At 46.7% G+C, this 119,533-nt stretch overlaps 3 protein-coding genes and 1 long non-coding RNA gene across 8 annotated transcripts; 2 read left to right on the top strand and 2 right to left on the bottom strand.

Moving 5' to 3' along the window:
- The first annotated feature begins 2,442 nt into the window (after positions 1–2,442).
- On the top strand, positions 2,443–35,903 carry LOC113902999. The gene is made up of 3 exons (XR_003513980.1): positions 2,443–2,692; positions 25,758–25,808; positions 31,296–35,903. It is a non-coding gene; the product is annotated as an uncharacterized LOC113902999 (long non-coding RNA).
- A 5,921-nt stretch (positions 35,904–41,824) lies between these two features.
- Positions 41,825–52,792, bottom strand: R3HDML (R3H domain containing like). The gene is made up of 5 exons (XM_027558484.1): positions 51,798–52,792; positions 48,617–48,735; positions 48,379–48,511; positions 46,190–46,305; positions 41,825–43,058 (listed from the first exon to the last, which is right to left on the bottom strand). Exons 1-5 carry the CDS (start codon positions 52,122–52,124, stop codon positions 42,926–42,928), a joined length of 828 nt encoding a protein of 275 aa, XP_027414285.1. The 5' UTR covers positions 52,125–52,792; the 3' UTR covers positions 41,825–42,925.
- Positions 52,793–70,816: 18,024 nt separating this feature from the next.
- On the top strand, positions 70,817–76,871 carry FITM2 (fat storage inducing transmembrane protein 2). Its single transcript, XM_027558485.1, has 2 exons — positions 70,817–71,067; positions 73,540–76,871. The coding sequence occupies exons 1-2, from the start codon at positions 70,832–70,834 to the stop codon at positions 74,153–74,155; spliced, it is 852 nt and encodes a 283-aa protein (XP_027414286.1). The 5' UTR covers positions 70,817–70,831; the 3' UTR covers positions 74,156–76,871.
- Positions 76,872–83,177: 6,306 nt separating this feature from the next.
- Positions 83,178–107,484, bottom strand: GDAP1L1 (ganglioside induced differentiation associated protein 1 like 1). Of its 5 annotated transcripts, none has more exons than XM_027558489.1 (8): positions 107,160–107,484; positions 99,806–99,998; positions 98,446–98,619; positions 93,594–93,691; positions 92,727–92,859; positions 84,451–84,629; positions 83,952–83,990; positions 83,178–83,855 (listed from the first exon to the last, which is right to left on the bottom strand). In XM_027558489.1, exons 1-7 carry the CDS (start codon positions 107,337–107,339, stop codon positions 83,964–83,966), a joined length of 984 nt encoding a protein of 327 aa, XP_027414290.1. In that variant the 5' UTR covers positions 107,340–107,484; the 3' UTR covers positions 83,178–83,855; positions 83,952–83,963. The 5 variants fall into 5 exon arrangements, with proteins under 5 accessions (XP_027414290.1, XP_027414288.1, XP_027414291.1 ...); XM_027558487.1 differs by having other exon boundaries at positions 84,218–84,629; XM_027558490.1 differs by having other exon boundaries at positions 92,745–92,859; positions 107,160–107,483.
- Between the last annotated feature and the right edge of the window lie 12,049 nt (positions 107,485–119,533).

The following is a 119,533-nucleotide window of genomic DNA, read 5'->3' on the forward strand; positions in this document are numbered from 1 at the left end:
AGGAAAAGACTTCAGCTTCTGCTGGACTCCTCCCATGTTCCTCCGAGGACATCTGAGCCTGGTTCCAAGAGCCTTGGGCAGGAGACCCAACTAAGGGATAAACGTGGAGGAGAAGGTGGGACAGTCCTGGGAGGGACTACCTATGGCTGATTCCGGGTCTTGTCACCCGTCTGACACCTCTGACACAGACCACACACAGCTACTCCTCTCAAAACACTTCACACAGGGCGTCTCATCCAGTCTAAGGCGAGCAGTTTACTATTTCCAAAAGTAGGCTGGGATCGCTGGAATGTCAAAGTTTAATCCGTAATAAAAATAACAAATCTTTGATCTCGATAGGCAGCATCTCAGATTAAATTAAATAAAGTCTATAATCAATAGAGTCGGCCATGCCACATGCAAGAACTCCCAGGTGGGCAGCCTGCACACTGTAAGTTACTTCACACACAGGGCACGGATGCTTTACCAAACACACAACAAAGGTGACCCACTGCCTCTGAGGTACATTCCAGAGAACGATGTCACACCCATCCATGTCCCACCAATCACGGCCTACCACATAAGTAAATCCACGCACCCATGAACTGGAATTTGCGTAATCTGTTACATACACGATTCACCCCATCCTTGAAAAGGTGAAAGTGAAAGTCACTCAGTCGTGTCCAAGTCTTTGTGACCCCGTGGACTATACAGCCCATGGAATTCTCCAGGCCAGAATACTGGAGTGGGTAGCCATTCCCTTCTCCAGGAGATCTTCCCAAGCCAGGGATTGAACCCAGGTCTCCCACATTGCAGGCAGATTCTTTACTAGCTGAGTCACCAGGGAAGCCCAAGAATACTGGAGTGGGTAGCCTATCCCTTCTCCAGTGGATCTCCTCGACCCAGAAATCAATCCAGAGTCTCCTGCATTGCAGGTAGATTCTTTACCAGCTGAGCTACCAGGGAACCCCATCCTTAGCTGATCCCAAACAATATCTTCTAGATACACATCCCTCGTATAAACAAGTGGCCACCTCTAAGATCTACCAAGCCTGTGGTCTTGGGCAAGTCATTATTTCCAAGCCTCAGTTTCTCCTCCTGTAAAATGGGCCAAACTTGAAATTTGTTGTGAAGATGAGACGGGATAACTATAAAGTTCTTAGTCCTTCCCTCACCCCCACCCCATCCCTAAAGGATAAACCGTGGACCTTGAAATCAGAAAGAGCTGGGTCAAAAGTCAGGCACTGCCGCAGCCGTGCCACGCCGAAGATCGAAGCTCTCACGTGCCGCCACTAAGACTGGGCACAGCCAAACAAAAACAAAACACTCGGGCACTGCCAACTTCCCAAACTCTGCGACCTCGGGTTCCAGCTTTCTCCACCTTATTTTTGGCACCAGACGGCTTGTACCTTTTCCCTGGGGGATGGTGTGGGCATGAAATGGCCAAGTGTAGGCATACAGGGCAATAGCAGTGACTGCTGGGACTGACTCCTTGACCTTGGCTACAAAGTCAGCTGGAATCAGGACCCCTGCACAAGAGAACTCCAGGGACAGCTGGCCCAGCCCTGAGCTCACCCTGGCCTCTTTGCCATCAACTCTGCAGCCCTTCTTTATCTCGGCACCGCCCCCTGGGGCTGTCAGACCCCAGCTCAACATGTTCCAGATCCCAGGGGAAAACAGGCCTTAGAGCTCACTTAGAGGTCCCGCTCCTTCTTGTCATAGTTGGAGAACCACGAGCCTCAGGAAGGGGAAAGAGGGGCATTTTGAGACCAGTGCCCTGGGCAGCCAGGGGTTGGGGAGGAGGGGCAGTGGGCAGAGTGCTCAAGCCTATGGTGTGGACAGAAGTTAAGGGAGCTGCCATTCTGGACCACAGCATTTTTTTTTCAATGACAATTATGTTTCCAGGAAGATGCCACGCTAGGCCCAGTGCTAAGACCCTTCCACTCTTCTGAGCTGATCTGTCCCACGTTGCAGTGGACACAACTGAGGTTCAAAGAGGTGAAGCCTCTTGCTTAAGGCCAACCTGATGTAAGAGGAGGGGCTGTAACTGGAACCCCAGTCTGACTCCAGAGCTTGAGGGCTTCCCCTACTCCTTGCTGCCTCCCAGAAAGAACCTCGGACTTCTGAGCGCTGGTGGTTCCGTCGTCACGTCACTGCTGGAGCACTCAGGGGTCTGAGAAGCCAAGGAGCCTGTCCTGGTGAACAGGCAAGTTCAGAGGCATCCTCCAGACACCGGCTATCCCAGGGCCACCAGGCATCTTCACGTCCCCTGGGTGCTCACGTCCCCACCGTCTCCAGCCTCTCCTCCCCCACCCATCACCCAGGGAGCGGTGCAGGGAACCAGGGACTTATCAAGACAGAGAACAAAAGTCGTGGGGGAAAGAAGCCAAGAGCCATCTCCACTCTGGGGTAGGGCCCTTCAGTTTCGCCCCTTTGAAATTTCAAATTCCAGTTTGTGGACAAAGTCCTAACTTTCTCACAATATAGGTCCCCAAACGCTGACCAAACTCCAGTCTGGGCAGCCAGCAGGGCCCCGTGTGGCCTTCCGGCTTCCTTTGGCAGCTCTCGAGGTCTTGGGGCACCAGCTTGGGTCTGTCAGGTCATCCCTGCAGCCCCAGCCCACCCCACAGGGACGCATGCCTCCCACCTGAGAGGACAGCCCTCTTCCTGGAGCTGGGATCTGTCACTGGCTGGTACTAACAGCAGATACCAGGTAGGCCCCCTCCCTGTTCCGGGCTTCTTTTCTCCCCCTAACACTCCTAAAACCACAGCTCATCCCACTCTCCTTGTCCTGAGTACAGGCCATGTTGGTTTAAGCCAGTCACGGAACTCCAAGACTGGACAGCGTGTCTCAGCCAATCCACCCATTTGGCAGATGGAGAAACTGAGGCCCCCAGGGGAGTGGCAGCCGTCGAACCTGGGACACAGACCCAAGACCCCTCAGTGAGCCCTAAGGATGGAGAACTCATGCTCAAGTTCATGCAGAGGCAGTGGGGTGGGGGGAGCGCAGTCTTAACAAGAAGACCACAAGCCCCATGAGGAGCCCTTTGCTTCACTACAGTCCTCAAGGGCCCTGGCAGTGCCTCCTACGGACTGCAGAGGGTGGGCTGTCTGATCACTCAAGGACTGATGTCCACTTGCTGGGATGCCATGGAAGTATCGGGTGGGCAGAAAAGTTTGTTTGGGTTTTTCTGTCAGATGTTATGGAAAAACCCAAATGAACTTTTTGGTCAACTCAATATTTCCGAGAGGAAGAGGAGGAAGCTGAGGGCTGAAGGCCAGTGGGCTTGGAAGGAAACATTTATGTGGTTAACTGATAACTAAGCCCCATCCTTGGGCCCCTGGAAGCCTCCTTCCTCCTTCTCCTCAGCATGATTAAGACCAACTTACCTGCTCGCTAATCATTGCTGAGCCTGTTGATTTTGCCTTAAAAAATTAACTGGGCATGAGTTTGCGGTTTGCCTCACCCCTAACCCTGCAAAGCAAAAGGCCTGGGTGGGCAGGAGGCCGCTGGGTTATGCAAGAGGCCATCAGCCTCCCCACGCACAGCCAGAGCCACCTCTTGCTCTCCAAAGGGTAGGTTTTGCTCAAGAGTCAACAGTCTGCTTGTTTCCCCTGCTCTGGGTCCTGAGCAAATTTGCTGTGTTACCAAACAGAGATAAAGCAGCTGAGGCCGAGGGGGTGGGTCGGGTGCGGGGCAGTGCAGGCTCGTGGGGAGAGCTTTCCAAACAGGGATGCGAAGTGGCGGCTTTGAGCTGCAATTCTAGAATCCTGCAGTGTCAGAGCCAGGGGAGCCCTTCGGAGGATGCAGCCTGGGGCCTTTCAGATGGGTTCTGATGTCCTAGGAGCCAAGGGGGTCTATGCCCAGGCCCTACTTCACCCCGTGTCTGCCTCTTACAGACACTGGTCCTTAATATTTCATTTCAAAATAGAGCCAGCTGCTAATAATGAGAATCAGAAAACCACCGGTTCAGCCTCATCTTACAGATGGGGAGATGGAGGCTGAGTGGGGAAGTGACTTGTGCAGGAATAGAAAGTCATCCAGGGTCTCCAGATAGGCTAGGGCAGGCAGGCGCTCTCTCTGGTACTCAGGGATGTATCCTGGATGTTAGCAAACAAAATGACACTGAAAGGCCCTTCTTTGCTGTTTACCCTCCCTCCCAGGGCTGGTTGTAAGTACAGTGGTGCCTGAGAGCCACTGGGAAGGTCTGAGTCAGGGAGGAAGGGTGGGGATGAGGTTGTCACCTGGCACGGAGTCCTGTGGGTCCTCTGAGAAGCAGTCATGAGCTGCAAACCAGAGGTTCAAAGTTATAACCCACCCCAGCCGCATCCTCTCTCTGAAGGCATCGGGCCATAGAAAAAGACGCAGAGCCCTGCCCTGACTCTCTTGACCTCTTTGAGTCTCAGTTTTCTCACCTGTAAATTGGGAATAATGGTACCTAACTCATAAGGTTGTCGTGAGGATGAAATGGAGTGGGATCTACACAATGATAACCATGGCCAATGTTTACAAAGTTGTTTTGCAGGCTTTTCACATATTAACAGGCTTCCCAGGTGGCTCTAGTGGTAAAGAATCTGCCTGCCAATGTAGGAGACGGAAGAGACACAGGTTCAGTCCCTAAGTTGGAAAGATCCCCTGAAGGAGGGCACGGCAACCCACTCCAGTATTCTTGTCTGGAGAATCCCATGGACTGAGGAGCATGGCTGGCTGCAGTCCATAGGGTCACACTGAGCTGGACATGACCAAAGCAACTTAGCACACATGCTATACTATGCTATGCTAAGTCGCTTCAGTCGTGTCCGACTCTGTGTGACCCCAGAGATGGCAGTACACCAGGCTCCCCCGTCCCTGGGATTCTCCAGGCAAGAACACTGGAGTGGGTTGCCATTTCCTTCTCCAATGCATGAAAGTGAAAAGAGAAAGTGAAGTCGCTCAGTCGTGTCCAACTCCTAGCGACCCCATGGACTGCAGCCCACCAGGCTCCTCCATCCATGGGATTTTCCAGGCAAGAGTACTGGAGTGGGGTGCCATTGCCTTCTCCGTAGCACACATACATGCACACAATAACTCATCAATCCTCATAACCACTCTGCGATGTAAAGCCAAGTCTTTAATCACCATCTTATAGACCCAGGGCACAGAGAGACTGAATCATGTGCCAGAGCTCACACAGCTTCTAAGAAGCTGGGATTCCAACCCAAGTAGTCTGGCTCCAGAGTCTGTGCTCCTAATCTCCAAGCCACCCTGCCCTTCCAGGGCTGGCAGATGATAAATGCTCAATTAAAAGTGGTCAGTGTGATGATAAAATAAGCTCCATTCCAAGGCACATGTGGGCTGTGTGTATGGATTGTGAGGGCTGGAAGGAGGCAGAAAGAAGACCTATCTCTGGGCTGGAGTGGTCAGAGAGGGCTTCCTGAAGGAGGTGGCTCCTAGGCAGAGGAAACTTCCAGAATTGGAGAACATGGTGGGTGAGGATGAAAGGGCATGGAAGCCACTCTGGCTGGAAAGCAGGGCATTATGGGAGATGCTGTCTGCAAGGCCCAAGAGGTAGTATAGAGAGTGTGGTCTAGAGAATGGTCAGGAAGGAAGGCAGGATGACTTGGGTCTGTGTGGGAGGGGCCTCCCTACAGGCTGCCTTCTGCCAGGTGGCTTGTGACTTCTGGGCTGCGGCTGTTTCTGTCCTCCTGTGTACATTCCTGACTTTATCTGCAGAAGTGACTTTGGGAGTTGGATGGGGCCTGCCCAGCTCTTGTTGGGTCTGAAGGGTGCAGGTCCTGGTATTCAGGTGAGGGATGAACTCACATCCCAGGAACCATCCTTGGTCTCCCACATCCTTGTTCTGAAGGGCTCCAGGGATCTGCCTGGAGGCCGCTGAGTTGAAATGTTTGGGACCCTGAGACTTAGGCCACAGTTGCTGTGTACAGTTGCACAGGTTGCCCACTGCACAAAGGTTCTCTGGGTAAGGGAGCAAGTGGAGGTGGAAATCCAACCTTGTTCCACTTACCAAGCCAACTGCCCGTGGAGATCTGTCTGCCCAGAGTGGGGCACCACTCACTTATTTTCACAAAATATCCATTGTAAGCCCTGTTGTAGTTCTGTCTGCAGCTACTATGTGACCTTGGGCAAGGTCATTCCCCTCCTGGGCCTTGGTTTCCCATTTGAAAAGCTGTCTAGCATAAAGCAGAGATTCAACGCTGATGGTGAATTAGAATCACCTGGAACCTTTAAAAAATACTGATGCCCAGGTCCTGTCATGTCCAGTGATGGAATCTAGGGGTGAGTGGGTGCTGGCTCTGAGTATTTTTTAAAGTCTCCAGGTGATCCTAGTATGCAGCCAAGATTGACACCCATCATAGGAGGGCTTAAAATTCTGGAGCTGGAAAAGCCTAGATGTGTATCCAAGTTCTACAACCTCCTGGTTGCAATTGCAATAAGGCTCCATTTCCCCATCTGTCGAATGGGAACATGATAGCTTCCTCATAAAGTCAGAATGCCAATTCAACGAGATGCTGTTCAGACAGTGCTTTGGCACTGTGGTGGGCCTGTAGGGAGCTCCTGATTCTTGGTATTGATGACTATTAATCTGCTATTGACAAAATGAAATCGGCTTAAAATTCAAGGGCCTTTCGGATTCAGAGACTCAGGGTCAGGTCCTAGATCATGGGTCTTCATGTTGTCAATAATATGACATTAGCTAAGATGTCACTGAAGTATGAGTGATTGTTCTTACGGTTTGATATTTGCCCCAATCTGCTAACAAAAAAAAAGTAAATTTCTTTTTTAATTGGTACTACATTCACATGACTCAAAAATCAAAACAAAAGGTGCAGGGACTTCTCTGGTGGTCCAGTGGCTAAGACACCTCGCTCCCAAAGTGGAGGACCCGGGTTCGATCCTTAGTGGGAGAACTAGACTCCCACATGCCGCAACTAAGATTTGGTGCAGCCAGATAAATAAATAAACTCATAATTTTGTTTAACGGTGCACTTGAGGAAACTTGTGTCCAGCCCTGCCTCTTGTCCACCAGTCCACCGCTCTCTTTCCCAGTAGCTAACATATAAGATCATAAGATATCACCTCCCACCTCTTAAACTGTTCTGCATCTCGCTTTGTTCATTTACTAGTATAACCTGGAGATTCTCCCATAGCAAGTGAGAATGAGCTTTGAGGACGGAAGGGTTGTTGCCCGCTTTCACAGGTGAGGAAACTGAGGCTCACAATGCTGAGTCAAGAGCGTTTGACCTATGGCTCCTTGGCTTCAGAGTCAGTGTTTGCTTTCCTGCCCTAGTGTGGCCTTCCAGGAAGCCTGGCCCAGACAGCTTTGGAGCCAGGCCTAAATCTCTCCAACCCAGGCCTGGCAAGAGGAGTTGGGATGGGGACGGGTTCTCACGGCCCCCCACCTTGTCCAGGTCCTGAAGTCACAGAGGGGCTGGAGCGTGGAACAAAAAATGTCCAAGTCATCCAGATAGTGACTCAGTGTGGGGATGTCCCCTGGATGGGACAGTTAGGGCCTGGTGGCCGTGCCCTCCAGTGGAGTGGAGCCTGCCAGGGACATTCTGGCAGCCTCAGACTGTGCAGGTGGTAGGGGAGGGCAGGAGTCGGGGGGAGGTGGGGAGGGAAGGGAAGCCTGGCTGATGGGACAGGCCCAGGGGAGAGGAGGCTGAGGGGACATCATGCCTGGAGGTCAGGAAGGAGGATCTGGGATTCATGGTAGAGGGGGCAATGACATTTGAACCAAATGTTTTCTGCTTAGGCAACCTCAGGGCTCCCTCTGGATTCCTGACCCGCTTCAGTTCACTGACTGCCTGACTTTGGACAAGTCACTTTCCTGTTCTGTGCCTCAGTTTCCCTAAAGCAAAATGAAGCAGATTAGGAAGCTGGTCTTCAGATAGCCTTAAAACATCCCTAAAAGACTCTGTGAGGTGGACTTCCTTTAGTGGTCCAGTGGCTAAGACTCTGGGCCCCCACTGCAGGGGCTGTGAGTTCAATCCCTGGTTGGAGAGGTTCCACATACCTCGAGGTGCAGCCAAAAAATAAAATTAAAAATAAATAAAATTAAAAATGACTGTAAACTGCAAGGTATGAAAAAAAAAAAGACTCTGTGAGGCTCCCCTTGCCTTGTTAAGGGAGTTTGGGTCTTGCCTTGATCAGAATAGGGTCTGCTTGTCAAGGCCCTGGGCCTTCCTGGGTTGGGGGCTGAGGTGATAGCATCTCGGCTGCTGCTGCTACGACGCTTCAGTCCTGTCCAACTCTGTGCGACCCCATAGACAGCAGCCCACCAGGCTCCCCCGTCCCTGGGATTCTCCAGACAAGAACACTGGAGTGGGTTGCCATTTCCTTCTCCAACACATGAAAGTAAAAAGTGAAAGTGAAGTCATTCAGTCGTGTCTGACTCTTAGTGACCCCATGGACTGCAGCCTACCAGACTCTTCCGTCCATGGATTTTCCAGGCAAGAGTACTGGAGTGGGGTGCCATTGCCTTCTCCGACAGCATCTCTACTGTGCTCCAAAATCTATACTCCTCCCCTTGGCCCTGTGTCTCTCTCCCACCATCTCAGCCTCCTCTCCAGGTAGATGTGAAGTCAGGATCATACCTGAGGGGTCCCGGGGGAAGCCCTGGCCCCAGTCTGACATCCTCCTCCTGGTGTTATGGGGTCGCACACAGCAGGCAACCTCTTCATCCTTAAGGGAGCTCCCACAGCCACTCTGGCACCCAAGACCCTGTGAGGGCTGCTGAGCAGAGTTAATCTCTTAATACTGGTCACAATGAGATTTCAGGGATGGATGGAGGCAGTCTCCATGGAAACTGCAGACCAGCCCAGGACCCATGCAAGGAATTAACCAAGGGCTCAGTAAAGGATTCCTAGAGACTCAGCCCAAACAGAAACAGGAGACACAGCCTGAATTCCCTTGTCCTGCTCCATACCCCTCACTGTACTGTCTCAGCGCTCTCCCATTAAACTGGATGGAGCCACCTTCACAGGGAGAGCCCTGTCACCTTTCTGGGCCTCAGTTTCTTCATTCTCCAATTGGAATTATAATCCTTAACCCTGAGCCTTTTCTAGAAGAATCAGGCTTCAGAATCTGCCAGACCCGAGCTTGAAGCTAGGCCTTTCCCACTCAGACTATAAACCCAGACCAGGCATTTCCCCTCTCCTAGCCTCAGTTTCCTCATCTATATAATGGGTACAATCACTGTCGTACCTGCCTGGTAGGTACTGATGCTCAGTGACTGAGTCTCCTTCTCATCTCTTTCTGACTGCTCCCTCCACACTGCACTTCTTCCCTCACTTCAGCCATTGCAGCTTTCAGAATCCCATAGCCCCTAACTTATCTCTGGCCTTTGCATGCACCACACCTTCCACCCACAGCAGCTGTCACACCACTCTCTTCACCTCCTCATCCTCCAAGTCCCACCTAGGTCATCTTCCTCCAGGCAGTCCTGCTGGCTCAGACAAGTTGGGGCTCTCCTTGGTGCTCCAACAGCCCCTATTACTTTATATCATCACAGTTCAATCACACGATGGTTACTGTTTATTTGTCTGCCTCCTCCATTGGACTCTGTCTCATTTTGCCCTTAGAGTCCCAGAACCCAGCTGGCAGTTAATATAATGGGTTGGATGAATAGATGAGTGAATGAAGAAATTTGCCCATCCAATCATTTGACATTTATTCAGCGCATTCTGTGTGCACTATAGTGGGTGCTAGAGGTAACACAGTGAACAGTTAAGATCCCTCCCCGACCGGGCTGCTGTATTAACAAATAAAAACACAGGAGGCCCAACTAAATTCGAATTTCAGATGAACAGTGAATAACTCGTTTAGTACAAGTATGTACCAACTAACACAGGGGACATACTTATATATATATATATATATTTTTTTTTTTTTTCATACTTTAAAACTTCAGTTGTTTTATCCTCCATTTCAAACGTAACTGCATTCTACACTGGATCTGGCCACCTTATTTTCTCCTTCACGGAACTTACATCCTGGTGGGGAGGTGCGGTGGAAACAGGAGGAAGTAAATAAAAAAGAATTTCAAACATGAGTTAAGTGCGGTGAAGATAATGAAACAGCACAATGTGGATAGCGCCTGCGGATGGTAGGGGCCATCTGTGTACTGGGTGAGCGCCAAGCTAGTGACCTTGACCTTCAAGGGACAATTCTAAGCTCCAGTGAGAGGCTACCTAGGAAAAGCCCTCTGAGGGTCATAAAGGAAGTGGAGGCTGTTAAACTTGAAGAAGGGCTCTGAGGCGAGCTAACAAGCGCAGCCGGGGCTCACCTGACAAGACTCAATTTTGCAATTTGGATCTGGGTCCTCACAAACCTTCGCGAACCCGCAGCCCCACCCCCTCGGCCAGTCAAGGTTCTCTGCGGGGCTGAGAGACAGGGGACGGGGCCAATGGGCCGTACAGAGAAGCGTGGCCACCTGGGCCGGAGCGGGGAGCCCTGACGCCATCCTCCCACCTCCGTCCCAGGGTGGCCCTTGGGGAGCACGGTAGAACCTGCGCGGCGCTGAGGCCGGGGACCTCCGGGAGGAAGCCGCCCAGACGCTCCGCAGCGCCGCACTTTGCGTGTCCCGGGCTCCTCCTAGTGGCCAACGCAGGAACTAGCGAACAGAAACTTCAAATAACGCACGGACTTCACCAATCACAGCCGAGGTCGTACTACAATCCCACCAATCACAGGCCCAGACGGACTACGACACGCCAAACTCGGCCAAAGACAGTTGGACACAATTCTCTGAGGTTCTATTTACTAGGCAAGCAAACTTTCCTCCAGTCACACACCAGCACGTGGTGACTGCACCAATCAGAACGCAGTATTTAAAAACTGGTTCCCTAAGGCCGGTTTCGCGCTCCCATTACACCATCTACCAAATTTGTATTCCCAACATCCGGTCCCAACAGGCAAGCACCTTTAATGAAAGTCCTAGACTTTGTGCAGGCTCTATGTGGAAGCCCATGTTTGCTTTCAGGGATATTTCTTTATCTTAATATTTAATGATAATATATCATTAAGTATCCTACCCCCATTATAAAAATTAATATGTGGAGAGTGGGAAAAGCATGACCTCTGGAGTTAAATACACCTGAATTGGATGTTTCCTAGCTTTGTGAAGTAGGTCAATTCACTTCCCCTTCCTCAGTCTTTAAAAAAGAACAATAATAATACCTTCGTTAATTGTCATTGTCCATCACTCCCCAACTCAATTCAGTTCAGTTCAGTTCAGTCGCTCAGTCGTGTCCTACTCTTTGCGACCCCATGAATTGCAGCATGCCAGGCCTCTGTGTCCATCACCAACTCCCGGAGTTCACTCAGACTCATGTCCATCGAGTCGGTGATGCCATCCAGCCATCTCATCCTCTGTCGTCCCCTTCTCCTCCTGCCCCCAATTCCTCCCAGCATCAGAGTCTTTTCCAATGTGTCAACTCTTCACATGAGGTGGCCAAAGTTCTGGAGTTTCAGCTTCAGCATCATTCCTTCCAAAGAACACCCAGGACCGATCTCCTTCAGAATGGACTGGTTGGATCTCCTTGCAGTCCAAGGGACTCTCAAGAGTCTTCTCCAACACCACAGTTCAAAAGCATCAATTCTTCGGTGCTCAGCTTTCTTCACAGTCCAACTCTCACATCCATACATGACCACTGGAAAAACCATAGCCTTGACTAGACGGACCTTTGTTGGCAAAGTAATGTCTCTGCTTTTGAATATGCTATCTAGGTTGGTCATAATTTTCCTTCCAAGGAGTAAGCATCTTTTAATTTCAAGGCTGCAATCACCATCGGCAGTGATTTTAGAGCCCCCCAAAATAACGTCTGACACTGTTTCCACTGTTTCCCCATCTATTTCTCATGAAGTGATGGGACCAGATGCCATGATCTTCGTTTTCTGAATGTTGAGCTTTAAGCCAACTTTTTCACTCTCTTCTTTCACTTTCATCAAGAGGCTTTTTAGTTCCTCTTCACTTTCTCCCATAAGGGTGGTGTCATCTGCATATCTGAGGTTGTTGATATTTCTCCCTGCAATCTTGATTCCAGCTTGTGCTTCTTCTGGCCCAGCGTTTCTCATGATGTACTCTGCATATAAGTTAAATAAGCAGGGTGACAATATACAGCCTTGATGTAGTCCTTTTGCTATTTGGAACCAGTCTGTTGTTCCATGTCCAGTTCTGACTGTTGCTGCCTGACCTGCATACAGATTTCTGAAGAGGCAGGTCAGGTGGTCTGGTATTCCCATCTCTTTCAGAATTTTCCAGTTTCTTGTGATCCACACAGTCAAAGGCTTTGGCATAGTCAATAAAGCAGAAATAGATGTTTTTCTGGAACTCTCTTGCTTTTTCCATGATCCAGCGGATGTTGGCAATTTGATCTTAAGCATTTGAATGCAGAGTTCCAAAGAATAGCAAGGAGAGATAAGAAAGCCTTCCTCGGCAATCAATGCAAAGAAATAGAGGAAAACAACAGAATGGGAAAGACTAGAGATCTCTTCAAGAATATTAGAGATACTAAGGGAACATTTCATGAAAAGATGGGCACTATGAAGGACAGAAATGGTAGGGACCTAACAGAAGCAGAAGATATTAAAAAGAGGTGGCAAGAATACACAGAAGAACTGTACAAAAAAGATCTTCACGACCAAGATAATCACGATGGTGTGATCACTCACCTAGAGCCAGACATCCTGGAATGTGAAGTCAAGTGGGCCTTAGGAAGCATCACTACGAACAAAGCTAGTGGAGGTGATGGAATTCCAGTTGAGCTATTTCAAATGCTGAAAGATGATGCTGTGAAAGTGCTGCACTCAATATGCCAGCAAATTTGGAAAACTCAGCAGTGGCCACAGGACTGGAAAAGGTCAGTTTTCATTCCAATCCCAAAGAAAGGCAATGCCAAAGAATGTTCAAACTACTGCACAATCCCACTCATCTCACACGGTAGTAAAGAAATGCTCAAAATTCTCCAAGCCAGGCTTCAGCAATATGTGAACCGTGAACTTCCAGATGTTCAAGCTGGTTTTAGAAAAGGCAGAGGAACCATCTCAATTATTCAAGTCAAAATCCTCCCATTCCTACCAACTCATCAGAAAATCCGGTTCTTGCCACCTCCAATAGTATCTCAAATTTTTATCATCTTTCCATCTTCACCACAGTCAACCTTGTCCCCACAACTGTCACCTGGAAAGTGTGGAAGGGAGGGAGCTCTCTCAGCAACAAGCAACATGACAAAGCTCTAGTGGTTTTGCTTGGCTGCAGCAGCCCAAACCTCTAACCTGGTCTCATGCCCTTAGTGAATCTATAGTGCTCTGGTGAAATGAGCTAAAAAGCCCTCTGTATACACCAACCATACACAAACAGTTGTGTTTGACTTCAATTTTAATAGAAACACAATATTTTCCCAAGATGGGACAGGGTGAGAAAACCAATAATTGACTATCCAGAAGAGCTCTGGATTGGGACTTCCCTGTGGTTCAGTGGTTAAGACTCTGCACTTCCACTGCAGGGAAGTGGGTTGGATCCCTGGCCCGGGAACTAAGATCCCTGAGTGAATGCTGGGTGGTGCAGTCAAAACCCCACTCCCCCAAACAAAAAGAAAACAAACAAAACCAAAAAAGTTCTGGGCTGACTGTTGGGGAAGAGGAGAGGGGCAGTATAGCAGAGTGGTCAAGGCTACCGCTTTTGAAATATTAATGATTCTGTTTACATAACTGTTGTACGCTGTGAAAATAAGTTCCTCAAACCTTATTTGTTTCATCTGTGAAAAAGGAATCAATAAGAGGACCTCTTCATAGATGGTTTTGTGGAATAAATATGATAATCCACATAAACCCAGCACATGGTTGCCACCACGTTACTGTGTTATTTACTGAATACAAAGTACTTTCCTTTGGAAAAGGATGCTCACTGTTCTTAGAGCTCCACAGGACAAGTGAGGACCAACAGCTGGATCGTACAGGAAGGAAAATTTGTGCTTAAAACGAAGAACATTTTTCTACTGGATACAATGGCACTACCCGGGGAAAAGTTGCTTCATTAAGTAGTGAGTGCTCTGTCACTAGAAGTGACAAACCCAAGCTAAATGACCGTCAGGGAGGATGGTGAGAGGATTCTTCCAGTGGATCAAAGGTTGAATCAAAGTAGCATTTCCCAGGTGCAAAAGCCTTAAACTATGATCAAAGCCAAATTCGTGTTGGAAAAACTGGATATTCACATGTGAAAAAAATGAAGCTGGATTCTTAGTTTACATATATAAAAGAATTAACACAAAATGGGTTAAAGACTTAAGTGCTTTTGGAAGAAAACAGGAAGAAATAGTCATGATGTTGGATTTAGCAGTGATTTCTTGGCGATAACGCCAAAAGCACAGGTAACAAAAGAAAAAAATAGATAAACTGGCCTGCATTGAAGTGAAGAATTTTGTGCGCCAAAGGACATTATTAAGAAAGTGAAAAGGCAATCCATGAAATGAGAGAAAATATTTGTAAATCAATCTGATAAGACGTTAATATTCAGAATATATAAAGAATTCCTATAGCGCAACAACAACAAAACTTGATTTTAAAATAGGCAAAGGATTTAAATAGATATTATTCCAAAAAAGATATACGAATGACCAAGAAGCACATGAAAATATGCTCAACATCACTAATCATTGCTTGCTTGCTCAGTTGTGTCCAGCTCTTTGTGACCCCATGGACTGCAGCCCACCACGCTTCTCTGTCCATGGGATTATCCAGGCAAGAATACTAGAGTGGGTGGCCATTATGTCCTCCAGGGGATCTTCCCAATCCAGGGACTGAGCCCTCATCTCCTGCATCTTGTGCACTGTAGAATTCTTTACCTGCTGAGTCATCTGGGAATTCTAATTATTAGTGAAATGCAAATCAAAACTAAGATAAGATACCACTTCACACCTATTACGATGGATATAAGGAAAAAAAAGATAATAAGCATTGTTAAGGATGTGGAAAAATTGGAACCCTTACTCACTGCTGGTGAGAATATAAAATAACACAGTCACTAAAGAAATCACCATAACAGTTCCTTTAAAAATTAAAAATAGAATTACCATATAATCCAGCAGTACAACTTCTGGGTATATACCCAAAATAATTGAAAGCAGAGCCTAGAAGACATATTTTTATACCATTTCACAGCAATACTATTTACAATAGGCTTCTCTAGTGGCTCAAATGATAATCTGGCTGCAATGCAAAAGGCCTGAGTTGGGAAGATCTCCTGGGAAAGGCAATGGCAACCCACTCCAGTATTCTTGCCTGGAGAATTCCATGGACAGAGGAGCCTGGGAAGTACAGTCCATGGGGTTGTTGCAAAGAGCTGGACATGAATGAGAAACTAACACACACACACACACAAAGGCAGAAGCACACAAGTGTCAATGAAAACCAGAATTTATATGTATGATGGAATATTATTCAGCCTTAAAAATGAAGGAAATTCTGATAAATGCTACAACATGGATGAACCCTGAGAACTCTTTGTAAAGTGAAGTAAGCCAATCACAAAAAGACAAATGCTGTATAATTCCATTTATAAGGGTACTTTGAGTAGTCAAATTCACAGAGTAGAATAGCAGTTGCTAGGAGTTGAGGGGAGGAAGGTCAGTTCAGTTCAGTCACTCAGTCGTGTCCGACTATTTGCAACCCCATGGACTGCAGCACCCCAGGCTTCCCTGTCCATCACCAATTCCTGGAGCTTGCTCAAACTCATGCCCATCGCGTCAGTGATGCCATCAAACCATCTCATCCTCTGTCGTCCCCCTTCTCCTCCCACCTTTAATCTTTCCCAGCATCAGGGTCTTTTCCAGTGAGTCGGTTCTTCATATCAGGTGGCCCAAGTATTGGAGCTTCAACTTCAGCATCAGTCCTTCCAATGAATATTCAGGACTGATTTCCTTTAGGATTGATTGGTTGGATCTTGCAGTCCCATGAACTGTAATCTGCCAGGCTCCTCTGTCCATAGGATTCTCTAGGTGAGAATACTGGAGTGGGTTGCCATTTCCTTCTCCAGGGGAACTTCCCAACCCAAGAATTGAACCCAGGTCTCCCATATTGCAGGCAGATGCTTTACCAACCGAGCTATGCGGGAAGCCCACTGGGAGGGGGGTATGGAGAGTTATTTTCTAATGGAGACAGATTGAAAAATTTAAGAGATGGATGGTGGTAAAGGTTGTATAACAATGTGAATGTACTTGATGCCTCAGAATTGTACATTTAAAAATGGCCAAAATAGCAAATTTTATGTTGTAAATATTTTACCACAATTTAAAAAAATTTCATCAATGTATAAAATATATGTATTTCATCCTGACAAATTTAGGTTTAATTCCAGGAATGCAAGAATGGCTTAACATTAGAATATTAATAAATCAATAGACTAAAAGAGAAAAAAAAAGTGATTATCTTAGTAGGTGCCAAAAAGCAATTAAGACAATTCAACATTGTGATTAAAAAACGAGCAAAACGTCTAGCTTACTTAGAACAAACTTTAAAAAAAAACAGTAAAACTTACCTACCAAAACCCTAAAGCAGATATACTTCAAAGGGGCAAAGTATCCCTTGTAAATGTCAAGAATAAAACAAGGTTGTCCACTGCGGCAGAGGCTGCAAGCTAACTGTCCTGTGTTAAACCGTCTCCTTGTCTTCCTTTGTAACATAACCTTAAATTTTCATTTGAATAGAGGGGTGCCCCCTCAAAAAAACTTATCTCAAACTTTCCTTAAAGCTAGGGGAGATTATGTGAATATGTTCTGGCTGATGAAGTATAATCAGAAATGTAATGTGGGAACTTCCAGTAAAGTCATGGGGAAAAGAGACACGTGAAACATGCTTTTGCTCCTTTTCCTTCTCTGTCTCTTGCTCCATCTTTCTTCCTGTAACATAGCTGTGCGGTCGGATCTCTGGCAGCCTTTCTGGACCATGAGGATGAAGACCTCATAAGGATGAAAGGAACGTGGGTTCCTGAGGACTGCTATAGGGAAGAACCACCATACAAACCTTAAATTGCCTACCTCTGGACTTTCATAACCTGAGGAATTCTCTACTACTGCAATTTTGTGGCTCAGCTACTCATAGACAAAGTAAACCCTATTTGAAATACTCTATTTCTGTTTGATATTTTACCAGAAGTCCAAGAGATGCAATAAGCAGGAAATTAAAACATCTACTAAGAGAATTTAATACGATTGCTGGATACATTTTCAGTGTGTCAAAAGCAGTTGGTTTGTATACACTAAGATCAACCAACGAGAAGTTTCAATTTTTAAAAGCATTCATGATAGCAAGAGCAATTATTGCTAGGATTAATCTAACAAAAGAGCTTTATGCATTAAAATTATTGAACTTTATTAAAAAAAATAAAAGCACACCTGTATAAATGTATCATGGTCAGAAGGATTTTTAAAAATGAGTAAAGGGAAACCTCATTAAAATGAAGTCAGAAGGCCAGAAGGGGGAGCTCTCATATACATACTCTCATAATACAGATTCCAACAGGAAGAGATATACCTTACATTTTCGGAAGGAAGTGACACTACTTTACTACAGGAGAAGAAAGATTTTCTCCTTGCCTCGCAACAGTGTATGTAGCCAATGAGTAACTGTCACAACTCAGCCAATGGAAAGCCACTATACTTCCAATTTCCACTTTCCTCTAATGGACTATTTATAACAGCCCATCCCAACTTCCCCTTCTTCTCTATAGAAGACTTTCTTCTTCGTTTTATGAGACTTCCACGTGGTTTGCCATAGTTGCAGGTCTCAATTGCACTTCTTTGCTGCTCCCAAAGAAACCCATTTTGCTGGTAAAAATAACTGACTAGTTTTATTGTCTTAGGTTAATAGCTTCATTATGCAGAGATGTCGATTCTTCCCAAATTAATCAACAAGTTCAATGTAATTTCAATTAGAAGGCCAAAAGGACAAAGAACTTTAGCCCTGCACTTGGAAAATTGCAAACTCTTAAAATTTAGTAGTTGCCTTTATTGAAATCCAGTGGAGACAAATAAGCCATTGGTCTCCAAACTTTGTTCTGTCCTGTTCAGTCTCATCTTAAAATTTATATGAATGAGCAAAGAGAATAGACAAGATCATTTTTTAAAAAACAATTATAATATGAGGAGAGCATGCTCTGTGTAGGGGTCCACAACCTCCAGGCCAAAGACCAGTACCTCCTGTCAGATCAACAGTGGCATTAGATTAGAAATTAAATTCACGATAACTGTAACGCGCTTGAATCATCCTGAAACCATCCCCCCACCCCAAGTCCATGGAAAAATTGTCTTCCATGAAACTGGTCGCTAGTGCCAAAAAGATTGGGAACTGCTGCTACGTAAAGCCAGAGCTTCACTGTCCAATATGATAACCACTAGCCACATGCGGCCACTGAGCATTTGAAATCTGGTTAGTTCAAATTGAGATATGCTGTACGTGTAAAATATGGGTTGTATTTGGAAGACCTAGTACATCAAAGAAGAAAAATACCTCATTAATTATGTTTTATTGATTAGATAATTGAAATAATATTTTAGCTATACTGGAGTGAATAAAATATTATTAAATAATTTTAACTATTTCTTTTTTTGACTTTTAAGAAAAATCAAGTGTTTTGTTTTAGTAAAATTGTAGATTCACTTATCTCTTTTTTCTCATTGTTTGAAAGCGACTACTAGAGATAAGTGGAGCAGTATAGAGAGCCTAGAAATGGAGCTGCTGCTGCTGCTAAGTCGCTTCAGTCGTGTCCGACTCTGTGCGACCCCATAGACAGCAGCCCACCAGGCTCCCCAGTCCCTGGGATTCTCCAGGCAAGAACACTGGAGTGGGTTGCCAGGAGCTACGTGTGTTCAAAAATGAAAGACAAAAACAATGGCATTGTATAACCAACAAGGACCTACTGCATAGCGCAGGTGACTCTGCTGAGTATTCTGCAATAACCTAAATGGGAAAAGAATTTGAAAAATAGATATATACATTGTACGGCAGAAACCAGCACAACTTTGTAAAGGAATTATTCTCCAATTAAAAAATAAATTTAAAAAAGATACATGATATATAACTAACTCACTCTGCTGTACACCTGAAAGTAAGGCACGTTGATAATCAGCTACACTCCACTGTAAAATAAAAAAAATTTTAATGTAAAAAAATTAATGCTTAAAACGCAGTGGCATTGCAGAGCAGTCAAGAAAGGGTGTCCAAGTCAATAAATGGTCTGAACCAACTGGTTATCCATATGAAGAAAAATATAATGGCATCTCTATTTCATATAGCTCACAAAATCAATATCTAAGGAATAAAGATCTATGTATAAGAAATGAATTTAAAAATTGTAGAAAACATATAGCAGAAATCTTAATGATCTCAAGGCAGTGCAAAAAAAAAAAAAAGGCACACAGCATAAAGGAAAAGATTAGTAAATGTACTGACTTTATTTATAATTTAGCCAAAATTAACTACAACTGTAAACTTCTGTACAACAAAGATACTCTAAAGAGTGTGAAAAGATGAACGACAGACAGATTAAAGGTAGTTTCCACTAATACAACTGGAAAAAGCATTTGTATCAAGAATTCATAATCCCTTAAAATAGTTAAGGTAGATAATGCAATAGGAAAATGGGCAAGGGGTAGAAACAGGCACATTCAAATGGCAAAAGGAACTTTTCCCTCTCCAGCCATATGGGAAATGCAAATTCTCATTTTCCATCCATCATCTTTCAGAGTCAAGTGCAGATGAAGATGCAAAGCAACTAACTCTTAGCTGCTACGGACCCGAAGTGGTAGTTGGTGGGCAAGACTGACAAGTTTATCAACATCTCATCAAAGTAAAGATGCTCATTGCCTGAAATCCAGAAATTTCACTCCTACACATGATCCTAGAGAAAATTTCACCCACACATATAAGGATGCTCTTTGTAGCACTGCTTAAAATAGTGAAAAACTGGAAACTTCATCATCCAAAACTGGAATAAATATACTTTGGGATATTCATTCACAGCATTTTCAGTGAGTGCTCCAGTGCTGCCTGTAGATGGATAGGAAGATCCAGAAAAAAAAGGAAGTTGCTGAAGGATATGGACAGCATTTGAATAACTTTTCCAGATAGGCAAAATAATGCTATATATATATATATATAGTATTGTAGCCATGTAGAGGAAAAGTATTCAAACTTGTCTATGGTACTTCCCTGGTAGTTCAGTGGTTGAAGACGCTATGCTTCCAATACAGGAGCATGGGTTTGATCCCTTGCCAGGGAACTAAAGATCCCCTGTGTGCCAAGCAGTATGGCCAAAAGTAGAAAAAGAAAAAAGAAAAATCATGCCTAGCAATGATGCACAGCAAAAGTTGACAGGGGTCAACTCTCAACAAGCAAGGGCTCAGGGAGGCTTACAGGTGGCAAGGGACAGGGGAGTTCATATCATTAAAACAACAAAAAAAATGAATCTCATGAAAATATGGTCATGTATGTAGGATTTGACAAAACTGAGTGATGGGTACATCCATGTTCACAGTATTATTCTACCTTTTTGCAATATTAGGAAATATTACAATTTTTTTTAAAGGAGAAAGGTAGTGAAAAAAATTAACGATATTTCAAGGGAATTCCCTGGCAGTCAAGTGGTCAGGATGTTGTGTTCCCATTATAGGGGGCTTGGGTTCAATCCCTGGTTGGGGAACTAAGATCCCACATGCCATGGGGCACTGCCAAAAAAAAAAAAAAATTAACTATCTTTCTATATACCAACAAAAATCAGTAATGTACTGGTTAAAATCATAATATTTAAAATATCAATATATTTTTTCTTAAATCTAGGAATGTATTAAGCTATAAAATGTCTCTGTGGTGGGGCAGAGAGAGCTTTCTGGGTGTTGATGTTTTCAAGGGGGCTCTATGATGAATTAACATGCACACATTGGAGGCTTCTCTTGGAGTACCCAAGGCATTCACTGTCCTGTGTTAAGGGCTCTGAGACGTTCTCTGATACTGAAATTTATACAGCTTTCTGAGCCAGCCCTGGTGCTTCAGACAGTAAAGAATCTGCCTGCAATGCAGGAGACCCAGGTTTGATCCCTGGGTTGCGGAGATGCCCTGAAGAAGGGAATAGTTGCCCACTCCAGTATTCTTAGCAGCAGCAGCAGCAGCGGGAGGAGACGGAGAAAGCAATGGCAACCCACTCCAGTACTCTTGCCTGGAAAATCCCATGGACAGAGGAGCCTGGTAGGCTGCAGTCCATGGGGTCGCACAGAGTTGGATACGACTGAGCGACTTCACTTTCACTTTTCACTTTCATGCATTGGAGAAGTAAATGGCAACCCACTCCAGTGGTCTTGCCTGGAGAATCCCAGGGACGGGGGAGCCTGGTGGGCTGCCGTCTATGGGGTCGCACAGAGTTGGACACGACTGAAGCGACTTAGCAGCAGCCAGTATTCTTGCTTGGGAAATCCCATGGGCAGAGGAAGCTGGTGGGCTACAGTTCATGGTGGGTTTCAAAGAGTTGGACATGATTGAGCAACTAACGCTTCTGAGCTTTTTCAAACATCTCAGGATAGAATACTCCCCATCTGAATGGTTTCACCTTGGGAAAGGCTGCCTAGTTACCTCCCAGTCTCCTTCCAATCCTCAGCATCACTGTTCTGCCACTGACTTGCCAAATCACCTTTTGTCTTGGGGCCTCAGTTTACTAAAATAGTAAAGGGTGTGTGAAGTTCAGACTCTAGGATTCTCTTCCCTGTTCCCAGCTCTAAAACCCCACATTGGAGCCCAGCCTTAGAATGACATTTCCACTCAATTTTATTCCTTTTTGCTCAATTAACTTTTTTATGATTTAACTGAAGCAAGTTCATGGTAGAAGAATTACAAAAATGCATAGAAGTGAAATAAAAAGGAATTAAATCTATTACACATACCAACATAGGCCCTTTTGCAAAAGGTATGTGATTGCTAGCATTTATGGAATGTTTGTCCAAAGCATTGTGCTAGAATAGAACTATTCTTATCCTCATTTTATAGAGGGGGAGATTGAAGGTCAGAGTGTAAAGTCACGTGTCCAATGTCACACAGCTTACAGAGCTCTCACCCAAGTCTTCCTAAGTCTGCAGCATAAATTCTCAGCCACTAACAAATAAGACCTCCCCATTGGAAGGGAGTCTTCATCACTGTGAGATTCCTTTTCCTCCCGGCCCCCTAAGTCCTTTCAAATTCTCTCATCTCAGAGGAGTCCTGGGAGGATATTATCTCCTCCAAAAACAAAAGCAGAGCCTTCCCAGTAGAAGGCCCCATGTCCCTCCCCCATATTCAGTCCATCTTATCTCTAGAAAAACTATGAATTGCTGTGGAGAGGGGGAAAAGAATCATCCTCTCCCCTCCCCAATTCTACCCCCCAAATCGCAGGATTTGGAGGTAAATTCACAGGTTGGAGAGAGAAGAATGGGTGTATAATTAAATTTCCAATTGACTATTGTTTTATGTGAAACTCTGATAAAGAGAACACAATGGCTACCCATGGGGGCTGGGAGATCAGACTTCCCAAGTGTAGAATTCTAGAAGACAAGTTTTGAGTTCTAGAGCCTGGGTGCCCCTACTTCCACCCCACCCCCGACAGGCAAGCAACGAGGTTGAGGACACCAGGGAAAACTGTGAACTGGGGCGAAGACCCAGCCAGGGATAGCTGGCTTGAACTGGTCTATTCAGAGCGGGAAACAGAGGCAGGATGAGTTAGCTGCTGTATTAATAGAAACTGAGGGGCTAGAGCTGCAGTGTCCAACAGAAATGGAATGTGGACCACAAATTACAAATTGTAATTACATATATACAGTAATTATAATTGCAAATTATACGCAAATTATCTCCTTTTAACTTTTGGCTACGTTTTACAAGGAGGAAACTGAGGTTCAGAAGGGTTACATTTTTTCCCAGCACACAGTAGAGACAAAGAACTGGTACTTCTGCTAATAATCAACATTGGTTTTTCACTCTTCCTATTGAGAATTCACTAGGTGCCAGGCTCTGGGCTGACCATTGATACTGTGAGGGAGGTACTGTTTAAGATACCAGATTTAGAGAAAGAAACCAAGGCTCAGAAAGGTGGAGTAGATTACCTAAGATGCCGATGTCAGGCTTGAACCTGGAGGTAGGTTTAATGACAAGACTCTCGCTGTGAACCTCAGAGACCAAGGAGACTTGGTGGTTTTCACCCTGGGGCTGCTTTGAAAGGCCAGGGGACGTGGGGTAGGTAGGCAGCATCCTGCAGCCCCACACTTTAAACCAAAGGCTTCCTGTGTATGATTCCTGCAAACTGGCTTCCAGTAAGATTTTCCTTAAAGAAAGAATGCCGCTGCCTTTTTTTTTTTTTTTCCGAAGCTTGAAAACCACCGACCAGCCCACAGTCTCTTATTTACAGGAGAGGAAACCGAGGCCCAGAGGTGGCAAGTATCTGAGGTCCTTCTGCAAGTCAGGACCAGAGCCACGACCAGAACTGGGTTCCGGTGGCCAGGCCCTGCCCGGGAAACTGCCCACAGGGTGTGCCAGGGCCTCCCTCCTGCTCCTCCTGGCTCTGCCCAGGGAAGGGCCAACTGCTCTGTGTCCCACCACCTCCTCTGACTTTTCTCGTGCCTGTTTGGGTAACTTTTTGACCTGTTCCTTCACACAAGCTCTCCCTGAGGCGTGGCTGCCTCTGTTACTTGTCCCAGGGAATCCTGGGGCCTTGGCTGTGTGACGGCCCTGGCTTGGCCAGCCTGATGGCAGACAGTTGTCAAACAGGCGGCTGTCTGGGCGGACGGGGGACTGTTTACCCAGGGCCGGGCCCAGGCAGGGGCTTGCAGCTTCCTGGCCCATCCAGCCCCTCAGCACACTGACTCAGCTGTCCCCTTCTGACTCTTCTCATTCCACAAATATTTATGGAGCGCCTACTGTGTGCCAAGTGCTGTTCTACATGCTGAGGACGTCGCAAGGCAGCCAGATTCCCTGTCTTAATGGAACTTCCATTGTAGTGGAGGAGACAGATGATAAACAGAGCGGTGAATCCACAATTCCAGGGCTGTAGAGGATAACAAGATTGATAATGATGACTGGAGGAGGGGCCATCTGAGATGGGGGTGGTCAAGGAAGGCCACTCTGAGTAGGGGACATTGAGCTACGAACCAAATTGGGGAGTTCCCTGGCCATCCAGTGGTTAAGAATCCACCTTCCAACATAGGGGACGTGGGTTCGATCCTTGGTTGGGAAAATAAGATTCCTCATGCCTCAGGGCAACTAAGCCCGTGCGCCAGGACAAGAGAAGCCCCCATGGGCTGTAGCTAGAGAAAGTCCAAGTGTCACAACAAAGATCTTGCCCAGCGGGGTGGGGGGCAGGGGGAGAAATGCAAGGAGAAGACATCAATTTGGGGAAGATCTGGAGAAAGGGTGTTCCTGGCAGTTGTTGCTGTTGTCATGTAGTGACCAAGTCGTGTCTGACTCTTTGTGACCCCGTGGACTGGAGCCTACCAGACTCCTCTGTCCATGGGATTTCTCAGGCAAGAATACTGGAGTGGGTTGCCCATTCCCTTCTGCAGGGGACCTTCCTGACCTGGGGATCGAACCCATGACTCCTGTTTGGCAGATGGATTCTTTACCACTGAGCCACCTGGGAAGCCCAGGCAGAAGAAACAGCAAGTACAAAGGCTCTGGGGCAGGAATGTGCTTGTACGATTGAAGGATCCTAGGAGGGCCCAAGGGGGCTGAAGTGGAGTGAGCAAAAGGGAGGAAGACAGGAGAGGCCGACAGGGCAGATGCCTTTTAGGGGGCCCTTTAGGTGAGAGAAAGCGCTCAGCTTTTCTTTTCAGCCTGACACAAAACAATTAGAAGGTGTTCAGCAGAGATTTTAAATGCAATTGGATCTTGAACTTCTAACTTTAACTCTGCCTTTTCCTTCTGTGGCTTTCGGTCCCAGGACTCTTGTTTTAAAGTACAATTGAGGATGTTTGAAATAGTGTTTCATTATTCCCTTTTCCTCTTTAATTTAAAAATTGTTCTGGGACTTCCCTGGCAGTCCAGTGGTTAAGATTCCACACTTCTACTGCAGGTGGCATGAGTTTGAACCCTCGTTGGGGAACAAAGATCTCACATGCAGCATGGTCCAGCCAAAAAAAAAATTTTTTTTAATTAAATTAAATTTTAAAATAATTTCAAAAAATTTATTAACACAATATAGGTACACAATTGAAAAAAATCAAATATTCTAAAAAAGTATTTGATATAAATAGCAGTAGTTACCCACCCACTCTTTCCTGAACCTGATTCCCACAGCTCAAGGGCAACCCCTTGCAACTACTGGGTTGGCCAAAATGTTCAGATTTTCCTGTAAGATGTTATGGAAAAACCTGAAAAACTTTAGCTCAGTTTTCCCTGCTCCTGGTGTTTTCCTTTGTATTTCTAAATATCGTGGCTATACTTTTTGATTTTTCACTCCCAGATGTTGTGGGTTAATTTGCTAATAGGAAAGATGCTATAAACTGTTTCCCAGTTTGGAGGTAAGTTAATACGCATCGTTTCATTTGCCAGGCCTGGCAAGCTGCAATCCATAGGGTCGCAAAGAGCTGGACACGACTTGGCAACTGAGCAACTACCTCTTATTACTACTATCCACAGCTGATGGAGTCCGTATATGAACAAAGGCCTTTATATGCAATATCTCAGTTAACCTTTATAATAACACTGAAAGGTAGGTGTTGGCCAACTTAATAATGTTACTAACACTTAAATCCACTGGAATTGGTTGCAGTTTGCAGAAGACCCTTGGACCCATACCCTGATTACAGAGCTGCCCTGAGAGGTAAGCAGAAACAGCATTACTAATCTTATTTTTCAGAGGAGGACCTGGAGGCCAGAATGACAAAGGAAATTCTACCTATCACAGTAGGATAGGTAAAATAAAATCCATCTTCCAAACAAGGAAGGACCCTGGGTCCCTGCATGAAAGAGACAAATTCTTCTATCTGACATTTTGGTTTTGTTTATTATACCAGCTGGTGTTGTCTTTACTAATGTAATGCCCAGATTTGAATCCTAGCTCTGCCTCTGATAGTCTGGGTGGGTAGGTTACTTAACCTCTTTGAGCCTTGGTTACCTCTTCTGAGAAATGGGTATGATGACAGTACCTACTCAGTGGGCGGTTGTAAGGATTAAAGGAAGTAATTTTTATAAAGTGTTTAAAACAGTGCCTGGTCCATCCTAAGTACTATACGTGAGATAAAATAATCAACAAGCCCTACTGTATAGCACAGGAATTCTACTCAATACTCTATAATATCCTATTTTATATATATATACACACACATATAACTGAATTTCTTTGTACTACACCTGAAAATAACACAACATTGTAAGTCAACTATACTCCAGTATAAGATAAAAATTTTTTAAAAGAGAGAGAAGAAATAAACCAGAGCTAGAGAATGAATAGACCAGGACCCATATCCAGGCCTTCTGATACCAAGTTCGGTATTTCACCCCAAAGCCCCACACATTTTCATTCCTTTTATGATTTTTATTATAATCTGCCCATCACATCTATTTTGTTTATCTATAATTATTTACTTGATAATTTTCTTTCTTTTGAAGATGTACATTAATCTTTTAAATAATATTTTATAGTAGTGCTTTAATATGTTAGTTATACATTTTTCTAACATGCGGTAAAATTAATAAAATTTAAAAGCGTTTGTCCATGTACTACCCAAAATCAGCCCCTGTTCCCTGTGGGGACACTTAAGGAAAAAATATGCTCTTTTTAGATCTATAAAGAACATTTGGGAACATTCTGTCCAGTGGCTTTAAACCCTTTTGACCATGACTCTGAGTAACACATTTTACATCACATACTTTATATACAGTGGCAATAAAGGTGGTAGTCAAAACACAGACTCTGGGGTCCGCCTGCCTGGGCTGGAACCTCAATCAACGTCACCTCTTAAGGCATCTGTCACTTTCGCCGAGTGACTCAGCCTCTCTGTGCCTCCATTTACTCATCTATAAAAGGGGAAGGACAGTAAAAGCCCCTCCCTCACAGGGTTATTGTGAAGATAAGGCGTTGATATGTGGAAAGCCCTAGTATGTGATCTATGAACGGTTGGTATTATCACAACCACACACACATATCCATAAGCATGTAGAAAAGAACAGAAGTTTCACACACACAAAATCTCCTATACATGAGAGGCAGTAGGCTGTTTTCTGTTCTATTTTACTTCATTTAAAAAAAAGTAGTCATCCTTGTTAAATTTCATTAGTCTATTTGTGATTTATTATTCATGCTCTTTGCTGTGTGAACAATATACTTCAATAAACATATTTTTAAATAGTACATGTTTACTCAGAGAAAAAGAAATGAAAATGAAAGAAATCAGTTAATTATGTGAACATCAAAGATCTGAAATTACTGTATCCTGCACAGCTAGGGTGTATGATTCACTGTCCCTAACAGCATAGATACTGCTGGTCTGTAATTTCTTTTATAAAAATTAAAAAAAAATTATTTTTAATTTTTTTCTGTTTAATATTGAAATAATTCTAATAAACATGAAATATTAGATACATAAAATTCATCTTATAAATACTTTAGGATTTTTAATATCACAGAACAAAAAGGTTTTGTATGATTTTAAAGGGCATATTTTATATTCAAATTCCAAAAATCGTCTGAACATTTCTTTTTTTTTAAATTTTTTTTCCTCTTTTTTATTTTATTTTTTAACTTTTCAATATTGTATTGGTTTTGCCATATATCAACATGAATCCGCCACAGGTATACACGTGTTCCCCTCGAACATTTCTCTCTAAACTACGAATAGATTTGTTCTGCTCATCTGTAATGTCTAATAAAGACTACTGAATTGTACTCTAGGAATTATATATGTGGGGCTTCCCAAGTGGCACAGTGGTGAAGAATCTGCCTGCCAATGCAGGAGACATGAGAGACTTGGGTTCGATCCCTGGGTGGGGAAGATGCCCTGGAGGAGAGAATGGCTACCCACTCCAGGATTCTTGCCTAGAGAGTTCCATGGACAGAGGAGCCTGGCGAGCTACAGTCCACAGAGTCACTAAGAGTCGGATATAACTGAGCATGCATTCCCGAATCTTTTTAGGAACAAGAAAAATAATTCATGGAGAAGGAAATGGCAACCCACTCCAGTATTCTTGCCTGGAAAAATCCATGGACAGAGGAGCCTGGCTGGCTGCAGTCCATGGGGTTACGTGACTGAGCATGTGTGCATGAGGGTGGAGGGTGACGGGTTGGTAGCAATAAACTGGTAGAACTAAAAAAATAATAATAATAATAATTCATGAAACAATCAGAAAAACCCCAAGATAACTGTGAAGAAAGGGTGGAATTAGCTGCAGTCAAATGTTAGGTAAAATCAGTGCTGTGCATGGCCAGGCTCTGGGTCTGTACATCTGCTGTCCCCCTGCCTCTCTCCTCCCGCTAAACCTTCAGGTTCCAGTTCAGATCTCAGCTCCCTCCTCCAGGGTCAAGAGGCCTCTGACCCCTTCCCCTCTTCCTAGGCCCCCTTGTGCTCCCACAGTGCCCTATTCACACCTGTTACAGCACTTTGTTTTTGATTGCTGCCGGTCCATCTGTTTACCACCACCACCCCCAAACTGGACACTCCCCAAGATCTGAAGCCACACTTTATAGTCTCCTACATTCCCTCAGTGCTGGGCAGAATGCCTTGCATACCATAAGCCTGAGGAGTCGTTTGTTGAAGGAATGAACGAGTGAGCAAGAGCCTTCTGGATGGAGACAGAATGCTCTCTGAGTATCCATATCTTCTCTTTATAAAAGGGGACAAAACAAGGCCATGGTTTCCAAACTCTAGCTGACCCAATACCCAAAATCACTTCAGGACTTAACAAAAATTTAAAGGCTCTTGAAACTCTTTCCAGGAGATTCTGGTTTACCAGGTCTGAAATGGAGCCCCAAGGTGTCAGCTTAAGTAATTTTCCCAGGGGCTTCCCTGGTGGTCCAGTGGTTAGGGCTCCACACTTCCACTGCAGGGGGCATGGGTTCAATCCCTGGTCAGGGAACTAAGATCCCTCTGGCCGCAATGCACGGCAAAGAAAAAGAAAAGAAACTTTCCCATAAGCAGGAAGATTTGTAAACCACTGAATCAGAGGGGCTGAAATCAAATTGAGGTGGGACAGGAAGATAACATGGGGAAAAAAGCAGGAAGGGAGGGGAGACTATATTTAGGGAATGAAGGGTGGAAACAGCCATGCCTGGTTATCAGATATAGTCCTGTAGCCAGCCAGCAACTGGGGTTCTACCCAACTTTGGGCTCATTAACCATTCAGGGAGACAAAGCATTTTATAGTTTATGATACCTTTTCTTCTTCACGAGCTCATGGAGTCTTCACAACAACCAAAATTCACTTGGTTGATGAAGAAATTGATGATCAGAGATGGGGGCGAAGTGTCTGGCATCACGCAGCTTTAAGTGGGAGAGCCACTTAACCAAATGTTGTCTCCTCTGACAACAGCCTCTAATCTAGTCTGAGACTGATGCCATTAGTCAAAGGAACTAGGAACTACTGCCCTGAAGGAACCAGTGGACAGTCACCATCGATCTCTTTACTTGCAGATACCGCTATCCCAATACAGCCCACCTCGTCCATCTATATACCCATCTGTCTTTTCATCTACCTACTCACCCATCACCTCCTTCATCCATCCATCCATGCATATTTCTAGTTATTTATTCATCTACTTACCATATCCACCCACATATCTCTCCATTCTTTCCATTTATCCACCATACCCATTTACCCATCCATCACATCTATTCATTATTCCATCCATCCACCTGCCCATCTGCCCATATTCCCTGTTATGTATTCATTTGTCCCATTCATTCATCTGTCTCTCCATATCATGCCCATCCATCCATCTGTCCATGCACTAGACCATCACATTGGTTCATCAAAGCATCTACCTATCTACCCATCCAGGTATCCATTTATTTATTTATTTATTCATTCATCCACTTTCTCATTCATTTATTCATTAAGTAAATGTCTATCATAATCTACATGGGGCCCCAGTCCTGTGGTAACCTGGGGTATAACAAGAAGATCAGACAAATACAGACCTGGCCCTCGAGGAGATTTGAGATGCTTTCAAGAATGACAAAGTCCCAAAGGGCCAAAATAAATCATTAAGGAAACTTGCTGAAAGCAAAACAAGGGTAGGAGAATGATGAAGCCAGGAGCGAGGTTAGCACAGAGACATGGCGTCTTATCCTCACAGTTGCTAAGGGCAGCCCCAAATCTGGCACTGAGCTAGGTGCTGATACCCAAAACAAATACTACCACACGAGTCACAGTACATTCATCTCTGGCAGATCCGACTCAGCTGCTATCCCTGCTTCCTTGTAACAGTGGTGTTACACGTGCCCAGGATACATCTGGAAATGGCAGGAGACGTTTTTGGTTGGCACAACTGACGGGCAGTATGCTACTAGCATCTAGTGGGTTGAAGCCAGGAAAGCTGCTAAACATCCTACAGTGCACAAGCCAGTCTCTTTACAACAAAGAATTACCCAAGCCAAAATATCAGTAGGGTCAAAGCTGAGAAACCCATTACAAGGGAACTCCAATTTGGTTTGCAGCAGCATTGTGTCAGACCCCAAGAAGAGACCATGGTTGGTCTAAGCCTGTGTTGGCTTTCTCATTTCTTTCCACTAGACACTTTCCAGCTTTCTGTGAACTAAGGAAGTCTGTTGGGAGATTTTCGGGAAATTTTTGCTTTGGGGGAAAATCGGGCTTTGAGAAAAACCCCTTCCAGCTTCAGACAGACCCCTTCCAGCTTAAGTGCAGACATGATCTCTGATGCTGTGACAGCCACCTTAGGTCTATAATGGGACAAACCAAAAACCAAAAGCCAACAGCGAAGAAGGCAGGGAAGAGGGAAGGGAGCAGCATGGACCTGGTTGACATTGTTGATCATTGTCCTAGGGCTATTTCTTGGAATCTCCATTAGTTCATTCATCCAACAAATGATTACTTGTGCCTGCATGAGTGCTAAGTCGCTTCAGTCCTGTCCAGCTCTTTGTGACCCCATGGACTGTAGCCTCCAGGCTCCTCTGTCCATGGGATTCTCCAGGCAAGAATACTGGAGTGGGTTGCCATTCCCTTTTCCAGGGATCTTCCTGTCCCAGGGATTGAACCCATGTCTCCTGAGGCTCCTGCATTGCAGGCAGATTCTTAAATGCTGAGCCATCAGGGAAGCCCAACTGAATACTTACTGAGCACTTATTCTGTGCAGGTCACCATGGGAGACAGGCAAGGCTGAACAAAGGACTGAGGTCCATGGCCTCATGGAGTTTACAGTCTAGTTGGGGAGACAAGACGCCACAGTGCACAGTTACTTGATCAGTGATGAGAACTACAGAACAGAATCCAGTGCGCCATGGATGCGTTTCAAGACCAGGGAAGGGTCAAGTTTGCTTAGGACCACCACGCCGAAGACAGTCCATTAAAGACTCTCCTACTGAGACTTCCCTGCTGGTCCAATGGTTAAGAATTCGCCTGCCAATGCCGGGGACATGGGTTCAACCCTTGGTCCAGGTAGATTCCACATACCTCAGAGTAACTAAGCCGCAATGACTGAAGCCTGTGTACCACAACAAAAGAAGCCACCTCAATGAGAAGATTGCACATTGCAATGAAGAGTAGCCCCTGCTTGCTGCAACTAGAGAAAGCCCACACACAGCAAAGAAGACCCAGCATAGCCAAAAATAAATAAATAAAATTAGAAAGAAAAAAAAAGACTATATTTATCCTACTAAGGTTTAAAAATGTGAGACAGCATTTGGGATAGATTTCATGCTTATTCTGGGTCAGGCGCAGTTCTAAGCACTTGTATATTCATTCATACTTGTGATCCTAACCTTGCCCTCCATCACCTCTCCCAAGGCTCTGCTGTGAACAATGTGAACAAAGTTGCTTACTCAGCAACTTACCTTTGTGATTGCAACCTTTAGAGACTATTATCCCCAATGGAGAATTTCAAAAGAAAGAATTTTATTCAAAGTACTTTTTTGTTTTTAAAATCAGTAAGTGCATCTTTCCCAGAGCCTCGAAGCAGACTGCCCTCGTTTATTTTACAAATGAAATGTCTGAGACTCAGAAAAAGGTAGGTTACACAGCTTGGGGGGGAGGGGGGGAGGGAGGCAGATCCAGAATCTAACCCAGATTTATTTTATCTAAAAAGCAAGGTCTTCTCGTCAATGTCACACACACACAAATACACACATCAGCAAATGCCCAGTCATTTCCAGGACAGCAGTGTTGCCTTGTTGATGAACATGAGAGCCCTCCTTTCTCTGCCCAGCCATACCTGTAGCTGAGCCAAGAGGGGTCAGTACAGATGGATGATGTCAGGTCTGGAGTCAGATGATTTTTTTAAAAACAATCCTAAGCATTAGTTTTCTCTTCTATCCTTAGACATAATAGTGTTGTTTACCTGAGACAAGTGTTTTGAAAATTAAGTGCAGTAACAGGAGTAAACAGTAAACCATCCATCCATCCCTCCATCCATCCCTCCATCCCTGTCTGACCAATTGGGAGACGATGAGTCTTCCTCCAGCTACAGGATCAGCCAGATCTCACAATTGTGTTTTAACCTTGGATGAAGCCCCTCAGGCATACCCAGCCCTTTAGCTATGCAATCTCCTCTAGCCACCGCCCCCTGTGAGATAGGTCCTGTTCTCTCCATTTTGCAGGTGAGGAAATAGATTGAAAATTGGGAAGTCACTTGCCCAAGGTCACACAGCCCTATAGGATAGGGTTCCAGGCGGTTTTTTTGGTTCCACAGCCTCAGCTATTTGCACTGCATCTTACACTGCGCCTGGATGCTGGGTCAAAGGGCGAAGATTCCTTTGGACCAGTCAAGAGAACAGTCCCTGATTCCTTGAGGCCATCTTCTCTCCGCTCCTGATGATATCAAGTAACACTAACTGTCCTTAGGATGTGCGAGGAGCTGAGGGCTTAGCGGGAGGGTTCACACCCTCGCCTTCCTTTAGACTTGCAGGCTGTCCCTAAAACACCCTGTGTCCACTTCAGAGAGAAGGCAGCCAAGGCCCAGAAATGATGAGCAATTTGTGTAAAGTCACGGAAACAAGAGCCAGGATCTACTGGATTTTCGGAGGCCAAGCTCTGCACATGAGTGTGATTGAATCAGCTTATAAAATTCACCGACTTTTTGAAAATCCACAATGTGAAAAAAAAGTGAAAACAAACGTTTACCTGAACTTCCTTCCTCCGAAACAAAGCTGTTACCGGTTTGGTTTCTTTGTGTCCTTCCGCTAATTTTCTACACAAACACACACGTGTGGGTACATACATATGCGTATATCTGTTCTCAGAAATGTCATATGCTATAGGCTCTTCAGCTTACTTTTTTTTTTTTTTTTCACGTAATGCACTTGAAGGTCCTTCCCTATCTGTACACAAATCTTTTTTTTTTTTTTTCCAACAACGGGATAATATTCCATCCTAAAGAGGCATCATGTTTTATTTACCCATCCGCTACTGCACGACATTTGGGGTTACCTCCAATTTTGGAGTTACACGCCGAACATCAAAGCCCCTGCGCTTCACCGTCAGCGGACACACTCTTCCCTTATCCCGCATCTAAGTTACACACTTAACAGCAAAGATGGTTTTCGTTTTCCAGTGCCCCGCTCTGTGCGTCGCTTTCTATGGCTTTCCCTTGCAGAATGATCCAGAGCTGACGGCCCTCGGGTCCAACCAACTCTTCCCTTGGGTCGTATCCCACCTAGACCTGAAGGCAGCTCGGAGGCCGAGGCCCCGCAAGCCTCTCTGCGGGATTCAGAGTGGGAACGATGCTTCAGCCCCACGTTTAGTGGAATTTCAGAACTACTCCGGGATGCATCCCTAGGAAGGCGGTCTCTCTGGGCGGGCTAAGTGAGCTGATCCCCTTCCCCGGGCTTCCACGAGCCCTCCGAGCGCTTCCCACACTTGGATACGCCAGGCCTCAGTTTAGGAGCTTAGTCAAGAGGTCACTCGCCTCCCGGGGGCTTCCTGCCATTCTGGAGAAGCCCTTAAGGGTCTTGGGGGCCCTAGGAAACACACGGAGGCCATCCCATGCTCTCCCAAACTTAACGGTGGTCCCACCACGTCCAGGCTTCCCTAAGCCCCGGCTACAGACCCCACTCACCATAGGGACTCTCCACCGGAGCCCCGAGGGGCGCGTTCACGCTGACCATGGCGGAGCCCACCCAGCCGGAGACCCGGGGGCATGGAGGAGCCGGGGCCCCAGGCACACAGCAGCAGCCGCGGGAGCCAGTCCACCAGGAAGGCAGTGAGTGCAGCCAGCTGCCACCGCCCGGTTATCTTATTGATTCTTCTAATCACCCAAGGTGGGTGGATACGTTAAAGAGTAACCAGTCACTTAGGGAACCTGCGGCTGGGGACTGTCATTGTTGCCATGGCAACGACAACCTGGCCAGACCAGAGGTCCACTAGGGCCCCAGTCTTGCCCTTTGGGGTTGGGAGGCTCTTGGAGCCAGAATATGGGGGATACCAGCCCCTTCACCCCCAACTTAAGGGAAAGGACTGACCAGGACGGGATGAGGAGGTGAGAGTCCAACCTGGGTTGGGTTTTATGGCTCCAAACAATGGGTGTGGCAAGAAGCCGGAGGGAGGGGTAGAGGAGAAAAGGAGGAAGCTGGGGGGAGTGTATTTATTGAGCACCTACTGGGTGCTGAGAGTTACATACAGGCATTGCCACATTTAAATTAAAATTTAGGATGAGGAAATTGAGGCGAAGGAAGAAGTTACTTGCCCGGAGTCTCCCAGCTGGTACAAAGAGGAGTTAGAATGACAACCCACGATCTCTCCATTATCTAATGTATATTTTTTGAGTGCCTACTGTATACTGAGCTCTGCGCTACACTCCAGTGATATAGAAATGAGCAAAGAGACATCATCACTGAGCCCATGGAATTGTGGACTAATGGAGGAGATGGGCATCAATTAGATAACGTTAAAGATATACTATTCAGGGACTTTCCTGGCGGTCCATTGGTGAAGATGCCACATTCCCAATGCAAGGTGTCTGAGTTCAATCTCAGATCAGGGAACCAGTGCCCACATGCCATAACCAAGACTCAGCACAGCCAAATAAATAATAACTAAATAAATGTATTTTTAAAAGATATTATTCAAAGATATTATTACAGATGGTGAATGCTAAGAGGAACGGGGAAACATAGGTCTGCCTCCAGGCCTGTGGGGCAGAGGCACTCTGCCTGCTCCTTCCACTGGTCCATGGGTCTCCTTTGCCTCACAAAACGCAATCTCCTGCCCAAATCTGCGTTCCGGTTTCGGAATGCAGAACCATCTTACATCTTAGCTGTCCTACACAGTAGGCTACCATCTGGCTTTTTGGAGATTAGCCCCATTTCTTTTATTACAATGTTGGGGTTCACAGCTTGACTTGGGATCCTGAGCTCAAGGTCTTCATCATATTGGGGGTTCTCAAATGAGAGGCAGGAAAACGTGGGACTTAGGATCAGAAAACCCCAACCCCATCATCATTATCTTGCTGTATGGATTTGGGTACAGTATTTCATTTTCCCATAGTAACACCTACCTCACGTGTTGCTTCACTTCTAAAATAGCTAATTGAGGTCCAGTGGCTAAAATCCATTCTCCCATTACAGGGGTCCTGGGTTCAATCCCTGGACAGGGAACTAGATCCCATATGCAGCAACTAAGAGGTCACATGCTCCAAGTAAAAAATGATCACGCATGCCACAACTAAGACCTGACCCAGCCAAGTAGATAAATACATAAAGACATTTTTGAAAATATTGAGTAAATAAATAAAACAGCTAATTGATCTATTTCTCTCTGTCCGCAGTCTCTTTTTTCCAGTATGCTCACTCAGTCACCTCAGTGGGACCTCCCATCCCCTCTTGATGGACACTGGTGTGTATCCAGTCCTTCCTTCCTTCCGTTTCCTCCCTCCCTGCGGCACCTTCCGTCTTCATTTCCCCCTGTCAAGTTTGTAGCCCACAGTCCATCTTAGTTTCTCTCTTACTTCTGTCTCAGGCCCTTTTCTTCTAACCATCTGACAAAAACCCAACCCTGGATGAGCCCATGTATATTGCTTTCTTTATGCTTACACACCAGCCGCTGATCACTGTTGAAAAAATAAAAAATCACGTAGATGGACAGCTGGGGGCCGCCGGAGATTCATAATCACAAGCTTCGATGGGTCCCTCCACACTGCCCGGAACCTCTACCCTGTTTCTCTTCTCCTGGCTTTTCCATTTTCTACCTCTACTTCAGATCTTTTCTCGCCTCGGAAATTGTCCATCTCATTCTCAGGAGGCTGAGGCTTTCCCTTCTTCACAGAGAGAACAGGAGCCTTCAACCCAGACCAGCCTCAAGTCCCCGCAAAAATTCACCTGCATTTGCACTTTGCTCACCTCTCTCCCTCCTGATCCACATGGGTCCACACCCTCCCGCTTCCCACTGCCCAGGAGCCCCACATGACCATGTAAGTTCTCTTCTATATTCAACCTCTCCCTCTTTAGGCTTTAAAAATCAACTTCATTGAGGTATAATCTATATATAATAAAATTTTAGGTGTACACTTTTATGATTTTGACAAACGTATATTCTTATGTAACTATAACCTTAATCAAGACACAGAACATTTCCATCACCCCCTAAAGTTCCCTTTTTTTCCTCTGCAATTAATCCCCCCAGCACCTCCCACTCCAGGCAACTGCTGATCTGCTTTGTCACATTACATTAGCAGCAGCAGCAGAAGGGCATTTACTCTTGTATCTGGCTTTTTTGCTCAGTATATTTGTGAGTTTCACCTGTGTCCTGGTACTTTTCTCTTGCTAAGTAGTATTCCATTGAGTAGACATATTGAAATTTGTTCACCCAGTCACTTAGTAATGGGCTTTGGGGTTACCTCCTGTTTGAGACAACTGTGAATTAAGCAGTGATGTACATTCATGGACAAGTCTTCTTTTACACATATGTTTTCATTCCTCTTGGTTAAATTTCTAGGAGAAGAATTGCCGGTTGTTTTATATATATGTATATATATATATATATATATATGTTTAATTTATAAGAAATTCCAAACCTATTGTCTATAGTGGTCATACCATTTTTCATTACCACCAGCAGGGTAAGTGAGCTCCCTTTTTACTCCATATCCTTATTACCATTTGTCGCGGTCAATCTTTATTTATTTATTTTTTTGGCCGCACCCCAAATGGTATGTGGGATCTTAGTTCCCTGACCAGGGATTGAACCCATGCTCCTGCACTGGAAGCTCAGAGTCTTAACCACTGAACCACCAGGGAAGTCCCAGCTGTTGTCACTCTTTTTTAATTTAAGCAGGTGATATGAGCTTTCTTTTGCCTTTTGTTTGCTTTACACTAGTTTTATAAGTGAAGCCATTAGTACATTCATGTGTTAAAAATGAAAATTTTATGAACAGCATATAATGAAAAATAAAAGCTTTTCTCTAACCTTACTTCCCACATCTCACTCTATTGAACTTTTTTTTTTAAGAGTCAGACACAACTAATCGACTTTCACTTTATTATGTATTTGGCTGCACTGGATTTGGGTTAGGTCTTAGGTGAGGCATGTGGGATCTAGTTCCCTGACCAGGGATTGAACCCCAGGCCCTCGGCATTGGAAGCGTGGAATCATAACCACTGGACCACCAGGGAGTCCCTCTATTGAACTTTTAAACAAATTATTGTATATATATCCAGAAATTATACACATAGACACTGATCTGCACAGAAAAGTGTTCCCCCAAATTCATATGTTGAAGATCTAACCCCCAATGTGATTGTATCTGAAGCCTTTATGGATGTTCAGTTCAGTTCAGTTCAGTCGCTCAGTTGTGTCTGACTCTTTATGACCCCATGGACTGCAGCACGCCAGGCTTCCCTGTCCATCACCAACTCCCGGAGCTTACTCAAACTCATGTCCATCGAGTAGGTGATGCGATCCAACCATCTCATCCTCTGTCGGCCCCTTCTCCTCCCACCTTCAATCTTTCCCAGCATCAGGGTCTTTTCCAATGAGTCAGTTCTTCACATCAGGTGGCCAAAGTATTGGAGTTTCAGCTTCAGCATCAGTCCTTCCAATGAATATTCATGAATGTAATTAAGGTTAAACTAGTGGGGTCCTGATTCAATAGAGTTAATGTCCTTATAAGAAGAGATATGAGAGGACTTCCCTGGCAGTCCAGTAGTCAAGACTCTGTGCTTCCAAAGCAGGGGGTGCAGGTGTGATCCCTGGTCGGGGAACTAAGATCCCACACACTGTGCAGCTTGGCAAAAAAATTTTTTTTTTTAAAAAAGGAGAGACATGAGAGTGTACCCCTCTCCTACCTATGCAGATACAGTGAGAAGGTAGTTATCTGCAAGTCAAGAAGGGAAATCTCACCGGAATCCAACTATACTGGCATCCTGAATTCACACTTCCAGCCTCTAGAACTGGGGAAACTTTTTTCTCTTGGTTGAGTCACCCAGTCCATGGTATTTTGTTATGGCAACCCAAGCCGATTTGGATAAACACACATGTAGATGCACATAAATACATGGGAACATGTGAAACACACCCTCCTGTCACCTCCTCGGTCTCTAAGGGCTGTCTCCACACCAGCATACCCACCTCATTCTTTGAGTGGCTATGTACTGTGTGGATGTCCCATAAATGATTTTTCTAGTCTTCTATTGCTGGACACTTAGGTTGTCTCCAGGCTTTTGTCACTACAGTGAATGTCTTCATAAACTTCAAGTCTCCTGCGTCAGATGTGGGAATTTATCTGTAGGTCAAATTTCTAGAGGCAGAATCCTATCAATTTGTAAATATGCTATGATATGTCTTTTATTAAAAACAAGACAACCTCCCTCCGTAGTTTACTTTCCCATCTCAGTGACAACATCTCCTTCCTTTTGACATTGAACTTTTAAATTAATTTATTTTATTTATTTATTACATAAATTACGTATTTAATATTTAATTTATTTATTTAAATAAATTTATTTATTTGGCTGTGTCAGGTCTTAATTGTGGCATGCAGGATCTTTGATCTTTAGTTGCGGCATGTGGGATCTAGTTCCCTGACCAGGGATCGAACTGGGGCCCCCTGCATTATGACCAGGGAATCTTAGGCATTGAACCACCAAGGAAGTCCCTTGACATTGAACTTTTAAAGCAACTGTCTACACTAGTGCCAGGTATTTTCCCAGATGCTTTCTATGTACTCATTCATTTCATGTTTTGAAGGACCTCATGAGGCAGATACAATTTATGTCCCCATTTACAGGTGAGACTGAGGCGTTAAGATCTTGACTTACCCAAGCACACTTGGCCACTTTGTGTTAAATTTGTACTGAGGCATTCTGGCTTCAGAGTCCAGGCTCTTAACTCTCTTGGCTGGTGAATGTATGAGCAAATGAGCAATCAGATGAGACTGGGGAATGATCTTCAAAGAGCATAAAATATTAGGGGGGTTTAAGAACTGTTTCAGATTTCTTGCAGCAAAAGTTCCCAACTTCAAGAGGGGAGGAGAGGGTGAGATGTATGGAAAAAGTAACATGGAAACTTACATTGCTGCTGCTGCTGCTGCTAAGTCGCTTCAGTCGTGTCAGACTCTGTGCGACCCCGTAGACGGCAGCCCACTAGGCTCCTCCGTCCCTGGGATTCTCCAGGCAAGGACACTGGAGTGGGTTGCCATTTCCTTCTCCAATGCATGAAAGTGAACAGTGAAAGTGAAGTCGTTCGGTCGTGTCTGACTCTTAGCGACCCCACGGACTGCAGCCTACCAGGCTCCTCGGCCCATGGGATTTTCCAGGCAAGAGTACTGGAGTGGGGTGCCATTGCCTTCTCCGGAAACTTACATTACCATATGTAAAATAGATAGCCAATGGGAATTTGCTGTATGGCTCAGGAAACTCAAACAGGGGCTCTGTATCAATCTAGAGGGGTGGGATGGGGTGGGAGATGGGAGAGAGGTTTTAAAAGGGAAGGGATATATGTATACCTCTGGCTGATTCATGTTGAGGTTTGACAGAAAACAACAAAATTCTATAAAACAATTATCCTTCAATAAAAAAAAGTTCCCAACTTCAGTTGGAACAGCGGCTTAGCCAAGCTAGGGCATTACTGGAGTTCTCACTGCCACATCTGTAGGGGCCAAGGCTTGATAAACACAAGCGTGCCCACTGGGTTCATTCCTTCTTTGACCTGGGGTCTTCTCAGAGACAGTTTCAGAAATGGGGGATCCAGGAGGTCTTCTGGAATTCCCAATGGACTTTATGCTTCATTATCTCTGTTATTGTTCAGTCACTAAGTCATATCTGACTTTTTGCTACCACATGGACTATAGCCCACCAGGCTCCTCTATCCGTGGGCTTTCCCAGGCAAGAATACTAGAGTGGGTAGCCATTTCCTTCTCCGAGGGATCTTCCCGATCCAGGGATGGAACCTGGGTCTCTGGCATTGCAGGTGGATTCCTTACCTACTGAGTCACCAGGGAAACCCCTCATCATTTCTACCTTTGTCCAGTCCCTGGTTTCTCCCTTCTTAGCTGAGAGGCAGGGGAGTGACACTGGACGTTGGAGTCATACAGAGCATATTCAGACCCAACTTCTATGGCCTTAGTTTTTATGTCTATAAAATGCGAGTAAGATCAATACATAGCAGGATAATTCAATGAGATTAAGAGTGTCCTCAGCATCTCATAAATGCCAATGGTGATTACCCTGGTTATCCTGTTAACTCAGGACATAGGAAGGCAAATCGGGGACCTCAGAAGAGCATAGCCATGGGATCGGAGGGAGCTGAATTAAAATCCCGTATCTGCTCCTTACTAGCTCTGTGACCTTATACATGCCATGGAATCCAGAGGGTTACATGCCACTTAAATTTCCAAAACAAGGTTTTCCCTGGTAGTGCAATGGCTAAGATTCTACACTTCCAATGCCGGGAGCCTCTGTTTGACTCGTGGTCAGGGAACTAGATCCCACATGACTCAACTAAAGAGCTCACATGCAAAAAAAGAAAAAAAAAAAAAAGAGCTCACATGCCACAGCTAAGAGCTGGTGCAGCTAAATAAATAAATACACTTTTTTAAATCTAAAAAAAAAGTTCCAGAACAGTTGGGAATTTGACAAAAGGTTGGCAAGTCCTTCCCCCACCTGCCACATAAGGATATTAATAATTTTTAAGGAAATCTAACATTCATTATCACCATTGTGTGATACATGAAAGGACATTTTAATATACCCCCTTCCAAAAAAATTAGGAAGAATATAATCTGAGAATAATGAACTCAGAACCGCGTCCTTGTTTTTCTTATTTCATGCATCTCTAGCATTTGGAAATGGGCACTTCTGATAAGTCTCATTTTTCTTAGTTGTAAAGTGGAGTGAGAAGTCAGACACCTGCACCTGTGATCCGCTGATGTACTTGGTGCAAAGCAGGAGCCGAGGGACTGTTAGCACCTGGTCTTCTTTATTTATTTGGCTGTGCCAGGTGTTGGTTGCAGTATGCAGGCTCTTCACTGCAGCATGCAGGATCTAGTTCCCTGACCAGGGATCGAACCAGGATTCCCTGCCTTGGGAGCTCGGAATCTTAGCCGCTGGACCATCAACGAAGCCCTTTCGGCCTTCCTCCTGAGCTGGTTTCCCCTCAGCCCATCTCCTCTGCTCCGGTTCCTTCTCTCCTCTTTGACCCTCCTGAGGACCGAGATGGGGACCAGAAAGAGCCAGTGCACAAGATCTCAAAGAATTTTATTGAGGGTGGAGGAAGGCGATATTGGAGACACAGGTACAGGTTGTAGCGTAGATGGGAATGTCCAAGAGGGAAGAATACTCATTCCATCCAGAATCATGTAGGGACTCTGTGAAAAGGGGCTTGTTTTCCATCTGGGTCTTTGAATGAAGCTCTCTCCAGCCAGGCAGGGAGTGGGCCCCAGCTGGAGTGCAAGGTCTGAGGGAGAGATTTTACTATCTCTAAAGACAAAAGGTCTTTTGTGTGTTTTGATAACTGGGTGGGGTGGGGAGAGGGGAAAAGGTTTCTGGGAACGAGAATGAGATTCCCTGGGAGAAATAAAGAAAGGAGAGAGAGACAGAGAGAGCCAAAGGAAAAAAAAAAAGCCTTAAAAGACAGAATTCCCTCAGCCGAGCTTTGCTTTTAGGCTGTCAGTTCTGAGCATTCAAAGAGGTGTCTAGAACAGCCTGAAGGAGCTTTCAGAGCCTGGGCTTCAACCTGGGTTCCTTCCCAGACAAGCCATGCAGCTCTCAGTAAGTCATGCCCTTTTGCCAAGCCTCAGTGTGCCCACCTGTGAAAAAGATGCCTGGACCCTGCATGGCTTCAGTAACGTACACTGGGGGTGGGGTGTCCACAAGCTAACTACAGTTATTTTGTAAAAGCTTGCAACTGAAATGGTCCCAAATCAGAGAGGGAGACCATTGGTCCACAAAGACGGCCCAGGAGCTGGTTGGCTGTTATTGAATGAATGAAGGTAGTTTATTGGATACACAAAGACTTGGGGGTTGGAGGCCTGAGAGTCCAAAAGCTGCTGCCACTGCTTCTTCCGGCCCTGGCTCTCTGAGAACTGAGTCAGTTGAGGATGCAGGCCTCTTTCCTGGAGGCCGGAGGAGAAAAAGATGTAACAGGTAAGAAGGAAAGCAAGGAGGCTGTTTTCTCCGGGTACATGCTGGACGTTTAGGAAATGGAAACAGGAGGGAAGATTCAGGTAGGTGAAGTGAGCCCAACTCACATCCTTAAAAAAGTATTCCTTGACCCTGTCTTGGGGAAGGGACTCTTGGAGCGTCAGGCCCAGCCGGAGACCTGCCAGAGCCCATGGAAAATTCAGAACCACAGGAGCTTGTTTGACTTGCGTCTCGAGAAGCACATGTTGCTGCTGCAGCTGCCTTGGTAGATGGGGGGGCAGGCGGAACACGGCCTCCCCGTCTTGTATGGTGCCTCTCCGATCCAGTTACCCCTGGAAGAGAAGAGGGCCCAGGGAGGCGGGTTGGGGGGACAGATACATGAGCCACCTTCACACAGGTTTTCAAATATCAGCAGGGCCGCTGACTGGCCCTGTAACCAGGTCACAACTGCAAGCCTCAGTTTCTTCATCTCTAAAACCAAGAGAAGACATTCTTCCCACACAGAAATGAGCATATCCAAGCACCTGGCTTGGCAGATAAGCAGTTCCCCAGGAAGTGCAATTTTTTTGATTCCTTCCACACAACCACCCCACCCCAGCCACCTCCCCAAAGAAATCCCTCCCTCCCCTCTCTAACAAGCAGATCTGAGTTCTGATCCTGGTTCTGCCAGCTGGTGACAGAATAAACCATCTCATTTCTTTCTTTTTTTTTTTAAAGATTTTTTTTTTTTTTGATGTGGGCCATTTTTAAAGTCTTTATTGAACTTATTACAGTATTGCTTCTGTTTTATATTTTGGTATTTTGGCCCTGACCAGGGATCAAACCCACACCCACTGCATTGGAAGATGAAGTCTTAACCACTGGACCACTTAACCACTTACCCAGGGACCACCAGGGTAGTTTAGTCCCTAAACTACCTCATTTCTTGAGCCTTGATTTTATCCTCTGAATAAGTTAATGAAATGGTGTCCATAAAAATTATGCAAAAACACTTTGTAACTTACAAAGAAAGAAAGATAGCACTAAGTCGTGTCCGACTCTTGGGATCCCATGAACTGTAGCCTGCCAGGCTCCTCTGTCCATAGGATTCTCCAGGCAAGAATATTGGAGTAGTTTGCCATTTCCTTCTCCAGGGGAACTTCCCGATCCAGGAATTGAACCCAGGTCTCCCACATTGCAGGCAGATTCTTTACCAACTGAGCTATGCGGGAAGCCCCTGTAACTTATAAGGTAATATGCAAATAAGAACTATAATAATTAGATACTGGGTGTAATTCAACCATGGGAGATGTGCCCGTGAAACCTCTTTGTGGCCTCTGCTGTACATTTATTTTTCATGGACAGTCATCCAAAACCATCCTACCTGCTATGAAGTTAATCTTCTCAATAGATTTGGGGAGGGGCGCGGATAGGGAGCCATTGCTTAAAGGTAACAGTTTTTTCTCTTTGGGATGATGAAAACATTTTGGAAATAGAGGTGATGGTTGTACAACACTATGAATACAATTAATGCCACGAAATAGTACACAGTACTTAAAAATGGCTAAAATGGCAAATTTATGTTATATATATATTTTTTACCAGGATTGAAAAAAATGAATACTGTGATACACCAAAAACCCATTGAGTTGTACACTTCAAATGGATAAATTGTATGGTATGTGAATTATATCTCAACTAAGCAGTTTTTTAAAAAAGAACAAACCAGGGATTCCCTGGCCATCCAGTGGTTAAGATTTGGTGCTTTCATTTCCAGGGGCCGTGTTTGATTCCTGGTCAGGGAACTAAAATCCCACAAGCCCCGAGGCGTGGCCAAACAAACAAAACAAACCTTCATCCCATCATTCTCCTGCTCAAGAACTTTTAGTGGTTTCCCATTGCCTGTGCAGGAGTTTGCAAGCTTTTTATGTAAAGGGCCAGATAGTAAATATTTTAGGCTTTGGGGGCCAAACGTCTTTATTGCACGAAAGCAGCCCTAGAGGATATGTGAACAAATGTCGTGGTCATGTTTCAATAAAAGTTTATTTATAGAAATAGGCAGCAGGTCGGATTTTGGCTGTGGGCTGTAGTTTGCTGGCCTCTAGCTTATGAATCACAACTACGGTTTTGGTCAGGCTTTCCAGACTGCTCTGGCTTCCCTGATAGCTCAGCTGGTAAAAAAAAAAATCCGCCTGCAGTGCAAGGGACCTGGGTTCAATCCCTGGGTTGGGAAGATCCCCTGGAGAAGGGAAAGGCTACCCACTCCAGTATGGAGAATTCCATGGACTGCATAGTCCATGGGGTGGCTAAGAGTTGGACACGACTGAGCGACTTTCACTTTCCAGACTGCTCTAGTGGCACATAGATCCAGCTTACACACCAGATCTTCCCACAGCTCTTTTCTCCATCCAACCCAAAGAGTTCTCTTTTCTCCCTCTTCATCCACCTCAAGGCCTAAAATCAGTCCCCCAGGATCTTGCTCGGGGCGGCCTAATAATCTCACCTCTAGCTGGTGCTGTTAGTGATCTCTCAAGCTCCAGTGCCTTATTGTCTCAAACATCAAACACTCTTTGTAGGCAGAAATGGAATCTTTTTCCTCCAAAAGTGATGGCTGAATAACAATAAGTAAAGTCAGCCAAAGTGCTTAGAAAAGTGTGGATTTCTGGTTTCATATGGGTTCGTTCATTCATTCATTCAACCAAGACTTCTAGTGGGCATCAGGATTTGTGTCAGATGCTGTGAGTCCACAGTTTTCAAAAGGTGCTCCCGGAAGTTTAGGGGCAGGGAATGTGGGTGGTGGAGACACCAGGGGATGATGGAATAAAAGTCATCCTTTTTTTGTTTAATTTAACCACTTGAGGGAAAGTTCTGCTTTAAGAAAAACCAACAGTTTGAAATCACTGTAGTAAAAGGATATAAAAATGAATCAGGTCTATTTTCTGCTCTCAAAGACTTCTCTTGACCTCTCTCCCACCTAGCTGACTGGAGTCTGGAAGAAGCAGCTGAGCATGCTCACTGCATCCTTCCTTTCTTTCCTGTGGGATCTGCCTCCCTGCAGGGAGCATATGTCCTTGGTGGCTCTGTTTCTCGTGGGAAGCTTAAAGGGGCCAGCACTGTACTTAGAAGAGGCCTCTGGTTGTCCAGTGTTGCTTGTTAATGGATGTGAAGGTTTAATTCAACAGCGAGCTATTTGCAAGCCCACTTGGCTGGCAGAGCTAAAACACATTCTCCACTACTGGCTTCATCAGGGAGACTGCCTATCTACTATCCACCTGCCTTGGTCCTCTGTCTATCACCCAATTGACTGTGAAGCTTGGGTAAAGAAAAAGGATTCTCGATCAATTCTAAAAGTACCAAACTGTATGGTGTATTTAGAACAGAGGAGGGCAAGGTGTCCTGTGTGTCTTCCTTTTATGAGAATCCTGCCCACCTTGTGAGCCACCCTCCTGCCCCAGAGTCCCCTCGATCTCAAAGCTGCACTCACTTAATGGCATAGTTGCAGACCAGGTACACAGCCTGGCGCCAGGTGCTGCCCCAGACGCGGATGCTGCCACAGGTGTGGATGGCACAGCCCAGCCGATTGGAAGATGCCCACACCATCTGAGAAGGGAGGACAAAGGAAAGGGAGGCTGTGAGAAGGACTTGGGCCTGGAAGGTTCCTGCACTTGCCCAGTTCAGGGTGGATGCATTAGCTGAGGTTTTCCTGGGGGAGGCAACTGTCTCAAAAGTGAGAGGATGGAGGCATACGGTACTATTAATATAATGTTTCCCAAACTTTATTTTTTACTGCAATCAACAGTAGGGAAAACAGTTTTATACTGTTACCCAGTGCACCAACACACACACACACACACACACACACACACACCTACTCCTCTTGCACAAAAGTTTTACGAACTAATATTTAATCTTATCATATAGAAGGATATATGCTAATGTTTTCTATAGTGTTCAATTAGATTTCTTTCTTTCCCCCCTTATGAACAATGCTTGAAAATCATTGTTGTGTTGGAGATTAGAACACAAACTTTTTTTTTTTTAGAAAAGAAAAAAATTTTACTTGAAAAGAAATACAAGGAAGTCCAGCCTCAAAATGACCAGCCAGCCAAATACAAACCACAGTATTTAAAGGAAATGAATACAAAATTTCTAAGATTACCAGGTTTTCCATTAATCTGTTCCTGATTAAAAAAAAAAAAAACAAAGCGAAACAGTATCTTTCTCAAAAGATTACATATCCACAAAGGAAGGGACCTGTGTTTAGGTATCCATGTCACAAAAGGCGAAGATGAAATTGTTTTTGCAAAGCCTTATGGGAAATACTCAAGGTTTCAATATTGGAAGGATGCAGGCTAAACAGACTAACCTGTTGTTCCTGGTTTATCTCAGTATACAAATTGCTATTTCTCATGAACTGTGGTACATGATATGCTTGCTGCTGCTGCTAAGTCACTTCAGTCGTGTCCGACTCTGTGTGATCCCATAGACGGCAGCCCACCAGGCTCCTCCGTCCCTGGGATTCTGCAGGCAAGAACACTGGAGTGGGTTGCCATTTCCTTCTCCAATGCATGAAAGTGAAAAGTGAAAGTGAAGTCGCTCAGTCCTGTCTGACCCTCAGCGACCCCATGGACTGCAGCCTTCCAGGCTCCTCCATCCATAGGATTTTCCAGGCAAGAGTACTGGAGTGGGATGCCATTGCCTTCTCCCATGATATGCTTAGTCATAAAGAAACCAGGAGAAAGTGTCAGTTTTCCTTTCATATTATTCATGGGGAAAAAAATCCAGAAGCAAATGTACTACCCTGTTACCTTTGGGAAATAGAATTGAGAGAAGAGCTTACTATCTACAGTGCACGTTTCTATAGCATTCAAATACCTTATTATTTCTTTTTTTATAAATTTATTTATTTTAATTGGAGGTTAATTACTTTACGATATTGTATCGGTTTTGCCATACATCCATATGAATCTGCCACAGGTGTACACGTGTTCCCATCCTGAACCCAGAACATAAACTTTGAAGATAAACAGCCTTGGGTCAGTTTCTCAATATCAGAAGCTGTGTGACTTTGACCAGTCACTTAACTGCTTTGTGCCTTGTTTCTCCTTTGGTAAAATGGGGGTAATAATATCTCATGGATGTCAGGAGGGACATTTGGCTTAAGCCTCACATTTCCTAGGAGAATTTTCTTCAGTGTTTGACATTTACTGCAAATGAGTCACAGAGAAATTGGCAGGTCTCCAAAAGAAGACCTTTGTCCTACCATTGGTCCTATTTCTTATAACACTATACTGCATTGTATTTTTATGTACAATAAGTGGTACCATCTCAATATGAGCACTCTGAATACACTACGATTTTTGGGTAATATTTGGCATTTCTTTTTTAAGACAGCACAGCCTTGGAAACTAGAAAATACTGGGAAACATTTGGACCTATTGATAGCAAGGCACTCTTGAACTTGTCAGACCACACATCTCCATTTTGGGGTCAAACAATATGGCCCACTGACCTAAGACACTCAAAATAAGACCCAGTTCAGTTCAATTCAATGTATATACAGGAAAAGGCTCATTATGTAAGAGCAAGTCCGTAGAGGCCTGTGTTTTATTTCGAGCTGCTGTCCACCACATTCTACTTCTCCCACCAGCCCTTCATCCCTACAAAGGGTACCTGGGTGTAGTGGGAGCAGACAGGGCCACTGCAGCGCCAGGGGCAGCGCGGGGTACAGTCCTTTGGGGCAGGAAACAAGTAATGCCGCTTCTCCTCTGACCAAGACTTCACAAGATCCACCACCGAGCGGTACCTGGGAAGGTGGAGGCGATGGAAGAAACTCAGACCGTGTGCTCGGTGAACTTGCTGAGTGAAAGAAGGGCAGTGTAGTGACGGGGTGAAGGGAGGGCTCACTCACCGGCCGGAATGGACAGACAGGTTCTGGCCCACGTATCTCATCAGCTGTGAGGGCCCGTGGGCCCAAATGCACTGGGAGGCCCAGGCCTCAGCCGACCTGGCCAGCCGCTCGTCCCAGACCTGGGGAAGCAGAAAGGTCATGAAGTTCCCAGTGGGAGGAAAACCACCACCATCTCAGTAGCATCTAGAAATGCAAATATACGTGGTATCATGACTCCTCCATCTCCTGGGAACCCTGCAATAAATCCACTTAATTAATAAGAAAACTGAGCCTTAGAGAAGGCCTGTGACTTCAAGGTCAATAGCAAGTCCACACGAGAGCTGAGATCCACACCTAGCCTTCTGACTCTTAGCCCGATACCCTTTTTCCTTCGCTGGACTTCAAGCTTGGGGTTCCCTGCTCTGAGGGGGTCCCAGGGATTGGCCTGGGAGTTCCCAGCTATCCCTAGAAGAGACTGAGCCCAGGATAATAGGAAGAGAATGGATTTTTTTTATTAAAATTTGAAAATGTGTTTAACATTAAATTTTTAAAATTCAAAATGTGTTTGTTTTTAATAGTGAAAACATGCACACATTTACTATGTAAGCTGTTGAAAGGAGAAGTGGAGAGTCTTTCATCTTCATCTTATACTAGTCCCTCATCTTATACTAGCCACCCAGACTCTGGAGGTAACCATCATCGTGAGTTTCTTGTGTCCAGTTGCAGAAATATTCCACACCCATAAGCATATAATATATATATAAAATGTATATATGATTATATGTAAAAAATGTAATTATATATAATATAATGTATGTAATATATGTAATTACATATCATATTGTGTTAATATATAAATAAAATATATATTATGTAAAGATAATAATTATATATATATACACATATAATCCTTCTTGGAGAAGGAAATAGCAACCCACTCCAATATTCTTGCCTAGAAAATCCCATGGACTGCAGAGCCTGGTGGTCTACAGTCCATGGGGTCGCAAGTCAGACATGACTTAGCAACTAAAGTGTTAGTCACTCAGTCATGTCCGACTCTTTGTGACCCCATGGACTGCAGCCCGCCAGGCTCCTCTGTCCATGGAATTCTCCAGGCAAGAATACTGGAGTGGGTTGCGATTTCCTTCTCCAGGGGATCTTCCCAACCCAGGGATTGAACCTGGGTCTCCTGAATTGCTGACAGACTCTTTTATCAACTGAGCCACCAGGGAATAACAACATATACATATATATGTGTGTGTATATATATATATATATGTGAATTTTTTTGACAGATGGCAGGATGCCAGACATTCTATTTGGCACCTTGCTGTTTTCATTTAACCAGACAGGTTTGTCTTAGCGATGATTCTACATCAGCACATAGAGAATACCCTCCTCCTCCTCAGTAATGGCTTCTTAATTTTCCCATCTATGAATGCCCCAAGTTTTATATCTCAAAAAAGGATCACTTACTTAAAAAAAAATACTAGTTCCCTTCCACTCTGACTTCCTGAGATTCTGAGATATTATTTGTTCCTTCATTTCATCTGTCATTTAGCAAATATTGAACAAGGACTCACAGTCTAGCAAGGAAATGAGACGTTAAGCAATCATTACAGTTGGCTGGTGTGAGAATGTGAAACGGAACCTGGTCTTTTTTGGAGCCATAGAGAGAAAGTGATCCTTGAGCAAGGGATATTTAGCCAGATACCTGTCCTGTGGGCTGAAGCCAGCTAGTGAAGCAATGGGGACACCCAAAGAAGGGTCCAGACATCTCCCCGGGGTTGTGAGACTCATCCATTCTTAAAGAAAGCAGAGGAATGTTTTCTTCATGCTTCAAAGGGGTGAGCTGAGGTAGGGGCATGCAAACCTCTAACCCACGCTCACTGACCCTCCCCAGGGCCCCTCCTGGTGGAACTGTCTAGCTCTCTCTCTTCCACAATACATGCAACAATCAAACACCTGTTGCGGGGAGGGCTTTGCACACAGGGCTGGTGCTCAGTAAATGTGTCATTGTTTGAAAACTGGAGGGCCTTCTACGTGCCAGCCATTGTGTTAATCAATGGATGAGTCAGTTAATGAACAAATAAACGGCTCCCCCACCTTTAGCTGCCTGCCATTTGGGCTCCCATCCCCACCCCTCCCAACACCTTATTGTACCTGATGTCGTATTCTACATAAATGTTGTGGTTGATCTTTGTTTTTTATCATGCCCACTGAAATGGAAGCTCTGTGAAGGACAAGACCTTGTCCATCCTGTTCTTGGCAGTGTCCACAGGGCTTAGCAGTGGTGCCTAGCTCCAAGCAGGAGATGCTACATAAGTGAATGAACGCATGGCAAAAGTACAAGTGTTTGCAGGCAGTTAAGGGAGCAGGTATCTGTCTTACAGGGGGCGGCTGACAATCCTTTTCCCTAAAGAAATCTGTAGGTGAGCTGGAGGCCTATCTCTACAGGCTAGTTTGGGACAATGGTCCTGGGGGAGGGGCTGCGATAATGAAAAAGGTTCCCTCCTCCCCTCCGGAGTCAGGCTGGTAGGGGGCTGGGGTGAGACACCCCCTTCTCCCCTGATCCCCCATTCTGCCTCTTTGAAGGAAGACATCCCAGCGTCCTTTGCTGGTCAGCTGCTGTTTCTCCCCCAGCCTGTGCCCTCCACCCCCACCCCAGAAACTAATCCCTATCTCTCCCAATTCTACCCCCAGAGACTTGTGGACAGACTGGGAGTGTCATCAAACCCCTGGGGCAAAGAGACAATGGCAGGGAAATCTCCAGCCACCCACCCACTGCGGATCCCCAGCAGGAAGCCAGAATTCTTGGAAAAGGCATTGTGTTAGTTAAGACAACAGCTTTAGCAGCTGGCAGAGCTGGGGTGTAATCCCAAGTGGGTGACCTTCAACGAATTAATTCTCTGCTTCTCGATTTCTTTATTTGGAAAACGCAGATAAATCCCACCTTGAAGGAAGAGGGTTCTGTGTAAGTGCCTGGGGCACAGAGGATGCGCCATAAATCGCAGTCCTCTGCTCCTGCCTGCAGAAAGGACCTATATAAAGCCTTAGTTTTCTCATCTGTAAAATGGGCAGACTTCACAGGGCCCAGATACTGGCTAGAAAGGCTAGACTCGTGAGTGGTTCAGCCCTTCCAGGGAACACCGAGTCAACTGGCATTTGCCAGAGAGGGCACTGGCAGAGCATGAGGACTCACCATATACTCCATGTTGGCAGCAGGTGGGTGCACGCTGGCCCGGATGTGGTTGTGATAATCCAATAAGGCACTCATGTCCCGGGCAGAGATGTGGCGCTTCCGCCGGTACCGAGGCACCCCCAGGCCACTCAGGGGCCTCACAGCTGTGCCCTTGGTCTGGGTCAGTGCCAGGGTGGTGTTGGGCATCAAGGCGTTCATTGTCTGGCCTGCCCAGAAGAGCAGGCCTGCCAGGCCCACGGTGCCGGGCAGCGGGGGCATAGCTGGCTGGAAGGGGTCCCACGTCTGGCCTCGTGCAGTCAGAGCTGGCTGCCTGGAGGGGGCGGTCATGAGGGCACCAAACCCTGAGTGCTCCCCAGCATTCCCACCCTAGAGGATGCTAACTGCTGGGAGCTTGACACAGACCTCCCAACACAGCTCTGGTGGCGGGGAGCAACACTCCATCCTTCCCACCCCATGGACTGAGTGGATGGTGCAGTGGGAAGAACTGCCCAGACAGGGACTTTCCTGGGGGTCCAACAGCTAAGACGCTACGATCCCAATGCAGGGGGCCCAGGTTCAATCCCTGGTCAGGGAACTAGATCCCACATGCCACAACTAAGTTTGCGAGTCACAACTAAAGACCCTGTGTGCCTCAACTAAGATCTGGTGCAGCCAAATAAATATTTTTTTAAAAAGATAGAAAGAAAAAATAAAGAAATGCCCAGAGAGTGGCTGAATTCGGACCAGGCCCTGGAGTGAGACAACACTTCAAAGCCGGAGTTCCATCCCACCAGCCCAGGAAGCAGACCCCACTCCTCCCCAGACTGGATACCCTCTGCACCAATCTCACTCCACACGGGCTCTGTCGGTGCCCTCAGAGGGGCAGCGCCCACCTCCCCTGAGGCATCGGCCAGGGCGCTCTCGTCCCCAAGTTGCTGCAATTTCAGGGTGGAGTTCAGTTCAGTTCAGTCGCTCAGTCGTGTCCGACTTTTTGCGACCCCACGGACTGCAGCATGCCAGGCTTCCCTGTCCGTCACCAGCTCCCGGAGCTTGCCCAAACTCTTGCAAGACACAGAAAGAAGGAAGAGACTGAAAGAGGCAGACAAAAAGAAAAGCGAGAAACAGAGAAAAAGAAAATGAGGGAGACAAAAAGATCACTGACATAAAAAGATCCAGAAAAGAGCTATGAGACAAAAAAGGTAGAAAGATACAGAGAGAAAGAGAGACGACGTTGGGGCAAAAAGAGAAGGAACATGGGAGAGACAGAGAGAGAGAAAGGGGGGGAAAGAACAGACAAGATAGAGAAAGAAATACTGAGAAGAGAACCACAGAGAGGGGTCCGGGAGACAAGGCGGCAGGCTCCCCAGGGGCGCGTACCCAGGATGGGTAGCCCAGGCTGGCGGCGGGAGGCGGCCCAGGAGGCAGGGGACCTCTGCAGACGCCCAGCCCGCCTGCCGCACAGCGACTTAAACGTTCCGCCAAGAGCTGATGGCATCTGACGTCCCAGCCCCCCAGCCCCCTCCCCTTCCAGCCGGGCCAGGCTCGAAGCTCCGCCTGCCAGTCCGTGGGCTTCTCTCTCCTCCCTCTCTCTGCCGTTCCACCTGAAGTGCAAGGGGGCCGGGGCTGAGCTGCCGGTCAGGATAGGGGTGCGGTCAAGGCAGGGATTCCCGGACGAAACACCACCTCTCCTCAGGAGACCTCAGATCCCGAGCCTTTTCTCTGCCTTCCAGACCCCACCTATTACGGCCATCTCGCATCCAGAAAGTGTTTTTCTCTTTTCTCCACAAAGTCCTCCAGCCCCAGAGTTGGCAGCTTTCCTATGGTTCCCATCTAATGAGCCTGGCTGAACTTGGATGCTGAGCTCGAGTATACAAGCTCAGCCAAGCTCTCAGAAGCAGATACGATCCCTCCCCATTTTAGATGAAAAACCAGTCTCCGAAGAGGTGAAGAAACAGTCCAAAGTCAAGCCAGCCTGTCTGCTGTGGGGCCAGGATTCACATCCAAGTCTGACCCCAGGGAGGGCCCTGCTAGTATGTAACAAGGATGTCATTTCTGTAACCAAACCAAGTATAGATGCATGGGGGGGAAAGCCCGATGAGAATATTAGAATATTTGCTGCGAGGCCCCTCAAACATAGGACCATGCAGCCTAATTAATTAAGCCAGTGGATCCGGATTCAAATCCCCATTATTTTGTGTTTGAGGGTGGTTTTTTTTTTTTTTGGTTGTTCTTTCTTTAAAAAAAAAAAAGCCTTTTTATGCTCACTAACTGGTGTCCTTGGGCAGATTACTTAACCATTTGTGCTTTATCTGGAAAATGGGAGAAATAAAGGTTCTTTCCTTACAACACTGATGCCAGGATTAAATGAATTCACAACTAATTGAACTGGTGGAGCACTGAGTGGAGCTCTTTAGGTGTGTGTGCATGTGCTTATGAGAGTATGTGTGTTTGTTATAGGTGTATAAGCACACACAGACACACATGTGAGGGCTTGTGTGTCACATATAGGTGTATGGATGCGTACATGATCAAGCAGATGTCTGTACCTGCGTGTGTACTTGCATGAGTATGCATGTGCTTGTATGTGATGAATGCGCAAGCACACACATACAAGCACGTCCTTCTGATGATTTCTGTATCATATGCATGTGTTAATGCATAAATATTCAAGGATGTGTGTGTGTGTGTGTGTGTGTGTTGACAGAACTCCTTTGATCTCTGAGTTGCTGTACTTTGTTGTTGACAAAGAATTTCATTTTCTCTTCTCTGATTCCTTGTATTCTTCACAAATAAAAAGCGATGCCTTTGCAACGGGAAGGGACAGATTTACAAGAAAGGTGTTCCATTAAAAAAACCAAAGTTGAAGCACTTGTAATCTTCAGTCTCCACTTCCAGAGACCTTTCTGAGAAGTTCCAGGCAGAACCCAGTCTCCGGTGCCGAGCTGAGCCCTGGCCCAGGTGACGATGCAGGGCTGGGAATTGGGACGGGGCTACCCAAGTGCGGTCCTCCCCAGACGCATGGAATTCCCGCCCCAGGCAGCTGCCCAGCCTCAGCCTCGGCGGCCCAGACAGTGCCGGCTGCCAAAGCACACACCTTTTCCCCTGGAGCAGCTTCCCCCAGCCCAGGCTGACTGCTGGATGCTGGGGGAGGCGGGGCACACAGAGGCAGTGGGGGCTGGGGGCTGCTGACTCTGACCTCTACATGGCTTTCCCATCACACCAGAAAGACAAGAGGCACTGGCTCCGATCTAGCTCCATTCTCTGCCTCCAGTAGGCTGGGTGTCCTGGGGCAAGTCTCTATCCTTCTCCGGGCCATTGGAGCAACTGGACTTAGGGCTTTTCTGTCTACAGTGAGCTGAGAACCATGACATACCAGGCGGCAGAGGAGGCAAACACAAACAGCTTTGCACTGATGACCCAGGAGTGTGTGCCCCACTCTCCCTGAGCGCTAAATACCAACCTCTCCCATGTCCTGGCCACTTGCAACGGTCCAGAGCATTAGATCCATGACTCACTTGGTCCTTGCAGCTGCCTTTGAGGCAGCAACCCCGCCCACAGACAGATGGGGACACAGAGCTTCAGTGACTTGTCCTAGGGCCTGTTTGTTTGCTAACTGGGTTCTGGCAGTGAACATTCTTGCCCATTTTACAGAATGCACACGCATCCACTGTGCACACACCACACACACATGCATGTATACACACACAGATACCCTCCTCCCACAAAATATGAGACAGCTGGTTCCCCCAGTCCCTTAAATTCTTGCTGTCAGATGCCCTCAGGTGCTTTTCCATAAATACACAGAAGCCCACCCTTTACACACTTGATCATGTGAACACATAGAAGCGGCAGGTATTTGTTCTTTCCTCAGTGCTCAGAGCCATTTCAAGCACTTGACCTGGATGAGACCATCCAATCTTCAGACCCACCCTATCAGGTTGGTATTATTACTGTCATCGTAACCATTTTTCTATACGTGAGGGAACAGGCACACAGAAGTGAGTCGTTGGCCTGGGGTCTCACAGCAGGTGGGGGGCAGAGGTGGGATGGGCCAGGCTAGTCCCACTGCCTCTCCAGAGAGACAGACAGACAGACATATGAGGAAGGCACGGCCTCGAAGTCCAACCATGTGTACAAAATCACCATCTCCTGGGACTTCCCTGATGGTCCAGTACTTAAGACTGTGCTTCCAATGCAGGGGATGTAGGTTCAATCCCTGGTCTGGGAACTAAGATTCCACGTGCCTTGCAGTGTGGCAAAAAGAAAAAAAAAAATCACTGTCTCCTACCCGACATGTTCACACATCCAGAACAACCCAGAAAATCACACTGGTAGCAAACATACAAAAACACCCGCGGCCAGTCCACCAGGTAGGACCTTGCCTGCTGTCCTTGTTGACTAAGCCTGTCCCGAGGTTCACTTTGACAGGTTGGTGTTGTTTAATTGCCAAGTCATGTCTAACTCTTTGTGACCTCATGGACTGCAGCACGCTAGGCTCCTCTTTCCTTCACCGTCTCCCAGAGTTTGCTCAAATTCATGTTCAATGAGTCAGTAACGCCACTGAAACATCTCATCCTCTGCCACCCTTTTCTCCTTTTGCCTTCAATCCTTCTCAGCATCAGGGTGTTTTTTTCTGACAAGTCGGCTGTTTGCTTCAGGTGGCCAAAGTATTGGAGCTTCTGTTCAGCAACTGTCCTTCTGATGAATATTTAGGGTTGATTTCCTGTAGGATCGACTGGTTTGATCTCCTTTCTGCCAAGGGACTCTTCGAGTCTTCTGTAGCACCAGAACGCAAAAGCATCGATTCTTTGGCACTCAGCCTTCTTTATGATCCAACTTGCCCATCTGTACATGAATACACAGGTTGCCAGTGGATAAAAATGTTAGGGGTGAAGGCAGGAAATAATCAGAGATGGCCCAGATGAATGTCCTGGGCTGGGATCTCACTTCAGGGTAAGAGCTTTACTCACCCCTGGATTTTGTCACACTGGATTCAGCTATTGCTTCATCTTCACCCCTACTGGAATTCTCTTGGGCAAGTGAAGGGGAGATTCTTCTAGATAGCAGTAGTATTTGAGGCAGTACATCTCAGTGACTAACACTGCTGACTCTGGATCCAGACAGCCTGGGTTCATGGCTTACTAGCCGTGTGTCCATGGGCAAGTTACTTAACCTTTTGTGCCTTGATGTCTCACCTATAAAATAAGGCTGCCTTGTGGAATTGTTGTGAGGATTAAATGAACTGAGACACGTGACACAAGGCCTGAGTAAGCAGTCAAGAAATGTTAGCTATAACTGATGATAATAATAACAACAATAACAGTCAACATTTATTTAGCACATACTAGATGGGCTTCTCTGGTGGCTCAGACGGTAAAGAATCTGCCTGCAATGCAGAAGACCAGGGTTCGATCACTGGGTTGGGAAGATCCCCTGGAGAAAGGAATGGCTACCCACTCCAATATTTTTGCCTGGAGAATCCTATGGACAGAGGAGCCCCACAGTCTGTGGAGTCACAAAGAGTTGGACACAACTGAGTGACTAACACTTTCACTTTTTTTTCAGGTGCCAAGCACTAAGTGCTATAAGAGTCCGATATCATTCAAGTTTTGCTCCAGTTTTATGGATTAGGGTTCAGAATCTCCATTCAACAGACGAAGAAGTGGAAACTCAGAGAGGTTAAGTACCTGGTCCAAGGTCACACAGCTAGTCCCAGTGGAAACTGGATTCCAGAGCCAGGTCTCTGTTTCTTACCCCAGGGTTCTTTTCAGACAATAAAGTTGCTTTTAAGAAGAGTCTGTGTAGGGACTCCCCCGGTGGTCCAGTGGTTAAGACTCCACACTCCCATTGCAGGGGCACAATGGAAAAAAGCCCGTGTAGTACAACACAAGGAATATAAAACTATAAATGGAGTATAACCTTTAAAAATTGTGAATCACTATATTGTCCATGAATTTATATAATATTGTACATCAACGGTACTTTAATTTTAAAAGAGAGATGAAAAAGAAGAAGAGACTGTGGAACAGGAGCCTGGTGCTTGAGAGAGGAGACTAAGAAAGTTGGAATGTCCTTAGAGATCCTCCAGATCACCCCTTCATTTGCCAGTTGAGGAAATAGGTTCAGAGTGGGTGAGTGACTTGTCCAAGGACACACAGCAATTGGCAGACTCAAAACTTCAACCCAGATTTGTGTCACTCCAAATCCAAACAAGGGAAAGAGGGAGCTGGGAGGGAGGAAAACACATGTGAAAAATAGGAATGGTGATCCACACTCTTCAAAACTCTTTGGTCAAATGTTCCAAGTTCTTCTAAAAGACAACTGAGAAAATGAAAGAGATGGAGGTGGAAATCAATAGAGACTCAAAAGATACACATTTTTTAAAATATTTATTCTTATTGATTTATTTGCCTGCATGTGGGATCTTCGAAGTTCCTTGTGGCATGGGAACTCTTGGTTGCAGCCTATGGGATCTAATTCCCTGACCAGGGATCAAACCCGGACCTCCTGCATTGGGAGCATGGAGTCTAAGCAACCGGACCACCAGGGAAGTCCCTACATTATTTTATATGGGCAAATTTTTTATGGACTCCACTGTTGAGGGATGTGAACTTGAGTGCGGACAAAGAAATATTATAGAAGTCAAGCTGTAATTGAGGTGGGACATTTAAGAGGCTCTTATTTCTTGATCTGACTGGTGGTTACAAGAGGTTCACTCTATTGGGTCCCACATTGGTTTTATGTGACTTTCTGTACTTATGTTTTATTTTTCAGTACAAAATCTTTAAAAAAAAATAACAGCAGTGGTAATTTATACAATGACATCTTCCGTCTGTTACTGTCCTAACCCTGCATGAGGATTTTAGCCTTGTTTCAGCAGTTGAGGATGTGAGGTTCAAAAAAGGAGGTAGCTTCCTCATAGTCATACAGCAAGTAACTCTGGGAGCCAGAACTCAACCCTTGTGGTTGGTGTGTCTCTGCAGCCCTGCTGTGGCTGGGCTGCCAGTGGCAGGTGGTACCCGACACAGCAGTAGGGGGTGTTGGGGAGATCTGACGACAGATTCAGAAACACTGACTTCTCGGAAAAGAAATAAAGCACACCCAGAAGCACCTCTGGGCTCCCAGGTCTTCTGCTCTCTCATAAGTCATGTCACCTCTTCGGTGAGTTACCCAGAGGGAGGCAGGATGGTTTAGGAGTTGCAAGGACCAGAGCTGTGACCACAGATGAGTGACCTTGGTCTGGGTGACTCGAGGCAAGTCTCTGAGTTTCAGCTTCCTCATCTGTATAATGGGAACAATAAACAGGCACTACATTATTTGGCTATTATGATAAATTCAGTGAGATACAGGAATTGTCAACACACAAAGCAAGTTTGTTCAGTGTTAGCTATTAACCTGCCCAAGCAAACACCACGTGACTCCATTGACAAGATGTTTAAGAATGGGCAAAACTAGAAGACTTTCCTGGTGGTCCAGTGGTTAAGAATCTGCCTGCCAGTGCAGGGGGACATGGGTTCAGTCCCTGGTCTTGGAAGATCCCACTTGCCACAGAGCAACTCAGCCTGTTCTCTACCCTGAGATGCAGCTGCTGAAGCCTGCACATTTTAGAGTCTTGCTCTGCAGCAAGAGAAACCGCAGAAAGAGAGCAGCCCCAGCTCACTCTCTTTCCCCAGCCCCAGGAAGCTTGATGGCATGTATATAAAAATTCATCCAGCTGTACACTTAAGATCTGAATACCGTAAATTATACCTTAGTCTTCCCAGATGGCGCGGTCATAAAGAATCCACCTGCCAATGCAGGAGACACAGGTTTGATCCCTGGGTCGGGAAGAAGCCCTGGAGAAGGAAATGGTAACCCACTCCAGTATTCTTGCCTGGAAAATTCCATGGACAGAGGAGCCTGGCGGGCTACAGTCCATGGGGTTGCGAAGAGTCAGACAGGACTGAGCAACTGAGCATACACACAAGTTACACCTTAAATAAAAACTGAGTTATAGACGGTTTGAAAAACCTTTGTTTAATTTCAAAGAGTTCTTTCAACAAGTATCAAATTAAAATCTAATATAAGAAAACACACCCACATACCAACAGAAGTAACCCAATTTTGTCTTCCCAACGCACAATTCCTACCCAATACACAGACATATCCTTCCCAGTACACCCACCAAAACCCCCAACACTTTATACACATAGCCAAAGACCCCACCATCCACACAAAGAGAAGTCACAGCCCAACAGAGCAGACATACCTGCACTCCCACTCAACCTCACAGCACATCCATCTTTAAATAGATGGTTTTCAACTTTGGGTGTGTGTGAAAACACACCTTACTTTTATACACACAGAGACACACACGAACCAAACCCATAGACCAAATTGGCTTGGGCAGATTTGTGAGTCAGACAGACTGGGTGGGGGTCTTGGCTCCACCACTTCCTCCCCGCAGGACCTAGGGCAGGTCATGCAATTTCTCTGAGCCTCAGTTTTCTGATCTGCAAAATGGGCCCAATAAGATCTTCTCTCATGAGATGAAATAAAATAGAAAGGAAGACCAGGAGTTAAAAAAGCTTATTGAGGGAAGGAGTTGCATGGTTTGTCTCTGTATCCTCGATGACTCACAACACGTCATTATAGTAGACTCATAGGTGTTGTCAGTTCTCACCAGATTAAATTTGCTACAATCCTAATGGAAATTCCAACAAAGTTATTGGAGGAAATTGGCAAGTGGATTCTGAACTTCGTGTAGGAGAGCCGTGGCCCAGGAATTCTCAAAGACACTCCCTTAGTCATAATCTTAGTAATATGTGGTGATTGAGCAGACAATAGAAAAATGAAAAATGAGGCGAGGGTGAGCCTGGGACATAGGGGTACACCAAGGAGGACAGCATGGGCAAAGGCTGTGAGGCTGGAGGGCGTTTGGTGCATTTGAGGAACTGAGAAAAGGCGGGTTAGGGAGGATTAGAGGGGGCACTAGTGGTAAAGAACCTGCCTGCTAATGCAGGAGACAGAAGAGACACAGGTTCGGTCCCTGGGCTGGGAAAATCCTCTGGAGGGCGTAGCAACCCACTCCAGTATTCTTGCCTGGAGAATTCCATGGACAGAGGAGCCTGGCGGGCTATAGTCCATGGGGTCGCAAAGAGTTGCACATGACTGAAGCGACTTAGCAGGCATGCACACAGAGGGGACAGAAGGGTACGAGGTGGCCCAGAGATGGGGGCAGAGGTGAACAGAGACTACTTGTGCTGTTGGGAGGCCTTGAATGCCACCCCGGCTGCAGAACTGAGGACCTCAGTTTCACCTTGGCTTTGCCCTGTGCCCAGTCCTGGTGTCCCACTGGGGACAGGGGTTGGGGGGACACAGGGAGAGGAGAGGATGGCTTAGGTTTCGGGGAAACGGGAGCACGTCATCCCACTATGATCTCTTAGGATCTGACTTCCCAGGGAAACCCAGAATCCTGAAACCAGAGGGGTGCCCCTGAGGGGTCCTCTATCCTCCTCCTCCGAGTCAGCATTCTGAGCAGGGTGTTTTCAGGGGCTCGACCGGGGAGCCCCTCATCTTCCCCGGTGTCAGAGAGGACTAGCCTCCTTCCATAAAGGCCAGGTGAAGAGGAGTAGCTGGAGAATGGGGCTGGTCCAGCGCGTTTAACCCAGCGGGAGTGTTCGGCGTTCCCCCCGCCCCCCAACCCTTCCCGTCCATGATCGCCAGGGGTCAAGGCCGTGCCCTCGGGGGCCTGCGGCCGGAGGACTGGGGAATCCTCCTCCCGGCCCAGCCTGGACAGCTGCACGGCCAGGTGTGGCCGCGGAATTTGCTGTGTCGCCCGTCCGCGCAGCTGGAGCGGAAAAGCCTCAGCGTCAGCGCCCCCTCCTCGCCACCAGCACTCGCGCCCCACATTCCTGCGGAGCGGGGCGGGGGCCAGGCGGCCACATCAGACGCCAGACCCGGAGAGTTCTACTGGGCGGGGCCGGTAAGGGACCAGTGGACCCTCTGGGACTCCTCACCCCTCGGTGGTACCGGAACTGAGCCGGATCTCCCATCTGATAAATGCGGACAGCGACACTTGGCCTTGTCTATTTCCTACGCGGTGAGCATCTTAATTTTAGAGGTGATCATCTATTGTGTGCCTACTGTGTACCTCGTACCTGGCAAATAGGTTTTCATTTACTTGTCCTGGCAACAAAGTTGGCTGAATACCGTCCTCATTTTTCATGTGAGTTTAGATTTGAACCCATGTCTGTCTGACTGTATTCTTAAAAAAAAAATATTTCTTTATTTGGCTGCACCTGGTCTTCCTTGAGGTGGGTGGGATCTAGTTCTCTGAACAGGGACGAACCCAGGTCCCCTGTATTGGAAGCAGGGAGTCTCAGCCACTGGACCACCATGACCTCTAAACTCTACCAACTGTAAGTGACTATGTGGCTGTCATTTTAGCAGTCAGGTAAGGTCAGATCTGGGAGGCAGTACGGGCCAGAGGTTAAGCTCTGCCCCTTGAGCACACTGACCCTAGTTTGAATCCCAGCTCTTCAGCACTGCTAGCTGTGTGACCTTGGCTAAGTTACTTAGCCTCTCTGGGCCTTGGTGCTTCCGTCTGTAGCCTGGAGTGATCACAGTACCTACCTGTCATGTGAAGGAAGAGCGTTAAGAACAGTAAAGCACTTAGCACCGTGCCTGGCACCTGGTTAAGGCTCAGTATGTTATAAATCAATGTCACTTCCATAAAAAACAAAAATAAAACAACTAGCTAAATGTTTAAACTAGTAAAGGAGACAATTTAATTCATGTTTAACTCAACTTTAAGAATTGAGGCATTAAAATATGACGTAGGTACATCTGAATTCTATGCTGTACTTTGGATGGGACGACTGGAGGAAAAAAAATGTCAAAAAACTCATTCTTCTCAGAACCTAGGCATTTTATTCCCAGTGTGGTGTTCCCTTTTTTTTTTTTAATACCATTTCTTAAAGTGTGAAATATAACAAATATGTAAGATTTATAAAAATATAAACATATAGTTAAATGAATATTTTTAAAGCAAATATCTCTGTGACTCTCCCAAGGTAAGGAACCAGAACTCTGTCTACACCCCCAAAACCCTCTGATCCCAGTGGCCTCCCTCGGTCCTATAGGTAACTGCTATACTGACACTGACATAGTCATTTCCTTGCCTTTCCCCCATCCCCTTATTTTACCAATGCTCTTTCAGGCAAAAACAAATAAAAAACCAAACTAAATCAAACCAATCAAAAAACCCTCCTTCCAAAACCTGGGATTCCCTGGTGGTTCAGATAGGAACGAATCCTCCTGCCAATGCAGGAGACTCAGGTTCAATCCCTGGGTTGATCCCCTGGAGAAGGAAATGGCAACCACTCCAGTGTTCTTGCCTGGAGAATCCCATGGACAGAGGAGCCTGGTGGGCTACCATCCATGGGGTTGCAAAGAGTTGGACATGACTGAGCGACTAACACTTTCCAAGCCTCAGCCCCGTGACTGTTTCAGAGAGGAGGGTCCTGGGGTCTGCAGGATGCAGTGGCCAGAGAGAAAGCAGGCACATACTCAAGGCTGCTGGGGCTGCTGGCCGGCCCTCCTGCCTCTCTCGCTTTGGCCGGAAGATGAGCAAAGCCAGATCCCTGCCCTGTGGTGCCAGCTCTCCTGACCCTGTTCCCAAGCAGTCCCAGAGGCTGGGCATGTGTGGGCTGAGGGCGCAGCCAGTGGATCCAACCCCTCCCGGTTTGGCAGTCAGGCAGCCTGGCCTCTGGCAGCTGCTGGCTTTGCTCAGCTGCCTCATCCAAGGGAGCAGCTAGCCGTCCCCTCCAGCCAGAAAGAGAGGTGGCCAGAGGTTCAGAATGAGGGAGGCATTGCAGAGAAGGAAAGGGCTGGCTGCTGGGGAGGAATACTTCTGCCCTCTGGCCAGGAGCTGTGGACAGAGGGCTGCCCGCTGGGAGAATTATTGGGCTGTCTACTGCCCTCCCTGCCACACCAGGAATGAATTATTTCCGGCACACCAGCCAGCAAAAAAGCACCTGCTGGTTGCTCTTCCTGGAATGACTGCTTCCCACTGTTCCTCTGGCCACCCTCTGGCCAGTCCTTCCAACCCCAGCTTGGACAGAAATCCTCTCTTCTAAGAATTCTTTCCTGACCCTTCCCTGACTCTACAGGGTCTTCTCCTCATGCCCCCGAGCATCCTCTACTTAACCCCTTCTCATTTTTTCACTACATCTTTCAAGCCTTAATGGACCAGAAACCTCTCTCACAGCGATTTATCAACTTGGGAACTCTTATTAGTAAAAAAAAAAAAAAATTAAAAATTCATAATTATTACTTTCTGCTGTTTCTCTTCTGTTTATAAGGAAACAATTTAAATTTTAAAATAATTTCCTTTACATCCACATATTAATAATTATTCTTTAATTTGTGTAACAAAATAAATTTTTTGAGTGCTTAGTAAGTGCCAGATATGGTTTTAATGCTTGGGATGCATTAGTGAACAAAATAAGCAATGTTCCCTACCTTCTAGGGCTGATAAGCAAGTAGAAAAGACAGAAAATAATTAAGTAAATTATAAAATACATTTTTTATAAAGTACATTTTAAAAAGACTCTTTGATGATGCTCCTAATCCATAAAAACCTCCTGCTTTTTGCATTAAATCCAGTGATACAGGACAATTTACTTTTAAAACTGACCAAGATCATTGTCAAAATAAAGTCTCTTTTCCAGTGGAAACACTCACTTTTTGTTGTTATTCTACCCCAGTAGAATTTAACTTTATGAGTCTGTGGCATTATAATGTAATATGGTTATAAAGAAGAAAAATTCTGTAGAGGAAGGCAATCAAAGCTTACATTTATTTATTTATTTGGCCATGCCAGATCTTGGTTACGGCATGCAGGTCTTTCATTGCTGCCCATGAACTCTTAGTTGCGGCTGCTGCTGCTGCTGCTGAATCACTACAGTCGTGTCCGACTCTGTGCGACCCCATAGACGGCAGCCCACCAGGCTCCCCCGTCCCTGGGATTCTCCAGGCAAGAACACTGGAGTGGGTTGCCATGTCCTTCTCCAATGTGTGAAAGTGAAAAGTGAAAGTGAAGTCGCTCAGTCATGTCTGACTTGTAGCGACCCCATGGACTGCAACCTACCAGGCTCCTCCATCCATGGGATTTCCCAGACAAGAGTGCTGGAGTGGGGTGCCATTGCCTTTTCTGCTTAGTTGCGGCACGTGGGATCTAGTTCCCTGACCAGAGAGTGAACCTGGGCCCCCTGCGTTGGGAGTATGGAGTCTTAACCACTGTACCACCAGGAAGGTCCCACACTTTCTCTTTTTTGGTTGTGCTGGGTCTTCGTTGCTGCATGAGGGCTTTCTCTAGTTGTGGAGAGCCAGGCTACTCTCTAGCTGGATTTCCTGGGCTTCTCACTTCGATGGCTTCTCTTATTGCAGACCTCAGGCTTCAGAAGTTGTAGCACATCGGCTCAGTAGTGGTGACCCTCCGGCTCTAGAGCGAAGACTCAGTAGTCGTGGTACACAGACTTAGTTGCTCCGCTGAATGTGGAATCTTCTTGGATCGAACCTGTGTCCCCTGCACTGGCAGGCAGATTCTTAACCACTGGACCATCAGGGAAGTCCCCGAATTTCCTTTTATTTAATCTTTAGTGTACATATATTAATGTTCAGCCTGGCCAAAGCCCAGTCATAGCCTCAGAAGATTCCACACAACTATTCACAGATTTAGTAACTTTGTATTTTTCAAAGAACACAAACTGCCATCAAAATAAAAAGACAAATAAATGTGGTTTTCAAAAAATTCAAAGACCACACTGTCCAAGGGAGACTTAGACGCCAAGATAAATTCTATAATCTCCAAACTCTTGCAGCAGGTGATGTACATGTGGAGATTGCTTACGAAATTGCATTTTGCATTCAGCAAGAAAAAGCTACTTTTTTGGTAGCAGACATATTTTTGATTCTAGTTCTCCATTTCTATAGTAAACATGAAGCCATGTGCTTGTAAAATCTGACAGCAAGAAACCTAAAATATAAAATTCTGAGCAAAAGTCACAATTATAATAATCTGATTTTAAATTTTGAAACCTTATGAGATGGATTTGTAAAGAGTTAGTTGAAAGTGCTTTCAAGTATGTATTAAACTTTTTTATGAATATCCGCAAACTGACTTTTTAAAAATAATGAATCTGGCTCACCAATATTTCAAATGAACATTTTAAATGTTCATGTCTGATTCTGCTGTTCCTTCATTTACTCTCTGAGATATTTCTTTAACAAGAAATTCACTGTCTCCCTGGTTATTCAGTGACTTTATTCCCATAAGAGTGGCAGGAAAAATGCTTGATTATTTCCCTTTATTTAATAGCTGTCAAAATAATGAGAGCTGATTTCTCCAAAGGTAGCCATTACTTTTGTTTTTTTTGGTACTACTTTTAAAGCACACTATGAACCTCTGGGACATCCCTGAAGGTTCAGTGGTTACGACTTCATGCTTCCAGTGTAGAGGGTGCAGGTTCCAGGTTCGATCCCTGGTCAGGGAACTAAGATTCCACATGCCTCACAGCACAACCAGAAAAAAATCTACTAAACAAATGTGTGTGTTTCCATCCATTGCAGTTAATACTTTTATTTAGGCTCAAGTTGTCCCATCTTTGGCCTGTGGGAGCTTTTCTAATTGGCTTCTGTGTCCTTCTGAAATGACCTTAGCAGTCCTTGGTAGGTTATGGCTTCCTTACTTTCTGGTTTTGACAAGATGGCCCAGCTTCATCTTGGCTCAGGCTTGAAAAATGTTGTTTTTAAAGAGATGAATCTATAGTTATTAAGGACACTCATCCATCCAAAACATCAGAGATCTTAACATCCAGCCCAGTGCTTGGTGCATGGCAAATAGTTCATAAGTGTTGGTTTGCTGAATAAATTAATGATGACCACCTTCACTAGGTGAAGTTGCTTGAGGTCAGAGGCCATACAATTCAAACAAATATTTATTTATTCTTTAATAAATAAATGAAGGACTGAAACCCAACAAATTAGGTGATACCACTCAGTCTCAGGCAGGGCAAAGCCTTGATTGTGGTTTTCTATCCCCTCCTGCTGGGGAAGGGTAGGGCATGGTCCTCCAATGCCTTAGAATCTTCTAGGGAAATGTTTCTCAAATTACAGGTCCACACCTATTAGTGAGTGGGTCATGACCAGCATGTTTTAAAAATTCAATTTATAATTGAATAGAAACTATCAGAGTGCCTCACACAGTAGAGGCAAACTCTGTCATGAACTGTCATGAAGCTATATTTACAGCTATGTCTATATGCTTATTAACAAACATAGTCACTTATGCTACATATGTGTGTACTGGCTCACAACCAGTGATTTGTTGATAAATGTTTAACAACTCTCTCTCTAAGGGAAAATGTGTAAGTACTGTGTTGTGCTGTCGAGCTTAATCGCTTCAGTCATGTCCAATTCTTTGTGACCCCCATGGACTGCAGCCCACCAGGCTCCTCTGTCCGTGGGGATTCTCCAGGCAGGAATACTGGAGTGGGTTGCCATGCCCTCTTCCAGGAGATCTTCCCCACCCAGGGATCAAACCCGCGTCTCCTGCATCACCTGCCTTGCGGGCAGAGTCTTTACTGCTGAGCCACTGGGGAAGTTTGTACATACATAAAAGTATAATACATTTCTCTTAATATAAAGAATGTAGCACATAATTTTAAAATAATAAAATATGCAAACGCTCTTCACTTTGAATCCCATATAGCGAATTGCTTCTTCTAGAATGCCTTCATTGATGTTTAATTTACTGATCTCTTGTCTCCACGGCCAACCTCATGTTTCAGTTTAACCATGTTTTGACAAATGGAGTTTCATCTCAGTGCAGACAATCAATAAACACTCAGTAAACCAAATAAAGCCCTGATTTACAGTACTTGCCATTTCTCTTAATGTAAATACTCCCACCAGAGCTGGTTTCAAGCTACAAATTGATGCTGACAAACACACAGTTGGTGAATTTGCGCCGTAACATACAAGAGATATAAGCAACCCGAGGGGCATAGATAATAATCAAATAGAGTAAAATAATTAGGGAACGATGACTTTTGAATATTTATTCTGCATTTAATTGTTCATATATACATTGTGATTTTTAATGGTGGCTTTAACAATCAACTTGCAAAAGTCCTGAAAATTTAACAGTTTGTTCTCACAGGCACACAGCTGGACTTACAACGTGAATATGTATTTCTTAATGTAGGTTGAAGTTTAACCGAAACAAGAAAAATTCTCTAGAGACCTACCATTTTTCAGGTCTGGGTTTAACCCTGTCTTTGAAAATCTTCAGGGATGAAGCTGCAAAGTCTCAATTGGAACAAACACATTTCCTTTCTAGAGGAATACAAATCCTGAAATTTACAGGAGGTAAATTTTTTGCTAGTTCCTCCGGGTAATGTCTAGTTTTTCTCATCCAGAAGAACCCTTTCCCTTTCTCCTGGGATGGGGGATCAACATCTGGATTTTCACCAGGAGGGACCACTTAGCTTATAATGTCCAGTGTACCTCTCTGTTCCTAACCACCATGCAGCTTGCTCTAGAAAGTGACAATAATTGAGCAACTGACAATCTGCAGGAGACAGAGAGAGTTTCAGATACTATTTACAAGCTGCCTTCACAATTAACATCTTTCCAGCTGTGTGGTTTTCATCCCCAATTATGAAAAGCCAAATTAGTGACTGTATAATCACTACCGTTGTTGTTCTGTTGCCAAGTCGTCTCCGACTTTTTGCAACCCCATGAACTGCAGCATGCCAGGCTTCCCTGTCCTTCACTATCTCTCAGAGTTTGCTCAAACTCATGTCCATCAAGTCGGTGATGCTGTCCAACCATCTCATCCTCTGTCATCCCCTTCTGCTCATGCCCTCAATCTTTCCCAGCATCAGGGTCTTTTCCAGTGAGTTGGCTCTTCGCATCAGGTGGCCAAAGTACTGGGGCTTCAGCGTCAGCATCCATCTTTCCAATGAATATTGACTCAGTCCTGAAATCCAGGGTTGATTTCCTTTAGAATTGACTGGTTTGATCTCCTTGCTGTCCAAGGGACTCTCAAGAGTCTTCTCTAGCACCACAGTTTGAAAGCATCAATTTTTTGACGTTCAACCTTCTCTCACATCCATCCATGACTACTGGAAATATAAACATCTGCTTTTTCACGAAAGTATTTATTCACTTTAGGCCCATTTTGGGTCTTAGCTATGGCACTTGGGGATCTTTCACTGCAGCGCGAGGACTTCTCTCTAGTTGTGGCATGGGACTTAGTTACTTTGGGGCATGTGGGATCTTAGTTCCCAGACCAGAGATTGAACCCATGTGCCCTGCATTGGAAGGTGGATTCTTAACCATTGGACCACCAAGGAAGTCCCACATTTGCTTTCTTAAATCTAGTTTTTTAAAGACCCGGAGATATCTTGATATATAAAAACTATTATCAGATCAATGCAGTTTACAGATGGCAGATCATCTTGAGGAATTATTTTAAGGAATTAATACTTTTATTATTTTATTGACTCTCTGCATGAGAGATTTTAAATATCAGTCTATTATAGGCATAAATCAGACAGGTGTTCCCCAAAGTGCAGTAGCTACCCTTGGTTTAGGGAGAGAGGATTATTTTAGGCAGACAGAAAAAAGTGTCAGTCGTTCAGTTGTGTCCAAGTCTTTGTGACCCCCTGGACTACAGCACGCTAGGCTCCTCTGTTAATAGAATTTTCCAGGCAAGAATATTGGAGTGGGTTGCCATTCCCTTCTCTAGGGTATCTTCCTAACCCAGGGATGGAACCCAGATCTCCTGGATTGCAGGCAGATTCTTTACCATTTGAGCGAACAGGGAAGCCCATAGAGATAATGAATATTTCAACAGAAACCTTATTTTTGTCATAGAAGAAATATAACTGGAACACAGAATCTATTATTCCATGGATATTTCTGCTTGGGAGGTGGTCCTGTCAGCAGGTTGATTGCAGATTTCTGGCCTCTAGAATTGTCAGAGAATAAATTTCTGTTTGTTTAAGCCAACACATTGTAGTAATTTGTTATGGCAGCCCTAGGAAACTAATACAGTAGCAAAGAAATGCTTTGAGTTTGGGAAACTCTGAATCAGATACCCAGCCATGACAGGGGATGAGAGGGTTTTGCTGTTGTTTAGTTGCTAAGTCGTGTCTGACTCTTTTGCGACCCATGGACTGTAGCCCTCTAGACTCCTCTGCCCGTGAAACGGTTTAACTCTGTGTTAAAAGAGTGACTGACTCATTAACATGTTCATTGGATTGCCATTAACTCCCAGGGTCCAGCATTTTCACTCAATACAAATACGCAGTTGTTTTAAAAGGGAAAATAAAGTATTTTAAAATGTAAATATAACAATTTCAAGCAGTTATTTCATTTTCTCACATCCCTGCATCTGGACCACCATAAGGAACCTCGAGTTCATAACTAACTCTTAGGAAAGAGGTAGATCTGTCCTCTTCCTATTTTGCAGGTGAGAAAACTAAGGCTCTATGGAAGAAGAGCTACCAAGAGAGAGACTAAATGATGCTGGGACCACTGCTCCAGTTCCTACAGTGCTACGTTCATTCTCCCGCTCCTGCAGCAAATATTCCCACAAGCATTTATTCCTCTGACCAGAGCAAGGAACAGAGGTTGAAATTCTAATCTGCCTGACTGTGCAGGCCAGATTTGGAGAACAAGGAAAGGATGGATCCGGGCCCAGGGAAGCCAAAAATAAATAGATAGATAGATAGATAAATGGATAGATAGATAAACAAATAGTTGGTATTTAATAAAAAAAAGATAGTGAAGGACAGGGAAGCCTGGCTTGCTGCAGCCCATGCGGTCGGACTGCGCAATTGAACAACAAAAAAGAGGGATGAGCAATTCGGAGACAGGCACGCTGCAGAGGCTGCAGGCGGCCAGGAGGGGGCGCGCGCGGGCTCCGAAGCCCGACGCCCCTCAGGGGCGGGACCTGCGAGCGGCGCGCATGCGCCCAAAGGGAGGCGGTGGCGCCGGCCCGGATGAAGGGCAAGACGGTGGCCGAGAGGGTGCGCGGAGGAGGACGGTGGCCGACGAGGTCGGGCATGGAGCACCTGGAGCGCTGCGCGTGGGTCCTCCGGGGGACGCTGGTGCGATCGGCAGTGCGGAAATACCTGCCCTGGGCTCTGGCGGCCTCTATGCTGGCGGGCTCCCTCCTCAAGGAGCTCTCCCCGCTGCCCGAGAGCTATCTCAGCAACAAGCGCAACGTCCTCAACGTGTGAGTGCGCCCCGGGTCCCCTCCTGCCCCCGCCGTAGCCGTCACTGTCGGCTTGCCCAGAAAGCCGGGGCTTAACTGCTCTGATGGACGGGTCATTGGAAGGGGAGGTCCTTCTCCGCATCGTGGCAGCTGTGTCTACACGCGTGTCTCGACGAGGGGACCCTGGGATAGCTAGTGTCACTAGCAAGTCGCGTTTGCACATCCAGAGCAGAGAGTCTGAGCTTGACTGGGCAGGGGTGACGGGCAGGGTGTGTGTATCTCCGTGTGTGTAGAGGTGGGAGATGGGAAGGGGGCGTGAACCAGCCTCTGTGGCTGCTCCCCGTGCCTCCCCTCGGGATTAGGAGTTGGCCCCTGCTTTAGGGGAGATGCCATCTCCCTCCTGCCTGCCAGTGTCAGACCGTGAGCCTCCGCCCTAAGTGCTGTATTCCCCCCAGCTGGTGACGGAATCCCATCACACTTGGGTGGGGCAAGTAGACCTGCCTTCTTTCCCCAACACCCCTTCCCTCCCCCCACAACCCCCACCTTTGAAAGCCTGTCCTAGCCTGTGACAATCCCCCGCTCCAAGATAATCACCCCGGAGCGGAACCCTCCAGTCTATGACCTTTCCCCTGGATCTGCTTGGATCTTCTCAGCTACTCAAAGTTCATGGCAGTGGCCCAGGAATGCAATTCCAGTTGAGCTCTTTGAGACTTCTCCTTAAGTCCACCCACCCGCTCCTTTTTTTTTTTTTTAATTTATTTATTTTCTGGCCATGCCCAGAGACATGTGGGATGCTTGTTCCCCCACCAGGGATTGAACCCACACCCTCGCATTGGAAGTGTGGAGTCTTAACCATTGGATGGCCAAGGAAGTCCTTTTATTCTTTTTTTAAACCTCTTGGATTTTTAAGTTTATTGACACAAACACTGATTTGCAATAGTGAAGGGAAAGTCTGAAAGATAAAACTTCTCCCTTGGTGTGAGCTTCCATTCTTCTTTGAATTACAGTGTCTGTGGTGTCTTGCAAGAGTCAGTCCAACTTTGCTCATCTACTTAAAACCCTAGTTTCTTTCTGCAGCAGCTTCATCAGATACCTGACAGGTCTTGACTCTAGCCAGATCCTTGCATGTCAGTCCCAGGGAAGACTTTCATGACAGGTGCTTGGGCATTGTCTGAGGAGGCTTTGGGACCCAAGAGTCTTACTGTCTCTCGCCCACCTTCCTTCTTTCCCCACTCACGGAGGCTGGGCTGAGACTAGATTACGAGAGTGGTCCTGGCCCCAGGTGTCTCTTGCATGTGTGTTGACCGCCCCTGGTCTCTAGGTCATCTACCTTTGATGAACTCAGGGGTGGCAGACAAGGCAGCTGCTTGCTTAATCTGGCCTGGGTGAGCTGGGTGCCCAGCAGCCTGGCAGACAAGTTCCTGTCGTTTGAGAGTTTCCATGAATTCTAGTGTTTTGTTCCACACTTCTGTGCTGGTTATTGGGTTGGTTAAAATGTTACGGAAAAACTCTTAACGAACTTTGTGGTCAACCCGATAATTTAATCAAAGGGAGCTAGTGAATTATTGGCTCTGAAAGGGATTTTAAAGGTCATTTCATCCCCTCAGTTCTACTTGACAGTTGAGAAATGGAGGCCCAGAGAAGTGTGTTGATAAGTCAGAGTCAGGATTGGAACCTGGGTCTTCTAGCCTGAAGCCAAGCTTCTGTCTGATCATTTCTGCCACGTAGGAAAAAGATTTGGTGTAGAGAAAGCATGGGTTTGGGGGCTGGCCAAACCTTGGTTTCACCTGGGCTTGCTGGTCGTGTGAGTGTGATCCTGGGCAAGTTACCAAACTATTCTTTATCTATAATATGGGGCTAATGACACCTTCCTCACAGGGTAACTGAGTGTTCTGTGGGAAAGTGGATGTACATAAAAGGTCTGTAATTACTTTCCTGAGCAAATAACATAGTGCTTAAGATAGCAGCCCTGGATTTGAACCCCAGCTCCACCTCCGATGGCCTCCGCTTTGGGCATGATGCTTCTCTGTGCCTCTGTGTTTGTACCTCTGTACAGATAAAGTTTTCTTATTATAAAGTGGGGATAATAGTAGTACCTTTCTCATAGAGTTGTGTCAGGATTAGGAGTTAATGGCTTCCCTGGTGGCTTAGATGGTAAAGAATCTGCCTGCAATATGGGAGACCCAGGTCTGATCAGGAAGATCCCCTGGAGAAGGGAATGGCTACTCACTCCGGTATTCTTGGCCTGGAGAATTCCGTGGCCAGAGGAGCCTGGTGGGCTGCAGTCCACAGGATCGCCAAGAGTGGGACACGATAGAGCAACTAACGCTTTCACTTTCTTTCTTTGAGGTTATACTTACATAGGTGAAGCTGTCATCTCTAGCTCTTATTACCCTTTTGCCTTTTTCCCTGCTCACGAGTCCAGAGTCCTGAGGCATGGCACGGGACTCTGCCACATCCCCGCTCTTCACCTCCACTCTCCTCCTCTCCCAGGTATTTTGTCAAAGTGGCCTGGGCCTGGACCTTCTGCCTCCTCCTGCCTTTCATCGCCCTCACCAACTACCACCTGACGGGCAAGGCCGGCCTGGTCCTGCGGCGGCTGAGCACCCTGCTCGTGGGCACGGCCATCTGGTACGTCTGCACGGCCATCTTCTCCAACATCGAGCACTACACGGGCAGCTGCTACCAGTCTCCAGCCCTGGAGGGGGAGAGAAAGGAGCACCAGAGCAAGCAGCAGTGCCACGGGGAAGGGGGCTTTTGGCACGGCTTCGACATCTCAGGCCACTCCTTCCTGCTGACCTTCTGCGCCCTCATGATTGTGGAGGAGATGGCCGTGCTGCACGAGGTGAAGACGGACAGGAACCACTGTCTCCACGCAGCCATCACCACCCTGGTGGTGGCCCTGGGCTTCCTGACCTTCATCTGGGTGTGGATGTTTCTGTGCACGGCCGTCTACTTCCACAACTTGTCCCAGAAAGTGTTTGGCACCCTGTTCGGTCTTCTGGGCTGGTACGGGACGTACGGCTGTTGGTATCTGAAATCCTTTTCTCCAGGACTCCCTCCCCAGAGCTCCAGTTTGAACTTGAAGCAAGACACTTACAAGAAATAAGAGAAACAAAAGGGATGAGGGCAGGACCAGGGTTAAAAGCTTTTTCTGTTTCTTTTTCTCCTTAATTGTTTGACTAAATGATCGATCCTGCTTCGGGAAGGAAGCTTACCGGGCAGTTTTGGGGTGGAGGGGGTGTGGTGGTGGAGTCTGGGGAGCTGGGCTGGGCCTGGCGACATCACGCTGTATTACAAGCACCACCATCCCCAGTCAGGCACTTTGCGTCCCTGGCAAGACTTGACCTTAATCTGTTACGTCCCTTTTGTCCCTGGATGGCGAGCTCAGGCTCAGCGAGAGGGCAGAATCAGGAAGGCCTCTCTGGTGTGGCTAAATGGGGTGGGGGGGCTCAGGACCCTCCCTTGCTGCCGTCACTCGCTCCCTGATTCTTAGCTGTCTTCTGTGTCAAGGGCTGCTAATGCTGTTAATTAACAACCATGCCCTCTGGTCAGCTTTGCATAAGCATTTATTTCCAGCAGGGTTCTTTATATATCACTACCAACCGCCTAAAAGACACACTCTGGTTGTAGTATTTGTTCTATCTGTGGAATGTCAAATACTTCAACTGACTTGTGATTAACTACCAAAACAGTCACACTGGAGTGCCTCTGCGACGGAGTATTGGACTCTTTTTATGTAACGAACACTAATAATTTTCTGTCCATGTTGTCTAGTATATATTGGTTTTTGGAGCAATAAGGTTATCTCCCCTCCCCTTCTGTTTTGAGTGAATGCTTTATAGTTTTTAATAACAACGATGGTATTTGTTCTTTGTTGACAGAACTTCCAAAAATAACTCACGACTCCAGTGTTGCACTTTGGCACACGTGTCGAGCGCCTTGAGGGTTTTTTAGCACACTAGAACACTCTTGGCTTTATGGTATTAAATTCAAGCTCGCGGGGCTGTTTTCTCGGTTAAGAATCAAACTGGGAAGCAGACATTTGAATAACTTGTTGAATTTTAAGCTGAGTCAGAGTAATTTTGCAAAATGCCTATTTGCACTGAAACTCTCCTGACCAGGCATTAGTGGTGTCAGACTGAACAGTGTTTCAGAGTCGTGTGATGATAAGTCTCCTGTCCATTGCTATGGCCCAGAACATTTTTGCCTGTTTAGACAAGATGATGGTAAGTCAGAAGTGGAGAAACATGTCTTTCCTTGCTTCTGAGGGCAAGAAGCCAACTTGTTTGCAGGAACGTCCCTGTTAAATGGTGGCTGGACTTTGGCCCCTCCCTCTTCTGAACTGGACCACCACCAAAACCACAGCAAACCAGGGTCTGTTCATCTGCCCTCGAACTTGACTTTTTCTTTCCCGTTTGCAGCATTCTCAACTTCCAACCTTGTCCTTGTGTGGCCTTCACTGTGAGAATGCTGGAAAGGGTTAGATACTCTGTTTCGTCTGCCCTACAAAGACGCAGTTAGTGCTGTGATAAGATACCCCTTCCTTCTCTCTGTGTCTCTGTAAGCCTTTCATCCCCAGCCCCTTGCATTTTGGATAATCATCCTGGAAGCTTCTTCTATACTCTTTGCCCCCAGTCAAGCCTGATAATAGCATTAACTGATAAGCACTTGATTGGTTTAACTCAAGCTTAGGTTGCTAGGAGCTTGATGTCTGGGAAATCTTCAGTGTAAAACATATTGCTTATAAATATGTATTTAAAATACGTATCTCATCTGGCCACAGCTTATCCTGTAGATCAAAGTGTGAGGTGTGATGCATTGGACCCAAAGGTGGCAGGAGCACCTGGCAGTGAGATTCTGGAGGTGTCGCCACAGCGCCTCGGGAGCACTGGCAAGATGCCATGGGCCCCCCGGGAGAATGGTTTTGTTCTCTGGAGCTCCATCTGTAAACCAGGGGTGGCCGAGGGGGTGGGGTAGGTGGCAGGGGCTTGTTGAAGGGATCGAAATCCCTCCTAAGTGTCAGGTTCAGCACCGAAAGGCAACAGACACGAGGTGATGCCAGTATTTGTTTGTCCCAGGTAAACATCTCCAGACACTTCTCTCCTGCAGGTCTGATTCAAGCTCAGCCCTACATTAACTTGTGGAACGCGTCCGGTACCGAATCTTGTCATCAGTCTCCCTCCACTTCCTGCTCAGTCTTATCGCTTTGCCTGTCGCTGGGGGACATGCTCTCCATCTGTATGTGAGACAGCATGGCAAGGCTGAAAGCGTTTGGGTTTAGGCAGGTGTGAGAGGTGGGTCCAAATCTTGGCACCACCACTGCCAAGAGCGGTCTGACCGTGGGCACGCCTCAATTTCTCCATCTGTAAAATGGAGGTGGTCCTGTCGGGATGAAGGGAAAACGATGTAGGTCAATGCCCAGCACATGGGCGTAGCAGGTGACCACCCCCCTGCTTCCTTTTTCTTGATTACACCTTTAGGACTCTTTGGCTCCTCTAGAGAAGGCAGGGAAACCAGCATCTTCTTTGGAGTGCCATTCAGGGTCTGGGTGTCCTGTCAAAATAGCCTCATCTTTTGAAGTGTCTGTTCCCGCGGTGCTGAACAAGAGGCTTCCGAGGGCGTCTGCAATCACAGAACACCGCCGTGCTTGGTTTGCCTCCGTGTTGAGGTTCATTCACGGGCGCCTCATTTTCCACGTGCATCTGTCGTAGTCTGAGTACCAGATTGTATTTAGCGAATGGCTCTTGCCACTGTTTTTGTACACACACAGATCGTATGTGTAAACAGGCAAATGAAGTAAACTGGAGATAATGAAAACCCCACATTGCTGCGTTTCGTGTGTTCTTTTCCACAGCCTTTAATTCCAGAACCAGGAAAGCTCAGCCCGCTTTACAAAAGGAGGGTAATTCTTAGTGGAGCCCCTCGTCACAGATAGGGAATTTCAAGGCTGTTGCCACTCTTAATTATTTTCTCCTCAACCCTGGAAACTAAGGATGGGTTGTCACGTATTTCTTAGCTTGCTTAGCTCCTTGCCCCTGTGCCACATCCGTGTCTCAGAGCCCTGAGGTCTGTATCTGCCAGATTTGCAAACAGTTTTCTTGGCAGTCGGAGGAAGGCTAAGCCTCGTAGAAGTAACACAAAGGGCGGTTACAGTTGACTCAAACGAGGTCATCTGTGAAAACGCCTTCTCACTCTGGAGGCCTGTATGCCTGTGAGGACTTTCTGTACCTCTTAGCGCCTACTCCTTTGTCAGCCTGACCTACTCAGTCCTTCCACGCAGTGTCTATAGAACGTTCAAGGGCTCCAGGATTTGACGCTCTTCCCAGTTCAAATGCCCTCAGCAGCACCAAACCCTTCTTGAGTTTATCCTGTGAGCCAGGAGCTGGGACAGGATAATAAAGTCCCTCCCTTCTGAAGCTTGTGGTTCAAAGTCTGTCCCTTCAGAGCTTGAGGTGTGTGCTGGGGTTGCAAAGGTGAATTTGCTACATCTTTGCATCTGAGGAATTTTCAGTCGTGGAGAAGATGCCTGATGAGCCGACAGCCACCATCAAGTGTTTTGAGCACAGGCCAAGGTCAGGGCCTGGGAACGCAGAGCAGGGGACCACCAGCTGCCCTGCGGAATCATGAGATGTTTCCCCGGAACCTAGTTCTTTTGGGTCTGGAAGGATGGGGAAAAGTTCAAACGGTTGGGCAGAGAAGAGAATCCCAGAACGTGAGAATAGCACACGCAAAGGCACAGGCGTGCAGTGCCACGATTGTCATTCAGGTATCTCTTCTCAGGAGACCTAACTTTCCCCTAATGGTCAAGAGCAATGGAAGGAAACATGGCAAACTAAAAGAATGTCAGTGGAGATCCTGGGTGTGCCCTGCTGTGCCATCAAGAGCACTCAGCTAGAAGTGCAAATGCCTGCTTGGAGCTGGCTTCCCCCACTGCTTTATCTGCTCTTCTGTGTGACCCTGACCGAGTCACTCAACATCTCTGGGTCTCAATTTCCATATCTGATAAATGGTGGGCACAGATTGGTTAACCTCACCAACTCTTCGACTCTATTTCTCTGTTCCGCTTGATGAAAAGTTCTCCCAAGCGGGTTAGGACTTTTATTTAAGGAAACAACATGAAAAGAGACTCCCACTCAGCTGAGGTGGCAGCTGGCTTCCCAGTGAGTGATGGGGAAGCCGACCTCTGGGTGCACTTGATCACGCCCCGGCTTTTCTCTGTATCAACAATTAATTAATGCAGTTCAGTTCAGAACTAATGCAGTTCAGACCTGATTGCTTGGCTTCGTAGCAACTTCCTGGGCATGGAGAGCTGGACCTGGCTCCCAGAGGGATGAACTTCAGAAGGCTTTTTTAAAAAGTCTCCAAAATCAAACCAATTTCAGTATCTATCAAGAAGAAGGCAGGTTCTGTTAAGGGAAACCCTGTGCAGTATAGTCACCTTCAGAAATTGTCATAGAAACCCCTAATGCAGTCTCTGGGGAGTTTTAAAATTGAACACACACAGCACAGAAAACAGGTCTTCCCATACCCTGGGGAGAGGGGAGATAGTACATTGGGCCCATGTGATTACCTGGGAACCTTGTTGTAGCCAAACTTAAAATGTGCAGACCTGGGAGTTCCCTGGTGGTCTAGTGGTTAGAACTCGGGGCTTTTCCTGCCTTGGCCTGGGTTCAATTCCTGGTTGGGGAACTGAGATCCCACAAATTGTGCAGCATGGCTGAAAGCAAAAACAACCCCAAAATTTGTGCAGACCCAACAATCTCTGTCTAGGGATTTAGGCTGTGGGAGTGCTCACCGAGGTGGGCAAAGATAAACAGAAAAGATTTTATTATAGCTATTTGTGATAGTGAAAAGTTGTCAAGATTTATCTGTTGCCAATCAGATAAATAAATTATGGTAACTGTATCAGGGGGCTTCTCTAGTAGCTCAGATGATAAAGAATCTGCCTGCAATGCAGGAGACCCAGGTTCAATTCTTGGCTCAGGAAGATCCCCTGGAGAAAGCAAATGGCAACTTGCTCCAATATTCTTGCCTGGAGAATTCCATGGACAGAGGAGGCTGGCAGGCTACCCTCCATGGGGTCGCACAGAGTTGGACACGACTGAGCAAATAATGTACATACCTACCAGGAATATAATACAGTCACTACAAAGAATAAGTAGTGTTATATTTAGGGAATCTAGAAGCAGAAAGACTGTTTGTGCTGTGCTACAACTTGCAGTTGTGTGTCCTCGGTCAGGTCAGAATCTTGGAGCCTCTTTGTGAAAGGTAAGATGGGGATAATGCCACACCTCACTCAGCATTCATTGCCCTGCTAGTTGAGGGGGCACGGTGCCGGGCACAGTGTTAACTGTTGTTTGAACAGTGTTTGAACGCTGTCCCCTTGGAGCTAAGCTAAGGGCTGCCTGGCCCTGGTTTCCAGGCTGCTTATTTGAGAGATTGGGCTGGGAGCCTTATCACTTCTCTGCCAGGGCATCGCTCCCTCGGGGTGTGTGTCTGAGTGCCCAGGAGGTGCGTAGGTGGGGTAGCCTGAGAGCTACTCTGATTAGTGTCTTAATTTCTAAAGCAAAGATATCAGGCCCCACCTGAGCACGCAGCTGTCACACTTTCCCAGCTCCACTCTTCTCATGCCTTTAAAAAAAATTTTTTTTAATTGCAGGATAATTGCCTTACAATGTTCTGTAGATTTCTGCCATACAACAAAGTGAATCAGCCATGAAGATCCCCTGGAGAGGGAAAGGGGCTACCCACTCCAGTATTCTTGCCTGGAAAATTCCATGAACAGAGGAGCTTGGTGGGCTACAGTCCAGGGGGCTCCAAAAGGTTGGAAAGGACTGAGCGCACATACACCCATGGATACGTGTGTCCCCTCCCTCTTGACATGGAGGGAACCTCCCTCCCAATCCCCCATCCCAGGGCTCTAAGTTGTTACAAAGTACCACCATGAGCTTCCTGTGTTATACTGCAACTTCCCACTAGCTATCTATTTTACATATTCTCATGCCTTCTTGCCTTCAGTTTGCATCTCCTGAGCATCTGCCAGGGATGGGAAGGGATGCAGGGCTGAATAGATGGGGGCATAAACTGACTCTTACCTGGAGTTATTAGAAGCCTTGAACTAGAAGAAGCAGACTGTTCAAATCCTGCCTTTCAATGCCTCAGCTGTGTGACCTTAGGCAAGTCACTTAACCTCTCTGGGCTTGTTATGCAACTATGAAACGGGGATGATTCTTTCTACATCGCTGGTCTTTGACTGGTTTAATGAGATCATAGACAGTAAGATATATCATAAGTTTTAAAATGTTGAGCTGAGAGATTTACTTTGGTGACTGTCTCTCTCAGAGGCCAGGACACTGTAACTTCTACATGTCCCCAGTAACCTGAACTGGCTTGGTATCTTTAATATAATTTTTGAAATGCAGCATTAGGACTTCCCCATGGTCCAGTGGCTAAGACTCTGTACTCACAATGCAGGGGGCCTGGGTTCAATCCCTGGTCAGGGAATGAGATCCAGTACGCTGCAACTATGAGTCTGCATGCCGCAAACTCAAGATTCCGCATTACGCAATGAAGATCAAAGATCCCTTGTGCCACAGCTAAGACCAGGGCAGCCAAATAAATATATTTTAAAATGCAGCATTGACTAAAAATTAGTAACAACTAACATTTGTTGTGAACTTTTGAATCTGCTGCCTGATATTTTTAGTGAATTATCTCAGCTATAGTTCCCCAACTAGGCCACAGAGGAAACAGGAAGGGCTTTGGCTTCATCCCAGCTCTGCCACTGTATTAGTCAGCTATTGCAGTAATAACCTCCAAACCTGATGATTTATGACAGCAAATGCTCACAGGTAGCTGCAGCTCTGCAGATATGGGCTGGCCTCAGTTGGTGAGCTCTGCTCCTGGCAGGCTGGACTTGGTCCCGGGCCACAAGCTGGGCTCGAGTCTGTTCTACTTTCATTCTAAGGTCCAAGTGAAAAACACAGCAACTGTAATACCTGGGGCCAGATTACCCTGGTGGTTCAGTGGTTAAGAATCCACCTGCCAATGCAGGGAAACCAGTTTGATCCTTGGTCTGGGAAGATTCCACATGCTGTGGGGCAATTAAATCCATGTGTTACAACTGAAACTGCACAGCCTGTGCTCCACAAGAGAAGCCACTGCAGTGAGAAGCCCACACCCTGCAACTAGAAAGTAGCCCCATTCGCCAAAACTAGAGAAACCTGGCACACAAAGACCCAGTGCAGCCAAACATAGGAAATTAATGAATTACTTTTTAAGAACATGTTTATAATACCAGGGGCCTGTTCTTCTTGTGATGAACACTGAGGCACCCACAGGGCACGTTTAAAGCCTCTGCTCCCATCACATCCTTCCACTAACAGTCCACTGGTCACATGGGCAATTCTCTTCGGCAGGGAATATACTCCACCCATGGTGGGAGGTGCTACAAAGTCACATGTCAAGCGTTATGAATGTATAAACCTATTTGTTGTTTAGCTGCTAGGTGGTATATGAATCTTTTGTGACCCCACGGATTGTAGCCTGCTCGGCTTCTCTGTCCCTGCGATTTCCCAGGCAAAAATACTGGAGTGGGTTGCCATTTCCTTCTCCAGGGAATCTTCCCCACCCAGAAATTGAGCCCAGGTCTTTTTTGTCTACCTGCATTGGCAGGTGGCTTCTTTACCCTTGAGCCACCAGGGAAGCCCATAAGCCCATTAAGGAATCCAACAATCCAATCTACCTCTTGTACCGAGGGTGCTAACTCTCTGAGCTGTTTCCTCATCAGTGAAACATGAGAAACCACACTGGGGACTTCCCTGGTGGTCCAGTGGCTGAGATTCCACGCTCCCCATGCAGGGAGCCCGGGTTCAACTTCTGGTCCTAGAACTAGATCCCACATGCTGCAACTAAAGAGCCACATGCCGCAATGAAAACTGAAGACCCTTCATGCCACAACTAAGACCCGGTGCAGCCAAATAAACATATATGTGTGTGTGTAAAACAATGCTTTGCAGAGTTAGAAATAATTTCCGTGAACTTCCTAGTTCCTGATTAGGACTCAAAGGATGGCAGCTATTGTTATCAGCTCCATTGAGAGATGAGAAAACTAAGGTTTTTAGGCAATGTGGGCCCAGGTTGCAAGGGAAGAACCAAATAGGTCTTCAGAAATATGCTGTTGTGACCTGGGCAGTAGATTCTATGACTTTGGCAGTGAGCAGCTAATGAGCTGAAGACGATACAACCTTCAGCAGTCCTTACTGTCCTGCCCAACAGCAAAGAGACCTTCTCAACAGTGTAAACACTGGGGGCGCCCATTACCACAGTCCTGGTGCTGGTGGTGGTGTCTGTCTTCATGACTAGACTGAACTCTGACAGCCCCACCTCCTCTGCATCTCTGCATCCCTCCAAGGGACGTCAAAGAAGGTTCAGCAATGGATGGATTCTGAGTAATCGTTTGCATGTTGACTCTTGTCCACACCCTAGCTCTCTCCACAATATTGCAAGATGGAATGGGAGTGGAAAAGGGCACTTGGCTCTCTAATTCACTCATAATGGGATCCTGACCAAACCAGGCATGTACCCATCCAAGGCTTCAGTTTCTGCATATGTAGAACAAGCAGGTGGGAGCTCACAGAGGCTTTGAGTCTACAGTTCTTGCCAGAAGACTGTCTGTGCCTCTTCTCTTTCAGTTTCTCCTTATGATCTGTTCTCTCCTTCCTGAGCAATAGGCTGGCCAACCAGGACTACATTTCCCAGCCTCCTTTGCAGCTGGGTGAGACCCAGCAATTATATTCTTAGGCTTGAACCAAGATCCGAAGTCACCTGGCCCTCTTGAATAACGGGCCCTAAAATACTAGACAGATGCTCTAATATCCTCTCTATCCTTTCATATCAGATAAAACCTGGTCTCCCCAGCTCAAGCCTTGGGATCCCCCAAAGCCATCAGTCATTTCTTCCTTCTTTATAGAAGTGAAATGGTCAAAACTGGCGACAGAGTAGGGAGAGTCAGGTTCACAGAGTCTGAATGTTTTATCTTTACCCCTCTAGCCCTGAGGGGTACCCCTCTGACCTCTGGGAATGAGAGCTAGATGGACAGCTCAGGTTTACAAATGAAAAGCGGCAGCTCCTCCTGGATGCTTTATTGGGGGCTTTCAGTGGTTTTCAAGCATGAGCGGCAGTGACACTCAGAACCTTTCCCAACATGCAAAAGGCACAGGGAAGTGAGATGCCCCAGGGGCTGGCAGCGTGGATGCAGAGACACCCCCGCACCCCGACCCTGCGAGACATGGTGGGGCACGGAGGAAGCCCAGAGAGTGATGGGGAAGGCAGGCATTGACAGAGATGGCTTTGGCAGAGGCAGGAGAAGGGACCCCAGGACCATCCATCTCCAAACCCAACACTCTGGCCAGGGCTGAACTTCCGAGAGATGGTCAACATGGCTTTTACTGAAAGTCCACCTCACATGGCGGGAAAACTCAACTCCAGGTGGGAAGAGGAGGATGGGATGGACGCTGCCTTCAGGAACTTCCGGTAAAGCGCCAGACCCAGCAGCACTCTGCTCAAATCAAGAGGGGAATGGGAGGGTGTGCTTGTGGCATCGGTCCCAGACACAGCCTCTGGTTGGATGTCACTGCCTTGGCTTCAGCCAGTGCTGACTCAGTTCAGGTCCAGGAGAAGAATGAAGCCCCTGAGCCGATCTTCAGGGGTCTCCCATGCGGGTCTCCGGGTCTCCAGCCCCACCCGGAAGTACCGCTTAGAAGAGTCGAGTCTTGATGTTGGCTTTGTCCTGTGGAAGAGTTTCCCTGGGCAAGAGGGAAGGGGAGGCGAGGGTCAGGCCCTCTGAGTCCCCAGCACCTCCCAGAATTTCGGCCCTATGAATGAAATGGCCTGGGACTCACCTCAGATCCCAACTAGTCCCCACAGTTCCATCTTGAGACCTTGAATCAAAACAAACAAAAAAAGGCATTCGTGTTTTTGTTTTTCCTTTCTCTCTCTCTTTCCCACTCATTCTTTTTCTCCTTTAGTAGAGCCGTGGCCTCAACTCACGGCACTGGCAATATCTACTTCTAAACTATGGAATGTTTTCACACTGACTCTAGAATTACTCCGAACAAGGGGTGGGAGGGGGCTCTCCAAGTTTTCGTGAGACGAGACGGTGTGTTACCGAGAGCTCGTGGGGAATCACACAGCACAGAGACACCGACAGTCAGACACCAAGCCCGGAGCCTGGCTTTAGATGTATTTTTTCTTGAGGTACCAGTAGGCAAAGTAGCCCATCCCTCCCAGGGAGCCCATGAGAAAGGACGCCCCAAAGAAAGATGGCGGCTTCCGCTTGACCAGCCGGAACGCGTTGGGGATGACCGCCGACAGCAGAGTGGTGTGGATGTCGCCCAGAACCTTCCGGAAGGCAAAGCGTTTCTGGACCCTCTCGAAGAAGGACTGCAGGTTGGGCCGGCTGCCGTCTTCCCAGTATTTCTTGGACAGTCCCAGGAATTTGAGGCGGTGCAGGGTGGCTCCCAGGAGGACATCCGCAAGGGTGAAGGCACAGCCGCAGAGCCACAGCTCGCATTTCTGCCCTGGAGTGGAAGAAAGACAAGATGGCGGTGGGGCGGGCTCAGCTTCTGTCCTCCCATAACTCCCTTCTCTCTCATCACTTAACGCCTCTGGCTTCTGTCTGCTGGCCACAGTGTTTCCCCAAGGTCACCCACTCCTGTACTTCTTTCATGATCTTGGCCATATGCATATACTTCCTATATTACTCTTTTCTTTTAAATCAGCTGACTTGTTAAATGCAAATATATGTATTTAGGGGCTTTCCAGGTGGCACAGGGGTAAAAGAATCCACCTGCCGATGGAGGAGATGTAAGAGGCCCAGGTTTGATCCCTAGGTCAGGAAGATTATTTAAACTCTGGACTCACATATCACGCTGCTTATTTTCCAGCTCTACTTGTCTGTTCACTGGGTGTTTCAAACTGGACAAGTCCAAAACTGAATTCCTGATCATCACCCCAAATCCACCACATCAGTAACAGCACCTCCATCCATTCAGTTATTCAGGCCCAAAGCCTCATGACATATCGAATTCTTTTTGTTTCACACCCACATATACTTTGGCAGCAGTTCCCATCCACTTTACTTTCAAAAAACATCCAACGTTGGATGTTACCTCCACTGTTACCACCCTGGTCCTAACAATTGTTATCTTTTGCCTTTGACTCCCTAGAGTCTATTCTCAGCACAATCGTCAGAGGAATCCCGTTAAACTTAAGTCAGATCATGTCCTTCTCTCTGATCAAAGCCCTGTAATGACTCCCTGTCATGGTCAGAGTAAAAGTTGAGGCTCTGGGCTTCCCTGGTGGCTCAGTGGTAAAGACTTCACCTGACAGTGCAGGGGACATGCGTTTGATCCCTAGTCTGGGATGATTCCACATGCCGCGGGCAACTAAGCCTGTGTGCCACAACTACTGAAGCCTGAGCACCCACTTACCTAAGCTTCGCGACGAGAAGCCGCCACGAGAAGCCTGCGCACCAAAATTAGAGAGCAGCTCCTACTTACTGCAGCTAGATAAAGCCTATTCACAGCAATGAAGACCCAGTGCAGTCAAGGATTAATTAATTAATAATTTAAGACATTTAAAATGTGTATCTGGTGGTATGTTCCGTGGGTCACAAAGAGTCAGACACAACTGAGCATGTGTGCTGGTCATGAAGATGTGATAAGACACAATGTCTTCCCTCAAGAGGTTCATGGTTTCATGGGAGGAGGAGCTAAAATGTAATGAAGGTTCTGATCAAAAGTTTGTTCTTGACTATGGAACCTTCCAGATGCTCATGAGACTTCCGAGGAGAGATGATATGTCTGCAGTTAGAGGCACAGGTGCGTGGCATATTCAAGGGCATGAGTGGTGACAGAGCTGAGAACGGGACCAAGGGCGGAGCTTTGGGGGCATCATGATTGAAACCTTGGGCAACAAGAAGCAACCAGAGAAGCAGCATGAAAGGAGCAGCCTATGGGGTGGGAGATGACCCAGGAAAGGGCAGTGCCCTAGAAGCCAAGATAAGAAAGTGTGCCAGGGAGAGAGGGCTCAGCTGAGGTCAGACGCTGCCGGAAGGTCACCGAAGGGGAGGCTGAGACCTGGAGATTGCATTTGGTGGCTGCTGACCTTGACAAGAACAGCTGGAGTAGATGCTGACAATGAAAGATGAAAGCCTGGCTGGAGGGAGTCCAAGAGAGAAAGGGAGGAAGGGAAATGGAGACGTTGAGCAAAAGTCACCCTTCAAAGAGTTCTGCTGTAATGGGAAGGATACACCGATACTATGAGATGGGTCAAGAGTGTTTTCGTAAATTGGAAGAAAAAAAAAAAATGCTGATGGGAATGATTGAGCCAAGAGGGGAAGAGACACTACAGGAGAAGTGGAGAGAATTACTGCTGTGGTTGTCCTTGAGTGGATGAGCGTGGGTGGCATCAGTACACAGGGAAGGGACTGGGCTTAGCTGGTTCAAGAACAGTTCATCCTTGGTAACAAGAGGGAGTACAGCACTGTCTTTCAAGACATCTAAGCTTCTAATTCTAAGTTTCAAATGTAAGACATCCACCTGAGAGAGAACAAATGATGCCAATTAAACTACTGAGAACCTTCCAATTTCAGGGATGTTGACATGTAATTTAACAAAGATGCATCTTAGAATCAATAAAATACAGTGTATATACAGGCACTAGGACTGGTGGGAGGGTGAGTTGAGAGTGAGGATGTGGGAGAAGCAGCTGGAGGGTTCAGGAGAAAGGAGAGGTAGTAAATCGCCATCTGAAGAGGAGGCAGTGGGAGGCCTGGGGCAGCAGGAAGGCCATCTAAGGTTAGTGGTCATGAGTTCAAAATGAGACCTGCCAGGGACTTCCCTGGTGGTCCAGTGGCTAAGACTCTGCATTCCCAATGCAGGGGGCCCAGGTTGAATTCCTGATCAAGGAAGTAGATCCCACATGCTGCAACTAAGAGTTCGAATGCTGCAAATGAAGATACCACATGTGGCACCAAAGATTACATGTGCTGTAACCAAGACTTGGCACAGCCAAATAAATAATCATAAAAAAGAAAGAAATAAAGATCAGCCACCATCCTTGTACATTCCTCCAGCCATGTTTAGGCTCCTGGGTATAGGCTGAATAGGTGGAGAGTGGTCTGAGGTTTTGAAAGCAGTTCGATTCCTGGGTTGGGAAGGTCTGCTGGAGAAGGGAAAAAGCTACTCACTCCAGTATTCTGGCCTGGAGAATTCCATGGACTGTATAGTCCATGGGGTCAACCTAGACATCACATTAAAAAGCAGAGACATTACTTGGCCAACAAAAGTCCGTCTAGTCAAAGTTATGGTTTTCCCAGTAGTCATGTATGGATGTGAGAGTTGGACTATAATATAGAAACCTGAGTGCCAAAGAATTGATGCTTTTGAACTGCGGTGTTGGAGAATACTCTTGAGAGTCCCTTGGACTGCAAGGAGATCCAACCAGTCCATCCTAAAGGAAATAAGTCCTGAATATTCATTGGAAGGACTGATACTGAAGCTGAACTCCAATACTTTGGCCACCTGATGCGAAGAACTGACTCTTTAGAAAAGACCCTGATGCTGAGAAAGATTAAAGACAGGAGGAGAAGGGGCTAGAGAGGATGAGATGTTTGGATGGCATCACTGGCTTGATGGACATGAGTTTGAGCAAGCTCCGTGAATTGGTGATGGACAGGGAGGCCTAGTGAGCTGCAGTCCATGGGGTCGCAAAGAATTGGACACAACTGAGTGATTGAACTGAAATGAACTGAACTGAGGTTTTGCAAAGTGTGATGAAGTAGGAGAGGGATAAGGGAGCTGAAGGTGCAGACAAGGGGCTGTTAATAATGATGGATCAGGGAGTTACTGCTGTGTAAGAAGAGGGGTAAGATCATGATCAGGGTGACGGACAGTGAGAGGAGGCAGGACCGGGGATGGAAGTGCCGGGGTACGCACTGGATGAGTGTAGACAGATTTGAGAACAGGACCAGGGACTACGCCGTGGGACACGCCAAGGTTTAGATATTGGGCAATGAGAGAAACTAGTGATGGCGCACAAGAAGGCACGATCTGTGAGGCACGAGACGAACCAGGAGAGTGTGCTTTCATTTCCTTAATCCACACATCAATCCAATCAAATAGGTGCCATTATTATCCCTGTTTCACAGGTGAGGGAATTTGAGGCCCAGAGAGGTTAAGTAACTTAGTAGAAGCCACACAACTAGTAAGTGGCAGAGTGTGGATTTGAACCCAGGCCTTCTGGTTCCAGAGCCTGTGCTTATAACCACTGCATTAAGCTGCTTCTTTCTATGTGCAAATACGCACATCTGTATGTATTTCTACAGACACACAATCCCCTTTCAATGGGTGCATTTTGATTTGGGTCTCTGTGTGGACCTATGTGTCTGCAACCTGCATGGTGTGTATGTTTAACTATGTGAATGTCTGCTCAGATCCGTGCAGCTGATTGTGTATAGGCATGTAGACAGCTGCACATGTGGGTGCCTGTGTCCATGAAGTGGGCTGGATTACCACATGCATGAGTGAAGTGTACACTCACGTACATCTGGTGTTTGCCTGCAGACAGATGTTTGCAAACATATACATGTGCATCACTATTTAAGAATGTCCATTCCTGGGACTTCCCTGGTGTTCCAGTGGCTAAGTCTCTGCACTCCCAATGCAGAGGGTCCCAGGTTTGATCCTTGGTCAGGGAACTAGATCCCGGGTGCCACAGCTAAGTGTTCACATGCAGCAACTAAAGATCTCGCATGTGGTAATGAAGATTGGAGATCCCACATGGTGCAACTAAGACCCAGTGCAGCCAAATAAGTAATAATATAGAATGTCTTTCCATAAAGAAGAGAGAAAATAAACTAGTGGTTGGACTTTCCTGGTTGTCCAGTGGTTAAGAATCTGCTTGCCAGTGCAGGGGACACGGGTTCAATCCCTAGTCCCAGCATATCCCACATGCTGTGGAGCAATTAAGCCCATGCACCACAACTACTGAACCCACAGGCCCTGGAGCCCTCGAGCTGCAGCGAGAAGCCACCGCAGTGAGAAGCCTGTGCACAGCAACTAGTGAAAGCCCACTTGCAGCAGTGAAGACCCAGAGCAGCTAAAAACAGCTAATTAATTAATTGAAAAAAACCCTAGTGGTTACCAAAGGGGATAAGGAAGGGGGAGGGGCAAATTAGGGGTATGGGATTAAGAGATGCAAATTACTATGTATCGCATAGATAAGCAAAAAAGATACATTGTATAGCACAGGCAATTATGGCCATTACCCTGTAAAGACTTTTGATGGAGTATAATCTGTAAAAATACTGAGTTACTATGCTGTATACCTGAAACTGACTTCCCTGGTGGCTCAGAAGGTAAATTGCCTGAAACTAATATAACGTTGCCTGCAACTAATATAATGTTGCGGATCAACTATACTTCAATTTAAAAAGAAAAAGAAAAAATATGTCCAAGATTACTTGATACTTACCTCTTTTGTGGAGCCCACTTTTCTTCCCCTTGAATATGGGCTGTATTTAATGACTGGCTTTGAATGAACAGAATGTGGCAGAAGTGACAGAATGACTTTCAAGGGTAGATCATAAAAGATAATGTGGCTTCTGCTGCTTCTATCTCTCTGGGGTTACTCACTCAGGGGAAAACCAGCTGCCATGTTGTGAAGAAACTCAAGCAGCCCTAATAAGATGCCCACGTAGGAACTGAGGTCTCCTGCCATCAGCCACTGAGGAACTGAGACCTCTAGTCAAGACCCACGTGAATGAGCAATCTCCGATCCTTCAGCTCAAAGTGCTGCAGCCCCAGCCAACAGCTGGACTGCAGCCTGCATCATGCAACCCCAAATTAGAACCACTCAGCCAAGCTGCTCCAAAATTCCTGATCCACAGAAAAATGTGTGCTATGACAAAAGCTTTTTGTTTAAGCTGCTGAGTTTGGGAACAGTTTGGTATAAGCAATAAATAACTTATTAGCAGGTCTTGATGCGTCTTTCTCTCTCCACTATCCTCTACATGACATTATCCAATTCTATAACTTGAATCACAACATACATGGGAATTCCCTAACGGTTTAGTGGTTAGAACTCCATGCTTTCGCTGCCAAGGGCATGGGTTCAATCACTGGTCAGGGAACTAAGATCCTATAAGCCACATGGCCAAAATAAGTAGATAAATAACAAAACCAAAAAACCCACGGATATGCTGAAGACTCGCAAATTTCCATCCCCAAATTCTGGCCTCTCCTTTGAAAGTCAGACTGGAATATCTGATAGCTTACGTGACATGCCCTCTTGGGTGCTGCAAAAGCATCTCAAACTCACTGTGTCCCAAACTGGACTCTTGAGTCCCCCTTGCCCATATCAGGAAACGGTATCATCAGTAACTCAGACCAAGACCTCAGAAGTCCTCTTAGATTCCTTTCTCCCCTCTTACTCCCCACCCTTCCCCTGACATCCTCAACCTTTCAGCAAGTTGCTGCCCATTTTAATCTCCAAAATACCTCTGGAGTCTTTCATGCCTTCTATCTCCATGGCCACCACCTCAGTCCTAGCCACCACCATCTCATCTGTGCTTCTGTCTCCCGTGAAACCCACTGAAAGTGAAATCAGAACACTTCATCCCAAGGAGACTGCAGAAACAGCCACAAATTCCTCCTATTCTTGCAGGCATGCCCCTACGCAAAGGCTTTACTGATCCTGCCACCAAGAGGAAGAATCCAACCCTCCACCCATTAAATCCTAGCTCTGCTGTGTCACTTGCTTTAGCCAACGGGGCTTTAGTCAATGTGATACAAGAAGATGTTCAACATGTGTTTGCACACTCTTGCTGCTCTCAAAATCCCTGTGACCATCATTTGACTTAGTCTTGCTTAGCCTTCCAGATGATGGGCAACATGTAGTCCAGCTAAGTCCACTGGCCCCTGAACACTCTTCCGTAATAGCCCTTCTTCAGCACCCTCTGAGATAGAAATGAGGAAATTCCTTCTTGAGGTATCAGGTTGGTCAAAAAAGTTCATTCAGGTTTTTCCATAACATCATGTGGACAAACCCGAATGAACTTTTTGGCCAACTCAACATATATTCTTTTTACTCATTTAGCCATACAGCACTTTTTTGTAGAAAGGATTTATGACAGTTGGTTTCAGCACACATGACCTTGTCCCTGTTTAGGACCTTAGGTACTTGTGTGTGCCTTGCACTTGGAGCCTCAGCTGTGAAGTGCTGGATGAACACTGGACCCAACAAAAGGGAAGCTGTTCTTGTCCTAACTATGCCATTTAAGAGCTGTGTGACCTTGAGCAAGTCACTTTACCTCTCTGAGCCTCAGTTTTCTCATCTGAAGAATGCACATGTCTTTAGCTGTCACATGCAATAAACTAGTTTGTTCTAAACACTGTGCTGAGTGCTTTTCACTTTTTAAAGAGTTCAACAGGATGGAGTTAAGGTTTTAAATTGTACTATTACCATCCTACTTCGGGCTTCCCTGGTGGCTCAGAGGTAAAGAATCCACCTGCAGTGCAGGAGCCACAGAGGATGTGGTTTGATCCCTGGGAAGATTGCCTGGAGGAGGACATGGCAACCTGCTCCAGTATTCTTGCCCGGAGAATCCCATGGACAGAGGAGCCTGGCAGGCCACAGTCCATGGGGCTGCAAAGAGTCAGATAAGACTGAAGTGACTGTGCACGTTCACACACATCCTGTTTCACAGATGAGGAAACTGAAGCTCCAACAGGGAAAGAAACTTGTCCAAGTCACACAGTATAGGCAGCAAAGCTGGAACCCTAATTTGAATCTGTCTGACTCTACACCTATCTTTTAGAATACTGTGCTCCACAACCTCTCCAAATACACAGACATCTATGTGTGTGTGTATGAAGCTGTAAGTGTAGCAATGCAAGCTGCATGGCTTCCACAAATTTGCATTGTTGAGGAGACCAGACTAACAGGCCACCTAAAATAGAGCAAAATGGGAAAGTCCAGAATGAAATTTGAAGAAGGTGATGGCAAAGATGGTGGATAAATGAAGACAAGGAGCAGAGTGGTATGGAGAGGGTACTCCAGCCTGGAAGAGTGGCAGGTGCAAAGATTTGGAGGTGGAAATGAGGCTGGCATACTTAGAGTCCCAAGAAGAGACGCACTTGAGAATAGAAAGAGTCAAGATCAGAGAGTCGAGCTGAGCCTAGATGTATGGCTACAGCATGAAGGAGCCATAACACATAATACATCCTTCAGTGGGGGAAAGGTGAGGTGGTATACGGGATAATGGTCACCACCATCACTACCATCATCATCATCATTAACCTTTATTAAATACCAACTGTGTGCGAAACGCTGATCTAAGCATTCTACATGTATAATTTCATGCAGTGTCTCAGCATCTCTCTGAAGTAGGTCCTATTATTATCCCCACTTTATAGACAGGGAACTGAGGTTCAGGGAGGTGAAATACCTGGCCCAGGGCCATTCAACTAGCAAGTGGCCAACCTAGGACTTAAACCTAGGTTTTCTGACTCCATGGCCCATGATCCTAACCACCTGGACAGTCCTCTGAGATCTTTGGGGAAAAGATGCTGAGACAGACAGGGTGGGCTGGATGTGCTCCAGCACTCACGTACCCCAGAACTGGCACCCACCCTCGTTCTCAAGCTTCCTCTTCTCCAGCTCAGCCTCGATCTGGTCCAGAACCATGGCCAGCTCCCCCAGGATCTTCTTCAGGTAGCTCACGTCATCGTGTTCCAAGATCTTGGCCTGTGGGCAGGACAGGCAAGAGCTAGAGGAGCTGAGTTGGCTTCAATAGGGCAAAGATGAGCAGGGATGGAAGAATCTTGGTCCAAACCCCCTTCTGCCAAACCCAGTCTCCAAATAATCCCTCAAGGGTATTGGATACCCCAACATTACAAAGCATCCTCATCTGCTGCTCACAGCAGTCTAGTGAGCTTAGCTGTCCTGACCAGATCCCTTTCATGGGTGTAAAAGCTGGTTGATAGTGGCTCAAAGCTGCCCCTTCTCCAGAGAACTGCTTTTGGCCAAAAAGGAGTTTCCTGGAAATATTTGAGAAATACTTGGGCCAATGGCTAATACAAGGGTATAAAAGTTTATCCCTTTGTTCAAGGTGACTTTGTGGTACCCTTTAAGGTCCAGAGCAGGTGAACTTGGATCCTTCTTCATTCCTACCCCATCCTTACCGGGTTCTCCTTAAAGCACGCCCTCAATACTACATTTACCCAAGAACCTCAATACAAAGCTCTGCTCTTACAGACACAACTGAAGACACGAGGAAAGGGAGGCTGCAGGGGCACAGTGACTTGCTCAAGGTCAAAGAGCCAGTAAGTGACAGAGGAGACAGGATTGGAAAAGCAAGCCAGTGGTTTTCCTATTTCAGGTCATCAAATGATTTCTACTTAGAACCAGCTTCTCCCAGTTCTTCTCTTCCATGGAAAAGACGGTGGGAGAGGGGAATGAGCAGACCTAGGGGCACTCACCATGAGCTTCTTCTGTTTAGAAAGGTAGGGCTCAGAGAGCTGGGGCTCCTCTTCATGGTCCAATTTCATGAGGTCTGTGGTGGCGTTGGCTAAATGTCCTGGGGAAAAAATAGGAAAGGTCCCATTCATCTGATACCTGGTGCTTTTCCTTTCCCTTCCCCTACACCTTGGACTAGGTCCCACTCAAACACTAGTCTGGAAAGTAACAATATCAACAGGCATAACCAGCAGACACTATGTCACTTCAGGCCAGGACATAGGGATGGATGAGATGCCATCCTGCCTTAGGCTCAGGCTAGTGGGAGAGACAGACCCTTAAGAGATATCTATGACATAGCATGGCCAACCTCTAATGAAGAAGGAATGGATACTGTGGGACCCAGAGGGCACAAGGTATCAAGAAAGCTCGAGGAGGAGGAGACTCTGGGGGATGAGTAGGAGTCTGGCCGGAAATGAATATCACCCTAAATCTGGACAAGCTCCTATTTCAGTTTACATTTCCCCCACTCTTTTCTGTAGTGAAGAAACAAGTTCAGAGAGGCTAAATAATGTAACACAACTAGTAAACAACAAGCAGAGATTTTGAAGCTCGATCTGTCTGATTCTCAGTCTGTTGCTCACTCACTGTAACCCACAAGGAAAAACTTGTTCAGTTAAAAAAATGAAAAATCATGAGAGCTGGGTGTCCACTTTTGGTGAGGGAAATTCCCTGAAGATATAGGGACATACTGACCATGTTTTCTGGGAAAACTGGCTTTTTAAAGATGCCAAAAAGGCCAGTGATGGAACATGGGGAAGTGATGGAACTCAAGGCAGCACTGTGAGAATTATTCTTAATGAGAGAGAGGAACTGTCCTGTAATCTACCTTAAAAAGTCTACCTGTGAGCCATGGGTTTTACAAGAGGAGGTGGAAAGATTAAGTGGGATAAGATCCTGTGGAACAGATTCCATGTGCGGGGCAGAATTTCTCCAGAATTCTTAGCCAGTAAGTCTGGGACACACAGTGGGTCAGGTGTGCGTAAACCTGACCTCCCTTCTCCCCTAAGCCCCAACTCCATTTGGATATCTCTTGGGCTCCTCAAACTCACCCTCACCCAACCAACCCCATCATTTTCTCTGCTTCACCTGCTGCTTGTTTGCATACTTCCCAAACTGCAGCACGCTTGCCCCACACTAAGCCAAGCCAGATGCCTGGGCGTGCGTGTGTGCTAAGTCACTTCCTTGCAACCCAATGGACCGGAGCCTGCCGGGCTCCTCTGTCCATGGGGTTCTCAGGCAAGAATACTGGAGAGGGTGGCCATGCCCTTCTCCAGTGGATCTTCCTGACCCAGGGATTGAACCCATGTCTCTTGGTACTCGCTGAATGTCCAGATCATTCCAAACCTCTAGGGCTTTGCTCTGACTGCTTCTTCTTCCTGGAAGGGCCTTGTCCTGTATTCCTGAAACTCCCCTTCCAGATCCAGCTCAAGATCGCCTCTTCTATGAAGCCCTTCCTGATACTCTAGGTCTCTTTGTCCTCCAGCATATGCTGTACAGATTTCCAGAGAATGCAAACACATTAATCAGCTGCCATTACACAAATCTATTCACACTGTGGTCTATGTGAAAAGTGCCCCCCTGACTTGTGCAGTGCACAACATGTACTGCTGCACATGGACATTTTGATGCCAGTGTACTTATCTCTGGATGTGCATGTCCCCCATCAGAACCCAAGTATCTGGAGAACAGTGAATATATCTGATTCATCTCTGTTCCCTCAAAAACCAGTACAGGCGTGGCACAGAACAGGAGTTTATGAATGAATGAATGGAATAGAATGAGAAAATAAATGAGTGACTGCAATTGTTCAGCTTCTGCTTCTGAGGTTTCACTGTCCACCATCCCATCTCCTGGCCTGATATCAGCAAGCACACTTCCCAGATCTTTCAGCTATGGGGCTATATTAAGTCTCATTGATGTTTTATGAGTTTGAAGTTCAAGGACAGTATCTTCTCCTCTTGCCAGTCACCCAGGGCTCCCCATGTGGCTTTCTTTAGACCCCACAAGGGCAGACCAGGCCAAGGAAAGACATTTGACTAATTGGGATGGGGGAGGGGTCACTGCAGGATGACTTCTGCATCCTGTGAGGTCCTTCCTCTCTCCCTCAGCTGGGCTGGAGCCTTGAGATCCTCTCTGCACCCCAGTGCCTTCTGTTGCTGTTGCTGTTAAGTCGCTTCAGTCGTGGCCGACTCTGTGCGATCCCATAGACGGCAGCCCACCAGGCTCCCCGGTCCCCAGGATTCTCCAGGCAAGAACATTGGAGTGGGTTGCCATTTCCTTCTCCAATGCATGAAAGTGAAAAGTGAAAGTGAAGCCGCTCAGTTGTGTCTGACTCCTAGCGACCCCATGGACTGCAGCCCACCAGGCTCTGCTGTCCCTGGGATCCTCCAGGCAAGAGTACTGGAGTGGGGTGCCATTGCCTTCCCCACCAGTGCCTTCTAGGTACCTTCAAATAACTCAGGACAGGATGGGGGAGCACCCTATCTTTCAGAAGCACTTAGGACCTCCTTCCACCTAGCCCAGACCAGCATCACTGCTCACCTAGATGACAGCCAGGACCCTTTAACTGTCCCACCCACTCTTCTTCCTGTTGAATGATTTTTATAAAATGCAAATCTGATCCTGTCATTTTCCACCACTGTTTCTCTGCTGCTCATCAGATAAAATTCCAATTCTGCCAGCCCTACACCCTAGATTCACACCAAGACCACACCTACCCGCACTGGGCTACACACATCAACCCCATTAAGTGTCCTTCGGTTTCACACCACTCCCTCTCCTATCCGTGAACCTAAAAGGATTCTCTCTTTTATTTCCCTTTCTAGTTCCTGGTCATCCTTGAATATTGCTGCCTTCCAGAAGCCTTCCATAACCCCAGAGGCTGGGATGGGCATCTTCTTTAGCCCCAGCCTCTGTGTTCCCCTTATCATAACACTGACTGGTACTAGATTAGAAAAATTTAAATCGATGAGTCCTGAACAGACTATATATGCATACTTGCTTGAGAATTCAAACAATATTAAAGAATGTACAGAGAAAAGTAAATCTCTCTTCTCTCAATCTGCAGTCCCTTAGTCCTGCTCCCTTAATCTTCTCATGCATCCTTCCAGAAATACGCTTTGTGTTTGCAAGCGCTCGTGTATCCATTGGACCCCCTTTGACATATATAAATGATAGCACATTAGATGCTTCACTTTCTTCTTCTTTATTAATACGTCTTAAAGAGCATTCCATAAGCCTATTATTTTTTTTAACAGCTGCGCGATGGTCCATTGTTTGTAAGAAATAGAATTTATCTACCTATTCCCCAAATCATGGACAACAAGGTTATTTCCCCGATGACTCAGCAGGTAAATAATCTGCCTGCCAATGCAGGAGACACAGGAGACTCCGGTTCGATCCCTGGGTTGGGAAGATCCCCTGGAGAAGGAAATGGCAACCTAGTCCAGTATTCTTGCCTGGAAAACCCCACGAAAAGAGGAGCTGGAGGGTGGCTACAGTCCATAGGGTCACAAAAAGTCAGACATGACTGAGCACGCATACACATTCATGCATTCATTTCCCCAGCTCATGGACAATTAGGTTATCTCCAGCTTCTTGCTATTAGCTCCTATGCTGCAATGCATATCTTTGTACATACTTCTTTGGCTCACACATCCAATTGTCATCGCAGGACAATCTCCAAAGGTGTGGGCCTTTTAATATTCGATACAGAGTGCCAGACTGCTCTCCTGAGACGCTGTTCAAATTTACTTAGTCCTGCATTGTAATTACCTGGTCATTTGTCTTTCTGCTTCCAGGAAACCATGACCCTGGGAGGGTAGATGCTGTAACAGTCCCCTTCTGTCCCCAGCTCCCTATCCAAGGCCTGGGTCATAGAAGACCTCAAAAATGTTGATTCACTGGGGACAGGGCAATATAGACAAATCCTGAGTCTTGTTTAGGGGCACTCTAAAAGGATGAAATCAAGTTCCACAATCTGCCTCACCTTCAGACATGAGCCTCGTTCCCTTGAGAGAGAGGAAGTGACCATTTACCAAGCATCTATTATCTACTTAGACTCGTCACGCTTCCTCTGTGTATAGGACTCCATGGTGTCTGCATAGAGCCTGGACCAAAGTCTGTAAACAGTTGTTGATGGATGATCTGATTTCATCCAACCCTTATATACTGAGTACTGGGGGGGAAAAAAAATGAAAGGATAACATAGGCTGTGGGCACATTCAAGCTGGCAGTTATGACAGTACACGTGTGATGGACTAATCAGAAATCAGAGACTCCACTGGGGGCCTCACAATGTCTGGGCAGTCATCCTTGGTGATGCCAGCCCGAATGTCACTCAGTGCCCTGGGCTGCCAACCCCAGGTGTCTGGGGCTGGGATGCCTTTGGAGAAGTGTCCAAGCTCCCATGGACAGACACGCCTCTGGGGTGACAGATAGCCCGATAGCCTCTGTATGGGATAGCAGGACAAGAGGAGGGGGGCAGGAGATGGGGACAAGAAAGCGGAACTGTCAGAGATGGAGAGAGACATTCAGTTCAAAACAGTGAGTGAGATGGAAAGCCAGAGAGAGACATAGACAGACCCAGAGTGAGAGATAGAGAAATGAACAAATAGACACAGGAATGGAGAGAGATATCCACGGGGAAGAGGAGAGAAGGAGTAAAAAGAGGAGAAAGGAAAGGAAGAAAGTAAGAGACACAGAAATAGGAGGAAGAGGAGGAGGAGTGAGGATTGGGTTTAGAGGGAGGAGGGGGGCTAAGCCAAGGTTACAGGAGGGTCCTGCGGCCCCACCCCCGCGCCTGGCACTCACTGCGGATCTCGGCCGTGGCGTACTTGGGGATCATGGAGTCGGTGGTGAGTTCGGGGTGCAGAATGCAGCCGTGCGTGTAGGCGTCCATGGGCAGCGCATCCAGCAGCTCGCGGTACTGCAGCACCCGCGCGTGCTGGGGGCTGCCCGCCTCCGGCATCAGCGCCACCACATGCTCTGCGGGACACAGCGCGGGGCTGGGGAGGGGATGGAGGGCCCAGTCTTGGGCCTCCCGCCCCCCTGATTCAGAGAGGCCAGCCTCTGGCACCACACCCCCCAACCTCAGCATCCTGGAACCACAAATTATCCAGCGGTCTGGGGCCCACTCCCTTTCCTTGACTTCCCAGGTGATGCCAGTGGTAAAGAACTTGCCTGAGAATGCAGGAGATATGAGAGATGCTGGTTCAATCCCTGGGTCGGGAAGATTCTCCTGGAGGAGGGCATGGCAACCTACCCCAGTATTCTTGCCTGGAGAATCCCACGGACAGAGGAGTCTGGCGGGCTACAGTCCATGGGGTCACACAGAGTCGGACACGACTGAGCGACTAACACTTTCCTGGGCCCACCCCCTTTCCTTGACTCTTGGGATAAGGTCCTTACCAGGCTAACAGGGGACGCCAGTGGTCCTGCCCGCCTACCTCTCCTCCAGGGAGCCCTGCCAGACTGTCCTTCAAGGGGCAGCTTCTCACCTGCCAAGGCCTGTTTTCAGGTGGGAGTCTAGGCCTAGTGTTGCCAGACTTGGCGAGAAGTTGGAATCCTGGATGTTTGAAACTGAAACATCCTTGGTTTTTAAATGTTGGCAACTATTTCATTTTTTTTTTTTTTTTTAAACACTGAGCATCTGGGCCCGTCTCGCCATGGGGACTGAACTACTGAACTTGAGCAGGGCCAGAGGGAAGGAAGGAACAGGGAGGGGTGGAGAAGAACTTGGGGGCTCTGAGGAGCTGGGCCCTGCTCACCTCTGGAAAGTTCTCGGGTATCCGAGTTGGTCTCCGGCTTCCCGGAGAGTCTGTTGCTTCTGACTGTGCTTATAGGGTTTCAGGGTCCCGAAGGAACCCTGGCCTCTCTGGGTGATCTGGGTCCTGTCTGTGGGGACTTAGAAGGGGCTCTGGGCCCCGCTCGGGCCTGGGGGGCTCAGGAGGGTCTGTGGCCCAGTCTGTGACTCCTGAGTTCCTGGGAGGAGGCTACAGCCCTAGAGCTCCAAGTGGGGGTCCTCGGGGATCTGAGGATCTTGGAGGGGGTATCTGAGCCCAGCCTGTAGCCCATGGTTCCTTGTTGGGGAGACCAGGCCTGGGGGTTGGGGCGTGGGTTCCCAGGTTTGCCAAGCTTCCGGGCGCTGTCTGGGCCTGCGCGGCCACCGTACCTCCAGTGAACGTGCGCTCCACGTAGTCGATGATCTGGTCGTAGTCGCTGATGATGTTGTCGCGGTGGATGATGACGGGCACCTCCTCGCCCAGGTTGAGCCGCATGAACCAGGGCTCCTTGTGCTCGCTCTGTGGCAGGCTCACGTCCCGCTCCTCACACGCCAGGCCCTTCTCGGCGATCACCAGCCGCACCTGCAGGCGCCAGGGTCAGAGCGGGGAAGGCGGGAAGACACACGGGGACCCTCTGCCCGGGTGGGGCGGGGCGTGCAGGAAGAGGGGTCAGAGGTCACACACCGGAGGGGACATGTTGCTGGAACCCATTCCTGGGCCCCTGGGGTGCTGGACGGGGTGGCGTACCTCGTGGGGGCCTGGTGCTTGGTGCCTGGTGCCTGGTGGAGGGAGGAAGACAGCTCTGCCCTGGGGACGAGGGGCAGTGCTGACTGGTGGTTAGGGAGCTGGGAGTCACAGTTGGACATAGTTGGGATAGGATTTCTGGCTCTGCTGTGTGAATTTGGGCAGATTCCTTACACTTTCTAGGCTTCAGATTTTTTTGTTGTTGCAGAATTGAAGTATTAATAATAGCACCGACACAGTGTCTGGTACATAGAAAGCACTTAATTCATGATTATCATGATCAGGATTGGACTCAGCCTGGCTTCCAAACGTGAATCTGACCAGGAAATTTGCAGAATTTCTTATCATCATCATAATCAACAGCAAAATTTCTCAAATGATTTGAGAAATCTAAAGTGAGGTGAAAAGAATTTGCTGACATCAGCCTAGCCCTTTATTGTCCCCAAACACCTTCCTATCTGGTCGTTGGATGCTCACAACAGCCTTTCATAGGGTGGCAGAGCAGGGACCATCTCCCTGTTTATCTTGATGAGAAAATGAAAGCCCAGAGAGGGCAACTAACTTACTCAAAGCCACACAGCCACTTTGGCAGTTGACCTAAAACTAGAAGGTTCCTGACTCCCAGACTAGTGTTCTCTGCCCCGGGGGCTCCTTCCAGGGAGTCTTGGACCTGCCCTCTCCAGAGTCTTTCCCTAAGGTCCAGAGGGTCCCTGACAAACACTGGAGCTGGTAGATTCTAATGGAGAGTTTTGAGGCTAGCTTGCTCCTGATCCAGCCCAACAGTTCTTAGCTGGGAGATGGTTAATGACCACCTAGTCCAACTGTCCTCTCTCTGTGGACTGAGACTCAGAGAGAAAGCTGGGCTTGTCCAAGGTCTCCCAGCAAAAGGATGGCAAGTTCCATGCCTACAAGCTCTCCCTATTTCTGTCTCCAGCCCAGGAGAAAGAGAAGGCATCCCAAGAGAAGCACAGGTCTCTTCTGGTAAAGCATCGATGACCCCCCTCCATACCTAGGTGGTAACTCCTGAGCCTGGGTGTCCCCAGTCTTCCTCCCAGATACCAAGAGATAAGCTCCCAGAAGAGGCAACATGGTGTTATAGTCAAAATGTTAAGCTGCATGCCAGACTGTGCCAGTTCAAGTCCCAGCTCTAGCACTTAATTGCTGGAGAAGGAAATGGCAACACACTCCAGTAGTCTTGCCTGGAAAGTTCCATGGACGGAGGAGCCTGGTAGGCTAGAGCCCATGGGGTCGCAAAGAGTCAGACATGACTGACTGACTTCACTTTCTTTCTTTCTTTCTTGGCTTTACAAGTAGCTCTCCATCTGTGTGCCTCAGTTTCCTTATCTGTTCAATGGAAGTCTCACGAGTAAATTCCTCAGAGGGTTGTTGTGAGGATTAGATAGATTAGTCCCTGTGGAACAGTGCCTGGCATACTGTAGGGGTAATGTGTGTCTTGGCTTCTTGAATTAGACTAGGTTTTGGAGGCAGACAGACCTGAACTTGAAGGCTGACTCTGCTGCTTATTTGCTATGTGACTTTGGGCAAGTCACGTGACCTCTCTGATCCCTAGCTTCTGTGAAATGAGGAATGTATTTTACTCCTTCAAGGCTGGCAAAAGGTTGAGGTGGAATGACATGGATAAAGTCCCAGTGTGAGAGGTGAATTCATGGGTTCCAACATCACTGTTATCTCACACACACACACACACACACACACACACACTGCCCTACCCTGCATTCCTGGTTGATGTCTTAGAGTACTTGATGCCCCACCCTCACAGCTAACATGAACAACCCCGTCTGTGTGCTGGACTGTGGTAAAGAAGGGGTAATCAGCCCTTGAAGCCCCCAGCCCTCACCCAGATTCATTTGCTGCAGGAACCAAAAGCAGGCCCCGTGGGCAGGATGGGGAGGCAGGGACTCAGGTCCTCAGCCTGGCTCTGCTGCGGGGCAATGCTGTGTGACCTCGGAACTACTGCTGCCCCTTTCTGAACCTCCTTTTAATTGTTAGTAAAATGAAAGGCTGAACTCCGTGTTCTGAGTGTCCCGTGGCCCTGCTTTGAGCTGATGCAACATTCAGATCCTGCGGGAGACAGGGCTGTCTCTGCCCTCCTCGGCAGAGGGTGGGAACTGCTGGTTCTAAGATGGGGGGGACTGTGGCAGAGGGAGTGCCAGGGTGGCATTTGTTAGGTCTAGTCGTGTGAGTGTGTGTGCATGTGTCTGAGTGGCAGCTGTGTAAGTGAGCAAATGTCTGCACATGTGTGTGCACGAGTGTGGGTGGGTATGGATACAAATCAGTGTGAGCACCCAGTCTTGTGTGAGCATGTGTACATGAGTGTGAATATGAGTGTGTGTGCCTGTGTGTGTATAAGTGTGAGTGGGCATGACAGAAAGCATTTATATGTGTATCTTTGAGCTCATGGGTGGTGCCTGTGCCCTGTAGGAGCTGCAGGGCAGTCGAGGCTGGAGTTCTGCTGGAACCCAACCATTCCCCTCTAGCCCATCCCGGCGAGCTCCGCTGGGCCATCCAGCCTCTGGGTCAGGCTGGGATCTCTGGATATATGGAAACAGAAACTAAATCAGGCCTTTGCCCTTGGCAGGTCCAGACATTTGACGGTGCATCCTGGCAGGGCGTCTACTCCCAGGGCCCTGGCCTTGAACTTCAGTAAGGATGCCTGGTGGTGGGACTCCTGCCTGGGAAGGGGACTATCTTTAGAGGAACAACAGTCCTGCTTGGAGCTGCTTCGGGGTCACACTGGCAAGCAGCCAAGGAGACTTTCTCCTTTAGCTGTGCTGCAGGCCACGGCCATGTGCCATTCTGCGGGGGAGGAGAGTGTGGGAGGAAGCCAGGCCCGGGGGAAGGGCATGCAGCCATCAAGGCCATCTGCCATCTCTACCTCTTGGAGGCTGGGTCAGACTCAGGTGGTCACCACTCAGTGTGACCAGGCATCAGCCATCTCTGGGCAAACTGTCTCCCCTGTGGGTGCCTGGAATTCACCCACTGGTGCTTCACTGTCGTGGTTAGGCACTGTCTCCCCTCACCCAGGCCCTGAACAAATGGTGATGGGCTGGGTTGGTATCTCTGTCCAGCCACTTAGTTGCTGTGTGACTTTGTAAAAGATACTTGGAGTCTCTGAATCTTAGTTTATTTGTCTCAAATACTTTTTTGAAAAAAATTAATAAGCTTTATTTCTTAGAGCAGTTTTAGGCTTACAGAATCAAATGCCTTTTAATATAACATTTTGAAGCTTACAAATGAGCCCTTTTTCAGCACTTATTTACTGAATGCTTACTCTGCGCCAGGTCTCATTCTAAGTGCTTGAAACTCAGTAGTGAACAAAACAAAGGTAACTGCCCACAGGGAGCTGACACTCTAACGGGTGCAGACAGAAGACAAGCAGTTAAAATGAGATAGTGTGTCAAAAGATAGTGAGTTCATTGGGAAAAAAAGAAAAAAAGCAGAGCAAGGTAAGGGAAACTGGGGGTCCAGGGCATTTTAAATAGGGTGATCCAGGGACTTCCCTGGTGGTCCAGTGGTTAACAATCCACCTACCAGTGCAGGGGATGCAGGTTCGATCCCTGGATGGGGAACTGAGATCCCACATGCCGTGGGGCAACTAAGCCCACATGCCACAACTGGAATGTCTGTGTTGAAGCTGCTGCGCCTCCCTGCAGTAGAGTCAGTGCTCCGCAACTAGAGAGGCCCATGCGCTGTAACGAAGACCCAGGGCGGCCAAAAAAAAAAAACCAACAGAGTGATCCATCAAGGCAGGCCTCTCTGAGAAGGTGACATTTGAGCAAAGGACAAAGTGACGGGGTAGTTCAAACAGTGATCTGAGGAAGCGAGTTCCAGGCAGAGGGGACAGCCTGTGCAAAGGCCCTCAGGTGGAGATGTCTGAAATTTTTGAGAAATGGTGAGATGGCCAGAGTGACTGCAGCAGGATGTATGGGAGACAGAGGAGAGGGTATCAGGAAGAGTCGTGCACAGGGATTTTTACTAGAGGTTCCTAGACCCCGGGGTCTATGAATAAAATCAGGGAGTCCTTGAACTAGGATGGGAAAATTACAGGTTTATTTTCAGTCATCTCAGGCTGACACTTAGCATTCTCTTCAATTATGAGTGTAGGCGACAAGGCATGGTAGTGTTAGCAGTGCCTGCAATATTGTCACCACTAGGAATCAGATACTGTCATCACTTCACAGCTGCTGCAGTTATAACTGTCACGACTTCAACATTACAGTAGTCATCAGTCCTGGCACTCGATCACGTGATACGATGGGTTAATACATATTATTATGTAATTCATTTGTTTTGGAAAATATGTCAATAGCTGTACTTCGGTAGGACTGGTTTTCCTTCTAATCCAATGCTCCTATGTATTGATGTTACTCAGTTAAAAACACTATTCTGAGAAAAGTTCATAGGCTTCCCCCTATTGATGAGGATTCCACGACTAGGCAAGGTTGGATCCTGCAGGAGGGCCTGAGGCCATTATGACAACTCTGGATTTTTCCCAGAGGGACTTGGGAGCCACTGCAGACTTCTGAGCGGAGGAGAGGTGGGCTGTGCAGTCCTCGCCTGTGGCACTCCTGGGAGTGGGGGTGGAGCTGGAACATGGCCAAGGGCAACATGGACAGGACTGGGGTGCCAGTGCCCAGGAGCTTGACAAGCAAGGCCAGAGTGGCAGGTTGAGGCCATTTACTTGCCTTCTGCCATGTGTGGGAGGGCCCTCTGGGAACTGCTGTGCATACAGGCAAGGTCCTTTAGGACTGATGGAAAAGAAGGCAACGCTAAGCTCCTGCTGTGTGCCTGACACTTAACATGTGTCCATGTCCTCTGAATCCCCCAGAAATCCTGCAGAGCCAGATGCAAATGTCCCCCTTTCCAGAGGAGGATATAGAGGCACTGAGAGGTGAAGTGACTTGTCCAAGGTCACACAGCCAGTGAGCACTCAAGATGAAACCAGAAGCCAGGACCATCTGACTGCACAGCCCAAGAGCTTTCTGCCAGGCTGCACTGCCTCTAGAACCCACCATGGGCACCTGGGCAAGGAGAAGGCCCTGGCAGGAGAGGCAGGAGAATGCCTTTGTCAGAGGCTTGGTCACAAATGGGATTGCATTGGGTGGTCCCATCCTTGACTTAGGGGGCAACTTAGCCCTGAGCTGAGCTCATCCTGAATAAGAAATATTCAGGAGGCTTCCTCGGGAAATGGTGATGGGAGGTGCCAGCCCCAAACCCCTGTCCAGTCCTGGACATTGGGGCTTGTCTCCTGAGGTTCTGGGGGAGGAGGAGATCCTGGCATCTGGAAGTGGGTCTGACTCATTCCCAAATCCCCAGCAACTTTGTCGAGCCTGGCGTGCAGTAGGTGTTCAGCACGCATGTATAGAATTTATGGACGAGTCCCCGCGTGACCTTGGTTAACTCCATCTCCTCCTTTACCTCACACTTTAGTGATATCATTATCAACAGAGCCCTGATCTTGTGCCGGGCACTGCTATCAGCACTTTTTGTGTATCATCTCATTTTACTATCACAAATAGCCCTCTGTAGAAGGTACTGCCATTAGCTCCATTTTACAGATTATAAAACTGAGGCTTTGGGGGAGGCAAAATGACCTGCCAAAAACTCCATGGTGAATTATTGGGGAAGATGGCTCTCCTGCTGGGGACTGTCTGGCCTCAGAGTTTGTACTTTAAAGGAGAGTCGGTGGACCAGCTTCATCAGCATCACCTGGTCGTCTGTTAGAATGCAGCATCTTTGGCCCCACTCCAGATCTACTGAATCAAAATCTTTGAGGTGGGACCCAGTGTTCTGTGTTTGAAACAGTAATGTATGCTCACGTGTGACTAGTGCCAGTGTAGAACACGACTTAGCGACTGAACAAGTGTAAAACTATGAGCTATAACATCTTTTCAACAACTCTCTCAGCAACCCTAAGAAGGGGTTGCAATTAGAGGAAATAGCTATAATTGTTACTATTATCCCATTTTCCAGATGATGAAAACTGAGCCCGAACCCCAAAATCAAATCAAAGACTGGTTCCAAGGCCATTTCTCTTTAAGGCATCTATTTCTCCATCTGGAAAATACGTGACTGGAACAGAAGGATCTTCAGGGAGAAGCGGAAGGGTCAGGCAATGGGTGACCCGTAGGCTGCACCAGGACCCAGCGGCTGGGACCTGGCCATGGTGCTGAATTTGTGCCTCATAGATAGGACAGCCCAGGGTTGGAGATTGCGCCCCTAGAGGTGCCCTGGTCTTACAGGTGCGGGGTTCGGACCTCACCCCTAGAAAGCGGGAACCCCGATAACTTAACAACGGGCTGGATTCCCAACCACCTTCCAGCTCCCCTGAGTCTGAGAAAGGGCTGTGGGGTTGTCTGTGCCTTTAAGAGCAGAAAACACACATCTTATGGGCCGAGCTGAGGTTTGGGGAGACGGGTTAACTCGTTGCATCTCAGCTCAAAATTAGGGGGTATAAGGGGAGGGCTAGGGTCAGACCCTTCAAACCCCAGTTAGAAGAAGTCCCCCAGCCGGACAGAGAGGCAGGGGAGCTTTGACCCGAAGGCCTGTGGTATCGGGATAGAAGCGCAGAGGGCAGGCCTGCGATGGGACTGGGGCTGGAGGCTGGACCCCAGGAAGCGCTCCTCCCCCTCCCCGCAGCAGCCGCTCCCTCCAACAGGCCGCCTTCCCAGCAGTGCCCATTCCCTTCCCCTTGCCTTTGTCTCTCTTCTCAGCCCTCCAACAGATCAGGTCTTTCTGGGAGGGAAAGAGGCAGAATGGCTGTGCCTAGGATGAGGGACGGTGCTCCTGGGGCCCAAGACAGGGCCAGTCACCTCCCCGGAGAGCAACCCAGCGTCCCCCGTCCTCCGGGCCCCCCAACTCCAGATTCTACCCTCCAGTCTCTGAGCAGATCTTCGGATCCTTAAACCCTCCCGGGTCCCCTCCCCCAAGTCTCCTAGCCGCGAGGCGCATCGGGTTCCCCGGCTCCCTCCAGGCTACCTTCTGCGAGCTGAAGGACTGAGTCCAGTGGTACAGAACCAGGCTCTCCTTGGGCCAATGGGCGTGGCTGGCCGCTTCGGGTGCGTCGGGGGCCTCCGCCGGCTTCGCCGCATCGCTCTCCAGCGCCGAGATGGGCCACCAGCTGCAGTTGGTGGGGGTCAGGTTGTTGGGGGTCGCCATGACAGCCCGAAATCCGAGGGAGGAAAGCAGAAGGCTTCGGCGGCGGCGGCTCTCTCGCCCAGCATCACATGGCCTCGCCGAGCCTGCCACTCTCCTTCGCTCGCTCGCTCCCTCCCTTCCCCGTGAATGTCATTACTCACTGGGCGCGGGGGGGAGGGGCGAGGGGATCCCGGGAGCTCACTCCCTCCTCCTCCCCTTGGCCCGCCCCTGGCCCGTGTCGGAAAAGCCGTCAGTCCTCGGTCAAGCTCAGTGGAAGGGCGCGAGGCGCCGTAGGAAAGTGGACCATGTCCCCAAGTACTCCAGTCTGGCCAGTTACCTGCCGAAGATTCCACCATTGCAAACACATTCTGCCTCTCAATCTTCGAAAAGGCAAATGGGACCGCTGGGATTATAGGAATCCATTCCTTTTATCAATTAGAGTCTGGAAATAGCTGGTTTCTTTTTGAAGCTGTTATTTTCTAACTTTTCTCCAAAAGGACCTTTAGGGGTTAAAGGGAACACATTATGATCTATTGAACAAACACTTACATAGCACTTCCTGTGTTTCCAGACTCTTGTCCTAAAGGCTTTTCAACCATCCGTTCATTTAACCATCACAATAATCCTATTAGCTTCATTTTATAAACAGAGGAGGAAACTGAGGCACAGAGGGTCTAGGTGACCTTAGGCAAGGTCACCTAGCTAGTAAGTGGTGAAGCTGAGATCCAAACCCAGGCTTAGTAGCTCCAGAGTCTTTGATTTTAGCCATAAGGTCATTATGTGACATTAATATAAAGGACAGCAGAGCAAGCATTTATCAACCCAAGTAATCTACATGCATCATCTCATTTCATCTGCACAGTAATAATTTTTCACCTTACCTCACAGGTAAGGGAGGTGAGGCTCAGAGGCACCGAGTCATTGGTCCAAGGTCACATCTTCACCCCGGAAGACTGAAGCAAACTAGAGGAGCCCTGTATTGGCTTTGTTGTCACATGATTTACCCTAAACATTCATGGGTGTGTGCATACTAAGTCGCTTCAGTCGTGTCCAACTGTGTGACCCCATGGATGGTAGCCCCTGGCTCTTCTGTCCATGGAATTCTCCAGGCAAGAATACTGGAGTGGGTTACCATGCCCTCCTCCAGGGGATCTTCCTGACCCTGGACTTGAACCCAAATCTCTTACGTCTCCAGCATTGGCAGGCGGGTTCTTTACCACTAGTACCACCTGAGAGGCCCCCGATTCATGGAACTTTACATAAATTCCCTAATATATTCTTGCTTGCCTTGCTGTATTTTATTTATCATTGAGCAAATAGATTCAAATAGAAACGTTAGCTTCTCAGTTTGCCCTCTACTGCCCACCCCAGGTCATGCTACCATGGGCCCTTGAGCCCATCACCCCAGATCAATTAGCATATCTCTGGTGGAACCAGTGTCCTTTCTTCTACCAGATAACAGCAGTTCTGTGGTCCAAGAGTTTCCTTTTTGTGTTGGTTGCCAGGAACCTTGAAACCATGTTCTAGTTGCCACATCAACCTCCCTGGTTCAGCAAAATCTCTCTTTTTAAAAAATGTAATCAATTAACTTATTTTTGGCTGTGTGAAGTCTTTGTTTCTGCTCTTGGGATTTCTCTAGTTGTGGCAAGTGGGGCTACCCTCTAGCTGTGATGCTAGGACTTTTCATTGTGGTGGCTTCTCTTGTTGCAGAAGGTGGACTCTAGAGCGTACAGGCTTCAGTCATTGTAGCACGCCGGCTTAGTTGCCCCAAGTAGGCATGTGAAATCTTCCCGGACCAGGGATCAAACACACGTCCTCTTCTTTGGCAGGTGGATCCTTAACCACTGGCTAACCAGAGAAGTTTAGCAAATTCTCTTTTTATGAAAGTTTTATTTCTTCCTTAAAATGTCTTGTTCAGAGTTTAATTTTGCAAAGGACATGATATGTCTTGGAAAATTCAAAAATCTATGAATACAGGAGAGTAAGACCTTAGAAATTTGATCAGTGTGGAAAATCTCGGCCCCTATCTGTATCTTTGACCTGAATGCATACAGAGAGCCTGACTCAGAGCAGCCGCATTGAAATATGTATTATTTATCTCAACAAACATTAATATTAATCGTGTACTCACTATGTGCAAAACACTTTTTGAGGCAAAGTAATAAGACAGACACTGGTTTGTTGTTTGCATTTTTCACTTAGCAGCACATCTTGGAAAGAGTTTCCTACCAGCACAGGTATAACCCATACTTTATAACAGTTCATGCTGTGTGGATGCAACATAAATTGATGAATATATGTGCTGTCTCCAGTCTTTTGTTATAAAACAATGCCACAGTAAATATCCTTATTCATATAAACTTATGCACATGTTTGAAGATAATCTATATGATAAATTTAAAATTGGAATTGCTGGATCAAAAGTATGTCTTTGCCAAAGTTCCCTCTGAAGAGGCTGTACCAGTTTATGCATGCGTGTCTGCTTCAGTCTCTTTGCAACCTCATGAACTGTAGCCCACCAGGCTCCTCTGTCCATGGGATTCTCCAGGCAAGAATACTGGAGTGGGCTGCCATTCCCCTCTCCAGGGGATCTTCCCAACCCAGGAATGGAACGCTTGTCTACTTCATTGCAGGCAGATTCTTTATTGTTTGAGCCACTAGGGAAGCCTATACCAATTTACACTCCCCTACCAATGATCTATGAAACTGCCCATTTCTCTACACCCTTGACAACAAAGCATACTTTTAAACTTTTTTTTCATTTTCTATGGGTGAAAACGATATCTTGTAGTTTTTATTTGCTTTTCTTTTTTGACTTTTATTATAAAAAATTCCAACATATGAAACAACAAAGAAAATAGCTCAATGAACACCCATGAATCAATCACCAAGACAGAATCATTGTTAAAATTTTACAAGATTTGTTTAATTGGGGGTGGGTTGGTGCAGTGAGGACTTGAAGTATTTTGAAATAAATTATATGATATTTTGAAATAAATTGTATAATATTTCATTCATTAAATATTTTAGCATTACTTTGTATCTAACCTAGGTCATTTTTAAACATCATTTTCACATTTAAAAAGTTAAAAATAACATCCTAATATCTAGCTTAGACAGTAAGTCCCTTACATATGAATGAGTTCCGTTCCAAGAGCATGTTCATAAATCCAGTTTGTAAGTCTAACAAAGTTAGCCTAGGTACTCTATTAACACAATCGGCTATATACTACTACACTGTAACAGGTTTATAGTATCTTTCACATATAAATAACACATAAACAAACAGAAAATGAAGAAAACATTTTTAATCTTACAGTACAGTGCCTTGAAAAGTCATAGTACAGTACCGGGCTGTAGTACAGTAGTACAGTACAGCATCTGGCATTTGGGGCTGGCATCAAGTGTATGGTCAAGAAGCGTTACTGACCAGAGGAAAGAAAGCAGGTGGGAGATGGTAGAACTGAGGGATCAAAACAATAGGAGACAGAGGGCAAGCTGCAGTTTCGCTCAGGCCTGAGGTCAATGACACAGGTTCTGGTTCTTCGCTGGGTTCAATTCTACCTACCTTTCTGAAAAAGGATCCAGCGATGTCTGGGTAGGAGCTCTCTTTTTGTCATCAGAGATGACACAGTAGCACCGGACTGCATTGTAAACAGCGGTTGCAACCTTCACGTCCCATTCTACATTCAGGTCCTATATCTCAAAAACTAACAATGCCTCCTCGAATAAAGAAAATCCTCTTGCCATTTCCTGCATTGTGGATCTCTTTGACTCTTCAGTGACTTCTTCCTCTTGTCTCTCTGCGTCCTTTCTTTGGGCCTCCAATTCCATCAGGTCTTCATTGGTAAGTTCCTCCTGGTGCACGGCAAGGGGTTCAGTGCAGCTGTCCTCTTGCAAATGTAGTTTGAAATAAAGATACTGTACTACTGTACTCTACAATACTGTACAGTAGAGTACGCAAAAGCACAACCACTTGTAGAAGATTTACACGTGTGACAGTGTACACCAGACATATGAACTAGGTAGCGTGATTGGACATGTGAATGCATGTTCGAATAAACTTTGAAAGTTCACAGCTTGAAGGTTCGTATGTAGGGGACTCACTGTATTTGAATTTCTCCAGCTGTACCAGGATGTCTTTATTCAGTTCAGTTCAGTTGCTCAGTCATGTCCGACTCTTTGCGACCCCATGAATCGCAGCACGCCAGGCCTCCCTGTCCATTACCAACTCCCGGAATTCACTCAGACTCACGTCCATCGAGTCAGTGATGCCATCCAGCCATCTCATCCTCTGTTGTCCCCTTCTCCTCCTGCCCCCTAACCCTCCCAGCATCAGAGTCTTTTCCAATGAGTCAACTCTTCGCATGAGGTGGCCAAAGTACTGGAGTTTCAGCCTCAGCATCATTCCTTCCAAAAAAATCCCAGGGCTGATCTCCTTCAGAATGGATTGGTTGGATCTGTTTGCAGTCCAAGGGACTCTTAAGAGTCTTCTCCAGCACCACAGTTCAAAAGCATCAATTCTTCGGTGCTCAGCTTTCTTCACAGTCCAACTCTCACATGTCTTTATAGCTGCTTTCAATCAAGGATCATGCAAAACAAGTTCTGTTCTAATTCTGTTAGATCTCTTAAGTCTCTGAATCTAGAATGGTTCTCACCACTCTCCTCCAACATTGACTCATGAAGAGACTGGACTGGTTGTCTTGTACAATGTCCCACTTTGGGATTTGCCTGATTGCAGGATTCTTTAACTTTTGGTGCGCCCCCACTTGCCCTGCCCCCTGTATTTCTTTAAACTAGTCCTTAGGTCTAAAGGATAGATTAGATTGAGGTTAAACTTTTTGACGTCAAGAATTTAATCAACACATCATGGGTGTTGCTGTTTGCTTTATCCTGTCTCTCACCAGGAGGTCCATGATGTCTTGCTGTCCCATTATTAATGATGCCAAGTCTGATTCAAGGGTAAGGTGGTGATCATGTCTCTCCCCAAATGTCTATTTTTCTTCTTCCATCAGAACCTGGAGTATCCAGTTTCTCATCCATGGATGGTCCTTGACTGAGTCAATAATTGGAGGTTGAACCGTGATTTTCTAATTTTGTCCTTTCAGTAGCATTTCTCAGCTGGCATTCTTCATTTGAATTTCATTAATTATGACTGGAGTTGACCATCCTCTCAAATGTTTAAAAGCCGTTTAGATTTCTCTCCCAGTGAATTACCTGTGTTTCCATGGGGACCTGGGCAATTATGGCACAGCGTGATGAGGGCTATGACCAAGATAGGAACATGGGGTTCAGATACAGCTGGGAAGGGACCATGGATCTGCCCCACCTAGATTCTGGACATGCCAGGGAAGGCTCTCAGGAGATGGAGGCTCCTGGTATGGGTTCCTCCAAAGCAGACCTTGAGACAAGAATTGAAGGAGAAGCAATTGATTTGGGAAATGAAGGAAATCCTGGAGGCAAGAGCAGGAAATGAGACAGGAAATCAGCCAAAGAAGGCGTGTTATCAAGTAACTTAGCACTGTGAATGTCTAGAGCTTAGTTGCCATGGGCAAATTCTAAGACCATTGTAAAGTACCTTGGCATTATCTGCTAAAGGAAGAGAACTCTTGTAATTGTACACCAAGTCCAGTTTGTCATTGGTTAAACGTTTGTCCTTGGGGGAGTGTTAATTTCCCAGCATTTCAGGCCTGCCTTGAAGTTGGCAGAGTGGATTCTAGTGACCACAAAAGCCCTTAGGCAACAAATGTGGGTGCTGCTAGCTGGGGTCAGCCAGCATGCACCAAAATGGTAAAAGTGAAGACATTAGGGCACCACCGGCATCTGCAGGGACCTCTAAGCAGAGACTTAAAGGATGCGGAGACAGGAGCCTGTTGAAGAGAAGATGGGGAACGGGATGTGTGCTTCAGGCAGAGAGAGCAGCAGGTGCCAGAGCCCAGAGGTGAGAGTTAGGTGAGCCTGAGGGACCAACGGACTTTCATGTGGCTGAGGGCAGAGGTGAGAGGTGAGGCCAAGTCAGACCTGTTCGCCACTTTTAGGACTTGTCACGTCATGCCGTCATGCCGTAGGCACTGGGGAGTCACTGGAGAGTTGGTTTTTAAATTTATTTTTGGCTGCTCTGGGATTTTATTGCTGCACACAGGCTTCCTCTAGTTGGAGAGAGCAGGGCTGCTCTCTAGTTGCGGTTCGCAGGCTTCTCCCTGCAGTGATTTCGCTTGTTGGCAGAGCACAGGCTCTGGGACCTGCAGACCCTCCGTAGTTGCGGCACGTGGGCTCCAGAGCCCAGCTCAGTAGTTGCGGCACACGGGCTTAGTTGCCTCATGGCATGTGGGATCCTCCCAGACCAGGGATTGAACCCATGTCCCCTGCATTGGCAAGCGGATTCTTAACCACTGGACCACCAGGGAAGCCCACCTGGAGAGTTGTAAGCAGGGAAGTAACATCAGTTTAGGTACCAGAAACGTGCATACTGTCATGCCAATGGACTAATTCACATTGGAGGCTAGATGTTCCTTCCTCACTAGTGATGGGACTCCTGTCCTTCTTCCATGACAAGTAGGGATGGACTGGGCTTGAATGTGAGCTCAGGGCACAGTGAGATGGAGAGTCTTAGGGAAACATTTCACTTGGCCCCACTACTGGCAGATTTTAATGTATAATATATGTTTTGTACTAACAGCTCTGAGGGTTTCCCACGTGCCAGACACTGTGCTAAGCTCCGTACAGTCATTGTCTCAGTCGAGGTGACATTTTTACCATTCTGATAACACAGATGAGGAAATTGCTGCTCAGGTGGATGGAGTCATTATTAGGTCAAAGCCAGCAGCTAACAAACACCCAAGTCCATAGAAAATGGAATTATGATTGTCTAGACAATTGAGGGTTAAATATATGAGTAAATCCTTACAAGGGGACAATTTATATTCATTATAGGAGGAAGGTTACAGTTAAAAATGAGTTACAATGATATAAGTTACTATAAATTTTCTATGTAGCTTAGATTACCATAAATGTAAAAAGAAAATAAAAAGCAGGTTACCAAAAAAGTAAGTGGAATTCAATTTAAATTTTAAAAATATATGAATCAGGGAAGGATAGTCAATAAAAGTGGTTCTGTGGTTAGACTGAGGTGGGTGGAGACAGAGGTAAGAAGAAATGATGAGTGATTTTTTTCCTTCTTAATTGGATTTGCTGGTTTTCCTACCATTATTGTCTGAATTTTGCATCACCACAAAAATTCATATGTTGAAGCCCTAAGCCCTAGTGTGACTGTATTTGGAGGCGGGGTGTTTATGGAAATAATCAAGATACCTAATAGGACTGGTGTCTTTTAAGAGGAAGAAACACCAGATCTCTCTCTCTCTCTCCCTTTTCGAGCACCACAGAAAGGCCATCTGGGGACATAGTGAGGAGGTGACCTTTGACAAGCCACAAGAGAGATCTCCCCAGAAACCAACTGTAGCAGGACTTTGATCTTGGACTTTCAGCTCCCAGAACTGTGAGAAAGTACATTTCTGTTTTTTAAGCCACCAATTTGTGATGCTTTGTTAAGGCAGCCAGAACAAGATTAATACACCTACAACAGAAATGCATAATTTAAATATTTTCAAAAGAATTCAAAGTTGATTTAAAAAAAAAGATACTGCTGGATTTCCCTTTACTCCTGGAAGCAAAGCTGGTTTTGGTTCCCACACTACAGGCTTCAAAGAGGGAGGAATTAACGTGGTTTGTGTCTGACTCTCTGCAACCCTATGGACTGTAGCCTGCCAGGCTCCTCTGTCCATGTGATTTTTCTGGCAAAAATACTGGAACGAGTTGCCATTTCATACTCCAGAGGATCCTCCCCACCCAGGGATCGAACTCGCATCTCCTGCATCTCCTGCATTGGCAGTCGGAGTCTTTACCACTGAGGCATCTGGAAGCTGCTCTGTGTCCTATAGCCAGGCCCTTTACAGAAATCCCACAAGAAGAGTACTAATGTCCACACTTGACATGGTAAAACAGGCTCAGCAAATATGAAATGCCTAATCTCACATCACTATGTAGGGACCAGCCGAGCTCATGCTGGGCTCCAGGTCTACCGGATCCCCAGATACACCTGAGTTCTCTTCTCCTCCTACCACTGTCTGCATGGAGCAGGTGCTGAAATGGTCACAGACATGGGTGGTGTGGAGGTGGCCGACATCCTTCGGCCAGTAAGCATCAGTCAGGAGATTTTCCTTCCAAGTTCTGGGTAGGATGAATGGTTCTCCTGAAAGTTATTAATAGAAGTCACCTGAAGGAATTCACTGGGGAAAATCCTAACAGCAAATGCACCTAATGGCTACGTTTATTACATCAGGAGCCACTGACTTGGGAAGCTACAGGGATCAGGGAAATGCCATAAATGCCGTAAATATGAGGTTAACCAGGTATGAACCCACAGGGCGGGGTGAAGGCTGTGGCAAGTCATAGACCACAAGTCCCACCCTATGGGGCCAGACGCTTCCTATACTGCCTTACGGGAAAGCAACCCCAGTTGCCAGTTATTCTGGGTTTTCAAGAACTTGGAAATGCAGAGGTTTGTGGGAAATTGTTCAATTAAAATTTTTTTTTGTAGATCAAAAAAAAAGCCACAGGACAAGCATAACAAAACGACTTGTGAGTCAGAGTTAAACTCTCATACAGTTAGTTTGAAGCCTCTATTTTTGATAATTTAATTTTCCCACAATCCTGGAGGCAGTGTGTTAGTTAATGTAGCACTAGCCACTGTAACAGCTAAACTGCCAAGTCATAGTGACTTTATGCAGTTGAGGTTTATTTTTTCACTCATATTGTTCCAGTTAGCAGAAGGTGAGGAGAGAGGCAGGGAGTGCAGTCAATCTGCCTCTGTGGCTTCAAAGATCACCCAGGCATTGACATCCAATGGGCATTGATCACTAACGGGCAGATGGTGAAGAGAGAAAACTGAAGACCAGATGAGCACTCCTTACTCTGACCACCTACTGTTGGACAGAACGCTGTGGCCACCTCACTTGAACACAGATCAGAGCTGGGTATGTAAGTCCCTGGCCTGTGGCAGCCACTTTCCAACAACTCTATTCTGTAGACTCATCCACAGATCTTATCCATCCCTGCCTCAGGCAGTTATTATCATCTCTGGTTTATCAGTGGAGATCCAAATCCCAGAGAGGCAAATCGACCCATGAGAAGTCACATAGCCAGGAGCACTGTCTTTCCAATCGAGGAATCATTTTTCTATCTTAACCTTTCCCAAACTTGCCATCTCGTGAGCATATACAGATTGTTAATATACAGATTCCTAGCCGTCATCCCAGACCCTGAACTGAATGTCTTGGGGGAGAATGTGGTAACCTGTACTTTCACTGAGAATCCCAGGATGCACCCTGGAATTGTCTGGGGAACTTTGTGAAATGCTAATCTCTGGGTTCTAACGCCTAGAAACTCTGATTCAGTTGGTCCATAGGGAGGGTCCCTGACATGGACCTGTTGTCAAGCTCTCAGGTGACTCTGATGTGCAGCCAAGACTCAGAAACACTGCCTCTGGTCCCCAGTCTAATGGGGCTGGGGGAGATTTACAAACTAAAGCAGCAAGAGAGAGGAAAGAAGGAAGGGAAGCAATGAGGGAGGAAGAAAGGGAGGGATACCACGTGATTCTCAATCTTCAGAATCAGCATTAAAAAAAACAACAACTTTTGGCCACACCACATGTGAGATCTTAGTTCCCCAAACAGGGGATCCAACCCATACCCTCTGAGGTGGAAACATGGAGTCTTAACCACTGGACCGCCAGGGAAGTCCCAGAATCAGCATTAAAAAAAAAGCTCTTCAAATGATTCTAACATGCAATCCATGTTGAGACCTACTGAATAAATGGACCAGAAGATTCTGATTCAGTAGGTTTGGGGTGAGCCAAACTCCTTATTTTTAAAGTGGAGACTGTGATTCCACTGTCCTAGGGCTTTGCTACTCAAAGTCCGAGCTGAAGTATCAGTGCATCACTGGGAACTTGTAAGAAGTGCAGATTCTCAGGCCCTACCCTCGACCTGCTAAATTAAACCCACAATCCAACAAGACCCCGAGGAGACGAGCACATACATGAATGGGAGAGGCACTGCTCTCAGGCTCACAAACTTTTTGTCGAGAGGACAGCAGTTTAGTCCTTCAATCAGGGCCGGTCCAGCTTCTCTCCCATCTCCACTCACCCCCTTTTGAGGCTGCAGAACCTTTTCTAGTGTCACCAGCATAGTCTATCCTCAAAAGGTAGACTATTCTTAAAGGTCTGGGCCTTGCTGCCCGCATACCATGGGCATCTGCTCTTGGACACTTTGTTAGAAGGTCTGGGCATGCGCACTGGTTGATGACTCAACAGGGGGCTTGCAGATCCCTCCTCCCAGGGCAGGACATCACAGATGTGAGACATTGACTTGAGGACCAGATCGTGGTTGCTTCACAGGAAGATCTTTTTATGGACTCCCCTGGTTTTCCAGGGGCTAAGAGTCCACACTTCCAATGCAGGAAGCCTGAAGTTCGATCCCTGGTCAGGGAACTAGACCCCACATGCCGAAACTAAGAGTTCATATGCCACGGCTAAAGATCCTGAGTGCTGAAACTAAGACCTGGTGCGTGTAAATTAATTAAATAAATATTTTTTAGAAAGAGGAAGACGATCTCTTTAGATCTGCAGGTTGGAGAAGGCAGACTTGTTTTGTGAGGTTCTGGGGCCAATCAGAGGAAGTCATAGGGATGGAGGTTGCAGTTAAATAGAAGGAAAAGTTTCAAACGAGCAGGAAGGGACTGAGTCAAGCAGAGGGAGCCTCTTGTTCTTGGAAGTTGAATGGCCTTCGTTCAGAGGCAGCTGGATGCAACCTCTGGATTGGATGTGAGCTTGGGGGAGACCCCTGCTTGAGGCTGAAACATACAGCCTTCCCTCCCCGGAAGGCAGGGAGGCTCGGTCAGGAAGTGAGAGGACCAAGATAATTCAGGGTTCCACTGTGCCCGTCAATCGTGAAGGCCATTTGGCTAAATACACACTATTTTTTGGTGCATGAAATAATTTCGCTGTGCGTCTCCACTAGTTTGAAAGCTCAGTGAGATCAGTGGCTGGGCCGCTGGTGGGGTCCACAGCACCTGACATAGAGTCTGGCATGTGAGAGCATCTGCCCAGAAAATGTTTGTTGATGTAAATGTAAAGTGGCTGAAAGTGAAAAGTGAAAATGTTAAAATGGCTGAAAATAAGATTTAATCTTTTCTGTCTGTGAATGGTAATTTTTGTGCACTCCTTTTGTGTCCTTTAAAGCGGTTTTTGTCAGGTGTTCAGACTGAATTTTTCTTGTTTTCTCATTAAGTTCTAATTTTTTTTCATCTAGCCTCTCTCTACATGGTGAGAGAGGCCACCGGAATGGAGAAACAACTGAAATATCCTAAATGGCCCATGAGAGGGAGTTTGCTAAATCATTGGTGGGGGGCAGGGAACTTCCTTATCCATCCTAGGGTTAAAACTCCACACTGCTAATGCAGAGGGGCTTGGGTTTGATCCCTGGTCAGAGAACTAGATCTCCCATACCGAAAGTAAATATCTGGCATGCTACAAAGAAGACTGAAGATCCCACATGCTGCAACTAAGACCCAGCACAGCAATATTAAAAAAAATTATTCCTGAACTCTCTTCCCCCAAAGGCTATTCACCAATATATATTAAAAACTTCATAGCTGGAAGGAGCCCAACAAGACATCAACAGCATGGTCTCTGGGTGTATGGTAGTATGAGTGTTCTCCAGGAATTTTCTATATGCTAGTTTTTGCTTGGCTCTATCTTCTGACTTTTTCTGTTCTGAGCATCTATTACTTTTGAGTAAGAAAAACTAGCCAACAGGAGCTGGACCTGTTCTAAACTTGATTTTCAATCTCTCATTTATTTTAGCCAGCTTTATCTAATTGACTGTATATTGTCACCTTGCTTATTTAACTTATATGCAGACTACATCATGAGAAATGCTGAACTGGATGAAGCACAAGCTGAAATCAAGATTGCTGGGAGGAAGATCTATAACCTCAGATATGCAGATGAAACCACTCTTATGGCAGGAAGCGAACAAGAACTAAAGAGCCTCTTGATGAAAGTGAAAGAGGAGAGTGAAAAAGTTGGCTTAAAACTCAACATTCAGAAAGCTAAGATCATGGCATCTGGTTCCATCACTTCATGCAAATAGGTG

The sequence above is a fragment of the Bos indicus x Bos taurus genome, chromosome 13, assembly GCF_003369695.1.
Source record: "Bos indicus x Bos taurus breed Angus x Brahman F1 hybrid chromosome 13, Bos_hybrid_MaternalHap_v2.0, whole genome shotgun sequence".
Lineage (NCBI taxonomy): Eukaryota > Metazoa > Chordata > Mammalia > Artiodactyla > Bovidae > Bos > Bos indicus x Bos taurus.

What these genes read in the sequence shown, in the direction of transcription:
- FITM2 (XM_027558485.1), top strand. Translation starts at nt 70,832, where the DNA reads ATGAAGGGCAAGACGGTGGCCGAGAGGGTGCGCGGAGGAGGACGGTGG. An exon ending in AAGCGCAACGTCCTCAACGT is followed by an intron (nt 71,068 to 73,539) that starts GTGAGTGCGCCC and finishes CTCCTCTCCCAG; the next exon opens with GTATTTTGTCAAAGTGGCCT.
- R3HDML (XM_027558484.1), bottom strand. Translation starts at nt 52,124, where the DNA reads ATGACCGCCCCCTCCAGGCAGCCAGCTCTGACTGCACGAGGCCAGACG. An exon ending in CTGTCTGTCCATTCCGGCCG is followed by an intron (nt 48,512 to 48,616) that starts GTGAGTGAGCCC and finishes CCACCTTCCCAG; the next exon opens with GTACCGCTCGGTGGTGGATC. An exon ending in TCTGCTCCCACTACACCCAG is followed by an intron (nt 46,306 to 48,378) that starts GTACCCTTTGTA and finishes CTCCCTTCTCAG; the next exon opens with ATGGTGTGGGCATCTTCCAA.
- GDAP1L1 (XM_027558487.1), bottom strand. Translation starts at nt 107,339, where the DNA reads ATGGCGACCCCCAACAACCTGACCCCCACCAACTGCAGCTGGTGGCCC. An exon ending in GGAGCGCACGTTCACTGGAG is followed by an intron (nt 98,620 to 99,805) that starts GTACGGTGGCCG and finishes TGTGTCCCGCAG; the next exon opens with AGCATGTGGTGGCGCTGATG. An exon ending in CGCCACGGCCGAGATCCGCA is followed by an intron (nt 93,692 to 98,445) that starts GTGAGTGCCAGG and finishes TTTTTTCCCCAG; the next exon opens with GACATTTAGCCAACGCCACC.